The 144,179-nt window shown below is 42.3% G+C and overlaps 4 protein-coding genes across 6 annotated transcripts; 3 read left to right on the plus strand and 1 right to left on the minus strand.

Annotated features, from left to right (window-relative positions):
* The first annotated feature begins 3,303 nt into the window (after positions 1–3,303).
* Positions 3,304–54,185, plus strand: LOC133418785 (melanopsin-A-like). The gene is made up of 11 exons (XM_061707618.1): positions 3,304–3,535; positions 18,614–18,750; positions 18,853–18,986; positions 26,676–26,879; positions 34,869–35,040; positions 35,705–35,866; positions 40,160–40,267; positions 46,243–46,414; positions 46,517–46,708; positions 51,697–51,768; positions 52,709–54,185. Exons 1-11 carry the CDS (start codon positions 3,413–3,415, stop codon positions 52,907–52,909), a joined length of 1,677 nt encoding a protein of 558 aa, XP_061563602.1. The 5' UTR covers positions 3,304–3,412; the 3' UTR covers positions 52,910–54,185.
* A 16,128-nt stretch (positions 54,186–70,313) lies between these two features.
* On the plus strand, positions 70,314–85,488 carry ldb3b (LIM domain binding 3b). Of its 2 annotated transcripts, XM_061707788.1 has the most exons (10): positions 70,317–70,335; positions 70,468–70,805; positions 74,170–74,321; positions 74,554–74,629; positions 77,966–77,988; positions 79,927–80,124; positions 81,371–81,394; positions 82,285–82,454; positions 82,578–82,614; positions 84,824–85,488. In XM_061707788.1, exons 2-10 carry the CDS (start codon positions 70,710–70,712, stop codon positions 84,918–84,920), a joined length of 873 nt encoding a protein of 290 aa, XP_061563772.1. In that variant the 5' UTR covers positions 70,317–70,335; positions 70,468–70,709; the 3' UTR covers positions 84,921–85,488. The 2 variants fall into 2 exon arrangements, with proteins under 2 accessions (XP_061563773.1, XP_061563772.1); XM_061707789.1 differs by lacking the exon at positions 81,371–81,394 and having other exon boundaries at positions 70,314–70,335.
* A 6,750-nt stretch (positions 85,489–92,238) lies between these two features.
* Positions 92,239–102,947, plus strand: sncgb (synuclein, gamma b (breast cancer-specific protein 1)). 2 transcript variants are annotated; one of them, XM_061708334.1, is made up of 6 exons: positions 92,239–92,609; positions 95,608–95,649; positions 96,954–97,081; positions 98,126–98,143; positions 99,789–99,830; positions 101,055–102,947. In XM_061708334.1, the coding sequence occupies exons 1-6, from the start codon at positions 92,489–92,491 to the stop codon at positions 101,061–101,063; spliced, it is 360 nt and encodes a 119-aa protein (XP_061564318.1). In that variant the 5' UTR covers positions 92,239–92,488; the 3' UTR covers positions 101,064–102,947. The 2 variants fall into 2 exon arrangements, with proteins under 2 accessions (XP_061564318.1, XP_061564320.1); XM_061708336.1 differs by lacking the exon at positions 98,126–98,143 and having other exon boundaries at positions 92,243–92,609.
* An 18,256-nt stretch (positions 102,948–121,203) lies between these two features.
* On the minus strand, positions 121,204–137,421 carry glud1b (glutamate dehydrogenase 1b). Its single transcript, XM_061708983.1, has 13 exons — positions 136,888–137,421; positions 133,327–133,407; positions 133,045–133,100; positions 132,472–132,535; positions 131,456–131,550; positions 127,977–128,156; positions 126,241–126,378; positions 125,955–126,092; positions 125,749–125,829; positions 125,189–125,312; positions 123,486–123,577; positions 123,061–123,123; positions 121,204–122,097 (listed from the first exon to the last, which is right to left on the minus strand). Exons 1-13 carry the CDS (start codon positions 137,282–137,284, stop codon positions 121,978–121,980), a joined length of 1,629 nt encoding a protein of 542 aa, XP_061564967.1. The 5' UTR covers positions 137,285–137,421; the 3' UTR covers positions 121,204–121,977.
* Between the last annotated feature and the right edge of the window lie 6,758 nt (positions 137,422–144,179).

The raw sequence follows: 144,179 nt of genomic DNA on the forward strand, positions 1-144,179 counted from the left end.
ACTGAACATTAAGTTCAGATCCCGATCGACTCGGTCTGGGTAAAAAAACAATCTATGCAAACAGCGAAGAATGCATGTTATAATATAATTTTCTCTCAATCGATCTCCTTAAATCATCACTATCATTAACATTTCCTCTCTTAATATATCAATCATGAAAGATACACACTGTCTAATCATTGCAAAATGAATAGAATTACATCACACAAGATATCCCAGTGTCAATTAGCTGCAAATCATGCACACCAAATCACAACATTCACTTCAACATGTAAATGAAATATAATATATTTAAACTCACTATTTATATTAACACATTAAATCTATTTATGCTCTTTTAACAGCACTGTAATTGTAACACATTTTTAATTAAACATTGGCCCTTTAATATTCAGCCTTCTTTTAACTGTTAGGAGGGATCAAACAGCCCTTATGTATTCACTTGAGCATATTTAAACCATTAAATTACCTTAACAATACAGGTAATCAATCAATACTCCTTCAGTAACATAACTTTAACCTCAAACAATTAAATATAAGGCACCTTTAATGGTGTAAAACACTGTTACTGCTCTGCTACAGTATCACAGCTGCATAGTGTAAGTGAACCTTAGCATGACAGTGCACAATTAGCTCGCGGCTAGCGGGATTAGCTTGGTGCTAACGTAATTAGCGATCTTTTTACACTCATTTATCACCACTAAAATGATATGTATCCGTATCTGTGTAGTCTCTCGTACTCTTGGCGACAGTATCACAGCTCCAATTGGTTTTTATTCATGAATCAAGAGTAACACAGTCAAAGGGAGTCCTGATAGCCAAGATGGCGCATTAGCATTAGCATTTCTTACCGGAGCTAAGGCCTGCTAACAGAGGCTCTCCATTCCAGCTGAAACCTCACACAATGTAACACCCTGACAAACAAATAACTTGTTAACAGTGTGTACCAGGTGAATTATGGTGAATTTCTGGTGTGAGGAGTGTTTATTCGTTACCGGGAGTTCTCAGTTGGTAAGCTGTGCTCTTGGCCATGACTTCTGCCGAAAAGAGAGTGAACACACGTGGTTTACTCATAGCGGACGCGCCACCCTCTGGTCGGCCATGGAACTGCACCGTTCCACAACATGAAGTTCTGAAACCCAGGTGGGTTACACAATACATCCAGAAGATGGTCGCTAATGGTGAAATGTTAAGTGAACACCTCAGTAAGGAGGAAGAAAAGATGGTGGAAAAACCATCATGGAAAGAGAAACTAATACACGGCTATTAGAGCAAAGAGGTGGCTGACATTGAGGAGATCTACTAGCGGCTAGAAAAGGTTGGTCTGAAGGACAACTTTAAAATCTTGGGGCTGACTTTTAGAGCTCTGCATGGTCAGCCCCCCTCCTATATTAAGGACCTACTAAGCCTCTACACTCCATCTTGTCAGGCCGAGACTCAAAGCAGGACTCAGATGCAGAAATATTAGATAAAAGGCTTTTATTGAATTCGACCTCGGACCGAGTGACAAACAAATGAAACTAGACACTATACTCTGACTATAAAGAGGACAATAAACATTCCAAGAGGAGGGAAAAAATAATAAAAGAAACAAACACAAAAAGGAAAAACCTGCCTATATAAAATAATTTGGCTACAAAAAAAAAAAAATCACTCTTGAACAAGGAATAAACAAAGGGCTATGAATCTAAGCTAAGGGAAAAATGACAAACCAAAAATAAATAAATAAATCACTCATCACGAGGAACATACGGCGTACTATGGCTGTGGACGTGGACCAAGGCTCTGGTTCAGGACAAGGATGAAGACACTGGCACAAGACAAGGGGGACACAGACTATTTAAACACATGGAGGGAAATAGGGGACAGGTGGAAACACTTAGGGCAATCAGACTGAAACACATGAAGGGCAAGTGACCGTTGTTTTTATTGTATTTCTACTTTTATTGTAGTGTTTTATTCATGTTATTATTGATGTTTTATTTTTTGTGAAGCACCTTGTGCATGAGATGAAATGACAAAGTAAATTGGTTTTGTCGGTTTCTTTAGCATCTTTTCACTTTCTGTTTTCAGAGCTATCATTATTATTATTATCATCATTATTATTACTATTACTATTATTACAGTTATTTAAGCTATTATTATTATTATTATTATTATTATTATTATTATTATTATTATTATTATTATTATTATTATTATTATTATTATTATTATTATTATTATTTTGTGTAGCCTCCTGATACTTCATTTGTTCTTTTTGTATATTCTATTCTGTTAAAAGGTGGGCCAGATAAGCTTTATGCTTCAAGCCCAGACCTTTTCGGTCAAAATAATCACAATGTTGACCAGGGAAAAACCTGTGGATGTTTGTTATCTTGTTTGTTGATTTTTATGCTTGTGATTGACCGAAATAAATATGAACTAACTTGTGACATTCCGGTGTTCTGTGAAAGGTTACAACACTGAGGCACTCATCAAAGCAGCACATGAATGGGCCTTGGGCACAAGACCTATCTTCAGAAAGGACACAATCACAGGAAGGTGGGAAAATCTCTTTTAATACTCCATTCTAATCAATTTTTAACTTCCTCACTCCTTTTTTTTCTATCCTATTTTTGCTTTTAGGATTACTTTAGACGCATACACCTAATGCCGGACCAAAGCAACCCTGAAATCAAAACGTAATCCTTCCATTATCTATTATCTATTCCCTCTTTTGCGGTTGCAGCTGCCTGGTCTGCCATGACCTTTCCCCACAGATTCACCCTCAATCCACAATTTCCATCTATTGGAAGTGAGTCATGTGTGCAATGAAATAAATACAGATTGTATCTGTTAAGGTTGCTAATACAGACATGAGCATGACTTTTGCAGGTCATACACACGGTGAAATAATTTCCAAGTTAAGCCAAATGGTCTCATAGCATAGGACACAGATAACGTGATAAATAACTTTATCTTTTGCCGCATGAAACTGTGATTAATTTTTCCCTTTCCTCGTCTGGAAGCACAGAAGAAAGCATATTAAAATTAAGATAAAGGTATGGAGGTAAAGTGATGCAGAGGTGGCACAGGATACTATTCTAATGGCTTTTATCAAGCAAATAAACGGAATGAAAGTAATTTCTATCTTCAGTATGCTCACACTTGGAAACCTACTGACACAGTGTGAGGCTTCCCCGGACCAGGGATTGGACGAGAAAACACAGAGAGAGGGAAAGAGGCAGAGAGAGGGAGAGAGAGCAAGTCTTTCCCAGCTCCACAGCTGTTGTACTACAGTTGCTCTGTGGGGGATGTAGGAGCAGGGTGGCAATGATCACTGGCGCCATGGACTCTTAGACCACCTCATACACGCTCAAAACCTGTCCAAGTCAACTTCCACAGCTATCCTCACTTTAACCAGCGTGGAATGGACTCCCGGCTCCAGATTGGACCGGTGGTCCCGACACCGGACCCCACCGTCCGCGCACCCTGGAATATCAGCTCCATCAACCGGCACCGGCTCATGGAGCTGTCTCCGGCAGCCACAGCTGTAAGTGTCCGGCCGCTGCTGCTGCTGCTGCTGCTCCAGGTGTGTGTTTGGATGTTTGGATGTTTGGATGTGGATGCTGGAAGGACAGCTGTGGGCATGACTGGAGAGCCGTGCGCTCTGCAGCGATGCGCAGCAAACCTGATCCACAGCAGCCAGGCAGCTGACCACAGGTGAAAACAGAGAGAGAGAGGGAAAAAAAAGGCTTATTCTTCAAGCTGAAGTGCCATAAAATATAAGAATTGTCAGACGAGAGATTTGCGAATGAGCGAGGTTTTCTGCTCTGGGTGGATGAATGAATTCATGAATTCATGAATGACAGCGTCCTCCTCCTGCGCGTCTGCTCTCCGTTCATTCAGCAGCAGCGCTGAATAAAGGCAGGAGCGCAGCGCACATTCCTCGGTGGCTCCCTGCTTTATTCTGGTGGGATTTTAAAATCCCGCGGCCACAGTCAGAAGTAAGTGACTTCTGTGATGAAACAGATCATATTATTTTTTATGTGGTAAATTTTATTTCATTTTTATGATAGTATTTCTTTAACATGTCTCAGGACGAATAGACTTGTCTCCATCCTCATTGATATACCGTCGTTATATATATATATATATATATATATATATATATATATATATATATATATATATATATATATATATATATATATATATATATATATATATATGTATATATATATATAAATATATGTATATATATGTATATATACATATATATATATATATATATATATATATATGTATATATATATATACATTTTTATACACACATTTTTCCCACAGGTTTTGCATTGAAGAAAACACCATCATCTTGATATGATTTTATGAAGTCTTCATGAAATGTCTGACCTGTTATAGTCCAAATACCGCAGAGATAAAGAACAAAAGCCTCTTTTCCACATGTCTTTACTGCTCTGTTCATAGTCGCTGGTTTCAGCGGAGTCTGACACTTGAATCCACCTCCTCTGCAGGGTGTGCTTTTTTTTTTTTCGCTTCCTGCTACTCACTTTCAAGGAACAGTAAATGCTGCTTGCTGCTAAGCTGGGTGGGGTACTGTAGGTGGGGAGGCTGGCCGATTTTAGTCTGAGCTGGGTCAGTGATGCCACAGTATCTTGTAAATCTGAACTTCAAAGATTCAGCAAATCAAAACGAGGGAGCAGGGTTGTGTTTTTGACTTAGTGATTAATGCAGACCTAAATATACGCTCTCGACCAAAGAAAAGTATTTTTATTTCATTACATGGTCCCCTAACAAGCAAACACGCCAATTTGATTGATAAACTTAATTTATCAGTTCATATCAGATATTTTTATTGACCTTAATCAATCTGTACGTTCTTATAACATAAATGATCGATGACTTTGAATTGTTTCCTGTTTTAAAAACTTTTTTTAAACAAACCATGTGATCATGGCGGTTCCGTCGCTGATGTCGCCCTTCTACATTTTTTTTCTTTGTTTTAATTCTCACAAAAACTTTTTATGTTTACCAGTTTGATTACAAAGTCTCACGCAGGATCAGACCCCTGTCTCCCTCTGTCTGAGAGTGGGATTAGTTCAGCCACAGCCTTCAAGGAAATCCATCAGTCTTTTCACCCCTGAACTGAAGTCTATTAAGAATACATCACATGAATAGAGAACGGACCGCTTTGACCCGAAGGCACCCGCTAAAGCCTCAAGCCCTGAGACAGACATTTCTGATAGACACCTGTAAGATGCTACAACAGCTTCAGCTCAACAAGTGAGAGCGGTTCAGTGGAGGTTCCGACTCTGAGGCTCGGATCTGTAGGCTTCACTTACTCCACCTTTTCGACGTCTGGTGTTCATAACAGAAGTGCTGGGAAGCTTACAGTGAGAGAACCCTTGGGGGAGCTTTTGCTGAGACAGATGGGAACCGACACTCTGAAAAAAGTATGGCTTTCTGTGAAAAACTCTCAAGGGTTTTCACATTCCTATTCAGAGCTACTTTTCCTCTCACCACAGTTTGTTGCCTCTGCCTCTCTCAGTCTAATCCACTTTCTCTGCAGAGTAATAAATATGTGAGTTCAGCTTCTAAATGCTCATTTTTGTAGGTGTGTGTGTGTGTGCACTTTGGTGGGGTGTGTTGGTGTAACAGAAGTGATCTCTTCATTTTTGCCTTCAAAAGGACACATTGATGGATGTGAGGGTTGTCCTTTATTATCTGGTTCTGTGATTAATCTGGTGTTGATAAGACACTATTCATTTTTTTAACTAACTGTTTAACTGATGACACGGTGGGGAGATTCGGCTGATTCTGGCATCTTCATTTGTAAAGCTCCTGTAGTATGTAGGATCCTGAAGTATTATTAAACCTTTGAGTGAGGGGAAAAAATAACATCTGTAACCTTCCTCAATTTATCATTGCACTCCTGACTTTTAATAAAATATTCAATGGATACATCATATTACTTTCTTTTAAGTAGTTGTGCTAATTATAGGCAAAACAAAACAGTTTTTGAAGCTTAAAGATGCTCGTTAGCCCTGCCTCACACAGGCTTCCTGACGCCTCAAACACACATGTCAGCCCGACTGGAAAGGTGTCAAAATTGGCTGATGAACATTTATGCAGCACCAATATTTTTTTTCCCTTTCTCCAAGCTAAAATATATGTTTTGATTTAATTAGAAAGACTATTTGAAAGGGGGCACGGTGGTGCAGCGGCGCAACTGGTAGTGCAGCCATCTCGCAGCAAGAAGGTCCTGGGTTCAATTCCCACCGGGGACGCTGTGGGTGCTGAAGTGTGTGTTAGTTCCCCCATGACCTCAGCACCCACACCCTGGGTGGGGTTGGTGGAAGGGCCTTTCTGTGTGGAGTTTGCATGTTCTCCCCATGTTCCCTTGGGTAGCTAATGTGAGCTACCCTCACAAAAACATGCAGCAGTCCTGGGATATACATGCCCCTTCTGGCCAGCCGGGGCGCCACACGGGGTGGGGAGGATCTGGCCTGAATAACGTGATCCTTCTACGCGCTACGTCCAGCCAGAGAAACCTCACCCTGTCTGGTGAAAAGAAGCTGCTCACTCCTCAAGTAAGGAGGAGGCCTGAGCTCAGTGTAGGGCCTCCCGGTGTTGGTAGAGTTCAATTCAATTCAATTTTATTTATATAGCATCTAATACAACAAAAGTTGTCTCTAGACGCTTTACAGAGACCCAGAACATGACCCCCGAGCAATTATTACATAAACAATGGCAGGTAAAAACTCCCATAGTGGGAGAAAAACCTTAAGCCAAACAGCGGCAAGAAAAACTCCCCTCTAGGAGGGAAGAAACCTGGACCAGGACCAGGCTCGTAAGGGGGGACCCTCCTGCCGAGGGCCAGACTGGGGGTCGGGGACGTCAACAACACAGCAGGCAGGTGGAAGCAGCAACGGGATGACCGGGGGTGGGGACCGCAGGCAAGCACGCAGCTCCCGAAGCTCCGGCCCAATCAGCAAGTTCCAGGTTAGGTGCAGGGTCGGGGAAAGGTTGAGAAGGGGCAGGGCCAGGGAGAGGAGTCTTGACAGACAAATCTCTCCCCCGCCTGCTCTTTGCCACCGGCAGAGGATGCTGCACCATGTACAAAAGAGAAAAAAGAGAAGAAAAGGGGGGGCCAGCACAAGAAACTACAGGAGCAACTCTAACACACTAGAGTTTACACTACCTAGAGATTAGAGATTAGAGGGAGCAATGCACAGGACTGACTTAGGTAGGACCGTAGGAGCACTGGGGGATAAAAAGAAAATGGAAAAAATCTGGGATAAAAATGTATTAAAAAAAAGAAAGAATATTTGACAACTGAGAAGAAGAGGCGTGGTCTAGTTCTCATGGTTTCCCACTTATCTCTCGACAAATGACAAAGACCACCCAAAGTCCCAGTGGATTCCCTGTGGCTGGACCGAATGCTTTACAGCACGATCGCACAAATGAATAATGATTGGGCAGGCTCAAAGTCCACTGGGGCTGAGTGGACTTCAGGGGCGACTAAGAGGCTCAAGAAAAAAAGTAATGACGCACAAGAAAAAGGAAAAACGTAACAGAACGAGAGGAATCCTTGGACGTGCTTGTGGGGGAGATCTGAGATCAAAACAGCAAAAGGTCTTTCCCAATAAAAACAAAAATACAGTGTATAAAAAGATGTGGACAAGCTGTCTGTGACATTATTTTTATTAATTTTATTATTGTTATTATTATTTTAGGGACACCATCTTGACGGGAGCAGACTCCTCCCAACCTTTGGTTAATCCAAAAATAGACAAAAAGACAAAATGGTGGTCTCTTCGTACAAAGTCACCCATCAGTAAGAATTCAAACGAGCCAACAGATGTTGAGTATCGTTTGCACAGGAACTTGTGGCTTGTATGTTGTTGACAGAACGCGCGCTGGGGACCAGGGGCCTGTTTCACAAAGGAGGTTCAACAAACTCCGAGGCGAAAAATGAACTCGGATAAACCAACTCAGAAACTCTGAGTTTTCGGTTTCAGGGAAGGTGTTCAGGTTGGCTCGGTCAACTACGAGTACGTACACTCTGAGCAGCTATACAGAGCCACCATCAGTGGAGGTCAGATTCACCATGGCAACGCATAGTAGGCAGAAGTGATCTTCACTATTTCGATTCGCTGAAACTGAACAAATTAGGGCAATCATATAATGAACAACTGCCACAGCGAAGAAAAAAGAGCTGATTGAGGAAATAGCAGAGCGGGTGAACATGTAGACGAATTAAAATATTTAACAACTGTTTCATATGAATGATAAATGAATGTGATATACTGTTTTCAATATTCACTGTCATGTAGGCGCAATCCTGGTGGCCAAAAGAACATTTGAGATGGTTGAACATGAAGTAGGCTCACATATTTCAGACGGGCAGCTCAAACGTAGCAGGCGGTTGTATTCACATTAAACATTTTGTCTCAATGGGAAAAATCAAAGGATGAAATCATTCAAGCTGGGAAATAAGATGCATCCAGTCTCACTGATAGATGCCGAGGAGACGCTTCTTTACTCACACCAGTCTGAGCTCGAAACAAATTATTTGGAGAAATTAACGTTGTCAACTTTTAAATCACGTTAATTAGGCTACTTGATGACTTTGTAGCTACTGGAAAAAGAATAAAACTGGAACGTTTATATGTTTGAGTTGAAGGGATAAAAAGAAGCGGGGAGGCTTATGGGGGATTATGAGTGGGTCACTTTTCTCTCAGTTCTGCATCTTTCACTTTCTAATGTATAAAGTATTTGTGTCGTTATTAATAAAACTGACATTTGCAAGTGTATATCAGCTCAAATAATTAACAACCCAGGGTATTTTGTGTGAAGTATGAACATACGTTCGTGATACACGGAAGGACACGATCATATAGGCTGACTGTGACAAAATGCTCGGAGTTAGTTACTACGGTAACAGACTCCAAGTATGAGTTACCTTGGTTTCTGAGCCCTCTCGCTCGGGGTTAAGTAACCTCGCTTTGTGAAATGGACAGAGGTGGCAAATCCGGCTTCAGAAAGTAAAAGTCCTACCATGTATTTGTTCTGTCCATTCACTCAACCAGCTGATTCTAATCAGCACAGCTCTTCAGCCAGGTAGATGAGCTAATTAGTGAACTCACCTGGTTTTAGTGAATGGACAGAACAAATATATGGCAGGACTTTTACTTTCTGAAGCCGGATTTGCCACCTCTGGAAATGGAAAACTCAGAGTTCAGGTTCAACATTACCCACTTTGTGAAACGGACCCTAAGTGGCCATACAATGTCCGGGTTTTTGTCAGATCGTGAAGCGTTTGAACCTGCTGTTTCCACCGAGCTACGAGACAGCAAGTCATGGTTGTCTGAACGGCCCAGCAAGTGGAAAAGCTTGTTAGTGTTATGTGACGGATGCATGCAAGTGGCCGTCAACCTGTCGAAGAGTGCTCACTCAGGAACTGCCTTCACTCTTTGTACTTAGTTGGCACCAAATGAAGAAAAAACACGATCACAGATCTGACGGGTGTCAGTATGCTGACAGTTGAACAGGGAGCTGGTGTCACAGACATGTGGAGTGAGGACAAGGTTAAGTTAAAAGTGACTTTATACCTCCAACTCCACCCACCTCCACCTCCCAATAACTGACCGAACAAGTGATGTGTTGTCTTCATTAGCATTCAGCAGGTGCAGGACAGAAGATCCCCGAACTTAAATCAGCCGAGTTAAAAAAAAATCCAAGAACACAAGATTTAAATTGTGCAGAGAAATACTCCAACATTTATTAGAGAAGGAAAAGAGAGGGAGGTTTTGGGAATTCATGGGTCATTTTCTATCAAAAATCTGGCATTTTTTTGTTGGATTTGATATAAAGATTTTCAAAGGACTTTGTAAACCTGTCATCCTTTTGTGGGAGGTGACGTCTCGCCATACTTGATGTCCTTGGGCTAAAACAACTGTGACCTATCATTTGAAAGGAACAGATGAATATTTCGCTTAGAAAAATAAAACAGGATAATCACTGACGTATTAAAGTGATGGTCGAAGCTGACGCCGAGACCACACCCCGATAAGCTGAAAACCCCAGCACCATTCAGGTCTGTTTGTATTCTCCAAATTATTGGACACCTTCCAGTGAAACCGGGTCATGAATTTTTACTGCCTGAAGTACGTAACTGAATCTGGAGCCCTTTTATATGCGGGTGAAGCACCTCATTTTCCCGTTAATATACAAACACTGAGTCATGAACGGTCCATGGCGCACTGAGGCAAAAATATATATCGACAAATAATGACGGCCGCTCCACACAGGCAAGAATAATGTCACCGAAAGTGTATTTTTATTCCAGGGAAACCCCTCAGCCATGTTTATTAAACCAATCCAGGCTGCTACAGGGTCATATATGTTTCTGTTGTACAAAAAGTTTATATTATGTGCTGATCATGTGGTCACACCTGAATCACATGTTTTTTGTGTGTGAGTGTTAGGTGAAATGACCTCTGAGAAAGAACAACATATAGCGTTTTTTCATTGTGTCTTTACTTATTTGACAAAAATGAAGACAAAAAGACAAAGAAAAGAGGAATTTAAGAAGGTAAGTTAAAGGTCCTGCTAATAATCAGCCCTTGATGAACTGATCATCAGCAGATGTTGTTCTGGTTGTTAACTGACCTTGAGCATTCAGGGGGTCAGTTTATACAATGCCACGCAGGAAAGACATAAGCAATGGTGTTAGAGAAGCAGTTGTTTGTGCCCATCAGAAAGGAAAGGGTTTTAAAACCACTTCCAAACACTTGGACTTCAGTGACTGCATTTACATGCAGTCAAATAACCCTTTTAAAACCCGAATATTAGCAATAACCCGGTTTTGCACGGCCATGTAAACACCAATAACCCCTTTGAATAACCAGAATTTGCTCATATTCGGGTTTTTAAAAACCTGAATATGACCCCTGGGTTCCTCCTTTTAGAACCCGAATATTCGGTCATGTAAACGCCTAACGGGATATCCCCATCAAACTGAACATGAATTTGTTTTCTGCGCATGCTCTGTTCACAAGGAATCTTGGTCTTTTGAGTCCAGGACGTACTTCTAAACACGGAGAAACGCAAGACCACGCCACACTTTTGGAGTGAGGAGGAGACTAATCACTTCATAAATGTAATGAAGGATATGAACATTTTGGCATTTGTGGATGGTAGAAAGATAAGATAAGATAAGATAAGATAAGATAAGATAAGATAAGATAAGATAAGATAAGATATCCTTTATTTTCTCCCTCAGTGGGGACACTTATTTTTGTTGTCAGCAGTACACTTAGCACACACATGCAGGGGAGGTTGTAAAAAGACTGAAAAGTCAGAATAAAAAATATATAAAAATACAAAAATTACATATAAAATATGTATAATCACAGAATATGAACAGTATATACAGTTGGTTGAAAGAAGAAACGGTGCAGAAAAAGCAGGTGGAGTGTTGTGAGGTAGACTGGCAGATTGGCAGATATTGCACATCTTATATTATTGCACATATTATTGTCCACTGGCTACTGAGAGCAGGCCTGGTTATACATTTTGATGGCAGCGGGGAGGAGAAAAGTACCGGGATAGTGAGATTTACAAGAAGGTGAGCGAAAAGTTGCGCGAAGCAGCATTTGTTTTGAATTTGGATACAGGAAGAAGAAGCAGAAATGACGGTAATTGCGTCATGATGTTCTCCGTGCATCGCTGGTTTGATCTAGATATCCCGAATGATTAATTACCATGTAAACAGGGATAACCCTGTTTGCTCACGCATGTAAACGGAATATTCCGAATGTTTCAGTAACCGGAATATTAGCAATAACCCAAATTTTGACTGCATGTAAACGTAGTCAATGTTCTTCAGTGAGAAAGACTTTTGATTAGTGGAAAGAATTCAGGACAACTTCTAATTCTAATCATCCCTAGAGTGGAAATACCAGGTTGCGTCATACTCAGAGAAATTTAAATAATTATTTTTTTAAATGTAAGCACTTTATCTCAGATCCGGCAGGCCCCTTTGAGCAATTTGAATGTTAAAGTCCATGACAGCACATTTAGAGGGGGATTAAGCACGTAGATTTGTCCGGAGGGACTGGCGGCAGAAATCCTGTTCTGTCCATAAGCAACATGGAAGCACAACCGAGGGTCACAAGTCTGCATCTGAACAAATCATAACACTTCTGAAACAATGTCCTGTGGACAGGTGAGACCTAAGGGGAGTCGTTTTGCCTCAGTGGCATGTTTGGCAAAGACCAAGCAGTATTTCAGAAGCAACGCGTCATACTCTCAGTCCAGCACGGCAGTGGTGTGGTGAAGAATTGGGATTGCTGGAGGTCTTTACATCACCGAGTCCACCATGGACCACTCAAGAGTTTTCTTGAGGCCATTCGACTTCTAAAGCTAAAACAGCATGCAATAAAAAAAAATGATCTGAAGCACACCAGCAAATCTACTGGGAACAGCTGGGATGGCCTGCTAGAAGTGGATATTAAAAGTATTTCTTCGTGGGGGTCCCCAGTATTGGCCACATGATTTTAGCTTGTTTTCCTTTTTGTTTCCTAATGGCACAGTGAAAACGGTTGGATGGTGTTGTTTGTCTGAGGTTGTAATTACCTAAGGTCCCCTGTGATCAGATTATTTTTATCAGGTTTTTGCACCAGAAAAACAAACAAAAGGATCACAGGATTAAGAACTGCTTGGCTAATTTCCGTACATGACTATATTCTCTTCCCGTCCGTCCTTCCTCATCTGTCTCTCCAAACCGTTTTTATCCCATATCTTCATTGGAAGTCTCAGTGCACTTATTTATCTTTCCCTGTCTTATATCACCATGCATTAGGCAGCAACCAGACTATTTACATGTACAGTATATTACTGTATGTGCTGCCCTCTGATGGGAATAACAAAAATAACAAAAAAAACTCACAGAATGTAGGGCGATAAAACAGCCCAGCATTTTCTTTGAATCCTTCGAATCTCACACACACAAGTAGTTCATTGTGCGTTTTTCCTGCTCCTCGCCAAGTGATTGGCAAGAATCTGCTCCTGCGTTGTTCGGGCCCAAAGAGGCAACATGAGACAGAACCAGGAGGATGGGAAGGTGAGGTCACGAGAGCCTGGGGAATAGACAGAAGGAAGCTTTCACAATCAGCGGGTCACAAGGGAATGAATCAAGGACGGTGAGAAGCAGAGAAGTGAGAACCAGGATTTAGAAGAGATGGAGAAGCTCCCATAAAGACATCAGACTGGATCTACACTCCACACATTTAGTCTACAGATACCTACTGTACAACTTGTCCCCACTTTCAGTAATACCTTCACAACCTTTACCCTTTTCCTTGCGTAACAGTTTTCACAGTGCTATTAAAATGTCCTCCATCCAGCAGTGTTTTGCGGTTGTGACTCTGCAGAAAAGTAGGACTGTTGAAACAGATGTTAGGAAATGCACAGAGGTGCGTACACATGCACAGCTTTCAGAATTAACAAAATCAGATGTGTGTGTGTGTGTGTTTGTTTCTGAAGTCTGAGGAACATATAGCTCAGCGTAAGTACAGTAGTCTGGTGATGATGTGTGGGGGGATGAGTAGGAAAAATATAACTGAGAGTAAAAAAAGGAAAATGTTCTTGCAGGGAGAGTTTGAGTGTCTCTGGCGTGAATTCTGACGTGAAGCTTTCAGGTGAAACGGCTCACCAGAAAAAATGTGCTGCTTTCCATTGACAGAAAAACTGTTGGTTTCTAAATGATCTTCACTGTTTTATAACATAGCCTACAATTTTCTTAAAGAATATATTTCTGGAATATTTCACCTCACCCTACCCCCCCACCCCCACCTCCCTTGCAATAATCACTCACCATCAACACGACACACACACACACACACTCTCACGTATGTGCCTGCACAAAGGAAATTGACATCTTATCCTGTGTTTCATAAAACTGGGGCCAGTTTCACTGCTGGTTTGCATTCAGCTAACTCACCTATATTTTACAAACCTAAACTACACTGGTTCAAGTTTTAGCAAGAGACCTGAAGTTCGTAGAATGCACAACGCTAAGTCGGAAATTTATGGTCATATTCATTGCTCATTTGTTCCTATACGGGAATCTCTGACTTAGTTGTGAACTTCCATTCCCATTGTTTTAAGAGCATCATTTGCTTCACTTGTGTTGAAATCCACCCTAAGAGTCAGAAGTTGGGGGGTGGATCTTTTCTTCTGTGACTCCTCCAGTGCATTTAACACAATCCAGCCTCTGTCAGTTTGTGAGAAATTCTAAAAGACACAGGTGGATCCGTCCTCACTCACCTGGACCACTGACCACCTGACAAACAGACCACAGGTTGTGGGATTGAAGGGATGAGGCCATTTAAGATTCACATAACATTCCTCTTCACTCTGTACACCTCTGACTTCCAACTTGGAGTCCTGCCATCTGCAGAAATACTCAGATTACTCTGCAGTGGTGGGGTGTATCAGGTGGGGATACACCCCACCACTGCAGAGTGCGGAGTAAAAAACAAACCAGCTAGATTGTGCTGAGGAGATATTCACTGAATGTGACAAAAAGTGTTTTAGAAAGCGTGTAGAACACCTGAATGTGCCTTTAATGTGATGTGTGCTGCCAACAAGAAGCATTTAGGGGCATTGTCATGGGAGCAGTTGTGTATGATAATGTCACATAAGAAACCAGGCTAATTGCTATAAAGCACATCCACAAGATTCCCAACAGGCCCACTGGATCAGTGCCCTCCACTCCTAAGTCTACTGCATACCCTTCTTCTGTGCAGGATTTGGAGCTCAAGTAGTTGGTTTGGAAAAATAAAGACTTGGGACATAAGCATCCCAGGGTTTTTCCTCGTGGGCTCCAAAATCACAACTAGCTGTTATCTACACATTAGGAAATACAGAATCTGGAAGTGCAAATCATGGTTATCCATGATATGCCCTCGAAATGAAAATCAGTGGAACGACTTTGGTGACCATCTGAGACCTGAGTCCAGCTCAAACATGTTTTTCTCCAGAAGAATGCTAACTGAGTTGTACCAAAACCACTATTTTTGAGGCAAAGGAAAAGATCAAAGTTTTGCCTGGCGATACACCCTTTTTTGAAATTTTGCCACACGCTAGGGCAGTATTAATATTCGCCAGAGCGGCGACTCCAGCAGAGGCTCCACATTCACAAACGAAGAAAACAAAACAAAGAAAATACAGGCAGAAGGCAGGATCTCAGCATGTACCTACACTACTGGTGGTGAGTCCTACGTGATCGCTGAGCACACTCCTTTGTTCCAACGTCGGAGAAGAGACGCTTTCTTTGTTCATGCTATCCTTTTTGGTATTGACGGTTTGTTTTATTGCGTCAACACAAATATATTGTATCGTCTGCTAATAGCTGGTAGCTCTTGCAGTCGTATCTGTTGAACTGTGACTTCACAAGTGTCACGGTTTTGGGTTTTGCCCGGGTTTTTGAATATAATTTTTGTTTTATTTTGAAATCCCGTGTCCTTGTATATAAGTTTAGTTTTGACTTCCTTTTTTCAGATCTGCCCTGATCGTTTGCACTTGTGTCTCGTAAAGCACTTTGTGTATATCCTGTCTTGTCTCTCCCTTGCGCCCTGCCGATCTGTACTGTTATCTCCACCATTCGTTGTGTGGTGTTTTTTTTGGGGGGGGGGCGGGGTGAAGGTTAGACTCTTGTGTGTTCTGTTTTTCATTGCAACCCAAACCCTGAAACAAGACTTTTCTGTGACGCAACATTTAAGGTGATGCTGTAAATCAGAGGCCTCGTCGAGTTTCCCTGCTGACCTTCTGCACAGTAATAGTTGCTGAAGCATAACATATAAAAATGTTACGTCTCTGCTCTGGAAATAGGGCGAGGGGCTTCTTATTCAGTGCAGTACAAGACTTGAATAACCAAAGATGAGTTTTTATTATTTTAATATGTTCATGCTGAATCAGCATTCACACCTCCAGAATCTGTGTTTTTTTTCCTTTTACTTCCACACACTTTGTGCCGTTTTAATCATTAAAACCTAAGATGTTTAGCTTTTTCTGGATATTTATTGCATGATATTGTATTTCAAGTTTATACACTTTTTTTTTTTTTAATTAGAGCTTTATTTCAAACTTTTTTTTCCACCATATTCAATTGAATAGAGACATCTTCAAATCCCTGTGAAACCTTGTGCTCTTTGAGGGCAAACTAATTAAGCGCCCTTTAAGGAAGAGACACCATTACAAGTTAAAATAAGTCACAGGGGATTATGCTCTCACTGTGTGATTCAGCCTTTAAATATATTTCATCATGACTTGAATCCCACGAGCCTCAGAGTCAGACACGGTGCCTGACGCCGCGTATAGAGTTGAGTACAGAAAACACTGAGACTTATGGAGAGACATTAAAATGACCAGCTTTCCTTGATCGCTGCTGTGTACTTATCTTTGACATCTAAAAAAGGAAAGTGCTGCCTTCTTCTATTTCCTGTGGAAGTCACGGTGCCGAGAGACTCCTTGAGCACTAGAGTTTGAATTGATGCGAAACGGTAAACTCCACCAGAGACACGTCTTGATGTGTTAACTAACGTCTGAGGATCAAAGTGCTGATCAGGGACGCAAGCAAAGATTAACACTGAGACACACCATAAACATTGTATATCTAATCATGTACTGTACAAAGATTAACGGATGGAAATATTAATAGACGGATGGCTGATTGAAGGATGGATCTTTGAAAGCTATAATTTTAACTCACGTAGTTTCACAGTCTCCACTTAAGCTGTTGCATTTTATCGTGATCAGAACAATCATTTCAGAAGAGTTAAAGGAGAGGCAAATTAATTCACAATGTAAGTCCCTCCCTCATTGCGTGAAGGCCTAAAAGGAAAAGCTTTGCTGTAGTATTTTCAAAATGAAAGCCTCCTGAAACTCAAAAAAGATTTAAAATCATGTAAAAATGTTGAGTTATTAAAATAGCTTTTATATTAAGGCGAATGATACATGATACAAAAAAAATTGTTGCTGAGTGTTTTAAAGTCTTCAAATATTTAAAGACTTTTCAACAATTCCATGTTATTTAAACACTAAATTAAATTAATTTATTTTATTATTAAAGTTGAAACACACTTATAAGGTTAGACTTTCAAATTTGTAGTATGTCCAAAAAAAAAAAAAATCCAGGCTTTTCAAATTATGAAGACACATTAACATTATCACATTATTGAAGTCTTAAACATGTTGTCAAAGTCTGCTAATCTCTAATCTGATCTCCAACTTCCAGCACTCAGCAGTCACATCTTTACACAGAAACAGAATTGCAGTTTTCTAGTTTGACTCAAAATCCTTTTCAAATAATCAATAACCTCCTAAAACCTGGTGCAAGTATTTTTCGTGCAGCTGTCGGCCCCCGTTAAGAAATTAGATTAAAAAGTATGATATAGTCTATAGACAACAAAGCGTGTGATGTCCACATACAATATGTGTGTGCCAGGTCTGAGGAGGTTTAATTTGTTTTGATCATTTTCTTCAGTCTTACAGTGGATTTTCTCCCACACAGCGATTTCTTTTATAATCTTTTAAGTATAACATTTGAAGGTGTTGCCATCAAGGCCAAAATCAACAGTTTTGTTCTTTAAATGTCAGAGTTACCCAGTTTATCGAACCAGCTTTCGCAAGGCGATACATAACCAGACTCTTTGTTCCTGTACATGTGGGAACAAAATGTGCTGCTTTTTTTTTCTTCTGTCAAATAACAAAACCATCACATAATAACATAGTATTGTGTGGGGAGGGCATCAATCACACAGTAAGCCATATAGCCGTATAATATATTACGCCCACGCTTGCATGGGTTTTCTCCTGGTACTCACAGTCCAAAAACATGCACGCTAGGTTAATTGATGATTCTAAATTGCCCGTAGATGTGAGTGTTAGTGTGCATGGTTGTTTGTATGTATGTGGCCCTGCGATGGACTGGCGACCTGTCCAGGGTGTAACCCCTGCCTCTCGCCTGAAAATAGCTGGGATAGGCTCCAGCAGACCCCCGTGACCCTGCAAAGGGTAAAGCGGGTATAGATAATGGATGGATGGATATATTACGTGTTGCATGTTTGTTATTTTGCAGTTGTTATGCCTGAAGACTAAAGTTCAGATTTTAAAAAGGGAATTGTGTCAGTTAAGACACAAAATAAAATGTTCCTGTTTGCCAGCCGCGTATGTCTCCCACCGCCGAACCCAAACCAACTCAAAACGCAGGCTGTGTTTTGCCTTTCAAATGTGATGAGGTCTCATTTGTGATATTTATGCAGAAAGCTGTGAGACTGCGTTCACGTGCGCTGATGTTCATGTTAAATTCATGTCCCAGGGAATGCCTCAATGAATCAAACTGACAGTGTCGCAAAATTCACAAGCACATTTGTTCATTTTTTATTTGCTGACAGATTCTTGAAAGTAATTATCCTTGCGTTACTTTGAGTGCTAAAACAATGATTCACCAATGGTTTGATTAAATAGATTTTATTTTTTGCTCTGTTGCCCTTTCATGAGTTGACATCGTGATAAGTGCTTCTCTCACGTGCGTGTGCAGAGCTCCGTGGTCCTCGGCCATCCGTTTCCAACAGTAGACGTCCCTGATCACGCTCACTACACCATCGGCGTCATCATCCTTGCGGTCGGCATCACAGGCATGCTGGGAAACTTCCTGGTCATCTATGCATTCTGCAGGTATGTAGCATCAATGTTGGACATCAACACATGCGATAATACAGTAGGTGGTGGTTAACTTCTACGTTGTCAGTGTTTCAGCTTGTCTGTGTTTGTGTGAAGGAGCCGGAGCCTGCGGACACCGTCCAACATCTTCATCATTAATCTGGCCGTCACGGACTTCCTCATGTGTTTCACCCAGACGCCCATCTTCTTCATCACCAGCATGCACAAACACTGGATCTTCGGAAAGAAAGGTGAATCGACTATGTTCACGCTGCCAGCCCGAATCTGATTCTCAGCACCTCAGATCCACATGGTTGCTATGGTAACCCACGTGCTTACAACGAACAAACTAAGTTATAGGGTGGGGAGCTGGCTTTGCTTCTGTTGCAAATGGTTACACGATTCGTGAAGTGCAGGTTTTCTACGAATGAAATGTAGTTTTCATGGATGGAGGAAGCTTCTGTCTACAGTACTTTATTTTGGACGCCCGTCTCTGCTGGTGTGTCAGTGTAGTGGACAGAATAGTGGACCATTCTGGGCGGGCGAGGAAGAGGAATTCCCCGTCACTCCTAGACATTGTGTCACGCTGCAAATTATACAAAAGACCATTTAAAATCTTTTTGTGCAACAGGACTGGTCAGAATGAGGCACATCTGTGAAAATACGAGCGGAAACACATTTGGAGATCATTTCCACATGCGGTTTGAGTGCAATTGGAAAACAACAATATAAAAAAAAAAACCCATTTCATATGGTTTTTGTCAATTCGGACTGTCAAAAACTCTACTGAATGTAGGAACAATAAACCTTCTTACACTCGGTGTTTGAATATTTTACAGAGAGCTTATAACCTTGAAGGTGAACCACAGTTCAACTAAGATTCTGAATACAAACAGATGACTGTGCTACGGCGTAAAAGTGCAAATACTGTTAATCTTGTATTATATATATATATATATATATATATATATATATATATATATATATATATATATATATATATATATATATATATATATATATATATATATATATATATATATACATATATAATATTTGTTTGTTTGTTTGTCATTTTGTCCAAACTCTTGTGAAAAAGGAAAGTGCACACTCTTTTCATGCTATGGTTGGATGTTTATAAGCAGGACTGGAGGAAAAAGAAGTGAGCCTTGTCAGTTTTGGCCACGAGCAGCCCCCTGTCAGCTGCTGTTGAACACTGCTCACCACACCTCCTCTGCAGTCCTCCTAAATCAGCCTTCTGTGCAGCTGTGTCAAGGAAGAGTGTACCGATGCAAGTGTAGAAATATGCTCGCTCTTGACTGACTCCCAGCCGTGTGGCGGTGGAGTACACAATATCCATACTTTAACTGTACCAGGAACTGGCAATAAATAAAGATTAACTCTGCTGTTGGAGGTTACCTATATCTATGATTCAGTTAACATCTAATTTATATTGAGGATTATAAAAAGATAACTCAATCCCATTCCCATTCACGGGAAAGTGTGTCCAAAGTTAAACACCTTTAGGACTTTATTAGGCAGCGTTTAACACGCTGTTGAATGAGAAACATTTACCATCAACACCTTTTTGTTGTTGTCACTTTAATTTATCCCCCGGTTTTATCTTAAAAACTCTTTTAAAGCATTGTCATATTATAGACAAGTAGCCAGCAGTGGCATCGGAGCATCACAGAGAGCTGTAGTATCAGGATGTAAACATGTGTCGCTGTGAGAATAAATGCATTTTTACTACAAAACTGATGCCATTTTCTCCAACTGAAGTTGATTTGTTGCCCTCAGCGGACACTGACAGGAAGGTTGTTGTATATCATCAAAGCTGCTGTTGCGGAAATGTGCCGTTATCTCTTTTCTTGTAATGGTTTGTGAAATGTTGTGGCTTTGCAGCGTAGAATAACAAGTATAATGTCACATCTGAGCCGTTTCACAGCACAGAACGATCATTTCCATAACCCAGAACGCCCACGTGATATTCACAAGACACTGCTTTATGTTTTTTTTTTTTTTTTTTTTTTTTCCATGTCTTGGATGTTGGATATACTCTCAGTATCTCAACTTGACAATCTCTCGACCCTTGCTTGTAAAACAAAATGCCCGAGGACTAAATTATTCTCGAGAACATCCGCCGATCTTCTTGTCTGGACTTCATTAGCTTCAAACAATGGCTGTAAAACGAATGCAGACATGTGTTTGTTTTGGGTTTCTCCACAAGACCAACATGTTTTGAATGTTATCTGGTGCTTGGACGAGACGGCTGGAGGGCCGCGAGCACACAGCGAGGGTGACACGTCGCTAGTGATCACACTCTCGGAGCCTCGGAGATTGCCGGTGATAAAGTGATGACTGAGTGTTTATTTTGTCAGTGAGCTGCGTCTCTGAGTGTGAACAACTCTGACAAATGTGTGGATCCTATTACTTTATTTATGAATATGCTGCGTTAAAGGGAATGACTCGAGAACAGAGCTTCACATTATGAAGGCAGATCAACACTGCGACTTCTGTCCTCTCTGTAGTATGACTTTATTGCCTTATTTTTAAAGATATGCCTCTTATTCCACATTTCCATTATTCAAAGTCAATCCTTCAGCTTGAGGGTCTTGTTTTGTATTTTGCCTCAAATCGCTATAGTATTTAGGTTCTAGATCGACACGTCTGCAGAAATCTGTCAAGCTTTTGCTGAAAAATTGTTGGACCCAAAGCAATCATTGGAAAGCTTGTTGACTCTAAATGCCTGGCTCACTAAAACAGAGTCCTTTTCCTCCACATTAACTTCTCAGACCGTGTTTGGCGTCTGAAAGATCAGTGTGAAAATATTCACCTTTGGGGAACTGGTTAAGCATTCCCACTGTTTGACTGCAGTGCAGAAATGCCACTTTTCCGAATCACACATCAAAATTGCCAGATCCATAAAGACATAAAGAAACCAACTCCCATCAACAATCAACCCAGCAAGCTCATAAACCCATATTTTACTCACAATAGGGAACAGAATATTGGAAATATTGAAAGTGAGACATTTTACTTCTTAATTTTAGCAACAAGTCTGAAAAGTTGAGCTATAACCAAGAAAATGGAAACAATATATTATACCACACATTGAGGATTCACTTTCCAACTATTTGAATTAATTAGTAATGGTTTGGTGACATGATTGGGTATAAAAGTCTTTATTTAACCCAACTGGTGTTAAATTGCCTAATTTTAATCACAACAGTCAATTTCCCTTCAGGGAAAGTGGAATTTAATTTAATTTTCACTTCACAATACTTTATTAATCTCAAAAGGGAAATGAATTTCAAAAAGAGAATGTCAGAGAGAGTTTCTAAGCAAAGACAAGTAGCGATCCATCAATCTGTGAAAAACCATTGAAACAGATAGTGAAACTATTTCTGAGTCATTTTCGTCATCGTAAAATAGCAAAGACTGAATATCTCATCGTCTCCAGCAGTGTTCTTCAGCCCTGATAAACAGGACACACCGTCCTTCAGATGTTTCTCCGTCCAAACACATCTGAATCACATTAGCGGGCCAGACTTGTGTGGACCTCAGTTTAAACCTGGTGAAGGTGTTTGAGGAGGGATATATGCAGGACAGTGAGTCCTGAGTACCAGGGCTGAAGAACACTGATCTACAGTGAATGTATTAAATCATCGGGAGATTCGAAGAAGCAGGAAAAATCTCTACAAGCACATAATAAAGCTGGATGCCTGTGATCTTCAGCCATCAGGTAACACAAGATTAAATGCAGACATGATTCATGGAAATCACTACATGGACTCAGGAACACTTCTGGAAATCAGAGAGCACAGACAACCATACCATCCAAAGATGCAGGTTTAAGCCCTCTAGCATGGAAACAAGCAGCAAGTTAATGTGATTCACATACGCCAGCGTCTTCACTGCGCCACACCTCATTTACAATGGAGAGAGGGAAAGAAAACTGTCCTGTGGTCAGACGAATCAAAATTTTAGATACTGCGGTTTCTCCAAGGCACTAACTCTCAGTTTCTCAGAGAGCTTGTCTCTTTCTTAACGCCTTGCAACGGCTAAACACAATAGACGAGAGACCAGGTGGCTTGTCATCAGTCCTCACTTCACAAGCCTGCAGGTATGAGGGTGCATTACAGTCCATGGACTGAACCGCTCTGAAAGGAAAAGGCACTGAAAGGAAAAGGCACTGAAAGGTCCGTAAAGGTTTTAGAGCAACATATGAACCCGTCCAGATGCTTTTTCAGGGACTCACATTAAGACAATGCCAGTCTCCGTTCTGTACCGTCTACTATGGTCTAAAGGCCCTGACACACCAAGCCGATTTTCGGCCGTCGGGCCGTCGGTGCGCATCTGTCGGCATAGTTTCCCCGGTGTGTCCCGCACGTCGCCACAGGTCAGCCTCCCGTCGGGAGCTTTTCAGCCGATTCAACATGTTGAATCAGCGTCGGCCGTCGGTCAAACAGCTCACTCTGTGATTGGCTGTTCCCAGAATTTCCCATAATGCTTTTCGTCGTCATTTGCGGACCGAATAAAAAAAAAAAAACATGGCGGACATTTCTTATGAATAAAATCAATATTTTGAGTTAGTTTCTGCATAAAAATGCGTTTTGATTACATTTCTAGCGAGAAATATATATTTTATTTTCATAATATTCACTCAGTGAATGTATATAATCACTTGCTTGTCTTTTTCAAACCGCGCCAGAATAAAGGCTGATTTATGGTTCTGCGTTACACCAACGCAGAGCCTACAGCGTAGGTTATGCGGCGACGCGCGCCGTACGCCGTATCCTACGCCGTAGGCTCTGCGTCAATTTAACGCGGAACCATAAATCAGCTCCCGAGCCGGCAGGCAGAAATCCCGAAATTTTCTGAGCAAATTTCTTAACAGGCGCAGCTACAACTGTTAGATTTCATCTATTAAACCAACATTTATCTTCTTAAATGATTTATTTCAGCCGCTGCCTGCTGGTATGGAGGGGAATTACCTCTCACGCATGCGCAGAACGTATGTGCTAGTTCGCCGTCGGGTGTCGTATTTGCGGTGTGTCTAGTGAGTCCGACACAGCCCGACACAGGCGACGCGAGCCAACACAGCAGTCGGCAGAGGGCGGGCGACGTCGGGTTGGTGTGTCAGGGCCTTAAGTTCAAGTGCTGAACTGTTCTGCTTGCAGTCCAGACCGTTGATTGGCTGAAAACACGTGGCACACCATGAAGCTAAAAATACGATAAAGATGCCGCGTGACTGCAGGACAACTTGAATCCTTCGAAGTTCCTCTTTTAAAACTCCAACATCTGGTCTCCTCAGTTCTCAGATGAATAAGGTCTGTTGTTAAAACAAGAGGGGGTGTTATCCGTGCTCAACACCACCATGTCATGAATTTAACGAGACATGTCGCTGCCATGCTATTTGGTATTACCTTGTGTTTTTTTTTAAGATGCTACGTTTCCTCACTGGTTTTCTGTGAGTGACATTTGGGTTTATGAGATTTTCCAATCGCTGCATTCTGTTTTTATTTATATTGTCCAGTGTAACAACTCCCCTTGGACCTGGAGTCTGTTTGTTACTAAGTAAAGCTTTACTTGTCGTGACAGTTCTGGCTAATGGGCTCCAGGCATTGTAGATTTTATTTTGTGCATTCTGAGAAATCTTTTCCCCTCACCCACAGTAACAGCGAGAATGTGAATTTTAGGTTTAAGTAACCAAAATAATGTCCCACTGTGCACTACATGGTGTGGAGAATATCAGGGAGAGAGCAAGGCTGTGTTCATAACAAATTAGGGTATAATCCATGCCTGGTTTATGAAAAATGAAACACTGGTGTCTGTGTTAGAGTAATTTCACAACCCCATGTTTTCAAGGGAACTCGTGCCTTAATGAGAGGAGCCTAACTTTCTTTATTGTGCACTGCGGCATAGGGTGAAAGTTAGCTCTGCTCTACTTACTTTGTGAAATTGACACTTATTCAAGCGCACAAATCAACTTAAAACTGAATGTGTGTAAAAATGTACCCAAGTCCTATTAAGTGGGCATAGAAAATGAAAAAATGACTGAATGATTAAAAAAAAACAAAAAAAAACAACCTCTTGTATTCCTCACTCACCCATTCCTTTATGGACGGTTGCCTTTGTCAAGCTCCGGTCCTCTACCAGATGTTCGGGAGCTTGCGGGTTCTGGACTGTGTTCTTCTGGACTGAGATCTCTGGTGTTGTTCCGGGGATCTGCTGGAGTCACTCTCCCAGCTTGGAGGACAGTCGGTACCACTGCTGCCTTCACTTTCCACACCTTCTCCTTTCTCATGTTCCTTCTTGTTGATATTGCTGTCACTTGGGATCGCCACGCCAACCACCACGATGTCCGGTTGGTTAGCCGGACACCGGATTATCAGTCTGGATCTGGAATTCCAACAGGATCTTTGCTCCTTCATTCTCCACCATCCGTGCAGGTATCGCCCACCTTGACTTGGAGACTTCCAGACTTCTAACCCACACTTAGTGCAACAACTTGCATCCCACAATTATGTGCTGGACTGTCTCTGGGGGATCGTTGCACAGTCTGCAGTCTGTGCGGTCAGTTTCTTCAGCCAGTAGTTGTGGATCATGTCTGGGATGAGCTCATGGTGGTATGTTTTACCTCCCTCTCCCATATAACTCTGATTCTCAGTTTCCTACCCTCCCACTTCAGTGATTTCTTTTAGCTTCCACTTCTTTGTTTGGTAGTCCTTTCTTACCTCGTCTCAGTGATGGCTCTAGCTGATTGGTCTCCGTAATGGTGCCAGTGCGTATTGTTAGTAGTACTGCATTCGCTTCTACGTTCATTTTTCATCTTCAGAGGATGTTCTATCTCTTAGGCTTAGTAAAGAGTCTCGTTGGCTTAAACAACGTCGTCATTCCCACCTTCGGAGCATGGCTTCTAAGCTCCATTAATATGCCCAGATAACCTGAACACGAGAGCACACCATTGCCCCTTTTGCACTAGTACCACCTCGGCTCGGTTCTACCCGTTTTGCCCTTTTGCACTAGGGGCTGAGGCGGGCAGAGCCGCTCCAAGCCGATACTTTTTTCTGTAACCATTTCAGCGAGGTTCTGAGTGGGGCTGAGCAGGGACTATTTCTGACGTCACCACCCTCCGCGCCAGTGATTGGTCGGGGGCGGGGCCGTCAGACGTTTGAATCAGGAAGCGGGAGTCAGCGCGAGAGCGACCCGCGGCGATTTAATTATAAAGCGCAAAACGTCTGTTTGGTGATCCAACTCTGAGGTGCAGATGTTCATAAACCTGGTGGCTGACGAGAGAATTAAAAAAGGGATGTAGACGGGCTGTTTTACTCTCAGCCGCTCCCGGCTCCAGCTGATTTCTCATCAGCGCCGACATGAACAAAGCGGTTGCGCAATCGAGTACGTCACAGCAGCTTCACCCCAACCTGCCCACTTCTCACCTGGCTGTGGAAAAACACACGGGTAGAGACGGGTAAAGGCGTGACGAGCCGAGTCGGGCCGAGTAAGTCCTAGTGCATAAGTGCCACATGAAACCTGAGAAGCAAGATCATAACGAAGCTGGATGTCAGAAATACTGGTAGAGGACCCAAACTTGAAGAGGGAAATGCACACAGAGGAATGCAGTTTTCTTTCACTATATATATATACATATATATATATATATATATATATATATATATATATATATATATATATATATATATATATACTTAAACCAGGGAGAACTAATTCAGAAAAAAGCAGCACCGAAATCATCTGCATCCAAAACCATATTACTAGCTTCAAAACCGAGCACACTGCAGCATTTGTGCAGGGCCTGCAGGGTGTAGTGCCAGACAGCATGTTTATCCTGAAAGCTTGGGTCAGTAAAAACATGAGCTAACGATTTGCCCTTTCTCTTTGCTTCTTTCTGCTTTTCTCGCTTTCCTCCTCAGGATGTGAGTTGTATGCCTTCTGCGGAGCACTGTTTGGCATCTGCAGTATGATGACCCTGATGGTGATTGCGGTGGACCGATATGTGGTGATTACCAGGCCTCTGGCATCTCTCGGGGTGATGTCTCACAAGAAAGCCCTGAGCTTTGTGGCTGTAGCCTGGTTTTACTCCATGGGCTGGAGCCTGCCTCCCTTCTTTGGCTGGAGTAAGTTACACTGAAAGCTGAACGCTGGGTCTTCATCACTGTGAATATAAAAAAAATACTGTTTGCTTTTTTCTCTCAATGATTTTCTTGTGCGAGCATGTGAGAGTGCTGGTGAAAAGTGCTCTTCATTATTGCATAAATCATGTTTTTTTCCACCAGGGAAATACATTTAGTTTAAACTCAGCATTCAGAAGGCCTCTGACTTTATGCCCATCTGTGTGCCATTTCAACAACTCTTCAGTCTGGAGTCTCGTACTAGCTTTATATCTTCCCTAATGGGGACTCAATGATGTCACCATCTGCTAGGTTAGGTTTCATCTTCTTCTGTCATTACCACACACGTATTAAACTGAGAAATTAACTGTTTGAAGTGAGGTAGAACAACTATTCACTCCTAAAAAAAACCACTTTTGATACAGAGTTCTGTTCCCGACAACCACATCTAAAACACTATAAATGTAAATAAAATCTATATTATTATATTTAATGATTTATTTTTCTGTCATTTTTCCAATATAAACCAGGCAACTTGGAAAGGATGCCTTTAGAAATCTAAGAAGATAATGTGACCATCACATCCTCTTGTACTGTAGACTCATACTCAGAGGAAAGAGTCTTTACTGGACATTATTCACCTTTGTTGATTATTTGGTGCAGATGGTACAACAGACGATGCTGGTGGGTTTCTATTAGCAGGGGTGCGGGGTACCTTTATAGCGCCTCGACCACTGGTAGCTGTCTTCTTAAAGGTATTGTGACATCATTTTTAACATGCTTTTAACACTATTAAAAGTCTTGGCCAACATCCCTCAAATGTGTCTAAAAGAGTGTAACAAGAAAAACTTCACTCTAGTACTCTTTTCCTGGCTGTTTATTACAGTGTTTTTTTGCGCCGTGAAAAATGCTTCCTTTCCCCCCTTTCCTGTCAATCATTGCTCCGCTCCTCCTCCTCCTCCAAACCTCCTCCTCCTCCAGCCATACGCTCACAGCGGCGTCGGAGAGTTAAGCCGGGAGCGACAGGCGAAGCATGCACGGAAAAGCAGGAGGGCGAACCAGAGCAAACTTTAAAAATAAAGGCATGCAAGCAGCACTGTCCTAAGTGGACTATCTTAAGTCCAGTCAGTGGCCACGGGTCTTCTTAGCAGTTTTCCTCCGGTGATTAGAACAAAAGAGGCTCTAAACTGCTCCGTGTTAAGCCTCATTTATGGTTCCGCGTTAAATCGACGCAGAACTACGCCGTAGGGTTCAGCGTATGGTGCGCGTCGCCGCGTAACCCTACGCCGTAGGCTCTGCGTCGCTGTAACGCGGAACCATAAATCAGCCTTTATGGTGCGCTGGAGAAGAGAGGAGGCAGGGAGCTGGGTGGAGGGGGCGGTGATTTAGCGGATCGTTACGTAACGATCCGCCACCAAACCACATGCGCCGTTTTTGCATAGTTATGCGGAAAATCCCAGAAAGCACACAATACACTGAATGTTAAAAGTTCGTTGTTTTTTGGGTGTAATTGATGTCAAGACACCCAACAAAACACAAAAAATCAAGAAAAATTTGTTTTTCATGTCACAATCCCTGCTTGGTGAGGGGTGGTGTCGACCTGGGGACTGGGTCCACTGTAGGCAGGAGATGATGTTGTTCTTCATGTCCTTTTTCAGTACGGGTCGTCTCTTCTGGTTCTTTGTCACAATGGCTGGGCCATATGGCCTAAACATAAAGTCTTGGATGTTTTTTTTAATGTTTTTTTCAATTTAACACCAGATCCAACTTTTGACTTCAATTTAAATTGATCTACAAAGTAATGAAAAAAAAAACAGACAAGCAAAAACAAAAAACTTACTGAAGGCAGTTTGTTCTTTACCATAAAAATTATCAACTAGAGATACATTTAAATAATTAGATGGATAAAGTACAGTCCTAACTTTAAACCTTAATTCATTCTAAAATAAATAATGATACAGAAGCACTGTTGTATCTGGTGCCAGCAGTAATCAGCATATGAACCCGGCACATTAATGTGAAACACCACCGCTTTTGAAATAAATGTCTTTTTCTCTTCGTATACGAGATACTTCTCATAAATGATGCAGCCAATGTCACTTGCATCTTTTAAGGGTGTCAGCACCTTGTTGTTAGTGTGATGCACTTCTCCCACTTGCTTAAGATGTTGAAATAATTTAGCCATGCTGCTGCCTTTAGTTGCCATGGACTCAACTGCACGCCTCCATTTAAGATGCTGGGATAACTGAGCCATCTGCTACCATTATGACCCACAAACTGTAGACAGCCACAGACCAGCTATACAGTAGAACCAATTTCAGCCACTCGCAGAAATTGTCCCTGTTTGGAAACATTTATTGGTAAAACTATTTACTTTTAACAACACACATACAGTAGTTATGTTGGGAATTTGTATGTGTCTGAAGAAAACTGCCAGGGGGAGGCTTTATGAATTACAAAAGCTCTTGTAAGTGCAGGCAATGCCATGGCATAATTATGCAGATTAAAGTGAAAATTGATTTTCAGTGTTACACGTCGCCATAAGCTATAAATTTGAATTAATCAATAAAACTGATTTATAGCCCAGCCCTAATCACCACCTTTGCTATGCATCCAAACAGCTAACAGAAACCATCTCAGGTCCTTCACTGTTAATCTTATTCTGATTTCCTTCCTTCTTCCTCCTTATCTTATTTATTGGCAAACAAGAAAAGTGATGGACTACTGCCACCAAGTGGTTTGGAGTTGTGGTTGGCTCGGTCTGTGGATCCGACCAGGTCCATCATTGTAACCGAGTTGTAGCCCAACAGCTGAACGGCCCAAGTAAAGGAGGTGGGGCTGCAGGGTTATGTTGTGTTGTGTTGGAAGAAAAGCTTGGAAAAGAGAGGTTTCAGGCAGTTCAACATAACTCATAACTACCGTTATTGTAGACTAGAGGTTGCGTAGACCAGAGGTGGAAAAAGTACAAAAATATTGTACTTAAGTAAAAGTACAAATTTTCTGCTTGAAAATTACTTAAGTAAAAGTAAAAAGTACCTATTAAGAAAATTACTTAAGTAAAAGTAAAAAGTACCCATTAAGAAAATTACTTAAGTAAAAGTAAAAAGTACCCATTAAGAACATTACTTAAGTAAAAGTATAAAAGTACCTCAACTTAAATATAATAAAGTACCAAAAGTACATGGTGTAAAATGTACTTAAGTACAAAAGTAAAAAGTAAAAAGTACAACGTACAAAGTACAAAATTCAAAGTACAAAATTATTTTCAAAAGGATTGCAAAGAAATGAAGAATCCAAGAATTTGCTTACAACTCTAAATAATGGTGATATTATTCTGACCCCTTTAGCGTTTGTTTCCATTACTCCATTTTAATTTTGTCGGCTTGAGCGTCGGCTGCCGCTCAAGGCTGATTTATGGTTCCGCGTTACACCAACGCAGAGCCTACGGCGTAGGGTACGCGGCGACACGCACCGTACGGTGCGCTTCGCCGATTTTTTCCTTGAAAATGTAACGAAGTAAAAGTAAAAGTACAGAAAAATGAAAGTATCAATAAAAGTACAAATTCTCAAAAATCTTACTTAAGTACAATAACGAAGTACTTGTACTTCGTTACTTTACACCACTGGCGTAGACTAGTCAGTTTTACTGACTTCTTATGGTGTAAGCTGATCACGTGATTCTAACAACCAATATGAACGCTTTGGCAAACCCTGCTCACTACATCACTGATGCATGGAAGATCAAGACCTGGGCGCTTATCCATCAGTGGTGCCAGAGAGACATACTGCTCCCAACACTGTTGATCATCTAAGACAGCGTCTCCCAACCTGGGGTCCGGGCCCCCCCTGGGGGGGCGCCAGAGATCTCTGGGGGGGTGCGAAACTTTGTCTGCTTTGAAATTATGCAGTTGTAAAAATTATATTTGCAAATGAGTCATTCATAAGACATTGTTAGGAATAATTTATGAATGTCTTGAATATTTTTTGTGTTTTTTATACACTGGTGAAAAACACAGGAAATAATTTCATTCTTTATTATTATATCATTACTCAACATTTAATCTACTCCGACAGGTTGTTAAAGGAAAAATGTAAAAAAATGTTGGTCTCATATCAAAAGAGACATTTTTCAGAAATATTTTTATGTCCTTTTGTGCATATTTTATACATTGGTGACATTGGAGAAAAACAAAGTCATATGTATACAGAGTAAACCAAAGAGAAATGTATCAAAAAAACATAATTAATGTTCATTTTTCCAATTAAAGACTATTTTGGTGCTAGTACGTACGGGTCGGGGGGCCTGGCTGACCCACAAGTAGGGGGGGAAACAAGGATAAAAGGTTGGGAACCACTGATCTAAGACAATCAAGGGATAAGGAATAATGGTGTTCTGGACTGTCAGTGTTTCTGACATGATCTGGGCTACACACGACACACCTGGCAGGGTAGGCTTACCTGATGTAGAGGCCACTGAAGTAGCAGGGAAAGTTGTCAGACACTTTAAGCATTCAATAGTAGCGACATACACCCCGAAGAATCAACAAGAACAACTCAACATAAAAGTCCTATCAGTTTAATTTAAGCCTGCTTTGTTAAATTATAGCCTATGTGCAGCTTTAGCAGGCTTAAAGTGATCAACTTTTATGTGAGGTGAGGTTTTGTCAGGGTGAGAATGCAGCTGAGAACCAGTGAAAAGGCCAGACTGGAGAAAGATTTGGAGCAACCCTTTGGGCCACATTCCTGAAAGTGTGACAACAGTATCAATCTCCTCCACTGCAGTCTAGAGTGAATACTTCTGTGCTCTGCTGCCTTTTCCTACCACGGAGAGCCCGCCCCAGCGATGGGTCCACAACCAGGACAGAGTTCCCTGTCTGGCAAAGCTTTGCTAAATCTGTTGGGTTGTTCCAGCTGCCGGCACCCTCCGGCGGGAGGATTTTCTCTCACATGGCAGCGGGCGTCTCCTCATCCTGGCCACATTGATGCTCTTATTTTCATACACGCAAACCCAGATCCCAAATCAAAAACCGTGACTGAACAGTGAGAAAGCTCACAGGCAAAGGATTTAAGTGGGCAGCTTTTCAAGTTGATATTTCTAACTTTGGGGATTTAGCAGCGTTCCATATCTTGGGGCTCCTATCTGGGGCTGACTAGCAGCATTGTGGCAGAGGTCAGGCAGCCTCCATAATGTGGCTCTTTGTGCTACATTTTACTGTTCTGCACATAAGAGGTTGGACCTGTCTTTTGTAAGCTTTAAGTGAAGGTAGTGAAGCCAGTAATTGCTGTCACTGCTGAGGCACTTACTTCTGTGTTTTTCATGATGTTGTCAGCGGCTCGTCAAAGTTGACCAGGTTTGCATCACATGACGGCTGACTTTAGAAACACTTCATGATGCAACCACTCGTTGCTACTTTTGTACTCTTGGACTGCTGTAATGCAGAAGAACCTGGTATACACAGAAAAGATTTATAACACACTGAGAGCAGGGCAAAAAGGAAGCAAAACATGATCTCTTAAAAGACTCACGTAAGCCTGAGGTCCCGATCCCACTCCGCTGCTTCACGTGTTTGAGATGCAAAGAAGGTTTACATTAATGGATCATGAACATACTTGTACTGACCTTGAAGATAAGCTGATGAATCCCATGTGTGGTGCCAGGGAAACATCTAAAACGTGCAGGAGGGCCAGGACTGAGGAACACTGTAAGCTTGTCAATTGTGACAACATCGAGCTGATGTCCTTTTCTTTCCGTAGACTTGATATAAAGACAAAAGTAACACAATAAGTGAAGATAATGAGACAATATAACTATTCTATTCAAATCACATACGTTTTATGATTATCTGTGTCATTAACTGTAGGGAGGGCATCATTATTATGCTGCTGCATTAATTACAATATATTACAGACTTCCATTCGTACATCTTTTGCAACCTTATGACACCAGACTCTCTTCCACTTTTATGCTCCCTGAGGAGACAAAATGTATCACGAACAGATGTTTAAAGGATGCCCACATTGTTCCAGTTATTCACACAGAAATGTGTGTGTGAGTAGTGTCTGCTGCTGGTCATCCCTGTTGAATTCCTGTCAGTGTCTGGTTTGTTGTAACGTCTGTTTTCTACTTCTCTCTCAGACTTTCTAAAGCGCCTGCATTTTTGAAAGCCCCACCCTTTATGATATTTAGAGATCACTCCATCCATATGTGAGTTATCTTACTATGTTTTCTATCTGTAAGGATTTATACTGTACTTTAGTATAAAGTCCAGTAGTCAAACTACTTGTCCAACATTTTAGTTTCATTACAGAATACTGATGAAAGATTCTGCTCTGCATCGCTGAGCTGTACTTCAAATACTATTAACAGCTTAGCACATGCCCTCTGTGAAGGCTTTTCAGCGCTAAACCACAGCACCAATCAGTGTGAGTTTCATCAGGGTTTCCAAAGTTCAGTCAGCAGCTGGTAGGAGATTCTGAGAATGGAGGTCAGCAGGCCACATGCATAGACTCTTGTATAATACATTATATTGCTAATTTAAAATTTCAATACCAATCTAATCTAACAGCACTTCTGGAGAACCAACCCTTAAGAAGATATGCTTTGGTGCACTTTAATATAATAACTTTAATTTACCAAGAAAACCTTTGTATTCCTCAGCCAAAGGATAGTTTGGGGAAGCTCCAAACACACAATTGTCTGACCTCTCCAGGTCAACCCCAGCGGAGCGCTGCTTGTCCTCTAAAAGAACTCTGACAGCGGTCGTTGTGGATGTTGTTTCGATAGTGACACTTGAAATGATGACATTTGGACAGATTCAATAAGATTGACTGGCAAGTAATTTCAATTACCATCATAGGTTAGCATAAGCTAAGTTAGTCAAGCTAAAATGGTTAACCAGGAGGAGGAAAAACAGGCTTCAAACTTTTTCTATCCCAGATGGGGTTAGCCACACCTGAGACACGCTTCCGTTAAAACTGTGTCTGTCACTATGCCATGACGGAGGGTAAAGTGTCTGATGGGTGTAGGAAGGTAAGCAATAAAGATGGAGTGAGCAGGGAGGAGGGGGAAGGTAGAGGCCGAGCATGCTGCTCACCGCAGCACACAGAGAATGGAAAATGTAGGTGCATAAACTAATACATTTAGTCAGTTTTTTGAATCAAAATCCAAGTAACTCTCTCTATTGTGTGTTTGTATGAACAGAGATCAAAATTGCACAATATCGAACAACAAACGGCCCCCGAGGCCCAGCACAAGATTAGACGGGAATACAGGATGGATGGATGGATGGATGGATGGATGGATTGAACAACAAATGCATAAAAAAACAGCAAAAAATGTGTACAGTATACAGCAAAGGAGTTTCTCAATAAAACACAAAAAAAACCAGCATGTTCTTTCGTTCTTGGATCAGCGTCAGAGATGTAGCAAGAGGGTGGTGTTCAGATTTGGACCCGGGTCCAATGGAACCATGTTCAATAGATTTATTTTAAGCAAATCCGTTGCTTTGAGACTTCCTTTTATTTGGAATAAGATTAACTTGAGACGATGAGACAGAGACTATAATATTGGATCCAATAACATTTTCTTTTAACACTTACAGCCACATCAATGATTTTTTCATGTTAAAATATCACTTTTAATTTTAACTACAATAATCTTTGATTAGATTTAGGAAACGTTGTCTAACTTCCAGTCCGGTTGTCTCTCGCAACAACTGCGTATTGACTTACGGCACTATGTCAGGCATATTGATAAGGTTCTATCGATATCGTGCCACTTTCACTTTTAATTACCCTTTCAAGTCTTTATTGATTAGCTGTTACCTGGTTAGTTTGGGTTAAAAATAGTCCAAACAGGTTAGTTTTGCGCTGCTGAGTAGTATAAATAAATATATAATCACCACAACAAAGACGTGTTATTGGCTGGCACTCAGTGAAGTAGAAATTGTGTGACTTACTGAGGTGTTTTCTACAAAAGATGATGTTTTCCTGCAGGTGCCTATGTCCCAGAGGGTCTGATGACATCTTGTTCTTGGGACTACATGACGTTCACGCCTTCAGTCCGCTCCTACACCATGCTGCTCTTTACCTTTGTCTTCTTCATCCCTCTCTTCATCATCATCTTCTGCTATTGCCGCATCTTCAGAGCCATCCGACACACAACGCGGTTGGTACATGGTTATCCAATTTCTTACAAAATACCTTGCTGTTGTACACACTCTGACACACACACTGATGTACACCAGTATCACAGTTACAGTCATATGAAAAAAGAAAAAAGTGTCTGGTCTGGTTGCAAAACCTTGATAACTTAATGTCCGGTTGGATGACTTAGTTCAGCTAAACTTACGCAGATGGACTGATGGTTTCTCATCTGAATCTGGATGTTTATGGTATACGGAGGAATTAATGGCTCAATCATTGACTGCAAGTGCAAGGTGCCCAGGTCCTGTGGCATTAAAACAAGCTCAAACCACCTCTGAGGTTGTAGGTACATACATTTAAGATGTAGTGAGAACAAAATGATTATTATTATTTTTTTATAATGTCGTTAAAAATAAAACTTTCAACTTGAGACTAGGTATTATTTCTCTACTACTGATGCAGTCTTGTAGTTAACCGTGGATGTGGGGTTTCCTCTCTTAAACATGAACATGCAGGCCGTTCTGTGTACCATGATGATGAGGGAATTGTGTACAGACATATGTTTAAGTTAATTTAGCAGTAAAAATAGAGTAACACAAAAGCAATGGAAGTTTTCTTGTTTTTAATACCAAACCTCAAGTCAAATTACAAATTATGTTGTAAAGAAGGTGTCTTTTGCGTGTCAGGGCGATTGCAAAGATCAACTGTCAGGGGACCAGGGACTCTGCAAGGAGGTTCCATAAGATGAGGAGTGAATGGAAGATGGCCAAAATCGCACTCATCGTCATCCTGCTGTTCGTCATCTCCTGGGCCCCTTACTCCTGCGCAGCCCTCACTGCGTTTGCAGGGTAAGTGCATAAGTGCTCTGTCAACGATGGCTTAAAGATCATGTTTTACTGTCTTGCACAGCCTAAAACTCACCATGAGAGCTGAGATTCATCAAAGTACTATATTTTTGTGGGGTTTCATTCATAATAAAGCAGTCCTGAGATTGATTTAGAACGGAACAAGTCAGTAAAGCTGCTCAGACAGAGGTCAGCCATCTATCATTTTTATTTTATATTGGACGTTGCTTTGGAGTTTGAGCAAGTTTCTGGATAGTCCATTACGTCTAAACTCCTGTAATAGATTACACAGGAGTTTTGTTGTAGTATCAAGGCTCTGCCAGTTCATCTTAATACACACTTGGACATCTGGATGCAGTAAGAAATCAACCTTACACGCCAGGTTTTCCACAACGCATTGTTGGCAGGAAGTATGTGAAATAAATTTGCTCAGTTACAGAACTACCAAGAAAACACATTTTCTCCATTTGTGTCTAAATATGTAAATACACAGGTGGTTGAGAGGTTTGTGAACGTTAAAGGAATTGTTTGCATTTCTCCATATTTATACTTCATTGTTTCATTTGAGCTCCACATGAATCGTACAGGTAGTTAAAGAGGATGTGATTACACAAAAACAGAAAAAAATCAAGGCAATCAACAGTTTGCAAAACATTATAAAAAATTGTCTCTAAATCAATCTGTCATTAGATCATGTACAAATGGAGGAAATTCAAATCCATGAGGGGTCGGCCGGCAAAGAAGATAAAGGTGATGTTTTGAGAGACCACAAAGGGACCCGAGGTAAAGGATGGGGGAAAGGCGACTGAAGGACATTCTCACACTTGCATAGGATCCTGCATCTTCACGCAACAGTATGGCAGGGATGCAAAGATGGAACAAAATCCTTCAGTGCTAAAAAAATTGCAAAGTACAGTATAACAATAACAATATGTTTTCTGACTTAAATGAGAAGTGTTATGTTGGGAGAATGGAAAACAGGGCACTAACTCATAGGATGGTAGTATGGGTTGAGTGTATTTTGAGAATTACTCAAGAACTCCAACAGAAAACGTCATGACGCTTGTTGATGAGCTAAATCTAAAGAAAAAGTGGATTGAGATGGAGATATAAACATTCTGGCACTCACATTGTGCTACTAAAGTCAGCATCAGTCATCATCTGGAACATGTTTGATTTTGATTTAGTAAAAATTAGAAACGGATATCGATGTTTGTCGGTACTCTTATTGCTACTCGTCTCTATAATTAGTAATAAAATTAAAGGTATGACAGGAAAGACTGCTAACATTTGAAGAAAAGAATGCATTTTATTACTTTATGCTTATCAGAAGCAGACAGAATAGATTAAAGAAAACAAAAGAGAAACTTTTTCAGGTGGTGACCACGAATGAGCACATGTCAACTCCTGCATCGTTCTTTAGTTTTCTTTGACCCACCAAGAGTAACAATAGTTTTATTTAATAAAATCAACTCATTAACTATTCTTACTCTCATAACAGAGAGTCAATTTACTTGATTCACAAGTCTCACGGTCCTGTACACAGGAAGGGGAAAGCAACAGCCTCCCATGAGCCGATCTCTGATCCAGACTTTAGTACAACACGGAGGATAACAAGAGGAAACCATTTCTGGGTTTTGCTGCCGCAGCTAAACCAGCTAGATTCCAGCGTAGTTAAAGGCACTAAATCTTTCACCATGAATCTGGCGACAGCCCTGTGACGCACAGCCATTTTTGCCTTCATCATCACGCTCTTGGGTGTCCACTAGTCCAGCTGAGGCTGCAGATGCTTCCTGCCCTAGGCTTTCTGTCAACTTCTTGATCTTTTATTAAAGCGATGAAGACGTTGCTTTGCCACAGCTGGTATGTGCGTCGCTGTGTTTTATTTACAAGTGTTTTATGATGTATATTTGGCATTAAACACCATTCTTGTAACGTTTTTTCCATTTGAGGGCGGTGAAAATGAAGCAGCAGCTTCCAGTTAAAAACTGTAAAAACATTAGAAATACTTACACCTGGACAGCTTTTCCTGTAGCTCAACGATACTCCAGCAGGGTCTGATCTGAGAAGTTTGTGTGCTTCAACCTACCAACAGGCAGTCGTTTGATGACCGGAGACTCATTTGGTTATTTATTTGTCAGATCTTTGCAGTTTTATTTGTGGTTGTTAGGTCCAAATCAACATTACATAAATTCATAAGGAGAAAAGACACAGAGACTACCTTGGAATGGGTTTTTAGCGCACTCCTGCAGGAGGGGGAAGAGCAACAGGAGTGCAGGGCAACCTAGCCCTCATTGAGAACTCCTGAGCTTCCCCAAAGATCCTCCCTCTAGAAGATGCTTTTATTAAGAAACTTTGACAGGAATTGATCATATAAGGACAATGCATAGTAAACAGTAGACAGTAGACAATGGGTAGTGGACAATGGGTGGAAGTGATAACGTATGATTGAGTCCTGACATTACAGCGGTCACCTGTCACCAGGACAGTCCAAAACCTGAGTAGATCAGGAAGTGGCTGATGTGGCTTCTGTTGACCAAGCATGTGACAGTTTCTCAATGACAAAACAAGTTCAAAGGTTGATTAACCTCACAGTGGTTTACAGTCACACAACACTGTCATCAGTGAAAGAAAGAGTACATCACCAGGTCAGCACGCTCAAGATTGAACGTGTATTCTTGCCCCATTTATTTCAAAAGTTGACAGAATTTTCTGATATCTTACTGAAATCTCTGTGATGCGCTTTTGTTAAAAAAGAACAGGAATATGGTACAAAAGCTCCCCATGTAAATCAAATCTTTACAATTCTCTTCATAGCAGCTGGTTTGAAAGAATGGAGGAGTGTGCCTCTCTTGAAATCGGTGTTTGTGCTACTTATTTATGAGGTGTGAAAAATGCATTATGTGTGAAATTAGATGGATAAACTCTAAAGATTTTGGATAGTTTTACTCTCATCGGCAGGGCCGCCGCAAGGGGTGTGTGAACCGTGCGACCGCACGGGGCCTCGCGCCCCAAGGGGCCTCGCGCTATGGGCCGTTTTTTTTTTTTTTTTTTTTTTTCAATTTTTTTTTTTTTTTTTCGTTTTTGTTTTTCGTTTTTTCCCTTATAAATATCAACAGACACGTTCCATTACAGACCTAAATGTGTATTTAGAAAATTTCCATCAGGGGATGAAAAAAGAAAAAAACGAAAGAAAATGGAAGAGTTTACAGTAATGCCTCTCTGAAAGGCTTGTTTGATAAATTTGTTCCAAAAATCACCGATCCGACCGGGTCTCAAGCAGCCGTGGGGCCCCTCGTCAAGGCAAGAGATGATGACAAGGCAGGGGAAGGAATCCAGTATTTTGCTAATTGGAGAGTTAAAATTGCACATATATACACTCAATCCGACCCGAAAAACCCAAAAATTTCGCCATTTCGCACAGGGCCTCGCAAATCTCCCAGGCGGCTCTGCTCATCGGGTCTCTGATGTCACAGTACCCTGTAGATCTAAACAACTCACCGAATGGCATCTTAGGAGACTGAGATGCCCCCAAACAAAAATACAAAGTTGTGTTATTTTGGAGTTTCAGAGCTGGTAGTCGCTTCTAATATGAAAATATATCCTCTCATCAATGTTTTTGTTGTTGTTTTTCACAGTATATCCTCTGAAAATCTGTCTGAGCACTGAGGAGCCTTTAGTTACTTAAGACGAGGACATTTCTCACAGAAGAGACTGAAAATGAAATCACAGAGTAATAAATTATACTTTCGTTGAGTTATTGATGGAAGTATACATGGGTAAAAAGTATTCAGCAAGTCAGTGATAAAAAAAAAGCCTTTTTATTTTTTATATAGATGTGTTAATAATTGACGTCAACTTTAATGTGACATCAACAGAACTTTAACTCTCAATTCAGCCTCACGGCCCTGTTGTTGGATTGCTGTTATCACTGTAAATTGCTATCAATGCACTTTCATTTACAGCCGAATCTGTCTGTGTGATAGGACATCACCAGATTAACTAATGTGTGTCTTTTGTTCTCCAAAGTGTGGAAAGCATTTATTTTACTTGTCCATCATTCGGGTTGTGCTTTTATTAATGAACAGAATAGAAACTCCTTATTTTATGTGATCTTTAAATACGAACAAGTCCAACATTGAATGTGGACCATGCACTAATCCTTGAAGGTCCTGGAAGAACATACAACTAATTCATTTCCTTCTCTCATTTTTCTTCCCGGCCCCATCTGTCTCTCATCACCCCCCCCCCCCCCCCCCCCCTCTCTTGCTGTCAATCTCTCTCTCTGTCTCTCAGGTACGCTGACTTGCTGACTCCGTACATGAACTCTGTTCCCGCTGTGATAGCCAAAGCCTCTGCTATCCACAACCCCATCATTTACGCCATCACACATCCCAAGTACAGGTAGGACGTGTACTCCAGTGTACATGACCTAAATTATGAGCGAGAGTTGGAGTTGATCTTTTTCCATAATTTCAAATAAGACAGAGCTAAATATCTGCTTTGGATGAAGTGGCCAATTTAAAGTCCAGAAGAGCTACAATGATGTCCACATTTCTTCTGAGATAAATTAAAGCAACAATTCCTTTTAACTCTGCAAACGTAAACTGAAGTTATTAAATGGCAATCGCTGTGTGGTAACGCAGCCTTTTCCTCGGATAAGTTAGCGAGCCAGCACTAATAATATCTAACATTAATCACCACTAGTGTTGGATGGATCAGTGTTGCCAGATACTGAAAATCAAATGATGGTACAGAGAGCCCGAAACTATCATATTTAGCAGTCAATATTGTCCGCTACAACAACGGCGAATGAGAAACGAGTTTGCTGATGGCGGGGGGGGGTAAGAAGGCGTGTCTGAGTGAGAGAGAAAGTGAGGATCAAATAAATAAAATGTGACAAAACACATCAATTACAAACAAATGACTATGCTGAATTAAAAGTGTTAACCATTAGTCATAAAAAAATAGTTGCTTTTCGAGAGGGATTGTGAAATTATCGTACACTTCCGACTGTTAAATCGTACTTCATACAGAAGTTAAGATTATCATACGAATACGATAATTATCATCTGGAAACACTGCTCTGGATCCTGGATGTCGTCATCTGTAATCTTAAAGAGTCAAAGATGACATTTCTCTGGCTTTTGCTGTGATTTGCAAACCGTCGCCTCTAATTTAACTGTAATAACAACCGCATCTATGTCAAGATCTGTCACCATGGCATATTTAATTCTTATTTGAATGGTACTCAACAAAAAGTTGTCTTTTTGTGCCCAAAATGTGTCTAAAACAACTTTGGACAAGGTTTTCGGACTGGCAATGTGAAACTATAAACAATGCCAGGAGGGGGTGGGATGAAGAAACTGCACATGACAATAGAGTTGATATTAAAGAATGAATATTATATCAAAGTATAGATTTTCAACTTTAATATAAGATGCTTCACAATAATATGGCATTTACCATTGAGGAATTACAATGTGAAAAGAAGTTAACGGGTTAGGTGCGGTCAAATTTGTTACTTTGTTACTTCAAGCTAACAGGGCAGACGAACGGGGCAGAGTTAATATCAGGTCCTGAGTTGGTTTTTGGCAGCTGTTTGACAGCAGCTACTAATATGAGGTCCAAGGAGATCTGAAGGCAAGTGCCATAAAGGCTGGAAAAGCAACATGCATCTACGCTCTGGAGAGCAAAAACCTTAGGAAACAGAAACCATCACTTTGACAGAAGTTTATCTTTGTTTATCTGTGTGTGTGTGTTTTCCATGTTAGCAACAGTTACTAAGGGGTGGCACCATATCATAACTGTGCATTACCAGCATGTAGAACTGGAGCACCTAGGACTTCACACCATCAACCAACCATCCTCAGACTACTGACCTCCCAGACACACTTTCCACTCTCTTTCTGTCAATGACATCACAAAACTGAGACGTTTGCTGCATTAGTGTTTAGTAAACCTGTAGTTAGTTTTAGTAAACCTCTAGTTAGTGTTTAGTAAACCTCTAGTTAGTGTTTAGTAAACCTCTAGTTAGTGTTTAGTAAACCTCTAGTTAGTGTTTAGTAAACCTCTAGTTGGTGTTAGTAAACCTCTAGTTGGTGTTTAGTAGGGGTGTAACAATATATCGTGCCACGAAATTTTGTGATACAAAAACGCCACGAAACGTGTCGTGGAGGTGACAAAGTGTATCGCGATATTGGGTTATTAATATTAATCTATTGTGTTGACTAGAAACGCACAGTATATTGGTGCCGACCGCGCCTCGACCCGCGGACCAAAATCTTACTACGCTTAGAAGAAACTAGTCCCATTTTGTGGTCCCGATCACGGGACTCTAGCGGGGTTTTGAGCTCTGAACTTTTAAGTCTGGTGTAGAGTTAAGCCTTACCTTATTATATTAAGCCTTTTTCGGGTCGTGAGTAGGATAAACACGGGAAAACTTCTTCAGAGTTGGAGTGTACTTTAATGTCCGCTCAACAGTGTAGGATTTTAGAACATCAACACAGCACCTAGTGCTGTATCACTCCGCCCAATCTAAAACATATTAACAACTACAGATAAACTGACTAGTGTAATTATAGTCCCTGATTTACATCAGAATATACAGAATATATTTATAAAATAATGAACCCTGAATTACCAAAATAACCTTAACAAAAATAAATCTCCTCTTACACTTATAAGGTGAGTATGAATCAATCTTTTTTATGATGTAAAATTGTATGTAATTATTTACTTTTATTTATTTATTTAATTTTATTTGTTAAATTTCTGGAAAAGAAAAAAGTCAAATCATATATGAGAGAAACTATTCCGTTTGTGGCAAAATATTTTTATTGTAACTGAACTGTAACTGAAGATGCATAATGCAAACCTGACATTTACTTTTAGTTCAGTTTGTGGAAAATGGTTGGCCTGGCTTTCTCTTTAAAACTTAAACAGTTATAAAGCATTACAAACTGTAACAATAGGGAAAATGCACAGCATTGTTTTGTATTTTGTGTCTTTCAAATAAAATACAATTTTTTCCAGTCATATGTTCCTCATGCAAGGTTGTTAAAAAAATACTGCTATAATATCGTATCGTAGCGTTATCGTGACCTCAATATCGTGTATCGTACCGTATCGTGAGATTAGTGTATCCTTACACCCCTAGTGTTAGTAAACCTCTAGTTGGTGTAAACTCTAGTGTGTTAGAGTCAGTAGCCATAGCTGCAGTTATAGAACAAGACTATAATAGTTTCTCTCAAACATAGCTTCGTGGTAGATATGCTGCTATAGGCCTCTGCTGCAGGGGGGCACCAACATGATCCACTGGGCGGTGCCCCTCACCCTTCTTCTCTTCTCCTCTTCCATTTTTTATTTATTATACGTATCTCATAGCCATCATTTTTGTCCATCGTTCTTGTAGTTTGTTGCGCTGGTCTGCCCCCCCCCCCCCCCCCCTTTTTTTGTGCATGTTTGCAGGCTGCGTGCTGACCTGCAGTCCCCCCCTCTGATCATCCCACTGCTGCTTCCACCTGTCTGTGTGTATATTTGCTGTGTGCTTGCTGACACCCTGGTCCCCCCCAGCCACCCACCCGCCCCTCTGACCGCCTCAGTGTCTGCTGTCTACATCTGTTTATACAGTCATCCCTATAGTGCACCAGTTAGCCATTGTGTCAGTGTTTCTCCTCTCTCTGTTCTTCATTCTCTCTGTCTGTTTTCTCTTTTCCTGCTCTGCCCAGCTGGTCTGCAGCAGGAGGGTCCCCCCTTATGAGCCAGGTCCTCCTCAAGGTTTCTTCCCTCCTAAAGGGGAGTTTTTCTTGCCACTGTTTGGCTTAAGGTTTTTCTCCCTCTAAGGGAGTTTTTACCTGCCATTGTTTATGTTATGTTTATGGAAAAAACAAGAGAGGAGACCGCACACTTTTGCTCCCCAGTGCAGATTTATTTAGCACATCAAACGTGACGTTTCGAGCGCATTTTGCTCTTTTTCAGACTAACTTATGTTATGTTTATGTAATAATTGCTCGGGGTTTATGTTCTGGGTCTCTGGAAAGCGCCTAGAGACAACTTCTGTTGTAATAGATGCTATGTAAATAAAATTGAATTGAATTGAATTTTTAAACTAATTTAGTTCCAGGAAAAAAAGGTTCTGGGTGTGTTATCAGATACTTTGGTGGAATTGGATAAAATATTTGGCAAAATGCTGAAAATATATAAATACATTTACAGAAATGAAGAAATACTTGGAACTTTTGACTCAACTGTTGCAAAAATGGAAATTTGATTAGTGTATCCGTGGATGAAGTATCTCAAATGTTAAGGTGTCAGTAGTGATGTTTCGGATGATGTCACACTGAGCCTCCGAGTCCTTTTTGGTGGTCAAAATATTTTTTAAGAGGGAAAAGACAGATATATCTATATGTATGTATATATGTATATGTATGTATGTATGTATGTATGTATGTATGTATGTATGTATGTATGTATGTATGTATGTATGTATGTATGTATGTATGTATGTATGTATGTATGTATGTATGTATGTATGTATGTATGTATGTATGTATGTATGTATGTATGTATGTATGGATGGATGGATGGATGTATGTATGTATGTATGTATGTATGTATGTATGTATGTATGTATGTATGTATGTATGTATGTATGTATGTATGTATGTATGTATGTATGTATGTATGTATGTATGTATGTATGTATGTATGTATGTATGTATGTATGTATGTATGTATGTATGTATGTATGTATGTATGTATGTATGTATGTATGTATGTATGTATGTATGTATGTATGTATGTATATATATATATATATATATATATATATATATATATATATATATATATATATATATATACATATACATATACATATATACATATATATGTATGTATGTATGTATATATATGTATATATATGTCATGATGCACAAAGAGAGAAGCACATTAAGGGTGCTGGAGCAGTTTAAGCTTTGATATAGTGAAAATGCTATTCACATGCCTAAAATGACATGAGCTATGATCTATTTTCCCTTCTGGCAGAGAGTTATGGTCAATACTTTGTGACATGGGATGCATACAACATACCCATCCCAAACATCACCTATGACCTTCTTCTGGTGACACCAGATGAAGTTAACTCCAGAGCTGAGATGTCAGATTTAATGAGGTTCTGATCAATGGCACCTAATTTTGAATCCCTGAGTCTAATTTTATGGATATGAAGGTATGATAAATGAGTCTATGACATACATCGTTGGTTTTGAAGAAGATCTACTATTAAATGTCTTGAAAAGAAGTCAACAGTTGAAGTTCACAGCACTCTTTCATGACCGTAACTGTTTCTAAATAAGCACCTTTTAGAAACAAGCTGACAAATCAACTGTTTTCATCTTTCGGTGCAAATCAGCGAGTCTTGTTGAGGAAGAGCTTGTGGCGATGACATTATTCATGGAATGTGTAGGATTTGGTGATATCTACTGGTCAAGTTGCAGATTGCAGCCAACCAAAATTGGCTTCACCTCCAACCATGTTGCAGAAACTATGATAGTCATTGAAAATGCAAAAGATGCAGACGTCGATAACTAGAGTTGTCTGCACATTTGTTGAAACAAGGCAGCGAAGCATGTCAGACTGTGCAAAAGAGTCTGCACCATTGTTTGATATAAATGTCTCTGATCTATTATGTCAACAAGGCTCTCCACAAACACATCCATCCATCGTTATCAGAGACCTGTACAAATACGTCGAAGTGTTGTGGCTGTAGCTTAGCGACAGCTGAGCTCCTGAGATGCCATGCAGGCAATACTTCCGTTATATGTGTCGGTGGTCTCACGTTCTCTGTCACAATTCAGGAAAAAGATGGTTTTAATGTCTTCATCTGTGCTCTAAATTGGAGTCCCATATGCCTCCATAGGCAAACAACTGTACTGTTGTCATAGTTACTACTAAGAGATGTTGAAAAGTACCAGAATTACAAGACATCCTTTAAGCAGCACAGCATCCCCAAAGCAGTGGAAAATATGTTTTAATGGGGAAAAAAATAAAATTGATGAAATGCCATTCTACGGTCTTATATAGTGTGTTACTCGCAACAATATGGTGCTTCATATACAGTGAAAACGTGAGGGTTATTATTGCCGCCCTTTTTTAACCGTACTCCATAAATGCGACATGGGGACCTCTTGACCAGCCGGCCGCGGTGACGTTTCTCGATTTTCTCCTCCAGGTTAAACTGGCAGAGACGGGGTCATGACTTTAAAGTCTTTCCTGCATTGGCCTAATTCAGCGTGACATCCAGGGATCTTTGATAATTCCACGCGTCAGTGTCTTGACGTAAAACAGGCATTATTATCTGTTTCTTTCTCTCCCAGGTCAGCAATCAGCAGATACGTTCCCTACCTCGGCATGTTGCTCTGCGTCACTGGCAGAGACCGCTACAGCAGCAGCAGCATCCAGTCCACGCGTCGCTCAACCCTGACCAGCCAGTCAGAGTGCAAAGGCCCCAGCAGGCCCCAAAACTCCTCCCAGTCTGAGAGTGAATCAGTGAGTGCACTTCATATCTAATATGGTATGTCTCTGTCTCACACCTCCTTCCACAAGAGCTCCCAATTACGAGTTGCTGATTTCAGTCTGGCGTTGCCCCAGGGACACTTCTCAGACACTGAGGACGACTGCTCGTCCCGGACACCTGTCAGTCGCCACCTGTCCATCGATGTCAAACAGGTGCGCCGTGCCAGCCAGAGGTCAAAGGTGAGTGGTCGCAACACTGGAGAGTTTGAAAGAACGGCAGCCCACAGCCCCACTGACCCGGCCATATGTCACCTTTCACAGCTCACTGTGAGTACACATGCCACACTTGTGTCAGTAAACACTCCCACATGTTCACAGATATGTGCTAACACAATATTTTTGCAGTCTATAAGCCATACTTAATACCTGAAATCATTGTGAGACAGACTTGGTTTTGAACTTTCGTTTGTTACCTCCAAAGTTGAGGCCGAGCTGTTTTAGTACCGCTGCTGAAACCAGAGGAATTGATTGTTTTGCTCAGTATTTTGTAGCACCTAATTCTCAAGGGTTCCTGTGCGCTGCGTTACTTCTGACCATGTCAAACGAAAGATGGTCGTCGTGAAAGAATCGTGGACATATCCTGCAGTGCAGGTCCAAATAGGCTGTGTCACAATCGTACAGTTGCATGATGCCACCGTCACACTGAACATGCCTGAAATCCTACGACTCCGTCTACTGACAAGCCAGTTAACATGACGTATTAATGCGACCCAGTGAAATTCCTTCAACAACAACAAAAAATAGAAACTGAAAAGAAGCAAAGCTTTCTGAGAGTCTGGGACAGAATCAGATTTGATGGAGTTGTGGTAAAAGAGGTCAACACTATGAAGGCAATTAACGTTTGTATCTGCAGCCTGGGTCACACCTCAGAGCACCATGGCTCTATTTGCATAGCGGACATCCAAAGCTGCTCCTGAATCATGACACATTCTCCTTCCCCAGTTTTTTTTTTAAAGCACTTTGGTACAAATAAAAGTGACAACAGGGTGGTTCATTTTCTGTTTTTGTGTATTTACCACTCCACACGCTGACGCAACCTACATCCCACTGCACTGGGCTGTTGCGTACGACCCGAGGGGGCATCGTGGTACTGTCTGTGTACACCCTTCTGGATGTTTTGCCAAAGATTAAGCAGATCTAAGTGGTACAGTGTTTGATGTAAGGATCTTATAATCTTTTTTTTCTTTTTTTCAAAACAAAGTTCAAGAAATAGTTTGGGATAAATAACTTCATTTTTTGTAAGTGTAAGTGTGTTACTGTGTAAAGTTAAAATTTGTAGGCTAACCCTTATAATGCCACTAAGGGAAAATGTAAATATTCTCTGGTCCCATTTATTGACTTAAGTGCATTGGTTAAAATGGGAGACGTGGTGTAAGTGGTGATCAAGCTTTTACAATACATTGTCTTATTTTGAAATGAAGTTAAACGTTACAGACTGCACATAAACACAAGTACAAAGAGTCAAAAGTTCAGTCAGCTTGTTTTCTTCCGAGATATGAGTGATGTTTAATGGGCTGTGAGAGTCCCCCAGCTCACAGCATAGCTACAAGTGCTAAGTCAAAAGGAAACCGGACATTCGATCCAACAGCTTTCTTCTGCTTAACCTCCAAGGATTTTTTCACCCCCTGAATGCCTCAGTTCAAATATCGGTTAAACCACCAGGGCATCACGTGTGAGTTATTAGAGCTGCAGATCAGGTCAAGGTGTGAATGGATCTTAAATTAGGAAGGCCAGCTGATACAAAGCAATGCAGCGAAGAGTTCACAAAACAAACCTGCAGATCACAAGAGTTCCACCTCCGCAGGTCGAGGTTTTCTTAAGGTGGGGTTACCACCAAGATTCGAGAGCTAGGTACTGAGCAATGAACAACTTGTGACAATGCATTAGATAATAATACTCTGGTGTGTGTGTGGGGCTGAGGAGGGAGGAGCTAACTCTCCATGTTTTGTTGATGATTACTTTCAAATATCAACAGATGTGACATTATCCATAAATCCCTTACCCTACTTTTAGCCCTATCTCTGGAGGAGTTGACAGCAGAGGACGTGTCTAAAAGGAGGCAAAACAACCATGATGAACTGACTGATTTGTGACTTTAAGTGTCTCTCTGCTAGCTACAGCTTTAAAAAGACTCTCCCCAATCCTACCCGGGACAATAAGCAGCGGGATTGCAATGCTGACTTGTGCAAGGCTGGAAGTAACGACAGAGAAGGAGGTGATGAAAAGCTTGTGAATTGAAAAATGATGCAGTTAAAACGGAGGCAAACTGAAAAATGGAGAGTTAGTTTTCATAAGATAAAAACGCCCAACTTTTATCATTTCCCACTTTCTTACCATCAGTGAAAGCAGGTTGCATCAGCATGTCTTCTCTGGTGTGGCATCAGCTTTATTACATATCACACCAATAACTTTAGCTTAAAACTTCCTATCACCTATATCTATCCACATATGGCATGAACCGAATATATCTTTTTTTTTCTCGTCAGCTTCACCTCATTTGTTAATAATACATCTTTTTTCTTTTTTTTTGGGGACTTTCTTCAAGTAACATCCCTGAATGTGCTGTTACTGTTGATCACCAACGATATCAGCTGGAAAGTAACGAAGTAGAACATAAAGGGGACCTATTATGGCATATAATACCTATTTTAAACAGGCCTTGAATGTCTTAAAAACAAGCTTTTGATTGTTTTTTGCTAAATAAATTAGAAATTCAGCCTCTGAGCCATGTCTTTATCATCCCATTCTTTAACCTCATTATCTATGCGGGATTCTGAGTGGGCGGGGCTATGATAATGAGGCTCTGTGCTGATTGGCTGCCTGAATGACGCGATACGCCGCTACGGAAAAATTGGCGGAAGCTCCGGCCGGCGGAGTTAGTTGTGGGCGTGGTTTCACGCATCGCTCCTGTCGTTACGTAACGACTGGAGCAGAATCTGAACGGCTCGTAGATCCACATCACACTGGACCGCTCATCCGGGCGACTGTACAGACACTGCAGAATTTGGTTGCTTTCCTCCTTCTCTGAGTTGGCAGGCTGAGGGGAGACCACTTTATATATGTTAAAGCAAGAAAAAACGTGTTTTTCATAATAGGTCCCCTTTAAAGAGAAAAAAAGAAGAGGCTGAACATAACATGACCAAGATCTGCTGCAAACGTGTTTTTCCAAACTTAATTGATAAAGGCACATGATCAATAGGTTACAATTAGAGTTTATGCAATAAAAGTAAAGATCTGCCGGAAAAGTACGGTTTTGGTCTTGCTCATCAGATTTCACATCTATGACAAGTTTATGGGGGAAGAATGTTTCAACAGCACATTAGGTCATATTAAATAAGGACACAAATGTATGTATAAAAGGTCTTTTGATTGATGGCCAGCACAGCACAGCAAATGACTAGCAGTCATCACTTTTGCTACTTTTTTTTTTTGCTACACTGAGCTGTGAAAAGAGACAGAACATAATCATCTATATTTTGAAGTGAGGACACACCTTGGTTAAGCAGCGCACAGCTTTGGTTAACTGGATGTCAGCAAACTGTAGTGGTCTTTTCTGATGTCCCGACTGAAAGGACATCTGAAACCAGAGGTTCCGCAGTGAATGTTTACCGGCAGCTTTGCAGGTCTTCCAGCTTGACTTGGCTGATGGAGCCGGGGGGCCGCGGGGCCGCGGCGGATCCCGAAATGATCCGCCGCGGCTCATATTAAGCACTGTAGAAATAAGGAATATTCAAATCTCTTGCAATCTTTTTTTACCAAAAGAGATTTGTTATGAAGGAGATGATCTTCTGCTAATACTGTATGTTTTTCTCAAAGTCCTTTTATGGATATGGTTTTTGTACCTAATCGTGATTAAAATCAGCTTTTGGAATCACCTGAAATAACATAATTAATTTTATCTTTCACATCTTTTCCAACACTAAATTGCCTCTGAACCAGCTTTTCTCGGAATGTGTTGTGGGGTTGAGATGCAAAAATGGATGTATTAACATTAAATTAATCTGACTGGGAAAAAAATTTAAACCCTTTAAACCCAACTGTTTGCCACAAAAATAAGACCTCACATTAAAGGTTTTAGTTTTGTTTTGTGATTTTTCTGATTTGGAAGTGTATAAAAACGATAAACACATTTATGCGGTGTGATTTTACCACGTCCATGTGCTGAGGCAAGGTTCAAGTTTCCAGCTGTCAGGCCTGCTGCAGGTGTGAGGGCTTTCTATGTGGGACACCCAGTATATCCAGCATGTAATCATCTGAGTTTACAAGAAAAAAAAACAAAAACACAAGTAGGCTAACCCAAATATGCCCAAATCCAGACAGATCTGTGCCCTGCTATGCAGGTCAGAGTCACTGTGCGCTCCATGACACGCACTAATCCACTAATCTGGGACTTTCAGATTTAAACCACAGATTGCGTGGTGTGATCCCATGTCTCAGCATACTGTACTTGTTGATAGGTCCAGGCAGCTGATTCTTCAAGAGCTGCTCATCACAATCTGCCTCCATCACTGCACAGCCGAGTAAATTACACATTTCTGTTTCATGCAATTCAAAATTCAGTTTGTCAACATGACATTGCTGGTAATTAAATTTGCAGACTCTTGATGCAGTGTATCAAACGGTTTACATCCCTCAAGTGGATGCATAAATCATGGAGTCATTAAACTTAAACACTTTGGGGTCTGGTGGATGAGTTCAGTCGTTTTACAGGCTGAGAAAACAAAAATTACAACTAAACCAAACAACCAGTGTGTCAATACCCATGAACAGTTCCAGCTGAGGTGATAAATTAGATATCTTATGGTTTCTTTTTTTCAGACAAAGTTCAGACTTCTTACCTTCCGTCTGACAGTTTCGGCGGCTCTCCCGCCTTCCTCTATATTAGATAAGCCCATTTATTACTCATATGGACTTGTTGTGTAGCAAAGCCTGTTGTGAAGTGTGCACTATATGAGGATCATAAACTGAAAACAAACTCCTCAGGAACAACTGATCACTTAATCTGACTCTGACTTGAAAGGGAGGGTGACTCAGATGTGTGTTATGTGAATTCAGGAAAATGGTGCTCATTAAATTACTCAGAGATGCTGAGACTTTTATTGAAATATCCTGGGACTATTGGATGAAACCTTGATTTAGAGATGCTTATCTATTCAAAATGTTGATGTAGAAACAAATGATCTGTGTTTAGTAAGAGAGAAATGATATTTGAGTGTAAATGACACTAAAAGGTTGTTTATGTGCACACTGTTCAGACTCTGACAGAGCCTGAAGATATCTGCATGTCGGACATCAGTCTGCTGCCAGCCAGCCATCTGCCTGCTACTGTAAGGATTCACAGTTCGTCTGTCTATGAATGCACTAGATGTGGCTTTTTGTTTCTTTCTTTAATCATCACATCAAAAAAAAACCCGCCGCAGATTTCAAACAGTGATTTCTTATTGTATTTCATTCCACCTTTGTCTTTCTTGCTGTGAAAAGCACCTGTTCAGATCCACCCCTTGCTCGATTTTTAGACTGAAATCAAATATTTCAAAATAGAATATGCTAGATTTAACCTTAAAAGTTTTCCACCTGTCCTTTTGTGCATTTGTTTTCTCTCTTTTGTGTTTTACGGATGTTTAGTGGGACATGTCACCCATTATAAAACACGCTCACTTCTACATTTAAAACAGCTTACTGAAAAGAGTTTTGAATAGTTCAATCTTAAAGGTGAAGGTAAGCTCATGTTAAATGGTTGGCATATCGCTACAATTATTTATTTTTTCATTTTGCCTGTTCTGTTTGAAAGAATTCACCTTTCACCTCTTTCTTTCTGTTCAGCCCACTTTCTTTCCTTTTTTCTGCTGCTGACATTGGTCTTAAACAAAACACACAGAAAATACTTCTACATTCACACCCAGTGATTGTGTTAAATGTAATTTGCCATAAAAGCAAGATTTTCCTGAGTTTAAATTAACTTCTCATGGTAAGGAAAACAAAATCACAATAAAATGAGTGAAGATGTAAAGTGCAATACCTTTGCAATAAAAGTCAGTTATGTGGCTTATTGCAGAATACTTATAACATTTAATAATGTCTATTTTTATTTATGTTTTGTTCATACCTGATCAGATCTGAAATTTTTTAATACAATGTTTTATTAAATATGTTCATCTATAGCACTTTGCACAAGTTTTTTCATCTTAAGTCAAGTCATTGCCTTTTTCTTTCATGTAAATATGTACGTCACGGTGCCTAAACTCGTCTCTCTCTCTAACTTCACAGTTGGACAACGTGATGAGGGAGTCGGTGCCAAGGCCAGTATGCAAAAACACAACATCTGTCATCGTCACCTCTATATCCAGCCCATCTATACTGCATAGTCCCCCCGGTTTCCATGGAAACCTTAAAGCGGCCAAGACCAGCAGCCCCGTCAGTAAAGAGCTACTTGACATAGCCAGGCTGGAGACAACAGCGTTACCGTGAGCAGCTGGAGACGAGTCCATCGGTGTTTATGTGCGTATGTGTGTTTCAATATCCTCATGGTATTATTCTGAACCAGCATGCTGTTTAATGACTCAGAACCATTCTTTTTTTCTTGTTTTTTTTGTTTTTTTTTTGCATGCAGTGTAAGTGTATGTGAGTGTGAATGCCCAGTAAACTGAACTGTGGGTGTGTTTGCACATATGCTGTATGTGTTTTACCTTTTGTGACATATCAGAGTGACTGGAGATGGTTTACCTCAGAGCTGAAAGTGACAAATTAGCCTTAAAAATATTGTGTCAAAGGTTGTGTTTTAATTAGACTCGGTATTTAAGTGTTATTTCCTAATTGGCACTGCACTTTGATCAAATCTTTTTTGTCATTGTACATAAGCTGCCCTTAAAAGCTTGGCGCCCTTACACCCATTTTGGTCAATGCCATGAAAATTCATATAATGTGAAATTTTGTAAATGAAATAAGTATGATGTTTTAAAAAAAAATGTTGTTACTTTGAATAATTATCTCTGTCAGTCATATTTCAGTATTGTAGTTGATTATTTACAATTCTGTATTTTAAAGTTTTGATACAGAGCTTTAGAAACCAACTAAGTGTTACACTAAAGCAGCTGAAAATGAATCTAAAACTCGTACCACCGCTGCTTTATACTCTACAACAGGGCCTCACATATGCTAAATACTTCTGAGCACAGACACACACAGAGGAAGAGTGAGCATGAGCACACATATAATTAGATGGTAAGGAGTGTAAATCTTTGTCAGGGGCCAAAATGACATGAAGCAGTTTCGAGTAAAAACCATGGACTGTAAAAGAAGAACTGGACAACCCCCTTGACATCGCCCATAGGTTTTCTAAAGACTCGGCTTGAAGCCTGAAGTGATCTTCTGTGGAAGGGGGAGTCCCGGGGCAGTCACTAGCTCGACTGAGCTTAGGTTGCATATACATGCCGGAATTAGGACCACATTGTCTGGCAGTAACAGCTCGATCTCAAGAGCTTCAGTTCTGTTAGTTTACAGCCTGGCTAAGGTGTATAGATGGCTTTTAAAACTTCGATATTAGTCGGATTAAGGCAACAATTCCACTTTCTATTAGTGCAGGTAAACGTACTGAGTGTTAATACAAGAACTTGCAGAGCTCCAATTGAGCACCCAGAGGACCCTCAACGAGCCGACGCTCAGCTAATTTACTGGCCTTTGGATCTTATCGGCTTTGTCGGAGCTCGGTCCTGCAACGACAATCAGTTTGAAAGGCTTCAGGTGAACCTGGACCAGCACCCTAGGCAAGGAGCTACTAAGCTGGAGGCCATTCACAGGTTAGTCCAGGTAGTTTTTCAATAGACAGAGATGGCTAGCCCGCTGCTCAACTAAGCCTCCGTTGCTTGCAGCAGTCCTTACAATTAACAGCACGACAAAACATGTTAAAATTAAAAATAAGAATAACTTTGCTAATTGCTAGTTGCTAAATTGACTATAGCTAGGTTGATGAATGTAACAACTAGCTCTGAAGACCAACACCTTTTTGTGAATCTGGCTGTGAGTATGATTATAAAAGTGGGATATTTTAATATTTTAATATTATATATATATATAATATATAATTTTTTTGGAGGGGGGGGTTAAGCCAGTACCTAATGGTCAGTTAAGGATCTGCAGTTTCCTTCATATCCTGGTTTGTGACTATCAATCCTGATGTATCCCCTGAGTGAAAACAGAATACGTGTCTGTACAAATGAATGTACAAGTGAATGTCGCACAAACTACTGTCAGTTGACACAAAAGTAGCATTCATGGCCTCTGCTTCCACAGAACCGGATATTTATGTCAAAACAGGCAGCAGAGTCCATGAGTTTACCCAATTTTATGTCTTTTGACAGTAGATTCTGTGACATTCGGTAGTCAACATGTACAGACTTACAGTAGCCTACAAACAATCCTGTTTATAGACTTGCTGTACACTTACAAAGCTAAGATGTCTTTGTTTTGTCTGTCGGGTGTCTATCCACTATTCCAGACTGAGCAGAATGATACTTTTGAGTCCTGTCAGAAGCTGAATAAAGCAATTCATTTTGGTCTAGGTCTATTGCCCCCTGTGCTGACATTTTGCTTCAAACACACAATCTGTTCTCACTTAAAACTGCTTCAGTGTACATAATCTTGGTCCTTAGTGAAAAATTACACTCCTTTCCTCCTGATAGACAGTTGTTTTAACTGGGTTGTTTTGATGTTCTAAGCTCAAGGTTGTTTTAATGTTCCTCGACGGTTTAACAAAATCAGAGATGGATTAAGGATCATTTGTATATTATTTTATATGATTCCTGATTACCTAAGTACTTTAAGTTTAAATCGTACAGAGGATCAACACTTAACTCTGAAACGCCAATTACATTTATGGGCACTTTTAGATTTTGTTTTAGTTCTCAACTGAAACAAAACCATGCTGCTTAAACGTGTTCCTGTGTTACTGCTGCAATTTGTAGCACAAGCTAATTTTACCTTTGTGATACTTCGTTGGAGACAATTACTGTGTGAGCTCAATTATTTTAAATTCAAAACACATGTTTCAATAAGAAACAGAAGTTTGCTTCTCTTTCCTTCGTTCCAGTTGTGACCCACAAACACTTTATGCTGATTTAATGTGAGATATTCAGAACTGGGCAGTCAGGCTCACATACACGCACATGTGGCATGACAGAGGAGCGCTGTTGTCCCTCTGACTCTTTATCTTTAATGTTTCCACTCCTGATGACGTCAAATGCCAGGTCAGACTCATCGAGGTCCAGCAACACAGTATGAGTGTGCGTGTCTGCACTAAAGAACTGGACTCAGTGCAATATTTTCCATCCCTCTCGAGGCCATACTTTGTGTTATTATCTGAATATACTAGTGGCAGTTTGCTAAATGATGTGATTGTTTTTATAATCAGCTTAACATCACATTTCCAAAGCTCCTTTTCTCCACTTCTGGACACTGCAGTTCCCTTTCAGATTCCTACGATTGCTGCATCATTGACTATGATTGTAATGCAACTGTTTTCTAGGCACCTAAAAGGTTAAACCAGACACATTGTTATTTTTTTTGTGAAATTATAGATAAAATAAAGATTAAAAAATAAATTTAAAAAACCTTAGCAAGAACAAAAAAGTACATTCCCACTGGTACTCTTTAGGTTTTCATCAATGAATGTATAAAATTGCGTATATATTAAGAATATTATGGATAGAGTTTTGTCACAATGACAGATCAAATATGAATATTATAAATATATTAAATTCAATGCTTTATGGAAGTGATGGTTTAATGTTTATATTGATTTCTTCGTACAACATGTTTTGTGATGTTTTTATTTATTTTTCTAAATAAAAGTATGAATAAATCCTTCTGTGATGCAGGAGATTCTTCAGAAATGTCTTCATGGTTGTTTGTTTTTATTCCTTGAAGATTTTGGATCAAGCAGTAGATATATAATTCAGTTCTTTGTAAAGAATGCTGTCAACCAGTTTGTTTTCTGATCTTACAGTATTCTGCTCGTATTGTATTTTTAGCTACTGTGGATGTAGTTATTAGATCTATGAATAAATTCATCATGTTTCCGTATGACGGTGCGTTTAAAAGGTCTTGAGAACTTTGCAGGACATCCGCTTCCCGGAGCTGAAGCCACATAACAGGGCAGCAACACACGTGTAACAGTAATCCGTTACAGTACAGAAAAAAATATATATATTGTCCCGTTACTGGTATACTTGATAAAAAAAAGGGATTATTGAGTGGGATTACTTTTTAAAATCGAAAGCGATATACTATGAGGGGCGAAAAATGACAAATAATAAAAAAAAAAAAAAAAAAAAAATGAATAAACATATAAATGTAGAAATAAATGTAAAAATACATACATGTAGAAATCCACAAATACATGAATAAATACATAAATAAATAAATAGACAAAGACAAGTTAAAAATGTAATTAACCTTTTTCATGACAAAACATATTTATTCATTTATGCATTTATATGTGTGTTTATTTATTTATGCATTTACATATTTATACATGTATTTCTTTATTCATTCGTGTATTTATTTATTTTTATATTCATTTGTTGTTTTGTGATTTTTCGTCCCTAATAATATAACAATGAAGCTGTCCTATGCGCCATGCACACGCTTTGTGACACTTCACAGCACTTTATGCCACAACATCACAACAAACCAACACGTGAAAGGACCCCGTGTTGTCATGGATACCACCGGCGCTGCTCGTAGTTCTGACCGGTGGCGGGGAGAAGATTGCCTTCACTGGCTGGAAACTCCGGCACAATACAATGCAAACTATGCCTTCCAGCAGTATAAGTGCTGTCAGTATCCAGGGATTCAACGTCCAATTTAAAGAAGCGTCTGCTGGTACGAAGACACACCACTGACTTTTACTGAAGTACAGGTGAACCCAGTATGTTACAGTTTGGATAGTTTACTGACTCGAGAGTAAGCTGTCAACACTGCTACTTGTGCTGTACTGTTTTGTAACATTTTCTCCATCCATCCATTTTCCACCGCTTATCCGTTCCCGGGTCGCGGGGGCAGCAGCCTTAACAGAGATGCCCAGACTTCCCTCACCCTAGACTCTTCCTCCAGCTCTTCCGAGGGGAGTCCGAGACGTTCCCAGGCCAACCGAGAGACATAGTCTCTCCAGCGTGTCCTGGGTCTTCCCGGGGTCTCCTCCCGGTGGGACATGCCTGGAACACCTCCCTAGGGAGGCGTCCAGGAGGATCCGGTACAGATGCCCAAGCCACCTCAGCTGACTCCTCTCAATGTGAAGGAGCAGTGGCTCGACTCCGAGCTCCTCCCGGGTGACCGAACTCCTCACCCTATCTCTAAGGGAGCGTCCAGCCACCCTGCGGAGGAAACTCATCTCGGCCGCTTGTATCCACGATCTTATCCTTTCAGTCATTACCCAAAGTTCATGACCATAGGTGAGGGTGGGCGCGTAGATTGACCGGTAAATCGAGAGCTTCGCCTTTCGACTCAGCTCTTTCTTCACCACGACGGTCCAGTACACCGACCGCATAACTGCGGACGCTGCACCGATCCGTCTGTCAATCTCATGCTCCATCTTTCCCTCACTGGTGAAAAAGACCCCTAGATACTTGAACTCCTCCACCTGAGGCAGGACTTCTCCACCCACCCTGAGAAGGCACGCCACCCTTTCCCGGTGGAGAACCATGGCCTCGGTTTTGGAGGTGCTGATTCTCATCCCTGCCGCGCTGCACTCGGCTTCAAACCGGTCCCGGCCCGATGAAGCCAACAGGACAACATCATCCGCAAAAAGCAGAGATGAAATCCTGTGGTTCCCAAACTGGATGCCCTCCGGCCCCTGACTACGCCTAGAAATCCTGTCTATAAAAATTATGAACAGAACCGGTGACAAAGGGCAGCCCTGCCGAAGTCCAACATGCACTGGGAACAAGTCTGACCTACTGCCGGCAATGCGAACCAAACTCCTGCTCCGATCATATAGAGACCGGACAGCCCTTAACAGAAGGCCCCAGATCCACAGAATGGCACGAGGGACACGGTCAAATGCCCTCTCCAGATCCACAAAGCACATGTGGACTGGTTGGGCAAATTCCCATGAACCCTCAAGCACCCTGGGGAGGGTATAAAGCTGACCCGTGTTCCACGACCGGGACAAAAACCGCATTGTTTCTCCTGAATCCGAGGTTCGACTATCGGCCGTATTCTCCTCTCCAGTACCCTGGCATAGACTTTCCGGGGGAGGCTGAGAAGTGTGATCCCCCTGTAGTTGGAACACACTCTCCGGTCCCCCTTTTTAAAAAGAGGGACCACCACCCCGGTTTGCCACTCCAGCGGCACTGTCCCCTTCTTCCATGTAATGTCGCAGAGGCGTGTCAAGACAGCCCTAGGACATCCAGAGACTTGAGGTACTCAGGGCGAATCTCATCCACCCCCGGTGCCCTGCCACTGAGGAGCTTACGAACTACCTCAGTGACCTCGGCTTGGGTGTTGGATGAGCACATCCCTGAGTCCACACTCTCAGCTTCCTCAATGGAAGGCATGTCAGTTGGATTGAGGAAATCCTTGAAGTATTCCTTCCACCGTCTGACGGTATCCCCAGTCAAGGTCAACAGTTCCCCCCCTGCACCGTAAACAGTGCCGGCAGAGTACTGCTTCCCCTTTCTGAGGCGCTGAACGGTTCGCCAGAATTTCCTCGGGGCCGACCGAAAGTCTCCTTCCATGGCCTCCCGAACTCCTCCCAGATCCAAGTTTTTGCCTCCAGGACTGCCCTGCTTGCTTGGCCTGCCGGTACCTATCTACTGCGTCAGGAGTCCCACAGGCTAACATAGCGTAGGACTCCTTCAGTCTGACGGCATCCCTTACTTCTGGTGTCCACCACCGGGTTCTGGGATTGCCGCCACGACAGGCACCAGAGACATTGTGTCCACAACTTCGAGCTGCCGCGTCAACAATGGAGGCAGAGAACATGGTCCACTCGGACTCAATGTCCCCAGCCTCCCTCGGAATTTGTGAGAAGTTCTCTCGGAGAGGAGAGTTGAAGAGTTGAAGACATCCCTGCCCCCCTGCCCACCACCCTTCCTGCGGGTGGTGGGCCTACAGGAAGGCGGGCCCACCCGTCACCATTTCGGGCTGCGCCCAACCGGGTCCAATGAGCAAAGACCTGGCCACCAGGTGCTCGCCTTGGAGCCCCAACCCCAGGCCTGGCTCCAGGGAGGGGCCCCGGTGATGCCAATCCGGGTGACATAACGGTCCTTGATTTCTTCTTTTCCATGAGTAGGTTTTGAACCGCTCTTAGTCTGGCCCATCACCCAGGACCTGTTTGCCATGGGAGACCCTACCAGTGGCGTACTGCCCCGGACAATATGGCTCCTAGGATCATTCGGGGAAACACAAACCCCTCCACCACAATAAGGTGGTGGTTCAAGGAGCATTTTCTCAGTTATACTTGTTGGACCACCGTCATGTGATCCTGTGAACTCTGAACTCTTATGAATGTTTATGAACATTTGCAAATATGTGAAATTCGACTTTAAAGCTGGCTCAATCCTCAGTCTGAAATCAGCTTCGAATGCCCCCTAAAATGGCCGCTTTGTAAGGACTTCAAAGCCCAGCGTGCCTTGGAGGTGTGAACAAAAGGTGGTGCCTGAAGCGGCGCACGTCCAGAAAACTGCGATCTGCCGGCGGGCTTTGATGACGTCACCGGTCCCGGCGCTTAAAAGTGATGGGACCCCAAAAATCTCTCTCTTTCAGCTCTTCACCTCGCGCCTGGATCAGGATCCTACCTGGGGATCGTAAGGACCAGCTGCGGCCCCGGAGCGCTGCAGCTCTCCCGGCTCTCTCTCTCTCTCTCACTAACTTTTTCTCTGTTCTGAGTCCCTTTCACCAGGAGGACCTCATCCTCCGGCCAGCATGCCCATACCAGCCTGAGAAGCTAGATCCTCCTGCGTCCGTGAGCCCGTGCCTCGGTGATGAAACGGGAGCGGCACTTTATGATAGTGGACTGACCCGTGTGCCTGGACGCCGCATGAGAGGCTCCGTAGATCCGGAGAGATCGCCCCGGCTGTTGCACGCTGCAAAACTGTCTTCATATTTCAAAGTTAGAAGTAGAAGAGGGGCCGAGCGGCCGCTCGCTACCGGAGGATCCCGGCAGGAGCGATCAGCTGTGGGATCACCGCATGGTGGAGCCGAACCGAGCCGGGCTCTCCCAACAACTGGAAAAGCTTGCAGACCCGGAACCAAAGGAGGCGTGAGGCTGTATTGTTGGCCAATTAGTCAGTTTAATTTATAGCGGTTTAGAGCTACATTTGTGTTTAATGTTAAGTTACTGTATGCATATTACTGTGTAACGCCGGCAACTACCGGCATTACTGTTGTTTGTGTAATTTTGTGGCGCCGTTTCGCCAGTTATCCGTGGGTTTAAATAGTGTGTCCGCCATCCTGTCTTATTGCACGTGGTGTGACGGGGCGCAGCCATCTTTGTCGGCCACGTGCAGCCACGTTGTTTTGAGACACAGATGATCGGAAGATTTGCATCACATGTTTTATTGTTTTGATTTCTTTTCCTTTATGTAGTTAACGTTTTATTCTTGTTGTTTTTCTTTATAGTTAACGTTTTGTGTTTTTATTGTAGTGAGCCATCGGAATTTATCCAAGGTGTCGCTTTGGCTTGACATCTAGTGTAAATAAATTCTGGTTGATTTTAATGAGAGAAGTTGTTTGTGTTGTTTTGCACACGTTTTGTCACAATGGCTGATTTGCCAGAGCCAGTGCCGAACTTACAACTGCCTTCAATATTGTTCTGCAGAAATAATAGCCTTTACTATTATTCTGGTAGAATAATCCATATTTTGAGACTGATTCTGCTGTTAAAGTTATCATTTTCCTGGAAATCCAGGTGGTGCCCCGTCTTGATTAAGTCATTTTGATGATTCAATTTGATAAGTAATCTACTTTATTAATTATGAATAATTGTTGAAGGACAATTATTAATAACTCTTGATAACTGAAACAGCGCCACCTCTGTGGCACAACATACTAAAAGAGAATTTTGTGTATATTGTGTAAACGATTTGTAAATACACTGAGCAGATCACACATCTTGTAACTCCCTCCAAGCACGGCAAACACAAGTGGTTTCTTGAAAGGATTTAATGAAGGCAATCTTCATTACTCCTCCATTTCACCTCCACTACACCTCCATTACATCGTGAAACTAAAACAAAACATATAGCAAATATGTTAGATTACTTATCTTAACAGCATCATCAAATCAGAAATATGCTACGTAATGTCAGGTTACAGACCATGAGGTTAACAATACAATTACAGAGAACATGTTGTAATGTTTGCAAATGTAGACTAAATTTGTAGTAATATAAATTTATAACTGTTACAATGTAAACCTCACTTTAGTACGTTCATAAAATCGCCCTTTTACTTGGTTCACCAACTTGGTAAGTGTCCAAGCTCCTTATGGCTTCTTATGAGATGTAGCTCCTTTGCAATCTTCTTGCCTTTATTTGTGTGTTTGAAATGTGAAGTCAGCTTAGCTTTCACTTGTCACCGTAGTCCACGCACCGCCGCATAGCCATGAAGAGCGATCAAATGGACTCTGGCGCCACCTTCCTTTACACTTGCGTTGAAACAGTGTCGAGTTTCACTGCAAAAGGCTGGATTATGGTTCTGCGCTACACCAACGCAGAGCACACGCCGCTGCCGTGACGCCGTCATGAATCCTTCGGACTTCTCCGTCACTCCATTTCGCCGCGGTGCAATACCCCCCGCGACCGCTAGGGGGGTGCGATCTTTCCTGAATGGTTTATCCGACTTTTCCGGCCACAGTGAATCAAAGAGATAAGGATAACGATTGTGCAAAAAACCAAAACAAAATAAATCACACATACACGAAGAAAAGAGCACTGAAAGTTCGAGACTGCTTCACGAACCGGAACCCGGAAATGCGTTGCTACCAAGCGAACCAATCACAGCCCCCTCGGTCTGCGTCAGTCTGCGACCTCTCGACGCATAGTTACAATCTGTGGGAGGTGCGCGTCAGGCACGGCGTGGGGTGCGCGACGCGACGCAACCTGCGGCGTAGGCTCGCCGTCGATTTAACGCGGAACCATAATTCAGACTTAACTCCCTCCAAGCACAGCAAACACAAGTGGTTTCTTGAACTGATTTAATCAAGGCAATCTTCATTACTCCTCCATTTCACCTCCATTACACCTCCATTACACCGTGAAACTAAAACAAAACATATAGCAAATATGTTAGATTAGTTATCTTAACAGCATCATCAAATCAGAAATATGCAACGTAATGTCAGGTTACAGACCATGAGGTTAACAATACAATTACAGAGAAAAATAAAGACATGTAAAAATACCTTGTTGGCTGCATGCACAAGAGGGAATTAAGAGTCCTTTGAACGTGGTGAGGTTGTGGAGCTTATCCTTGGAACTTGGGTGATAAGCTAACTTTGTTATAACCAGTAATCAACTATCATGACCGCGAGGTAACATGACAGACCATCCATCATCCTTGTTGTTTGGAGAAGAAACAGGAAGTTAACAGCCAGAAGAGGTAAGTCCCAAACAACGCGAGACTTGAAACCACAGCACAATCACGAAAATAGTCCCAAATAAACGAAATACGTTTTCTTCAAATTACAAATGAAATGATAATGTTAATGAATTATATGCACCTTTACATGAATCTTATGAACGCATTTACACATCTTCTCTCTTGGCTTTATTTACCTGTTTGCACTTGAAATAATCCAAAAGCAACTAAAAGTAATCTGGTATATGACTTTTTTATTGTAGTACTTAGAGTAAGTTACTGATTACATTTTTAGTAGGTAACTTGTAATTGTACCAGGTTACATTTGTAAAGTACCCCTCCCGACCCCCTACCACAGCACTGTCAGGTGCCCCCCCCACTCCTCGCACAGCCATCCAGACAGGTCCAGCCGGAGTGGGTGCTGTTCACCACCCCTCTGCATCCACTGGCCCAGCAGCACTGAGTGATACTTGATAATATATCATTATAATTAATGTAATTATTTATTCAGTGGTGCTGCACATAAAGTCAGGATAGAAGAGGGTTGGCATAAAAATAATTGACGAAAGAAAATGTCATATTTCTACACATATTTTGGGTGTTTTTCAGTCCCCTTTCTTATCTCCCATTATTCTTTTCGTCCACAGGATCAAACTTATATATAAATGGAAAATCATGCAATGAAGCAATGATGTCACGGAGCAATGTAGAGGGTGTATCATTATAATTTTTTGGGAGTATTATAATAAAGATTACAAAACAATTTTGGAGGTGAACTGTGTTTCTAAATCATACACATTATTTAGTGTTTATGATGATCATTTTATTGATTTATCATCAAACGTAAGATGACCAAAAATCTGAAAAATGAATAATGTTATTCCTACAAGTTTAGGAAATTAGGTGCGTGCAGTAGATTGACCTACAATACATTGTGTAAAATAAGTAATTCCACTCTATCAAATGTATTTTGTTCATGAAGAGGGACAATATTTCGGAGGTCTTTGACTGGGATTTTACTAACTTGTGTTTACAATGTCAGCGTATGTTAGGTCAAAACGTTTTTTGAATGAAAAAAAATGAAAAGTTAAAAAAAATGTGAGAGAAACACAGAGCACCTGGCGAAAACTAACACAACACAGAGGGCACACTAAGCAGCAGTCACAAGCTTGTCCAAACATTTAACTGCTACTGTTTGTGAAAACTACACCACTGCGCTGCCCTTTGACCTGTTACAGTACGCCGTTTCTATTCCTGAGTTTGTATCTGTCGCTCAGATAACTGTGCGGTGAGCTCAGCCAACTTAAGATCAAGACTTCCTATCAGCTTGTTCTTTTCTCTTAGTTTGGAGGTCAGTTCACTCACACGATGCTTCTTTTCTTGTAATCCCCCTTGTCAAGTTTTTTTTATCTTATCCAAGTATGCAATGTACAGCTCTGCATATTTTAACGACTTTGCTTCCATCTTAATGAACTGTTGCAAATCTGCAGTCATGTCTTTATAGTCTCTGAGGTCCTGTTCACAGGTTTGTCTAAGTAGGATTTCTTCATTCAAAGTACCTTTGAACTTTTCAAGATCTTCCCTGACTGTTTGAGAGCATTTCTGTGCAGACACTTTCTCTTTTCTTTCCTTATGTAGAAGAAAGCTATACACCTGTAGCCTGTTTTTTTAATAATCTCCAACTCCTTTCTCAGGTTGGAAATCTCCCCATCAGTTTCTGGTCGGGGGAAGTTGTCCTGGGATTCCTGCTCATTTCCAAAACTGGGAGACGGAGCTTGTGTTACCTCATCACTGTCTTGTCTCAGGTGATTGATCTGTCCATTTTTTAAATTGTAATCTTCTAACTGAGCACTGAGCTCACCAACCTTAATATTAAGATTTTGTATCAACTCGTCCTTTTCTCTTGGATAATGGATGGATGGATAGATAATGGATGGATGGAGTGGCCCTGTGATGGACTGGTGACCTGTCCAGGGTGTAACCCCTGCCTCTCACCTGTAATGAGCTGGGATAGGCTCCAGCAGACCCCCGTGACCCTGCAAAGGATAAAGCGGGTATAGATAATGGATGGATGGATGGATCGTCCTTTTCTCTTAGTCCGGAGGTGAGTTCAAATGCACGTTTCTTCTCTTCTTGTAACCCCACTATCAAGTTTTCTATCTCACGGCGGGATGACATGCAGAGGTCTAGATATCTGGTCTTCTTCTCTATGTCTGTCCCGATGGTATGTTGCAAATTTGCAATCGTGTCTTGACGATGACTGAGCTCCTGTTGACAGGTTTGCCTCAAGGTGGTTTCTTCTTTCCAAGTATCTTTCAACTTTTCAAGATCTTTTGAGTATATTTCGCAGTTTCTCAGTGCTTCCAGTATCTCATTTCTTACCTTAACTAGAAGAAGATGCTTTTTTTGCAGCCTTTTCTTCATAGCATCTACGTTGTAGGTCAGGCACCAGACCTCCACAGAACTTGAGGATGGAGGTTTAAAAGGATTTCTCCTTTCTTCCTGCGTCTATCCTGCTTTTTTCCCTCAATGACCAGCTCAGAGGCCCAGTCTGGTTCTGAACTCTCTGTTTTTGCAACCTCTGGATCCTCGTGAATTGTGGTCAGCCTGAAATTCTCTGCCTCCAAACCTTCACTGAGGACATGTTGTTGGTGCTTTGAGGAGTCATTTGGTTTGGAGACCCTTTCAGTCTGAAAGGAGGGGTCAACATTTTACACCCCTCATCTTATGCTGTCATTACTGTAGGTCAGACGCCTTTAAAATTAATTCATCATACTTTTTCCATGTTTTCTTTGAATTTTGGAAGAAACCACTGGCCTCTTGGAGCTTTTCGGATATTAACACCATTGAAATTCACAATTTTCCCTCATCACAGCCAACCATAGGAAGTTTTTCTTCTCTTTCACATTCTTGTGAAGTGTCTCCCGACTAACTCGAGCAGAATGACCTGGTGGAAAAATTCACTATCTTTGGAACAGATCTTTTCCCAGAAGTCTTTATGTGGCATAATCTGCTCGTAATGAATTTTGCCATTTGTCCACAAAACAAAATCTGCATAACTGGCGTCACATACAAACAACCTGCACTTGATAATAGTAGTTGTGGTTGTGGTTGAGTTTGTATGTTGTGCCATTGTCCTCTGAAATCAGGCAGTTATGCTGGATTGGATCATCTGTACAGTATGGACATTTAATTTCTAGAACACCAGGCCGACAACATTTACACATAATAACAGCATCAGGTGTGGAACCAAATTCTGGATACCGTGGGTTGATGACCAAACCAGAGTTGCATACACACAGATCCTGATGAAAGTGTCCTGCATGGTCTTGATAGTGCTGGCGTGCAGCTGATTCTTGTGCACATCCCCATTCTGTAGCAGCAGATGTGAATTTTGTCTAATCAGGATAGCAGATCTTCTGGATCCGGCTGATAGATGGCCGGTGCAGAGATGTTTGGCAAGCTGTCTTCATAACCGATGCTGAGATGCAGCCAGCACGGGAAGTGTACCACAAGTTACACTTCAATGTTTTTTTTTGTGGTAGCTTCAACTGCTTGGGCCTCTTAACTCGCAATTTTTATGTCCAGGGTCTGGCAGCGGTCATGCAAAGCTGGTTTGTCCATGCTGCAGCACACTGCAGATCCGTGAGTGGCTTTAGAAACTGTGGGTTAGTGATTTGAGGTATGAACTGTGTTGAATGGTGCAGACACAGTGAGGATAGCTGGTTTCCTATGTTTGTTTTTTCAGGTGTTATCGAGGACTTTTGTAGACGTTAACGTCTCAGCACTGATCGTTCTCAGCTCGTGCTGCCGCGGAACCCTCCCTCATACCGCAGCACTCTCAGGTGGCCCGGTCCTCCCACAGCCGCTCACAGTTCCAGCCAGACTGCAAATGAATCGCTCATTCGCAAAGCCGCTGCTGGCTGATCCTGCACTGGCCCAGGGACTGATATTTGATAATATATCTTTATGATTAATGTGATTATTATCATAATTATTCAGTGGTGCTGCACATACAGTCAGGATTGAGGACGGTTGGAATTGTGGGATTAAACTAAATTAATATATATTGTAGTAGTGGAATAGAGGCACATTCTCCAAAGTAGGGCTGGGCGATATATCGAGATTTTAATATATATCGATATATTTTCAAACGTGATATGGTACGAGACAATATCGTTTATATCGATTTAAAAAAAAAAATGTTTTTTTTTTTTTTGCACAACTGTCAACCTCAGTGGAAAAGTCTGCCTGTTACTGTCTACATTGTATTAATTGCACAGTGTATTTTAATTTAATTGTTATGCAGGAAAGGGATATTTGTTTTATTTTATTCAAGAAGCATTTTTATTCTATATATGCAGGCAGTTTATTTTTGTTTCATTTGTTTTATACATTTTGATATTGTGCAGACCTCTGTTAATAAAGGAACCTGGTTGACATTTGGCACGAGGCTTTGTATTAAAACTGACTGTTTTTTTAAGGGTTTGCCTCAGAAAAAAATGAAGCTAACAGAGATGCTATGCTATAATGCTTTGGGGGAAACGCCAATTATGGCACAGAAAAAATATCGATATATATCGAGTATCGCCATTCAGCTAGAAAATATCGAGATATGACTTTTGGTCCATATCGCCCAGCCCTACTCCAAAGCCTATGCTAGTTCTTGCATCGTTATATTTGCAGTTATAAAACATTTCAAAATAAACAGTCTTTCAGATAAAAGGCTTTTTTGCCACTTATCTCTTTTAATTCTGAGGTTTTCCCCGAGGTAATGAAAAAATATTGTCTCGTTCTCTAGATCCTTTCAGAGGGAAAATCATCAGTCTGAACGGAGGAGTTGATTGTTGAAACAATCATCAGTTGTTGTGCTTTTTCTGTAGCAGAGAACTCCTGTACATTGTTTCCAGTCTCTGATTCCTTTCATCAACTAGAAGAAAACTATATTTTTGTAGCCTGTTTCTCATGATCTCCAGCTGATTTCTCAGGTAGTAAATCTCCTCATCAGCCTCTGATGGGGGAAAGTTGTTCTGTGTTTTCTCTCACATGGGCTGCTTGTGGTGGGAGACCCCCCTCCTCTTTCCTAGTGTCATCCCTTTCTTAAGGAAAGGGCTGCGCTGATCTTTTTGGCTGCGTCCTCAGGCACCTGTCTACCCAAGTCTTATGTACTTTGTTTTATTTGTTCTCTTGGACAGGCTGTACTGGAATTAATTGCTCTTCTAGGATAAATAAAGTTTATTGACTTGAATAGTTTAATAGCTTGTAGAGCCACCTTTAGTAGCAATAACTTCAGGTAGGCATTTCCTGTATAACATCATCGTCTCTTTCGCACAAACTAGTTGGCTAGGGTTCAGAAAAACATGCTGAGAGTGGTCTCTGAAGAGTCGTCCACGTGTTAAGAATGCAGTTTTTTTGCATAAAGAGTCAACGAAAGCTGCAAGTGTGGCACAGCTAAATTAAAATATAAACTTAAAAAATGACACCAACAAAAAAAAAACCCCGACATCATAACTCACAACATAAATCACAAGTCGGGGAGAATCCTGCAGCAGCTATCAGATTACTGCTGCTTTACTGCTTATGCTGACTGTGCTGCTAAGATTATCTCCTCACATCTAGGACTATTTGATTTTCGAAACTCCTGTGAGCTTTTAAGCCTAATGTCCGACAATAGTCAAGGAAGGTAACGATGGTAACGTCTATATTCCTTAAAATCCCTGTAACTTTTTACAAGGAAACAGGAGCTATTTCCTATTTTAGTCGTGCAACACATGAAAAACATCATAAAGTGTGGAGTCCAAACGGTTCACGCCAGGGAATGTTTTGGGGACACCTGCTTGGGAGCTTGTCCATGCCGCTATCGGGTCAAACGTTGGCTAGGATGCACGCAGACGCAGGCAAAGAACGTCAGTCAATGTTCAGATCAAACATCAGGATGAGGAAAACGTATGAACTCAGTAACTTTGACCAACTCGTAGGATGGCCGGGTCACAATTTAGCCTCCGCAGCACGAACCCATGGAGCTGAATCTGCAGCTGACAGATGTGCAGAAGTTATATAATATAATATTATGCAACCACTCAGACATGGGGCAGAACTTGAAAGGAGTGCGTCTTGAAAGTGAAGAAGGAGGAGGAGGACGTATAACTGATGTATTACTCTTAGTTAAAGGAGCTTGAGGCTCCTTTTAAGAAATGAGACTCTCTAGCACCACCCTTCACCACGATGGCCGTCGGGGGTACTGCAGCCAACAGTGAAGCCGGCACGGGAGAACGGGGAGAACGTGCATGCAGCGTCATGTGACGTCACATCCACAGGACAGCGCGGGAAATTCGGGACCGAATTGCAGCACATTTTGCAGCACACAGCCTGTTCAAGGCAAAGGAGAGATACACTAGAGGGCTAATTCTTTTGGGTTTGGAACGCTTCATCTGACATTATTACTAGAAAACTTAAAATGTATACAGATTTTTTTCATAAATCTTGCCACAATCCGGCCTCAAGCTCCTTTAAGTGTTAGCTTCGTAAAGTACCGCAACAAAAGTACCTGGACGTTCTGCGTGACCACAGTTTGACATTAAGAAATAATATCATTCACTTCTTGTTGAGAGTTAGATGGAAAAAGTGATGATGCTTTCAGAAAATTGAAAAATCCTTTTTTACCGTTACATTTCCTCACATCTTTTCAGTTTTGACGCGTTTGTAACAAATTTCGATATAAAGATTTGATATTAAAAAATATTAATCAGCATCTGCTGTATGTGTTCATTTAACTTTAACAGCTGTGCTGGCTGCTAATTAAAATGCTCCACATGACACTCACACACACACACACACACACACACACACACACACACACTCACACAGTCTAATCAGGTTGCAGGGTGTTTCCAGTGAATGGACTCAGGCTAATTTGTTATTTCCTTTCTGAAGCAGAAGAAAACACGGCACGATAGAAAAGTGAATGTCATCAGCACACCACGACTGATAACAGATAGCAGCCTGCTGGCAGCATAAAGCGATAATGCTAAGAGGAGGAGATAGAGAGAGAAAGAATGTGTTGCAGTAAGAGGGGTCTATATTAGCGATGTGAATCGGCAGTGAAGCATTCTGGGGCTTCGTGTTACAGGCCATATACGGGGCCCGGGCCCCTGTGTCTCTGCCAGTCTCAGCTATTCTTAGTCTGTCTGTCCCTCAACCTCGGCAACCCTACAGGCAAGAAAAACCTCTTTCCACTTTCATGTGACGTTTAATGTTGACTTTTAAGACTTTGCGACCTCGTAACCTTGATGTTTTCCTGATAGTGTTTGAATTCGAAGGTAAGCTTTGCTCTGCACTCTCCTCTGTGTGTGTGTGTGTGTGTGCGCGCGTGTGCGTGCGTGCGTGTGCGTGTGTGTGTGTGTATCTGCATACTTGCGTGTGCCTCTGGTGTCCATTTGTGTGTCTCATAGGTTCCACAGCACCTGACCCACCCACTCAGCAGCACCAACACCGCCCCAGGGTGTTTGTCCCGAGAGCTGGGAGCAGAGCAGGAGACACGCTCGTGAAGCCGGGGGCTGACTGTGGACGAGCGACCAGAAAAGGCACCGACCGGGACAAAAGGATAGCAGCGGGAGGGCACGGCAAACCGGAGGTAGAGAGCGCACGGACACGAGGAGTTTGCAGCAGGAGGAGTGCTGACATTTAACAGAAGATGAGTACATACCAAGTGACTCTGAATGGCCCCGCTCCGTGGGGCTTCAGACTACAGGGAGGAAAGGACTTCAATATGCCGCTCACCATCTCCAGGGTAAGGATATATTTGATTTGATGAAGCAAATGATAAATAAAGAGAGAGCAGGAGGCCGTGTGGTTTTGTTCAGTCGTTAACAACCAAAACTGAAACTGATCATTTCTGATCATTTCTGATACTTCCAAACTAATCAGACACAGATCTATAATCGTTTCCCTTCTAAACAAATAATTCTGATGATAACGCCATAAAGTAAGTAAATAAATAAAAATAAGATCCGGAAATCCAACCACTACGATAGTTCATCTATTAAAGCACCTCTGGCAGTGACCTTTGACCGATGCGCCCTAACCTGGTTTCACAAACCAAAATGTGCCCAGATTTGACCCTTTACCCGTAACGATGCATGGGCAGACTTTAAATGTGCACCAGCGTGCGTGCGCGCAGGTGCGATTAGTGCGCGTGTGATGTCGCTGTTATGTAACGTGGCCTCTATGAGATGATGACGGAGCGGCAGCGATGTGTTCTCCACAGAGATGTCCAGAATAGCCCTGCGGTGGAGGGACAGGGATCAACTCACCGGGGGAACAGCTAACTGTTACTGATATTGGTGCTCTTTCACATCGCTGATGAAAGAAAAACAGGCTTAAATAAACACTTTGAATTCATTTCATTGATCAGTTGTGATTGCATTTTAATGAAGTCAAATGGAAATCTAGTTTAGTTGGTAATAATTGATCAAATTGATACTAATTAAACTGTTGAATCTACTAAAAAAAAAAAAAACTTCTTGCAGCAAAGATTTATTAGCTTAAAAGTTACTTTGTAGTTTTGATTTATTTATTTATTTTAATTGTCTATCATGAGTTTAGATTACATAAATATTTCAGTGTACAGATCAGCTGAGCATAGATTGGGTCCGTCTCTGCCAGGACCGCTGGTATATTCTCAGCCTTCGCTTTAAATAGCGTCAGAGAGATGTATGGATGGATGTATGGATGCATGGATGGATGGATGGAGAGATGGATGGAGGGATGGATGGAGGGATGGATGGGAAGGAATGGAACAGCGGTGAGGTGAGGAGGCTGATGGGAGCTTGTGTTACCTTTAGTAAGCTTAATTCCTGGCTGCTAGTTAGTGTCATGTTCAGCCTGGAGGGGCAGGAGGCGGGAGGGCTCGGGGGGGCCGAGGGGTGGAAGGTGGGGCGCTCACCTGTGGAGTGGAAACCAGCGCTAACATCTCCACCTCCCCACTCTGCCGTGCTGCCTGAAGCTCAGCTGGATGCGTTTTATTGACATGTGTTGCTTTATTGTCCTCTGATCCCGGTCTGAGTCATCCAGGGCAAAGGGAGGGGGGGGGGGGGGGGGTCTCTCTCTGATCTGTGCCCCATTTGTGTTCATGCCCTGGCCGGGGTGGACCCTGGCTGGTTAACATAAAACACTGCAGCTCCACTTGACGGGCTCGGGGTGACATTACAGTTTGACGTAACGCCGACTCGGTTTGGATTTCCTGCCGACTTTTGCCAAGAACTAAGAAAAGAAAAAGAAATGAAGACAGTGGATTCCTCACATGCTGCTGGGGGAGGAACACGACGTTTAACGGGTGACACCGTACACTGATTTCAGGTTATTATTAATGAGATTGTGTGTTTAAAAAAGCCAGTGCTTCCCCCCAGGGAGGTCCATGAAGCTATTTACGAGCTATCAGGAGGCCAGATATTTATACATGAATGAAAACAGCTCTCTGCCCTCTGATTGGCTAGTGACTCAAGATACATACCCATGAAAAATACTGAAAATACATCATTTGTATGTATTTAATGCTCAAACATTTGTAACTTTTAAACAACCATGTTATTAAAAGAAAACATGAATCTTTTAACATATATTTATGCAGCTTTCAAACGATCATCCTTCATTCTCATCTCCGGTGCGTCAGCCGACACATCTGAAACGTATATAATCATTCATGAAAACATCAGGCACGCCGTGTCGTGTTTGTTACACCACAGCAGTTCGGAGAGATTGTTTCTTTCCCCCCTGATTGTTTTTCCTGCAGCTCCTAGGCTTGAATGTAAAAACCCAAAGGTAGACAGGTTCAGAAAAGCAGACGAAAGGGAGGAGGAGGAGGAGGAGGGGGAGAACAGGTTGTCTGACATTGTTATGTTCAAGGTCAGCTGTAAAAACTTAAATGAATTCATTCTCTTTTAATACAAATCAAGCAGGGAAGCCTTGAATGTCAGTGTGAATGTCAGCAGCAGGTGTGTGTGTGTGTGAGAGAGAGAGAGAGAGTGTGGGGCGAGGGAGGGGGACTTAGTGAAGTCAGTCACAGTGAAGCATCAAAAGCATCGCTTATTTTTAACTCTTTAACGAGCTGACTGTAAGTCTAGACTCGACACTGTAAGTCGGTGAGCTCACTTCAACTTGTTTTACATAGTTTAGCAACTGAAGTGTGGATTTTGCCGCTCCTGCAGGTATTATAGAGACGGAGGGTCGATCTAGGAAGGGTTAATACTGATATCAGGTATCAGGGAGTTGCCTCCCGGTCCTGCCTCGGCCTCTGACGTTGCTCCGCTGCTGCTGGAGCGTCTCCCGGCTGGACGGGTCTCCGGCACCAGCTCGGGGCCACACACAGGCAAACAAGACATGCTCGCTGTCACCATGAATTACATTACAGAGCCAAGAGTGATCTGGACTGTGGGAGAAGATATGGAGTGCACATAGAAAAGCCACGCGTGCATGTGAGACTCCAGTCGGGATTCAGATCCACAACCTCCCCGCTGTGAGCCAACAATGCTGACCCAAGAAAGAAATGCAAAAACCACTTTGGGGCCGCTCGGTGGCGCAGTGGGTTAAGCGGCGGCTCATATACTGAGGCTACAGTCCTCCTCCTGCAGCAGTCGCGGGTTCGAATCCAGCCCGCGCACCTTTGCTGCATGTCTTCCCCATTCTCTCTCTCTACCCCTTTCCAGTCTGCATCTCAATAAAGGGCCACTAGAGCCCAAAATAAAATCTTTAAAAAAAAAAAAACACTCTGATCACAGATCCTTGAGCGTTGCTTCTTATCTCATCAAAAGACTCACTGGAAACATAAAGTGTAAACACTTTTAATGATTAGCCCTTTTTGCCTCATCAGCGTTTGTCTAACGCTGATAAATAAGACTGAGGTGCTTCGCCTCACGTCATCTGAAGCTTGACACGCTTCTGGATAGAGACACGATTAAGAAAAGAATTTTAATCTTAATTTACATTTCAAGTTTTTTTTCTTAGCATGCATCAAAGATCCCATTTTCAATTCCACACCCGCCCCTGCAAGTTCATGTCGGATGCATATGAATCACGTCAATTTTAATGTCTAAGTGGATGTGTGTGTTTTTCCACTGCTCCCAGTGTAATATGCTCCATTAACTCCCCTCCCACAGATAACTCAGGGCAGCAAGGCGGCGGGTGGCACCCTGATCACGGGTGACATCATCTCTGCCATCGACGGGGTCAGCACCGAGGGGATGACGCACCTGGAGGCTCAGAACAAGATCAAGTCTGCCGTCCACAAACTTGCGCTCTCAATGATGAAGTAAGCACCCAACACCCCAACCACCCACTGCAGCAAACTCATGTAGACGGAGCTCGAGTCGGGCAGAATCCCCTTCACATAAGTTTCAGTCTCGCTCAGATTGGTTCATAAAACCATCCTCAATGTCCTCAGATCCCGTTGAATCCAGAAAAGATTCTCTGCCTCCAAACAATTGTCTTTTAAGCATCCAAAGGTCAAAAAAAGGAAAACACATCTACCGTTTACTTTATAGATCAAGACGCCCGACGCTACTTCACACACCAAGCTCAAGAATGGACTCTCCCATGCCCGTCATCCCACACCAAAAGGTACAGCAGCACCTTTATAAACCTACACTGAAGTCTTTGTATGTGTCAGATGTCACTTCTGTTCTTGTCCTGTACTTGATTCTATAAATATCAGCGCAACTGTTGTGTGCTGCCCCCTAGTGTGAAATATTCACATCTCAGCTCCAGGCAGGACGGCTGCAGGGCAGCAAAGGTTAACCAGGAGAGAGGAAGATACTAAAGCAGCAGGTTCAAAACATTTGATTCTGACTACATGTCGGTTTCGTGTTGACATTTCCACGTATTTTTAAAGAGACACAATGAGAGATATTTTCCAGGGGGTATTTAAAGGGGGGGGCCAAGATCCTGCTAAACAAATGTTTTCCCTCCAGGAAAAGCTCATCCAGGGCCAAAGAGTACAATACCCCAGTGAGCCTTTACTCACCTGTATCTCCCCTGATAAATGATGCGGTTTAGGCCAGGGATTATCGCATCACCTGCTGGAGGGATCTCTTCGCTTGAGCACGTTTTAACTGCCAGATATAAAACACTTCCTATAACCTCACAAGAGGACTGATGTCATTTTAAGACCGTCCACACCAGGGGTCGGCAACCCGCGGCTCTAGAGCCGCATGCAGCTCTTTAGCGCCGCCCTAGTGGCTCCTGAAGCTTTTTCAAAAATGTTTGACCTTTTTTTTCTTCTTTTTCCCTTTTTCTTTTTTTTCCTTTTTTTCTCTTTCTTCCTTTTTCTTTTCCTTTTTAATCTCGACATTTCGACTTTTTTCTTGAAATTTTGACTTTTTTTCAACATTTTGACTTTTTTCTCGAAGTGCATAATAAAAAAAAAAATCTTCCCCCAGTTATTACTAATATAGAAACATTCAGCATGTGTTGCCTTCATTCTAAGGCTTATACAAGACTTAATGTTTTGCGGCTCCAGACATATTTGTTTTTTGTGTTTTTGATCCAATATGGCTCTTTCAACATTTCGGGTTGCCGACCCCTGGTCTACACTGACGCGTCTGGCCTGCATCAACGATAACAGGATAGCGGCAGTTCAATTTTTTATTTGTGGATTTTTTTTGCCGGTAGATTTGAGACTCAAGTGTCTCATTGCTTCGTTTGAATTCTTTTAAAAAAAAATTTTTTATCCCAGATTGTTTTTCCCATTTCATCACCGAGTGCTCCTACCTTCTGTAAGTCAGTCCCAGGCATTAGTCTCCCTCTACCAACCCCGGGAGGCCCTACACTGAGCTCAAGTCTCCTCCTTACTGGAGGAGTGAGCAGCTTCTTTTCACCAGACAGGTGGGGCTTCTCTGGCCGGACGTAGCGCGTGGAAGATCCCCCCCACCCCATCTGGCTCCCCGGCCGGCCAGTGGGGGCATGTGTAGCCCAGGACTGTTGCATGTTTTTGTGAGGATAGATCACAGCACATTATAACACGGGGAGAACATGTAAACTCCACACAAAAACCTTGTTTGAATTCTAAATACCGTATTTTCTGGACTATAAGCCGCACCTGTATATAAGCCGCACCCACTCTATTTGTAAAAAAACAATAAAAAAAAGATATACAAGCCGCACCTGCATATAAGCCGCATCCGCTCTATTTAAAAAAAAAGATATGCAAGCCGCACCTGCATATAAGCCGCATCCACTCTATTTGTAAAAAAACAATTAAAAAAAAGATATGCAAGCCGCACCTGCATATAAGCCGCATCCACTCTATTTAAAAAAAAAGATATGCAAGCCGCAAATATTTATGTTGTTAGATTAGACATTTACTACATGTACAGAACTATTTTGAACTGTAAATGATGTACATGTTTGTACCTAAATAGATCCTTTCCTAACAGTGTCTTTTAACACGGCAGCAACTTTGCTGATTAAAACGGGACAGAACCAAGATAAAATAACCAGTATTTATTTATCTATTTATCTGTTTGAAATCTGCTTCTACCTACTTCTATCTGCTAAAGAAGAAGTAGCATATTCTTCTTTGCATTTATTTTGTCTTAGTTTTTATTCTAATTCCGGTTAGAGTGCCCCGAGCGGTGGAAGAAAAATCCACAGAATAGCCGCACCTTTGTATAAGCCGCACGGTTCAAAACCTATGAAAAAAGTAGCGGCTTATAGTCCAGAAAATACGGTATTTATCTTTGTGCTGTTACGGTTGAGAAAATGCCTTGGCATTTGGCACGCAGCAGTATTGCATCTCGGTTTCAGACAGAGGCTTCGGCCTCTCGTATGTTCCTGGGCGTCTGGCACATCCTCCCCGGTGTCGGTCTCTGCTGATGCGTTTCCCCTCTGGAGCCCGGCTAATTCAGCCAAACGCACGTAAGTCAGGGATCAGGAAACGCGTTCTGGGCTCAGCGAGGAACATTGGCGGCGGCCTGATCCAAGTGGCTCCGGCTCGCCGAGAACACGGGCACCCGGACGGGAACGGAGCAGCTGTTTCCAGCAGTCATGGAACGTTCCGCTCCGGTTTCACATCCACGTCCCCTGAATGACATACCTGAGATAGGTCACCCACCCCCACCCCCACCCGCAGCCCCACACCGGGAATGCCTGACTTTACCTACTGTACCAGAGCACATCCGTCACTTTCACTCAACACGGTTAAAATAAGAAAAAGTGCTATTAAAGAATAACTTTTTTTTTTTACTGAGACTGACAGAACTTGGTTACCTAACGACTGAATTTGCCATTTAATGCTAGACACGGTAACTTTAAGTCATTAAATTTTACATGAATATTTATCTGGCACTTCATTCATCTATTGGTAAAAGACTCACAGACAAACTTACAGCCCATAAAGCCATGATCTGAGATATATCATTTAAATAAAGTTGCATGAATTAAAGGAGCAACGTGAAATTAAATTAAATATTATGATTGTATAATGTACTTGATATGTATTAGAAACTTTACAGTTCTACTTCGGATGAGTGTAGGAGTTTTATAATTATAATAATGATTATTTTGAGGTGAACTCCCTCACACCGTTACAGTCCTGTGTGAGTGACAGGTACTGTCCAGTAACGGGGTGCATGTTCTGGCTCTGACGTGACTGGATCTGGTGGTTCGTGCTCTGTTTGTGTATATTTCTGTCTGTTCTGGGCTAAAAGCGTCCCTGCAACCCCTCCTGGTCTGCGTCAGGTGACCGACAGACTCCTGCTCTTGTCAGTCACTCCTGGGGATGAAAGGGGAACCAATAAATGACAGCTATCCCGACCTGTACACGGGATTACAGAGGAGCCGGGCTTGGATAGTTTCCGAGTACAAACGCAGGTCTATTGTTGTCCCACAACAACGCGGTGATTCATGTCCTTCTCTTCCTCTTTGTCTCTCCCTCTCCACTTCTCTGGTGTGTTTCAGGTTATCGCAAACACAGCTGCAAAGTCAGTACTATCATATTTCTCAGCATGTCGCGTGCATGAAGTACACTTCATTAAAGATAGACGTTTATTTTTAAGACTTGTGTTAATCTTGGTGTGAAGTGAAGGTTGTGTGTGATTTGAACTAAACATTTATGCTTCTTCAAAACCTCCAAACGGTGAATAAAACACAACAATGACTCACAAGCTGAACATTTATAATGTGCCATTAACAGCATCTGGCCCCAGAAGAGCAACGTAAGATGATAAACTCGGCTTGAGTACTTTTGGTGTGATGTTTTTATTTCTCCAATTCAGTGCAAGTTATTGAACAAAGTTTCTGCTTTTTAATTCATAAAGTTAACTGAAAAGAGTCAAAATACTTGGAAACAGCGCCGTAAATAATGTAGTGTACTTTTATTCACAAAATAGTTATTACACATGAGCTCATCGAAATAAATACACCAAAAATGAGTGCTTCAGGTAATAGCTGATACTTTTAAACTTAATCTAAAGTATTCATTTAAAAGCGGAACTGTTTTCCTCCTCTGATGGAGCTGTTTTCATGGTATTAATGCACAGTGGCAGTGAAATGTCTGCTTCTTACCTCTGTGTTTGTATGGAGTATTATCTGGGTGGTGTGCACTGCAGCTTGTTTTAATATTAGCATGTTTTTTCTGGATTCATGTTAGCTTTAAATGGTGTTCTTCAAGTTTCAGAGTAAAAGCCTCTTTTTTTCTGTGCTGTGGCTATTTCCACATGAAATACCAGATGTGTCAAATATTAAAAGTGTATGCCACACATCGTATGAGCTTAGAAAAAAAGCCAAATATTACACTATTTCGGACTTGATGGCCCTTTATGACCATGCGTTTCCTGATACAACCGCTAGAGGGTGCACATGCTTAACATACAATATTCAGAATAATATACAGAACGCCCAAAAGTCTCAATAAAACACCAGTTTTACAAAACGCAGGGTGTTGCAATAGATCTGCATTTTCTCTATGGAGGGAAAATGAGGGGGAAAAAAAATCACAACATTGCCTGATATCATATCACTTTGTCTGCTTCATAGCAGGGACTTGATATGATGACACATGGTTTGATGAGATACAAAACACAAGCATGAATTATGACAGAAACTACCTGCACTCTCAATGAGATCACGATTCCATCACTTTATATTCACAAATCAAACAAATGTTTGCCGCTGTATGAAGTAATATGCACTGAACCTTTAAAGCAGTAGAAGGCTGGTATCTTACCGTTGGTCACCCTCAGAATTGCATTTTCTCAGTTTTCCTCATGTCTAAAGTAGTGTAACAATGTTGGCATGTATTTTCTGACATTTAATTACTAAGATGTACGTGACAAAATACTGAAATATTACTGAAATACTAAAACATCATCACTTTTAGACACCAGAAAAGGAAAAAAGTCTGCCTACTTTGGAATGCTCTATTCATACGTACAACTTCATGATGATGTATTTCAAAATAAATCTTATCTGTGAGGGAGTAAACATTTATAGAAAATTTGAATAAAACTAGAAATTTACAATGCTGTTGAAAACAGTAGCAAGTTCCTTATCTTAGCTGTTATGTCAGTCAGAAATATAAGATAAAAAATTGTAAAAAAAATGACTCAGTTTCCTCAACAAAAGCAAATTCTCTTTGAATAATTCTTTTAAATGTATTCCCTATTTTTTTGTGTGTGTACATGGACATTTAAGATGGAACTATGAGCAGCACAGCGCCCCCTGTATGCTCGTTGCATGATGACACAATGTTGTGGTTTCCCTCGTTAACGTTGGTTCTTTTTCTGTTGTTTCCTCCTCTCCTATCCCTCTCTCTTATCCCCATCTGCAAACATCTCATGTTTCAACTATTCACCACGGCATTTCAAACCTTCCTCCCTGACCCGCTGACCTCTGACCCCTCCCCAAACGGGCTCTGACAGCGTGGAATACACTCCCAGCTTCAACCCCATAGCTCTGAAAGACTCAGCCCTGTCCACCCACAAGCCCATTGAGGTGCGGGGTCCGGGGGGAAAGGCCACCATCGTTCACGCCCAGTACAACACACCCATCAGCATGTACTCACAGGACGCTATCATGGATGCCATAGCGGGACAGTCACAGGGCAAGGGACACGAGAGGTATGATCACAGAGCCAGACTAATCCCCTGTCCAGCCTTTTATGTCATCTCTTCATTCATGCACTCGATATCACGACACATTAGGTCAGTTCAACCAGACTGCAAAAAAGTTTTTACTTCCTGTTTGTGTAACCACATTTGGAGATCACAGCCTGGAAGATTTATTCTTTCAGAGGTGGATTTTAAACATCTACCGAGGAGCTGAAGTCCAGATATTATAATTTGTACTAATCCGATTATACAGACTTCAAATCCATTCAGTATCGACTTAGGCTAAAGAAGTGATTAGCGGTCTACTTTCTCACAGTTCCTATTACACAGTAGTTTTTGTGAGAACCCATTTAAATGTTGTTAAAGGACTTATTTGCTCACTCTCCAACACACCATATGAGCGTTTTAAAGACGCGTATTTTACCTCAAAGCATCATCTTCAATTGACCCTAACCACAGTTTTGGTTCCATAATATGTAGGTTTGCTGAATATAAAAATATCTTTAAAAAAAATAAAGATTAAGTTAAACTGAAACCTAAATAAGCAAAATTGATCCTATAAATCACCTTTTATATGTTTTGTTTTTTTTCCTGTCATTTGGTTGAACTGGCCCTTTAAGGTTCCAAACCCAAACAAAGTAGAGCTTTAGAGCATATATCTAAGAGCCCATATTATGCTTCAGCACATGGGGGTCTATTAGAAATTATTTTTCACGTTTTAATGTCTAAATAAGCATTACTTTTGTTTTTACACATTGCTGGGGCATTTTTTGTCCCTTTTGTCTGAACTGCTCCATTTCAGTTACAATCTATTTAAGCCCCGCCTCCAACTGGCCCAGTCGGCTCTGATTGGTCAGCTGATTGGTCACAATGGTGAAGGGGGAAGCATCTCCTCAGTCTCTGTCTGGAAAATTATTACAATGTGTCGTAAAAAAGTTGAGGAAAATACTAAAATATGGCACTTTTATGGAGGTGTCAAGCTTTGTTAAAGAACAGGAGATATTTTTCAATGATTTAAAAAAAAAACATAAATAGGAAGTACCCCCCTGATGTATAATATGGCCTCTTAAAGCCCACGCTGCTACAAATAGGGTGTCTACAGACGTGTTTGTCCGGGCTCTTCTTTGCTGCCTGTGTCTGTGCCATGTGCCTTTCACCCACTTTCCTCTGCTCATTCCATTCAACCAACCAACCAACCACACCCGCGCCTTCCTCCATCCACCTCCCCATCCTCCCCTCCTGACCGTGGCCTCAGTGAAGAAGCAGGCACTCCTAAGGCGTGAGTACAGCTATGTTGCTTTTCTATCCCGCCCCGCCCCCCGAACACATGGCACCTTGCGTGCCCCGACCCCGATAACAGCTTGTGCCTAGTTTCACACGTCTTACTGACTAATCTCCCGTCGAAAATGTCTGAAAATCCCATTGCATCCTCTGTACACTTCATGCTTTCATGTGTTTCTAATGTGTCATGTACAGTCTCACAGTGTTGGGTGGACAAACTCGCTAACCACTCTGTCCCGGACTCGGTTTCATGTGTGCACATGTATAACAGGTACTTCGGCTGAAGAGTGAAAAATGCAAATCCTGTTCAGGGTTTTTAGCATCAGCATCGGCTGAATGGGATTTGATGGCATGGAAATATAACCACTTTCCACTCACAGGTTTTCAAGCAAACTTCTGAACTTTCTTATGCTCATTAAAGACTACTGGAGAACACTTTCCACCTCCGTGGCTTGAACTCACTCCAGTATTTTTTGTACTGTATTGCACTTTATTTATTGCATTTTAGGGACTATCTGCAACTTAACTAACTTGATGTAACAAATGCCTTTAAGTAACGTTGACACAGAGGGACACAGAGTTGTGTATCTTAATTTCTTCTGATATTAACCTTTTGTGAGCTGGTATACACCAGTATGCCTCTGCACACACTGTCTAATGGGATCTAAAGGTCTTTGCAAATGCAAAAATGTCCCATTACTGTCCTCTAGTGGTGTCACCAAAGGAGTTGATAAGAAATGCACTTCTAAATAAAACTAATTTTACAGTTCAGCACCCTTTTGATCCCTAGTGCATCATGGATATTTGTCGTTCATGGAGGACTCGCTGTCATATGTTAAGCTTTTATAGGAATTAGACAGAGGTGTAAGAGTTGTCTCTGCTCTGCAGCGGCGTCCTGCCCGTCAAGGAGCCGGTGGTAGACGTTGCTTCTCCGGTGTACCAAGCAGTGATCAGACCAGGAGAGGCAAACCAGGACATGTCTGAGTGGGCTCGCCGTGCTGCCAACCTGCAGTCTAAAAGCTTCAGGATGCTGGCCCACATCACTGGCACTGAATACCGTCAGTACCCTGATTGCTCCTTTCATTTTTCCTTCTTCACACCCTTATTTGCTTATTAAGTTAAGTTATTATCTTGCTAACAACTCACTTTTGAATCCCATGTATGTATTTCTATCCATGCAGTGCAAGATCCAGATGAGGAAGCGCTGCAGAGGTCGAGGTAAGTCTGGGCTTAAAGAAAGAAGGAAGAGCTGCTGCCCCCCCCCTCTCTCTCTCTCCATTTTTCAAAGAGCATTTGATACAATCAGAAACAATCACACACAGCTGCAAGCAGTTTAGTAGAGGTAATCTGTGTTGCAGCAGATCTGATGAAGCCTCTGACTGAAGAAGCTGCTCAGCTCATGCTCAAGCGGCCACTAGTTCTCTGTACCCAGTCTCTGATCCACCCAACAGCTGCAGGGTATTTCTGCAGATGACAGGACTCCGACTGGTACTAGAAGTCTGAGGTGTACAGAGTAGGGAGGCATGCTAATAGTACAGTCCCCTGTGGTGCTCCTGTGTCTTCTGGGTTTCTTACATGGTAAAACTAAGACTGATTTGCATCAAATGCGCCGGAGAAATCAAAGAACGTGATCCTCACAGCACTGCCTGCTTTGTCCGGGTGACGGTGGGTTTGTTGAAGCAGGTTTATGATGCCGTGTTCAGCTTCAGCCCCATGAAGAGAAGTAACCTGCAATTGAAAGGTGCTTGTTTACTTACTCAGGTGGGCCAGGAAAGTCTCTTCAGGACTTTCATGATGTGTGGTGTTAGCGCAACAGGTCTACAGTCATTAACAGAGGAGGAATGAATGAATGAATGAATGAATGAATGAATGAATGAATGAATGAATGAATGAATGAATGAATGAATGAATGAATGAAGGCAGGATGTCTTCCAGATCACCCATGGACCCTTCTCCGGGCTCCGGCTCAGGTTGAACAGGTGCTGCAGATTCTCACAAAGCTGGTCCACACAGGCCTCCAGGGCCACCTGGACCTGCAGCCTTGCTCCAATTAAAGGGGACCTATTATGAAAAACGCATTTTTTCTTGCTTTAACATATATAAAGTGGTCTCCCCTCAGCCTGCCAACTCAGAGAAGGAGGAAAGCAACCAAATTCTGCAGTGTCTGTACAGCCGCCCGGATTAGCCATCCAGTCTGATGAGGCTTCTACGGGCCGTTCAGATTCTGCGCATTTTCGTTACGTAACCAAAATGCAAACCACGCCCACAACTATAACACCGTGTAACTGCATGTGAGCGTCCGACTATCGCATCGCACTACGTGACATCGGACGCTGTCCATCTCCCTCCAGCCAGCTGCCACTTTATTGAGGTTTTTGTAGTGAAATGAGGAGGAATCATAGAGATAACTTCTCATTTCAACTAACTGGATCAGCCGTTCCTCATCCGTGACGGTTTCCTACAGCGCTTTCAACCGGCTTTCAACGCGAGCGACAGGAAGAAGCAGGGTGTCAGACAAATGTTCAGTTCAAAACAGCACGCCGTGTCACGCCGCGTCGTGCTGCATCGCTGCGGCCAGTTAGGACATTCCAATAGAAAATAAAGCAATGGAATTGATTTTGTCGCTGACGCTCGCTCGCATTGCATGCAGTTATGACACGGTAACTCCGCCGGCCGGAGCTTCCGCCATTTTTTCGTAGCGGTGTATCGCGTCATTCAGGCAGCCAATCAGCACAGTGACTCATTATCATAGCCCCGCCCACTCAGAATCCCGCATAGATATTGAGGTTAGAGAATGAGAAGATAAAGACATGGCTCAGAGGCTGAATTTCTAATTTATTTAGCAAAAACAATCAAAAGCTTGTTTTTGAGACATTCAAGGCCTGTTTAAAATAGGTATTAGATGCCATAATAGGTCCCCTTTAAGTTCCTACAAATGCATCTTCACCCATCTGCTAGAGACAGTCAGACAGGCAGGAGGAGGAGGAGGGGGCACTGGCTACATGTCCTGATGTGGCTGGAGACGACGATGGAGCACCAAGATTCATGACTGAGGTGGAAGATGAGGCAGTTGAGATGCGACAGGGTCTATCCTAGCAAGACTTTCACGGTCACCATGACATGAAGCTAACACATTTAGCTGCTGTTATATGTCTGAATCAATAAATGTAAAGAGTCAAACAGACAAATACTGCACTGTTTAGTGATTCAAACACGTGTTTCACACTGGACGAGTTGGACACGTGAGACTCGTGGTGTTCATGAGCTTTAGAGGCACTTAGAGCCAGTGTGTGGGCGGAGTCAGGCCAGCCGTTTCTAAGATAAGCAGCCACCGGACGAGTGTCAGAGTGGTACCAGTTTGTACATTTCTGTTCACTGTATGTGCATAGTGTGAAAGTTTTGTGCACTCTTCCTTCCTCATCGTCAGAGAGAAGTTTGAGTCGGAAGTGAAAGGGCCCCGCTTCGCCAAGCTGAAGAACTGGCACCAGGGACTGTCTTCACAAATCCTCAACATCCAGGAGTGAAGAGAAGGAGGGACTATAAAGAGAAGGAAGGTGACGGAGGGGAGGAGGACATGTAAACATGGGAAGAAGCATAAGCGTTAACAGGAAGAGGGGGTAAATTATGGAGGTAAAAATGAGCAGGAGGAGGACAGACCTCCTCAAGAATGTGAGATAGCGTTGTAGCCTAGATCATTAGAATGTGAGATATTAAATGTTAGCGTGAGAATGCTACGTGTTTATAAGCTCTTGTCAAATATATTTGTCTGCTGCTAAGACCTGATCTCACATTGGGGTTCTTTTTCTTTTTTTTTTCCTGTTTATTGGAGTTTTCTGTCTCATAAATGAAGAGGAGGTTGTACAAACAAATAAGTGCAGAAAATATGTTTCTTTCATGCCCCAGAACATAACTGCATAAACAAATGTATGAGTTTTAACACTACGAGCATGTTTGTCAGTTTCGTCAGGCGCAGGAGTACACTTGAAGAGATTTATCGACTTCCACGAATGCAGTCTGTAAAAAAAGAAAAACAATGCACTCAAAAAATGTACTGATATCAATGTGAATAAATGTTTTCTTTAATCTAAACAATGTGTTGGAGGAGTGTTGTTACAATGTAATGTAATTGTCAGACATATCGGTTCATAATCAGGGGCTCGAACTGCCAGAACCAGGCTCATCAAGTCCAACAGCAAATAACATCACGACCAGCATATTCCTCTTGATTTATACTGTCGTGTTTGTGGTCGTGCTGGAAGCCAAGAATCGTGAGCTGCTGAGTCACAAACTGTTCAGCCATGATTCTGTTCAGGCAGTCGGAGCACCGACGACTGGGCGAGGGGAAGAATCTTGCAAAAAAATCTTATTAATGAACAGATTTTAGTGGTTCACAGTGGGAAGACCTGCCCTTCCCAAAACTAGTCTGCTACCTCTCTGGTGGTGTAACTACTGCAGGGGGGGCTTTATCCAGTCATCGCATACATCAGATAGTGCCTTTGATGTATATATTAATGGACAATATACATTTTTGACATATTAATATTTTTAAGGCCTTTTATTAGGAATTCTAAGGCCTTTTAGGACTAATGATTTGTGGCCACCGGACTGAAGTTGAAGGAAGGATTGAGATCCTGCAACGGCCCGATCAGAGTCCGGTCAGAGTCCAGCCACAGTCTAGTCAGAGTCCCGTCAGAGTCTAAACATTTTAAATCCACTAGAGAGTCTTTTTCTTTTCCTTCTTTTTCACTTCATTGTTGAGACTACAGATGCCAGTGCTGTGGTTCGGTCCCAAACCGGTCTGGGCCAGAGGAAAAACCTCTGGTTTTGGTCACGGCAACCAATCAGTCAGTGACCAGGAGGCCAACTCAGAGCGGGTCGCAGTACTCTGTTGACAGCACAACCGGGGCGGGAGGGAGTCCAGAGGGGGGGTTTCAGGTTCATCCCTGGAAATGTTTTTCAAATGTCCTCAATATTTTTTTTGTAGCTTTCAAAAATGTCATTTCTAATCATGTTTTTCACATCGGCTCCTTTCATGAGAACGTCATAGAAATGCATTACTACACAAAATATAGTAACCATACACTTTCAAATGCTTCTGTAAGAATGTATTTCTTCTGTTTATCATTCTTCCATGACTGAAAAAAAGAAGTTACCGTATTTTCGCGACCATTCGGCGCACCGTGTGGAAAGGCGCACCCTCATTTTTGTGTGTCATTTTTAGATTTAAAACATACATATGGCGCACCGACCCAAAAGGCGCAGTCTACAGAGCAGAGCTGCACACACGCGTGCCGCAAAACACGCCGGCCGGAAAATACACACACCCGCTGCAGAACGCACACACATGCAGAACGCACACACAAGCACACAAGCGCTTATTTAAAAAATAGAGCGGGAGCAAAACCTCTCTTTCTGCATTAAAGAGCTCCGCTAATTCAGCTGCGCCAGTCCGAATTTCCTCGGTGTCAGTCACTTTCTGCACAACAGTAAATAAACTTTTCATACCCCGTTGTGCGGATCCTCCACCGCGCAGAGCCCGTCTCTCCCCAGCGGGGTGGAGCAGCGCGCGTCACAGCGGCTTTAACCGGGAATGTGACCTGTTCGGACCGGCTGGGACCGAAGCCACCCACCTGTATGGGAGCAGTGGCTCCCGGGGAAAGATCAGCGGCATTTCGGCCGGATCTGCCCCGGGGATGGTGCGCCCTGGCCCGGCAAACCCGCGGCGGGAGCCTGGCGGCTCCTGAGCGCATCCTCTGCATCTTGGTTACCGGAGATCAAACCGACAGATTTGCCTGAAAATCTCGCAGGGTGAAGTTGATCCGACCTGGGACAGACCCCTGAAATCTCTGCTCGCAAAGCGGCCGGGAACCAGGTCATCGGACCCCGCTTGGGGAACCAGGAAGTCTGCTGCAGCAGCGCCCATCACCGCGCTGCTCCAGCCGCTGCTTTAACCGGGGAACGTGGACGGTTCCGACCAGCCGGGACCGGAGGAGCCCGCCTGCACTGTTGTAGGGGCTCCCGGGGAAAGAGCACCGGAATTTCAGCCGGATCTGCCCCGGGGAACCGGCGATCGGACCCGCAAACCCACGGCAGGTGCTTCCTCGGTTCCCGACATGCAAAACACACGCGCGCTGCAGAACAAGTGTGCTTATTTAAATAGAGCGGAAGCAAAACTTAGTTTGATTGTATTTTATTTCACTTTACACATCAAGCAAATCCTTAAACGTTTTCATCATCTGTTTCGCATTAATCAGCTCAGTGGAGTCTCATTCACGTCGCAACTCACGGGGGCTTCACCCGCCCCCTTTTCTTTTTACCATTCACATGGTGGCCGGCCTTACATTACCGTAATTCAGGTAATAGACACGGCGCACCGTTTCTTAAGGCGCCCGGCACATTTGAAAAAAAAATAAAAAGTTGCGCCTAATGGTCGCGAAAATACGGTATGTCTATGACGTTCTGTGAAATGTGTAAGTATGCCAGAGGGAGTGCTGTGTCTCCTTTAAAGTGGCACAAAAAACCTGTGCTGTCTTGAGCCCAGAGTCCTTTTACTGAACATTGTCCGAGGTATGTTCATGTTCAATCTCTTCATACATGAGTCAAGTTTATTTGTATAGTGCATTTCTAATCAAAGTGCTTTACATGAATACTTTTTTTTAAATGCATAAAAAAGTAAGAGTTTAAAAGCAGAATTAAAGACAGACAGGCATAGGTTAAAAAGAATAAAACAAATGAGATATAAGAAATAAAAGTGCATTGTGGGAGATTACTGAAATGCAGCAGTAAATAAAAAAGTTGTCAACTTTGGCTGAAAGCAACTGAGAGTTTCAGCAGCCCCGATGCATTCTGGGAGTTTGTTCCACAGGTGAGGAGTGTTACAGGCCTCAAGACGAGGTGCATGTTAGCAGAAGATCAGGGGCCTCATTTATAAAAGAGTGTGTAGGATTCATACTAAAAGTGCACGTAAACTCAAAAGCCGAAAATGGTGGGCGCAAAAAAAAATCTGGATTTATAAAACTGTGTGCACGCACACTTGCAGGCAATGTTCTCTTTATAAATCACAGTCCAGCTGGAAGGTTGCGCAGGTGAATTCGCCTCATACCCCGCCCTCTACATGCCCATTTTCTACCATAAATGGGCAATGCAAAGTAGTTCATGACTGTATTTGCATATGAATGAGCCTGCTGAGCATGCGCAGCGGCTTCCTGCAGTCTGTTTCTGCTGTGCGTCAGGATGAATGACGTGTCGAGCCAGGCAACCGTGCCACTAAATTTCACGGAGACTGAGATAGAGATGTTGTGGATGAGGTGGAGGCCAGGAAAACCACATTATTTGGTGGTCACAGTAAAAGTAGAAACACGGACAGATGGTGCAGAAAAAAAAAAGAAGTTGTGTGATTTGAAGGTTGAGGCCAAGAGGTACGGAGCCCCTAAAGGGACACAGATTTTTTTTTTATATATATAATGAGTTTTACGTGCGCGCGTGAAACCGTTAAGGCTGATTTATGGTTCCGCGTTACACCAACGCAGAGCCTACGCAGAGGATCCTCTTGGTGACTAAACCAGCTGATGGTCCAGTCTTAGTCCTGGACCAGCAGGTCAGTGTGATCTGATGCATCAGCAGGTTCCTCTAACGGAGCCAAAGCTGCCATTGGGATTTGCGGGTCCCATCGTTGAGCTCCTGCCTTTAGTTGTATGTTCAGATCATGTGGTTGATTGTGAGATTGTTGCAGCTCCACTCTTGTGTAACTTATCTGGTGATGGGGGGACTGTCGTGTCCTTCATGTTGCCGTGAACCTATTGCTGCAAGTTTCCTCATATTCTGCACTTCACTGCATCACCAGTGAGTGTCGCCAACGGACAAAACCTCAGAAAAGTGCATACATCAGCCTTAGTGTGTGAGTGAAAGACCGCAACTTTCTACGTTCAAGTCATTCTTTGTACATCCAACCGTGAGCGTAGAAAGTGGCGTACGCACGTTTTTTGTGCGCCGCACTCTTAGTACATGAGGCCCCTGGTCTCAGTGAGGACTCGGGTCTCCTGGTCTCAGTGAGGACTCGGCAGCAGGTTCTGGACTAACTGCAGTTGGTTGATGGAGGTTCTAGGGAGACCCGTGAGAACAGTGTTACACTGGTCCAGTCTGCTGAAGGTAAAAGCATGGACAAGTTTTTCCTGCTGAGACATCAGTCCTTTAATCTTTCATATGTTCTTTAAGTGATAATAAGCTGACCTCACTACCATTTTAATGTGGCTGTTAAAGTCCAGAACCAGTCCCAGATTTCTGGTTTGGGTCTTGGTTTTTAGCTTTACTGCTTGAAGATGAGTCCTGACTTTTAATCTTTCTTCCTTGGCTCCAAACACTATTATTTCTGTTTTGTCTTCAATTAACTGAAAACATTCTGGCACATCCACCTTTTAATTTGATCAATGCATTTGATCAATGTTTGAATTGGATTATAGTCTCCTGGTGAGATGGCTTATAGAGATTTGTGTGTCATCTACGTAGTTATGGTTACACATATTGTTGTTTTTTTTTCATGATTTTAGCAAGTAAGAACATATAGATGTTAAAGGCCCCACAATTGAACCTAAAGACACAAAATAGTCCCTGTCTTTCAGGTAGGACTCCAACCAGGCAAGTGCTGCACCAGAAAGTCCCACCCAGTTCTTCAACCAGTCAATGTAGACGGTCGACCGTGTTGAATGCAGCACTGAGATCCAGTCAGACCAACACTGAAATGTTGCCATATGCGTATCGGAGTGCATATCATTAAGGACCTCTACTGGGGCTGTCTCGGTGCTGTGATGTGTTCGGACACCTGACTGGAACACATCAAAACAGTCATTTAGTGCCAGGAGGTTGTACAGCTATTGTAAAACAGCTTTTTTCTACGATTTTAATAAGAAAGGGGAGGTTTGATACGGGCCTATAACTCTATCATCCTCTCATCTGTCATTATTTTTATAAGCATCTTACAGGTCATTTCCAGTAGTACCTATTCGGCTCGGCTTGACTCTGCTCTAAGGGCTTTCGACGAGGTGATAGTACTGGTCAGTACCTCTGCCAGGCCGCAGGCCACTGATTGGCCAGAGAGTAACGTCCCTGATGAGTCTTGAGAACAACGCCCTCACAACCGCCATATTTAAAACAGCGACCACGATATTTACTTTTCAACTAAACTTTGGTACAGCGAAAACTGGCGAGCCAACCTTCTGTGGTGCAACGTTGAGGTCGACACGTTTCTGTGCCTCGTGTCCGACGACAGCATCCAGAAGGATCCTGATGAGGCAACGCAGAACGAGGCCCCACCCACCTTGAGGTGGTACCGAGCTGTAAAGGAAAACGACTGAGACCGAGTCGAGGCGAGAACTGTATGATAGAAAAGGGGCATTAGATTCCTGCAGTATCTGTGTGCAAGTGCCTTTATTAGTCATGTGTGACGTAGTAATAGAGGCATAAATGCTCGTTCGAAGACATGACTGGATAGGAGTCCGGAGATACTCCCGGTGGTTTTTGTCAACATTAGGTACAGTAGATCTCAAGAGCTGGACGATGCTCCCTGAAAATGATCTATTATGCCTTCTATAGAAATTAAAACAGATATTTTGAAATAAAAAAAAGGGAAACAAAACAACTTTGTAAAGTCCAGATGAAGCTACTTCCCACAGGATTGTACTTCAGCATGCAACTGTTGAAAATAACACATTATCTCTCATTTCTTTGTCTTTTTTCTTTCCTAAATGGCATGCACTGCTAACCCTGTGTTCTCCCCTCCAGCACATTTGGCCAAAGTGCTGACACTGTGATAAGAGGAAAGAAAATGTCATAGGAACACATGAGCCATCAATATACACAGGAGGTGCTGGTACTTGACATCTACTCAGAAAGAAACTACATAAACAATGTAACTGGTTATTTTACACCCTATAATCTGTTCAGAATAAAGCCTTTACAGTTTTAAGAAACGCCCATCGTTTCTGACACATTGCTGCATCAGGACGTTGTACTTTCAGACAGCGGCCACCAGGGGGCGCTGCATTCATCTATGATAATCGAATATACATAGTGGGTGCAGAAAGCACCATGAATCAGCAGAAAATTTTGGCCCTCAGCTTTTTTTTCTTTTTTATTCGACAAAATATGAGAGGAAACGTGAATTACAAGGAGACACAATCTGGGCTGCTGTCACACCAGTGTCACTGCAGAGCCGCTGAATCAGCGCGACAAGGAATACATGGATAGAAGAGGAAGAGGAAGAGGAGGAGGGGTGGTGTGACTCATTCAGGTGGCGATGACAAAGCAACTTGTCTCCTCTCATAAATTAATTTTGTTTTTGAAAGTTTTTTACTGATGTAACTCAGTGCAGCAAGGTTTTACTCCCAACATCTTGGTAAAGATACATGAGGTTAGAGCTTTAAGCATCGATATGTCACATATACAGAATGCATTATGTTATATTACCAGTATGTTACAAAAGTGAATGGGTATTTGCCGAGAACAGTAAAGCAAGCAAGCTGAGGGATGCATTGCGGATGAACTGACTGGATTTCACCAGTCGTATGGAGAAAAAATGAAATCCTCTTTGCCTCCAGCCGTGAAGCTCTGCTGATTATGTAACAGAGCTCACAAGCTCAGCATCCAGACAGGTGCACTCAGAGCAACATGCCCGTCAAAATATGCATAGAGAAACCAGAGGCTGAGTTAAGCATGCGTGACGAATGATGGATGAGAGTGGAGAGATGTTTGAGGGGCGGAGTTGCTGCATGGCTTGAAAATGCTGCAACATCCGGCAATCTCTCCTCCTCCTCTTCCTCTTCCACCTCCTCCTCTCTCCATCTCATAGATACCGACTGTTTCCTCCCCCCCTCTTCCCTCAGTCTCCGTGCTGTAGTCCTTGCTGTGTGTTTCTCTCAGCTCTCTGTTGTAGCACCGAAGGGAGGAGCCAAGCGCCAAAGCACTTGCTCGGACACACACGCAGACACACACACACACTCTCTGATATCGCACAGCATCTCTCCTGCACACTCACTCCCAGCAGCAGCCAGCCAGGCCCGTTTTGGAGCAGGGGAGCCCGCTTGTCCTGTCGCCCGCAATGGATGTACTGATGAAGGGGTTCTCTATGGCCAAGGAGGGGGTGGTGGCCGCAGCAGAGAAGACCAAAGCAGGCATGGAGGAGGCAGCAGCCAAGACCAAGGAAGGGGTGATGTATGTAGGTACGTAAAGACAATCTGTGTGTGACACTGCAGACGAAAAGAAACACCAACGTTTGCGGTAGATGCATTCGGTTTTTGGTGCAACTGCGTCACACATTCTTGCCTTTTTTTTTTTTCTTTTTTTTTGACATGGGATTCCTTGAGCATCCATTTTCAGGATCCATGAGAAGTCTGAGGAGACAGACAGAGGAGGGTGAAGCAGATGAAGGGGAAGGAGTGAGTGCTGGCGGCACACTGCTGCAGGACTAGTGCAGGGTACAGGATGTGCGATGGATAGAGTGGAAGGTAGACGGGAAAAAAATGAAAAAGGAGAGAAGGAAAGAGGGGCACTGCAGTCTTCTGTCAGCGCTGTCATAGGCGTTTATCAGATCTCCAGTATCACTTCCAATCAATAGTTTGTGAAGAAGATTGCAGCGATCAACTCTGCTGCAAAATCCCCAGAGTGCCAGCTATCTGCCTGATTATATCCGAGTGTGTGTGTGTTTGTGTGTGTGTGTGTGTGTGTGTGTGTGTGTGTGTGTGTGTGTGTGTGTGTGTGTGTGTGTGTGTACACATACACATATGTACAGACTACATATAATGTATAATAAATAGGGTGTCTGTCTAAAAATAAAATGAATAATTTCACAAGATAAAAATGCCTCTGTGATCTGGATATAAATTTAACATCTACTGATGGTTGTTAAAGAGGATTCAAGTGCTGCTCTGTGCCCTTGCCGCTGCTTCCTGCTTTCATTTTCACAGAGGCTGCGTCACATCTCAAGGTTACCTCCAGTACGAGGCTTTTAGGCCACATGACGAGGGGTGGGAGGTAGAAGGATGCTCGAGGTGTGGACGTCTTGCTCGTCGTCTGCAGTCTGTCTCTGACGTCATGCCGCAGCTTCGACACCTTAATCAAAATGACGGGCGAAGGAAAAGAAGTTTGTGCAGGACCGAGTGCTGAAGGAATGATCATGGAGGATGGGGGTGGGGTGTGGTGGGGGTGTTGAGGTAATCACGACAAGGATCACTTGAGCAATGCAGCATCTTGCTCTCCCACCCTGCCCATCCTAGTGTTGCTGCGAGAACATGTGTATATGTGTGAGTTTGTGGTGTTGCAGCAGCTGGATTTGTCTGCGAGCGAGTGCTGTTCGACGACAATTCCCCATCCTCCGCCCACAGCCCTTAAACAAACCCCCACCCCAGGGAAAAGATAGAGGGATCCAGGGAAATGGACAGAACAGAGAGAGGGGAGGGGGTGTTATGTCACATAAAAAAGGCTTTGCGCCTCTAGTCCCGTGGCATCGCGAACACATGAGGGGACAGGAAGTAGAAGACAGGTGATGTGACAGGATGGGTGGGGATGGGGGGTGGATGGCGATGGAAACGGCTCCTGGATGCTCCAGAGAGAGGAGATTATTCACAGGTTCGGAGGTAAAAGTGACATGAGAGAAAAGCAGCAGGAAGGCGAGAAGGGAAGGAGGTGTGATCGCTGAACTGGAGAGGGTCGATGGCGGTGATTAAGCCACTGTATCTGGCTGCAGCCCAGTGCACCCACCAACATGCGAATACACAGTAGCAAGGTCAGGACACCAGCCTTCACACACAGGCCGGACCTGGACAGACATCAGGATGTGCTCGGGATTAAATAAATAATCCCTGCATTCATACGACCACAAAACGGCTCCAAACCATACTGCCATCAAGGTTTTTTTTCTATTCTATGTTCAACGGAAAAGGCAGTCAAGACTCTTGATTTGGAAGATCATTCATCATCAGGATCATTTCAGCGACTGTGTTTTTTCTTCTGACATTTGCACAATTGCACCGTTTTTCCTGCAATTCCTGTCGTTAATTTACTCCATAAAACCGGTCTCAAAGTACCCCCTAAGGTCAAACGCTCATTCTGAAATGTTATTCGTTCTTTTATGGAGGAGACAGATCACCACCGCGAGCAGTGAGACTCATGGGACTCCCCCGGTTGGCTTAGAGAAGCTGTGTCATAGCAGCGTGAGTGTCTGCGTTGTGTCCTGCAGTGCTGCTCCAGACTCAGGCACGTGGCTCATATACCACAGAGAGCGTGCACAGAGACTGGAGGGAGCAGGAGGCAGCGAGGACGGGTGGATGCAGGAAACTGTAAATGTCAGGATTTGCATCTGTGCAACAGTTCAACGAGAGCACGCTCAGATTGCTCCAAAGGATGCTCTTCTGCCCATATATTCTCCCTTCCTCATCTTTCTATCCGTCACCCTGGCAGTTTATATAATCCGCTCGGGATCATGCCGTCATGAACGCAGGGCTGGGTGCTGGCATTTTCCAGCCTATCAACTCAACAGAGCTTTTTACAGCTCTTTAGAAGATGCTCAGCCAGTATTTATAACTGGGAAGAAAAAGTGGACTGAAAAAGGGGTCCTATACCTGTGTTTGCCCATATGGACTCTGAACGGGATCTAACTGGTTCTTTGGCGGGGTCCAAATGGGGCATATGTTACTAAAACCATACGTGACCCACACAGCTTGCCCCTTTAGCTCCTCCCAATTGAATCCACTTGTATCTCTCCGCAGGCTCCTATATTTGCCTCGTATACGTTTCCCATTTGGAATAAATAGGAATCCCCTGCCACCTGCCCTCTTCAAGTCCAATATCTGAGCATAATTTCATTTTTTTAACTTTTATTTTAGAAAAGGTGATTGGTACTCCTCCAATGTTATATCAGCAGGTAAGGGAGGTCTGTGACTTGTTAATGGCTGCACAAAATTGCAGAAAAAACATCCCTTATTTTTTACCATTATGATAGTTCTCTGATGCAAAACTACCAAAGTCACATAATTGAATTAAATAGTTGGGAATTTTTTTAAGCTTTAGTACTAGCTCTATGATTAAAACATCATCATAGATGTGTAAAGGTCATGATCTATTTGTATTCAAGCATAAAAAGCATAGAAAATATGACTCTAAGTGCATTCTCTCTAAGTCCACAAGTAATTTATGGATGTGTTATTTTTCTTTGGTCTGCAGGCAGTAAGACGAAGGAGGGAGTAGTGTCATCAGTAAACACAGGTAAGAGAAGCTCCCAGGTTAAGCCCCGCCAGCGACACCACTGCCACATTCACATAAACACCAGAGCACAAACCCGACAGCATCATCCTCAGCTGATTTGCAGCTCAAAGTGATAAATGTCAAACTCCTCACCTCAATTCAGAGTTTTTACAAACTGTATCTGGATATTTAAACATCTGTAAGTGCAACGTTCTGCTACCAACCAGGTGGAGCAAAATATTGCAGTTCATCCATTGACCACTGGGGGGCTGCCTCAGTCAGTTTAGTCACTCTCCATTTTAAAAACGTCCAACTTTGCTGCAGAAATGATTTGAACAAATTTGTTAAAAATAGAAAAAGCAATACATTTAGGTATGACTAGGGCTTTTGATTGGCGGCTAGTACAGCCAATGGCTAACTGTCATCACTTTCCCTAAGAAGCCCTTAGTACTTAATTGTCTTCTGAGCTGGGGCTCGTGTACCATACCTGTCATGTTTTGGATTTAAAAAATACGGGAAGTTTTCCCGCCGCTGTCCCACCAGCCCAACCGTGGTCCAGTATCTTACGTTTTAAGACAGATTTACAACAAATCCAAAATAACTACCTGTCAACCACTTACAAACTACAATTATGTGCTCAGAATCTGACAGGCCGACCTTTGACACTGAAATGCTGTGGACATTCCTATGTATGTAATTCCTATAATAGAGCCTAAATGAAAACACAAAGGGGAATTAAAGCAGACTAATTTGTCTTAAATATTTTCAGTTTATATAGACATTGATTTTCTTCAAGTGAAACATTTACATAATTTTTTTATTTGTCATTTTACCTCATGTGGCTCTCTGGTGCTGCTGACGGACATCGGTCCTTCGCCATTGAGAGACACTAAAAACACAGTTACAAATCTTTCAGAACGGTTAACTGAACCCCATCCTGCTCCTCTTTAGGAAAGTAAATTCGGTTTCCCATTTTTAGAGATATTTACACGTTGGCAGAAATGTCTTCTCTCTGGTTACATCCATCCATCTCTGATTTGTTGTTCCGAGTTTGCTCGCCACTAACCTCGCGAGAACTGCCACCCAGGGTACAGCAGGTGGCAGTTCTCGCGAGGCTAGTGACAATTCAGTTTGCAGTTTAAAAATGATTTTATTATAAAATACAATTATAAAAATACTAACATGGGAGGACGGTGGGAAAGAGGGGTAAAATACGGTGGTTTCCCGGCCAAAACGGGAGACTTGACAGGTATGTCGTGTACGTTTCCGTGTGAACGTGCGTCGGGTTAACAGCTCACCTCTTTTCCTGCTCTCTGCGGTTCCAGTGGCCAACAGGACCGGGGATCAGGGCAACATCGTCGGAGACACAGCGGTTGCTGGCGCCAACGAGGTGTCACAGTCGGGTGTGGAGGGAGTCGAGAACGTCGCCGCGTCAACCGGGCTGATCAACCAGGTCGGTTACCATGGCAACGTTGGGCGGCGCCTGTCGCAGCGCAACCGCTTCCACAGTTTTCAGTAACCAGTATCGTAGCACGTAGCACTAACTAACTCAGGACTGAAAATTATTTTAAATATGACAAATATTTGTAAGTGCCAGTTTGTAGTTAGCCCACTAGATGGAGTCATTTTCCTTCATAAAAAACACGTCTTGAGCATGCAGTGATTGTTAAATCAGTTCATAGCACCTTTATAAAGGTAGATAGAGTGATATTTTCATATTTGCTTGTTAAAATCAACTTCACTAGGGATGAAACTAATAATTTTCATCTGCTAATGATGTTCACTCTGATTCCTTGTTGAATAGGGCTCAAAGTAAAATGTTATATATTTTATATATACATGTATAGGAATTTTACTTAACAACAATATTAGTATATATGTATATTCATTCATTCATTCATTCATTCATTCATTCATTCATTCATTCATTCATTCATTCGGTCATTCATTCAGTCATTCAGTCATTTATTCATATTTAACGTTTTTGAAGATTTTATCACCAAAATTCATTTTTTTATTTTACACCCATGGATTGTCTGAACTATAACACTTTTTGCATTTTTAACATGAAAATGATATCCATCTTACAATCATTAAAGTTATTTTTTATTTAACAATTTTTTTGCACCTTAAAGTAGTAAACTTAAAGGGCCCTCGGGGAGGCTGTCCTCACTTATTCACAGTTGTAAAAAAAGAAGTGATTCAGATTGAGATCTCTATCCAATTGATTTTTCATCTGTCCATGCTCCACTTTTACAACGTGTTTACTGAGTTTTAGCTTCGCAGCTTCGGTGACAAGTTGTTATTTTCTTATCTGTTCATTTCCCTGCCAGATGTTAAATGTTCTCACATTTATCATTTGCGATTTGGTGCATGCCCATCTAAAAGTTATACCGTGTTGTCACTGTAGCTTCTGTCTTGTGTACTGTTTCTGTGTTGTGCCGCTGTTTTCATCTTTTGTTCTGTATGTTTGTGTCTCATTTTGTTTCCCTGATAGGAGGAGCCTGTATACGAGGTGCTTATCGTGCAGAGCAATATGGGGGTTTTAGATCATCTTCAAGTGGGCTAGAAAGAAAAAAGAGAGAAAAAAGGGGAAACCGCATGCTAGTAAATAGTTTGTTAGGTTCACCTGAGCAATCTAATGCAGTAATAACATGTAAACACATCTGTCCGGGCATCAGGTTCAAGGGACACGCCAACATTTGGAGAAGTCGCTTATTTGCCATTAACGCCAGAACTTAATGAGGCGAGATATGCAGTTTTTTTCTTCTCCGTACATCCATTAACCCAGTCCGATAAAGCCCCTTCCTCTTATAGCTATAACTATGTAAAAAAGACACGGCAATCTTCCAAACTGGGACATAAGTCAATGCTGCTGTTGCCTGGCAACGTGCGATCAGAGACTTTGAGAAGTCAGTCAGGTCTATCAACGTAGCGCACAGTTTACAATTAGCTTCCAAAACATGTAGTTCTTCCTTTGCTCAGTCAAGCTCGCAAAAGGTGTGATTCTGCATCTTTTAGCCAAGGTGATGATTATCAACTGATGACAAAGCCGATTAGACTGTAGTTAGATATCATTTCTCACACAGGAGAGGTAACAATCCACCTCTAGTGACTGCGCCAAGCGAGGACTGTGAGGCGCATTGTCGGACTGGGTTATTGGATGTTCAGAGAAGAGAGCAGTATTTAGATCTACCCTCTTTTAAAACTCTGGGGTTGATGGTGATGAAGATATATCCCAAAACGTTGGCGTATCCTTTAACGGGTCTGTTGCAGGGCAGTTGTATTGGATTGCATTGATAATATCTACTGTAGCACTACCCCAGAAGTGAGAATCAGGAGGGAGAACGAGAAACACAAGCTGCTGATCAGCCCATCTGAAAACTGGGGCCCTGTAAGGAATTTACAGCCGGTTCCACATTAACAAATACGAACTGCCCACTCGGGTTCACTTATGTCCATTAGACCCAATAAGACCCCCATGTTGGGCCCATTCCTCACCTGAACATAATCACTGTGACCGGTTCACACTGGGCCAACAAGGAAGGCATGGACAATCCCATGCAGGGCCCCATTTAATCTCAAATGAGCCCCACATAAACATATTGGCTGGGCCATATGGAAATTATGACTTTTTGCTCAGATCAAATAACTGCACCAGAAAGGAACGGCATACTTATAATAAAAACACCCTTTTCTCTGGTAATGTCTTGCACTTGCTGCTGTCAGTAGTTTCCTCTCTGATTCTCACTGACTCTTGCGTTTTTTTAGGCAACACTGATGCTTAAATTCTCATTTCTTACCTCGCTGCTTGTCTGTGGAGATACAGATCATTAATCATTATTAAGTATCATCATTAATACTAGTAGAAAGTTTAAATTTCATGAGCTGGAAAATTTTAACCAACTAACTAAGTGCTTATGAAACCATGTGCATGTTAAAAAAGAGTTGGTTCAACCCTAACTGCTTTTTCTTCTTTTTTTTTATGAAATGTTTTTGTTTAATTATGTTTGTTTAATTATATATGAAAAATAAAACCTAGACAATTATTGGTGCATGAGCCCCTCCCTCCTGTCATCAGCTCTTGCTTTCGTTTTCGCTTAACCCCCCTCTCTGTTTGCTGGGTTGTTTATTCACATTCCTCTCTTCTCCGACCACAGGGAGAGTACGGAGGGATGGAGCAGGGCGGGGAAGGAGGACAGGTGAGGAAACAAGTTGGAGGAGTTCATTTAAAAGCAGTGACACAGGTTCAACAAATACCTGGATGACACTTCTGGCAAAGTGCCATTTATACTAGAGGAGGAAATGAAACACTGATACTTTTACTTAAATGCTGTAGTTTATATTTCTTGCACTTTTGCAACATAAAAGGTCCAGTCAGCGGGATGTAGTGACATCTAGAGGCAAAACTACAAATTGCATCTAGCTGTGTACTCTCACTCCTGTGCCCTCTCTTATTGAAAGACTTATACATCTGCTTTAGGTATAACTACCTTTTTCATAATGAAAGCATGTCAGATGTTACTTTTATGGGGTTATACTCTCATGAAAACATAACCACTGATGCTGCTTTTTCTACAAAAGCACCCCCCCCCCCCCAAACATTAAACTCCAAAACTTTAAATCTAATGTTTTTGTTTAAGCCTTTCTCATGAAGTTATAAGGGAAATGCAGTACATCATTGACCACATTTCCTTCACGTCACAACTAGGCCTGTGTTGAAAGAAAATCGATTTTCTGATTATAAATTGATTCTCATATGAATTCCTAAAAATCGATTTGTGTGTCTAAAGATCTTTTTGATTGTTTTTTAATTATTACATTTTCGCCTGGTGAACTTGCGTCATTTAATTCACGCATGCACGTGGTGTGAAACAATCAAACAATACAATTTTATACTAGTATTAAAATGTTGCAAAACTACAGTCATGTCATTCAGGTTTTTTAAATAACATTAACCCAAATCAATATCGGATTGAATTGAATTGTGATCATCGATTCTGAATCTTAAGAATCGGAATCAAATCAATTCTTGACATTTGAATTGATCCCCAGCCCTCGTCATGACTACATTTCAGAGATAAAAACTGCCTTAAAAGGTGTTTCATAAACACACTAGAATGAATGCTGAGGAGGTCTGTTAGCTTAACCAGCCACAATTCAAACCAAATATTGATAAGAATATTGATGTTGGTTTTTCTGCCAAAACTCAATGAATTGAGGTGTTTTTAGCGATTCTGCAGCCACCTTGGTCGTCTCGTTGTCACATAAAGCCCACTCCTGGTTCGGTAGACTCCGTCCCAGCAGAAACAGAAGAGGAAGGGAACCGGACCCGTTTCAGCAGACAGAGTTTTCACAAAGTGCCCTGCTAGACTGATATTTTACATGTTGATGTGTGCTTCTGTGTTTCTCCTCCTATCTTCCAGGGGTATTAGTGATCTTCAGGACCCTCCAGCAGCCCCTCCGCCTCCTCACCCCCCCGTACCAGACTCCGGTTGTCCAGCATATTTTTTTGTGACTTTATGGAACCAAAATCAACTTCTACAGACTCTTCTGGATGCTGCACCTCAGCCCCCGTCCCTGATGCCTTCTCCTGTTAACTCCCCCTCACTGCCTGTCCTCACCCTCTCTCCTCCCTGCTCCAGTTTTCTGTAGCTTTCCTTCCACCCCCCCCCTCCCCCCCTTGTACCCCCACCCTGCCTCACCTCCGTGTTAGTGTCGTGCTGATGCAAACCCCAGTGTTGCCGCCACCCTTCGCCTGCCAACTCATAGAGAAATCTCCAACCAGTGTACAGTACAACCACTCACACCTTAATTAGGCGCAGGAAGGAGACACCCACCTACAGTACATACAGTAAATGCCAGCAGACACCACAGAACGGGCAACTGAGAAGCTTCTCTATGTGAAGCCAGGAAGTCGTTGTGTGACCGAGGCACGAGAGGGTGCCTGAGCCGCAGTCAGTGTGCTTCTGTTTTCATTGTTAACTTGTGTGCATGTGCAGCCGCTGGTGTACGAAACAAAAATCAGCAGGGAATGGTGCATTGGTGACAGATATCTCTGCTACATGTGCAGTAGTTAGTGACAGTACTGCATGAGCAGATGTGAACCGTAGAGTAGCAGCTGTTGTGTGTAGCTTTGTATGGCTTAGTGTGTGTTTCGCCTCAGCATTTAGAAACAGTGGAAGAGATTCAGTGTTTAACTCGGCTGTTAGTGGCGATGTGATGTAATGTGATGCATGAGAGTCCAAGAGCATTTTCAAATCTGTTTTTTTTTTTTCAATTATGTTTTACATTTGTGGATGGAAAATCTACCTTAAAGTGGAAAAAAAATATATATCATAAGCGTTTAACAATCAGTTGCTGAATTTCCCTGATGACACCCAAATTCTCATCAATAAACTACAATTAGATGAACTGAGAAGTGCTACATCGGACTTTTCCAGCGTGAATCGAACTTGCATCCAGAGAAAATGGGAAGAACTTTTATGATTTTATGTGTTCACAGTGAAGCCAGCCTATCAGATAGTTTATCAAATTAAAATGAGAGGGAAGTCGTCACTTTTATTATGTTGTTATTGAAAAGTCGCAGTAGTTGAGTTTAACCTTGAATCCGAGTGATCTTTCAGGTCAAACAACCTAAAGATCATTTGGCAGCTTCAGTTCGTTCTTGTGTTTCCATCTTTGTGAAACTGGTTTATGTCACAGAGAGAAACAAGCAGCTTGTTTGTCTGCTTTTTCTGTGATTAAAAAAAAATAAAAGTAGACGTTCATGGATGGGGTAAATCTGCTAATGGAGGTCAGAGAAAGCTTGGGTGTCATCACAGCTCATGTGTGTGTACAGCTGTGTGTTGCTTGACCTCTGGGACATGTAGCTGTTTTTAATAAAGGTTTTAGTCCGACTCTTGTTGTTTTGAAGCTCCCGCCTCAGCTATCTTAGCCAGTCAGACGTCACCTTTAACTGTTGATGTGCCCAGCGCCACCCCCGCCCCCCGATATGTGTTGTATGTGTGCGCGTACATGTGTGTGTTGTCACAGAAAAGGTTCAGCCAGCAAAGTGTGCGTGTGTGTTTTTACTTTGAGGCCAATGGAAACTGATGGCTGCATGTTGCCTTACGAAGCAATCTCACAGACACCCAGACACGCACACGGACATCATGTTACACCGACACCAACGCAGAGCTCAGTCCAAACATGCACAACTCAGACTCCACCACAAACGCACACACGCAAATCACACACTGTTTAAGTTGGCATCGAATCAGACTCGCTGATTTTATAAACTGTACCAGTGAAAATAAACCAGTTTTTGTTGAAATCAAGCTGCAGTGTTAAGAATTTGTTTTAGGAGGTGGAAACTGTGGGGAAACTTCACCCATGAAAACAGATGTTTGTCCAGAACTGTGCTCCCCGTCTCTGATATTCATCTTTGCTAAAACTATGTTCACTGATTGTTCACAAGTCCCGTCTAGAAAGCTCTCATATGTGAAGGCCGAGAGTTAAAACCCGTGAAGGTGCTTTTTTAACTATAAATAAACTATATAAATGAATAAATAAACTAGGGTTTCACAAATAATATAAAATTCCTTATCATTAAATCTTGAATGCCACACCTCAGGTTTCCCGGCAGGACTTTAGTCAAGGCTTCATCCCACACAGGTTTTACTCGTCCCGCTGGTCTTCCTTCAACCTTCTGACTGTCACTCACAAACAAGAAAGTATAAATAATCCTCCTTTACAGGACGCTCTAATCTATATCTGGTATAAATAAAAGTCCATATTACACGAATCTACTTACTGTACGACGGCTACAAAGTGATTTTTAGTCAAGATACTTCTGTGAAACATCTGATTGTTGCCTGGCAACCTCAAACATGCATATTTTCATTTTCAGATTTGATGGTGCAGAAAATAAACTTGACTACAAAGGAATTAGCAAGCATTAGTTAGCTCGTCTAGCTGCACAAAACCTGTTTAATTCTACTCATTTTTTTAAATGTACCATATCTTTAGTGTATGTGTGATTGAAGTTCACTCTTCCAGGGAAAGCTGCAGAGAAAACCCCTCATGAAATGTTCAGGATCATTGGTGAAAGGACTCAGGGTCTTTTTTTTTCTTAAACATTTTATTGGTTTCCAAAAAAAATAAATAAATAAATAAAAATAGACAGCAATTTCCTCCAAAATAATGTCGATGCTGCAGAACAGGACAGTTAAAACAGGAGCATCCCAGCAGGGAGGAGTCAGAGCGACGCCTCACCCTTCTCTGCTCCCCTTTCACGGCCAGCAGAAGAGTTGGGGAGAAGCTGCGTTGAAGATAAAGCGGCAGATAGAGGAGAATAGGAGGCGAGGGGACACTTGCTGTGAAAGAAACAAGTCCTGAAACTTGGAAACTCCACTGCCATCTTTTATACTCTAAGGGCCTGATTTACTAAGATCCGAAATAAAGTACTAAATTGCGTGTGCACTGAAAAAGTTTGCACGTGCTGTTGTTTTTTGTTTTGCGGGTGATCAACTAAGATTGCATGCGCAATTGATAACAGGTGCAAACCGCAGTATTTAAATGAGGTGTTGCGTGTCTTACGGTTTGCGAGCGCAAAATGAAATTTGACGAGTTGGAGTTAGAGATATTAGTGGAAGAGGCAAATTGTTGTGCCGTATTCAGCACCCCTGCCGTGAAAAGCACCCCCTCGTATATTCAATGATAAGTAGACCAAGAAAAAAACAACACACTGACACTTCAATATATTTATATATACACACTCACACAAACACATACTTAGGAGTTTATATTATATATATTTACAAATATTATGGAAGACAACACAGTAAGCAGGCTATTAATTAATGACATCAATAACCATTTACCCGATTTTTGTTATCAGTGACTGTGATTGTGGGAAAGTATGACTATTGTGGAATCCATGAGCGCATTTAAACATGAATCATTAACACAAAACTGGACGCTAAACAGAACGTGACACGGAATGAGAATATAATTTTTGTCAGACGAGGGGGGCTTTTCACGGCAGGGGTGCTGAATACGGCACAACACCGGGGTATGACAACTGCAGAACAAGTATAGGCGCACAATAAGAAACACTTTTTTCTCCATGAAAACACGTGATTTATTTATTATCACAAATGAAAAAATGAATGTGCCTCCTGTGGCAACCTTTTGCTGAATAATAGCCTACTCGATTTAACATTCAAATAAAATATTTCTCCTTTTGCATGTGGAGAATCCCCACCCCAGTCCTCAAATCAGCCCTTAACTCATTCAACAGCTCCAAGATGGAATCGGTAGATAGTCGATATGTTTCAACTATCTGGTTTTCATTCATTCCAAACAAATTTACACGAGTCCGAAAGACTCTCTCTCTGCTATTCTTTGATTTTGGCGATGTCGCCTCCTTGCCACAATAACAGCAGCCATCGGTGCGTAATGCTGGGCAGATTAGCACCTTCCTTTCGAACGTATTAAATACAGACGCAATCACAATCCCCGCAATTACTTTCTGGCTTGGTAAATCTCATTGCGTGTGGTAAATTAACTTATTTGCATTTTCCCCTCCCAGTATTTAGCGATTTCTGGTGGGTACGCCCCATATTGATTATTCATCAGGGCAAAAGTACTAAATGAACAGCGTGTGCTATTTTGCGCATTTGAGAGGCGCAGTCCTCTTTGCACGCTGTTAGTAGATCAGCTTGCACATTGGTTTGCGGGTGATGTCAAGTTTGCACACGTTTTTACGCACGCAAACCTTTAGTGAATCAGGCCCTAACTTAACTTATTTGCATTTTCCCCTCCCAGTATTTAGCGCTTTCTGGCGGGTACGCCCCATATTGTTTATTCATCAGGGCAAAAGTACTAAATGAATAGCGTGTGCTATTTTGCGCATTTGAGAGGCGCAGTCCTCTTTGCACGCTGTTAGTAGATCAGCTTGCACATTGGTTTGCGGGTGATGTCAAGTTTGCACACGTTTTTACGCATGCAAACCTTTAGTAAATCAGGCCCTAAGAGAGAAGACGAACTAAAACTGCAATTCTTTTTTATTCACATAGCGGTACGTCTAAGTCCCTTTGAATTAACTTTAAACTGAAGTGGCCGTCTGCTCTCTGGAGCAAACCTCTTCCTGGAATAAGGCATCTGCAGTGGTGTCAACAGAAACTACTGCAACAGGCGGGTCACACGAGCATCCAACGATCACAGTGAGAGCCGTGAACGTGGCAGCTCAATGTAAGTTGAGGCAGAAACAAGAACAGGGCTGCGTTTTCAGAGTCACAGAAGTATAAGGGCGGCACAAAGATCACAGGATGGATGCCAGGCTAGTCGATGTGTCGCTGCATGTGTGTGGGAGAGTCAATGAGCAGCAGTAAACGGTTATGGGACGGCTGTTTTAGGAGGTTGGAGGGACGCGAGAGAGGGAGACGAAGAGCAGGAGGGTGGAGGAAGGGGGAGCAGTGCGGGTCGCGACGAGTCATTTATGTGAAGTAGTCGGGGGCCCCGGGGCAAAATAAGGACCGTTTGGTTCAGATTCTCGCAAATTCGCCAAATTTGGCACAGATGTTGTCCATACTGTTGTGCAACTCAGGTAGCTTGGCTGATCAGTTATCGAAGGCTTATTAATAATTTTATTCAAGAATTATTAATAATTAATAAAGTGGACTATTTATCAAATTGAATTATCAAAATGATAATAATTCTCGTCGGGGCACCACCCCAGGGCCTTACTCCGGGGAAATGATAACTTTTACAGCAGAAAATCAGTCTCAGAAATTAAGGTTTATGCCTAATACAGTAATTGAAGGGTGAGATCCGAACACTAGGCTCTTTCAAACAAATCAATTGTGACCAAAATCTGCATGAAATAACGACAACCACTCATTAAAAATCAATCAGAATTTATTTACATATAGGTGTCAAAAGATGGTAAACGGAACACCCCAAATAAGTCTGATGGCACACTACTTATTATAAAACAATTGATTAACTAGAAAAACAACAATCAATAAAAATGAAATGAAAGTTAAATGCATGGAATGAAAAAGAGAAATCAAAGCGGTAATAAAATGATACAGAACCTCTACAGTTCAAACATGGCTGCAGTGTTTAAAGGAGCCGGGCTCCTGTGGTATTTTAAAGATGGCGGAACCAGTCACGTGCAAATGTAGACCGGGTGTTACTCCCGGTGTTTTAAACCGTGATCAACTGGCGAAACGGCGCCACCAAATGAACAAATAACCGTAATATGCACAGTAATTTCATTAAACATAAATTCAGGTCTACACCAGTGACTGATCGCCCAGACCGCAGCTCACGCGTCCTCGGGAGTCCGGACCTGAGGCTGCAGGCTCCGTCGCCTGCGGCTCGGTCCTGCAAGGGTTTCCTGACGGGGATCCTCAGTTTCTGCGGCCGCTCGGTCTCTCTCCTCTCCTAACTCCACAGAAAAAGTGAACAGTGGCTGTAGAAACCTCACACCGGCTCTCTGGTCCTGACCGCGTCCTCAGCACACCGCCTCGCTGCGCACGGGGGGCCGGTTCCTCCCTTCAGAACGTCGGCTCGTCCCGTGTTGTCTCGCCGGGCTGCGCGAGGGCCTCGCGGTCCAAAGGCTGGAGCTCTGGGCGGGTTTTGGCTCCCGGAGCGGTCGTCCTGAATGGAAGACAGGGCTCGGAGAAAAAGAAAGGAGTTAAGGCAGGGAGTCCAGAGCGCAGCGCTCTGGGATCGGACCTTGCGCCCGGTCATTGCGGGCCTCGACGGCTCCTTGAAACCCCTCCCCCCACAGCTCTTAAAAGCTGCTGGACAGCAACGCGCGTCCAGGATTGTTGGCTGAAGAGAAGAGAAAAGTCTCGGTGCAGCACGGAGTTTTGTATTTCCGCGCGCTGCGATGACGTCATCAGTGCCTAGCTCGGGATTGGGTGCGCGTCGCTCTCAGGCGCCGCCCCATCCCGCAAGGCATGCTGGGATTGTAGTTCATGGCACGGCGGCCATTTTATGAGGCACATTAAAGTGCGTTTCAGGCTGGGGGGGGTTGACCAGGGTTTCAAAGTTTGAATATACATTCACAAAATGTTCATAAACATTTATAAGTTCAGAGTTCACATGGGCATATGGGCGACGCCCTACAATACCATACTTAATCATTTTAAGATGGGTGCCAAGATTGGCGCCCCATGGTGCTGCCATATTTCGCAATCCAATATGGCTGCCACCCCCAAAAAACTGAAAGGCCTAGAATCATAAATTATACCACTTTTCTATGGGTTTTCTGGATCGTAGAATCTGATTCTGGTGTTATTTCAATGATTGGAGGTCAAGATTACCCCTCAAGGTCAAGGTTACTCATCAAAGTTAGTATATAAAGGTAATATCGGGGTAAAATCCAGTATTTTTGGGTCGCCATGCCAGCTTCTACCCCCAAAAGTTGTTTTTTTTTCTTCTCATTATAAGCTATACTCAAAAGTCAAAACAATCAGATTATGTCATCTCAATGATATTAGGTCAAGTTTACCCCTCAAGTTTACCCAAGTTAACATAAAGGTCATTTTGGGGTCATTAAAAAAATCTTATCATTATTTAAATAATATTTGCCATTTAACCTATTTTCAAACTTGTCAGAGACAAGTCAGGAGTCAAACAGTAACAACAAACACATCTGATGTGTTTGCTGAATCAGCCTGCCAGTTAACCAAGATGAAGGTACCCTAATGAGGCTATACAGGTGCACATACATGGTGCATGATTCATGGTGCACATACAAAAGACAGGTAAGTTGTAATATTATAGCAAAGTGCATGCATTTTTCTGATAGACAACATAATGACATTTGTGTATTGTTATAGTTCCATGGTGTGAATACTGTCAAAGAACATTTAGTCGATGTGTTGATTGTTTACAAGCTAGCTAAGCTAACATTAGCTATATTAGGTCAGACTGCAATTAGCTAACAATTGCTCAGAGATTACAAGATAGCTAGCTCAGTGATTGTTGGTGTATGGTATCTTGCTGAGTTAAGGTTAATCTGCTTGCACACTTGCCAGCTAATAAGCTAACTAATGTAATTCTAAAGTTCCAATGTGTGATTTTATTTTCCACAGATCAATAGAATGACATGTGTGGAAAGCTCCTTCTGACTACCCGCTTTGAGACTGTGCTCTCCAACATGCCTTGTGATGTCACAAAACTTCAGAAGTGCAACCATTCTGAGGCAGACACCAGGATCCTCCTGCATCTGGCACATGCAGCAGAGCAGGGTCATACAACAGCCTATGTTCGCACAGTAGACAGCGATGTTGTCATTTTGGCAATCCGGTTTTTCGAGACCCTTGGCCTAACAGAGCTCTGCGTGGGTTTTGGTACTGGTCGAAAATATCGTGACATATCAGTCCATACCATCTACTCTGATCTCGGTCCATCAAAGTCCTTGGCACTACCCCTCTTCCACAGCTTAACAGGATGTGACACAACTTCCCAGTTTCTTGGATGTGGCAAGAAGACACCTTGGGCAGCCTGGAGAAGCATACCAGACCTCACCAACACACTAGTTGCTCTCACACACACCCCTGACCTCTTCAGTCTTGAGTCTGTGCATATGCAGAACATTGAGCGTTTCGTCATCCTCATGTACAGCAAGGGGTGTGGTGCAGCTGGTGTCAATGAGGCCAGACATCGCCTCTTCACCACTGGAAGTAGATCACTGGAAAACCTCCCACCTACCCAAGCTGCATTGTTCCAGCATGTCAAGCGAGCGCTACTGCAAGCAAGTTTCTACTGGAATCAGGCAACCTTGGTCCAGCAGGAAATTCCTGACTTCAGTGAGTGAGGCTGGCACAAAGATGGCACTGGCACATGGCAACCACTGTGGACCACTCTTAATGATGCATCAGCAGCATGTGACCTTCTTGTACGCTGTGGCTGCCTCAAGGGATGCATGGGAAGGTGCAAATGCAATCGTATCGGTGTCCGATGCACAATCCTCTGCAAATGCGAAGGTGGGTGCCTTAATAACGAAGATGACAGCCATTAACTCCCCGCTTTGCAAGGAATGGAGACACAATAAAGAATGTGAATGACATTTTGAAGTTTTACGGAATAACTATTTTGATTACATTGTCCCCTACTGTCAGTTGTTTAGTTAAAGTTGAAGTTGTACTTGTGGACTTGTGGAAAAAAAGAAAAAAAAAAAGGCTGTGTCCCTAAACACATTTTGTTTGTCTTTTTCTGTTGGCACATATACATTTTAATTGAAAATTGTTTGTTATTCGTTTATTGTTTATAATAAACAATCTACTGTTTTGAGTTGTGAAACATTGATACATACATACAAGTATAGCTTATAATGAAAAAAAAAAAAAAAAAAAAAAAAAAACAGAAAATGTTTTGGGCGTAGCATCTAGCATGGCACACCAGAAATACTGGATTTTACCCCTATATTGCCTTTATATACCAACTTTGATGTGTAAAATTGACCTTGAGCGGTAATCTTGACCTCAAATCATTGAAATAACACCAGAATCAGATTCTACGATCCAGAAAACACATAAAAAGTGGTATCATTTATGATTCTAGGCCTTTCCGTTTTTTGGGGGGTGGCAGCCATATTGGATTGCGCAATATGGCAGCACCATGGGGCGCCAATCTTGGCACCCATCTTAAAATGATTAAGTATGGTATGGACAACATCTGTGCCAAATTTGGCAAATTTGCGAGAATCTGAACCAAAATATCCCCGGGGCCCCAGACTAAAGGTGAGTCCCGCTTCATTGTAGACCTTGAAGACCTTCTCGATGGCGTTGACGTAGGCAGCCGTTCGCAGGTCCAGACCAAGGTTGTATTTGCTTGCTGTGCGCATGATTTGCTGTGATGGAAGAAGATGAACGTCGTTAGATAAAGCACGCTGAACCCCATTTTTTCAAGAGTAACTTCTTAGTTCAGATGATAATTTTTCCCTATTTGGCACATCAATTATTCTCATCAAAGCCACTCAAAGTAAAATCAGGCCCCATGCCCATCCGGGGCAGCACATCACAAGACCGTTCACACGTCAGCTGCTGGTGTGAAACACAAAGTGCACCTCTGATGGGCCAAACTGGTATTACGATGTGCCCCCATGTGGTCAAACGTGGTATTACTACAGTGTGGCTTTAAAGATCCTCTTTGAGCCTCTTTCCTCCTGCAGCCAACAGTGATGGAAGAGTTTGCTGCTGGATGAAACTGATCTAAGAGCAGATATAAAAGCTTGCTGCAGCACAATCCAGTCACAGCGCTCACATCTGTAGCGTTAAGATGTAAAATGTCCCAAAAACAAAGCTCTCTAAATGCTGATGCTAACAGCAGGAGAGAAAAGCTATTAAAGATGTTTGACTTGTTGATATTTAAAATCTCTTTTTTCTTTGGAGTCAGAGCCTTTCAAAAACCCCTAACATTTGTAGCAGTATAACCAGTTTTATGTGGCTTTCATTGAAAATTGTGAGACACGTGTCCAAAAAGGGCCAGGGGCCAGGACTCCAACCAGGACTGGGTGTACGAGGACCGGAGCCTCTGTATTTGGGTTCCCTGCTGGACCGAATGAGCTGAGTGGAACCTCGGAGGTCTGATTTTGACAGCTGCAGTATTTAAGTATTTAATCTAGTTCCTGTTCAACGTAACACACTGGCTGAGCTCATGCATCACTTACCCGCGCAGACCTCTCCATCGTGTAGGCCAGTCCAGAGTGAACGATGTCCTTCTCAGAAGTACCCTACAAGGGACGGACAGAGATTTAGAGACACACTAAAATCACACCTTCCTAAAACCAGAGAATTAAACTTCTCATCTATTCATAAGGCACATTTAGAAGAATTTAGAGATGCAGCATGTATCAATTGAGAATAACTGATATTTTGGATTTGCTGAACATTTGCTGAAGACCTTCAACAGCAACTTTACCAGATGAAGCTGGTCAGATGGAAGTGGAAAACGGCTTTACTCAGTCTAATTATTACTTCTCAACTCTCCGATATCTCAAGGAGGCAGTGCTCACAACCAACAAACAGCAGGTGGAGCATTTCTGACGTGTATCTGATGGCAGATTTAACTCACAGCAACTCTGGCCTGGAAGTCAGCGGTAGGTACGATGGGGATGGGTCCTCCCTGCTTTCCAAACTTCCTCTCCAAGCTCTCCTGCACAGACACTGGCAACAAAAAGAGTGGAAAAAGGAAAGGACAAGTTAGGACAATTATAAAAATGATTGGGTATTTAATAGTGGCATCACAGGAGTTGTGAGTTTTTTCTCCTCACATAGCCAAAAGAAAGTAAAAAACAAAGCAGATCAAAAAACTAATGCAGTTCTGTAAAGACACAATGCTTGTTGACACCACCAAATATTCAATTTTGTAACTCTTTTTTTCAAACACGAAAGAAGTGTGGGGTAACAGACATGCCTGAACATACTGAAACAAGGAATGCAAGAGGCACACTTTTGGTTTTCTTTTTGGAGAAGCAGCAGGCTTGACTCATTTGAAAGGAAGTGACTCATGACTAAACATCTTTACCATTGTGTGACTGACTGCATGTGAACAAAAGAGAGAATATAAAAGGAAATGGACAGACTGTCAGGAGACGTTTTTTCCTGTACACAACTTGCAGCAGCATTAGCAGCAGCAGCAGCATCTCTCCCCGAACCACCGGACTGGGTAAGATCTAACATTTTGTTGACTGAACTTGGTACAAAACCAAGATGATCCTCCTGTATTACAAGTTTTACAAGTATTACAGTATATTCAAAGTTTAAACTGAACGTGATCTTGTGCTATTAGGAAACGTTTGTGGTACTGTCAGTGAACACGGCTTCACGCTGATATAACAGGACAAGAACATCAGTGATACGCAATACAACCACAGGAAGGGTGAGTAGCCGTAACGTTGCTGTTATGATGAATGCAGAAACTCCTGATGAACTAAGGAAGCTGCATCTCAAGGAGTCAGCTCCTGGTCTGACAAGTCAAGATGAGTTCAGAGGTAGTTCAGTAAATGAAATGAGGTATATGGACTCTTCAGTGCTGGTACTGACCACAGCTACGTCAGGGTTAGAGTTCCTTAAGGGTTGCATCACCTCACTGTAGTATGTCTGTTCATGATACGTTTGTTTTGTTTCCCTCTAGATGCCTAAAAAATTTTACTACGGCAATGCTACAACAGCTTGGGAAAAGAAGAAAAAAAGAGAGGAGACACTGAAAAACTACCCAGAGACGCTCTATGTAACTGAGAGGGATGAAAAAGATGACAAATACATGTTTGGCACAGCAGACACCGACAACTGGATGAATATGATAGAGAGAAATTTTGGGGGCCAAAGAGAACAAGTAATTTCTTATAAATTGGCCACAAAGGAAGCAGGCACTATTATGGTGTATCCTACCACTGGAACAATTGTGGTACATGGCACCCCGGAGGAGAAGGAGAAATTTGAAAGAAAATTCAACGGTATGGTGCTATATCTATTATTTCGGGCGGCAGTAGCTCAGGTGCGGGTCGTCCAATAATCGGAAGGTTGGCGGTTCGAATCCCGCTCCGTCCCAGTTGCTGTCGTAGTGTCCTTGGGCAAGACACCTCACCCCGTGTGAATGTGTATGAATGTGTATGAATGTTGGTGGTGGTCGGAGGGGGCCGTTTGGTGCGATATGGCAGCCACCCTTCCGTCAGTCTGCAGGGCAGCTGTGGCTACAAACGTAGCTACCACCACTGGTGAGAATGTGTATGAATGAATAATGATCTAAGTGTAGCACTTTGAGATTCATTGAATGTAAAGTGCATTACAAGTTAAATTCATCATCTATTTTCAAAAGCAATATCTCCCAGCTAACAAAAAGAAGAGACTCCCAGTCCTCCAAACTAAAGGGGCAGCTGTATAACTCCTCACCTCCACTTCTGTCAGTCTTTATCTTTAAAGATTAAAATGAAATTTAAGTAAATAAATGAATGATAAAAAACAAAAACTTGTAATTAGGGCCCGAGCACTTACAGTGCTAAGGCCCTATTGTATCTGTAGGAATTTTTATTCTTTCTTTATCCTTCTGACAAAATTAATCGATTTGAATTAATCGTGTAATTTTGGCGCAATTTATGGCATTCCTTTGGCAGTTAATACGGGCCGAACCGTAACGTGCACCCAGGTGTGTTATACATCAAAATGTTTCCATCCTGCGACGATGCACATTTTCTCAGTCAAAAGCGTTACCGGGGCGACGATAGACGCCAAAAAGCGCACCCCCCCTTCATCTGATTGGTCCATATGTGATAGTTGCTACTTTCTGCCATAACTTTTGAATGGTTTGACATAGAGTCATGGGTGGTGTCATCTGACTCGGTTTTGAGTCCTTGGACATAATTGGTGCAAATTAGCCCCGCCCCTTCATCTGATTGGTCGATATCTGATAATTCCTACTTTCTGCCATAACTTTTGAACAGGTTGTGATAAAGACATGTGGGTGGTGTCATCGGACTCGGTATTGAGTACTTGACCTGAATTAGGCCCGCTCCTTCTTCTGATTGGTCAATATTTGATAGTCCCTATTCTCTATAACTTTTGAATGGTTTGACATAGAGAGTCGTGGGTGGTGTTATCAGACTCGGTTTTGAGTCCTTGAACATAATTGGTGCAAATTAGCCCCGCCCCTACGATCAAGCCCCAAGAAAAACTCTTGGAATAAACAGCGACCACATTTCGCTACTGAATTCTTGAATCGGGCTGATTTTTTTTTTTTTTTGCTAAACTGGTTTATAACTTTCTGATCAATATTTGGTTTCAGTTGTGGCTGGTTAAGTTAACAAACCTTCACAGCATTCATTCTAATGTGTTTATGAAAAATCTATTAAGGCAGTTTTCATCTCTGAAATGTAGTCGTGACGAGGGCCGGGGATCGATTCAAATGTCAAGAATCGATTCAATTCCGATTCATAAGATTCAGAATCGATGATCATGATTCAATTCAATAAGATCCAATATTGACGCGCTGCGTGAATTAAATGACGTGACTACTGGGAATAAAGTTCACAAGGCTAAAATGTAGTAAACAAAAAGATGTTTAGACATACGAATGGATTTTTAGGAATTAATACGAGAATCGATTTAATCAATCCATTTTTTCGACACAGGCCTATTTGTGACGTGATGGAAATGTGGTAAATGATATACTGCATTTTACTTAAAAAGTCATGAGAAAGGCTTAAACAAAAACACATCAGATTTAATGTTTGGGAGTTTAATGTTTGGGAGGGCCTTTTGTAGCAAAAGCAGCATCAGTGGTTATGTTTTCATGGGCGTATTACCCCCATAAAAGTGACCTCTGACATGCTTTTATGATGAAAAAGGTAGTTATACCCAGTTATACTGTCCTACAGAATTCCAGCAGATCCAGGCTTCCCCCGGGTTTCCAGGCCCCCAGCAGATCCAGGCTTCCCCCGGGTTTCCAGGCCCCCAGCAGATCCAGGCTTCCCCCGGGTTTCCAGGCCCCCAGCAGAGCCAGGGTTTCAACGGGTTTCTAGGCAACCAGTATATCCAGGGTTTCTACTGGTTTCCAAACTCCCAGCATATCCAGGGTTTCTACTGGTTTCTAGGCTCCCAGCAGGCCCAGGCTTTCCTCTGGTTTCTAGGCTACCAGCATATCCAGGGTTTCAACGGGTGTCTAGGCAACCAGTATATCCAGGGTTTCTACTGGTTTCCAGACTCCCAGCATATCCAGGGTTTCTACCGGTTTCTAGGCTCCCAGCAGGCCCAGGCTTTCCTCTGGTTTCTAGGCTACCAGCATATCCAGGCTTCCCCCTGGCGTCCAGGATACCAACAGGCCTAGGCTACCTCCAGGCTACCAGCTAACCCAGAATCCTTCCAGTCCAACAGGCTACCATCAAGTTGTTTTTCTTATTTATTCTTAATCTATTAAAATACCACCTAAGAAAAGTGAAGAGGACCTAATTTCTCTCTCAGTTGTTCGTGAGCTATTGGACCAGCAAAAGTCCTATTACAAGGACCTTATCACACAACAAAAGAACAGTTCCAAGGGTTTCGTGCAAATGATTAATGACTCAAGCAATAAACGTTATGATGATTTGTCTAGAGAAATGCAGGAGGTCAAAAGGAGCCTTGAATACTCTCAAAGGGAAGTGGATGAGTTGAAGGCCTTTCTTAAATGTGTGTCTACTGGTGTTATTAAACTTCTTCAATCCAACATTGAGGCTCTGCAAGCTGACAACAATCACTGGTTGGTCAAAGTGGAGTATCTGGATAATCAGTCTAGAAGAAACAATATTGTCATTAACGGTATTCCAGAATCACCTGAAGAAAGTTGGGCTGACTCTCAAAATAAATTTAGAGATATCTTAAGTGAAAAAATGAAAATTGACCAAAAACATATTGAAATAGAAAGAGCACACCGTATTGGAAGACCATTGAATGATGGCGAGGGCAAAAGGCCAAGATCTATGATAGTGAAGTTATGCAGGTACAAAGATAAACAAGCAATTCTTTCAAAAGCAAACTATTTAAAAGGTACTAACACTTATGTGAATAACGACTTCATGGATGCTGAAGAACTGCTACCTGAGATGAGAGCTGCAAGAGCAAGGGGAGAATGGGCCTATCTGAAATATGATAAACTCATTGTGCAACCCAGGAGAGAAAAACAAAAATGATTATAGCAAGTAGGAAAATGTCACCTAAGTTTTTGTAAACCATGTAACCATTTGATCTAGATAGTTTGTCTAATCAAGCCCAGTGTTTACACAATGAAAGGGGAATTATTTAGTATCATTCCCCAGCTAATGTAGTAACTAATAATGATCTTCATTCACTGCAGCTTCAAAATGATGATAAGGTGTATAATAATGTATTTAATCCTGATTTAGTTTTGCCTTTAAATAATCTAACCATAAATGCTGATTCTCAGGGTACTACTCATTGTCCATCTTCATGTGATTATTTCTCTGAAGATCATTTTAATTCTTGTATTGCAACATTCAAAGAGTCCAACATCTTTCTACTCTACATCTGAATATAAGAAATTCTCTCTAAAAATTATGACAAATGTTATTAACCGAAACATGGCTTACAGAGGATGTTAACTCCTTATTTGAAATCGCTGACTATACAGCCACACACAGGTGTAGAGGAAGTAGAGGGGGTGGAGTTTCTCTCTATGTTCAAAAGGGTCTTGATTTTAAGCAAAGAATTGACCTTGAAGTGAAATTACAAGACTGCAACAGTGAGGCTGTTTTCCAAGAGGTTCAAATTGCTGTTCTGAATGAGAGGAAAAGCGTGATCGTAGGTTGTATATATCGTCCGCCTAATACCAACATCAACGAGTTCAAAGAAGGTTTACGGTATTAGATGTGTTGGAACATGTTGATATGGAGAGTAAACCTTGTTATTTACTAGGAGATTTTAATATCAACCTTCTAAATGAGGAAATTGATGACTTTACAAATATACTGTCCTCAAACTACTTCAATCCATTAATCAACAAGCCCACAAGAATAACCAGTAAATCCTCTACACTGATAGATAATATTTTTACTAATGCATTTTTTAATGTTGAATCTGGTATTCTCTATACAGATATCTCAGATCATATGCCTATTTTTCAGTTTTCTGTTTTTGCAAGGTAAATCAAGTATGACCAAACCAAAGACGACGTTATTTCGAAGGTTTAATTAAGAGAATATCAACAACTTCAAGAAATGTTGGCAAAATTGGGAACTGGGAAGCCGTATATGAAACGTTAAATGTAAATTCAGCCTATGATTATTTCTGTAGTTCTATTCTGTTTTTGACCGTTGCTTTCCTCTCACAAATAACAGCAACAAAAACATTGCAAGCTTGATCAAACCATGGTTTATTACTGAACTTAGGAAATCTACTCTGAAGAGAAACAAATTATACAAAAAATACATTCTATGTCCTACTCCTCTTAACTATGCTACATATAAATCATTTAGGAATAAATACAATCATCTTCTTAGAAATGCTAAACGGGAGTATTTTAGTGACCAATTTAAAAGCTCTTCAAACAACATTAGATCTACATGGAACAACCTGAAAGAATTGCTCAATATGAAACATGTTTCGGCTCCATTCCCAGCAGAGTTTCAGGATGGTGAAGTAAAGATAACAGAGCCATCCCAAATTGCAAACAGATTGAATTACTTTTTTGTGAATGTGGGACCATGTCTTTCAAAAGATATTGGCGTCACTTTGGGTTCTCCCACTGATTTTATAAGTAAAGAGTATGTTTCCCTAAATGTTTTGAGCCTGTAAAGACCTCTGAAGTACTTGATATTATTCTGAGTTTCAAAAACTCTTCCCCAGGTCATGATGAAATTCCAGCCTCCTTGATCAAAAATGTAACTTCTGTAATCATTGATCCTTTAACATTCATTTTTTCAAAGTCTCTTGAATCAGGTACTATCCCTCAAGCTTTTAAAATTGCTAAGGCTATTCCTCTTTTTAATTCTGATGATCAATCTGTTTTCTCAAACTATCGTCCTATATCAATTTTGTCTTGTTTTTCTAAAATCCTTGAAAAGCTGGTATACAGCAGAATCTTGAAACATCTAGATACTAATAATATTTTGTTCGAACATCAGTATGGGTTTAGGAATAAATACTCTACTTATATGGCTCTGTTACATCTCAGAGAAAAAAATACTGCTGTACTAGATAATAATGAATATGCTTTAGGTATTTTCTTGAATTTATCAAAGGCCTTTGATATGGTGAATCATGAAATTTTGTTATCAAAATTATGTTATGGTCTTCGAAAACAGGTTTTACAATGGGTTTCCAATTACTTAAACAGCAGAGAGCAATTTGTTGTTTTTGATGGTATAAAATTACAGCGGGCTGTACTAGAATGTTCTAACCTTGTACTATAGTTTAATATATCCTCAAATATCTTACTGTAATATAATTTGTCTAATCTACAGAGCCATTATTTAAATTTAATTGCAACTTCTCACAATTTATGAGGTCAACAAGTATCAAATAGGAGTTCTTATGTATAAAGTAATTCGCCTTACTGCATCTTTACCCATTTTTTTTCAAAGTTACTTTGAGTTTAATTTTCATTACCATGCACATTTTACAAGAGGGAAGAATGACTTGCACATTCCTTTGGACCTCTGTTGCAAAATTTTCATTTGTCTACCAAGGTGTAGTGCTGTGGAACGATATAAAAAATATAATAGAATCATGTCTCTCTTTAAATACATTTAAGATTAAATTTAAAAAATCCTTACAGATGTTCTTATCACTTTTGTATGGGTATTGTATATGTATCTCTATTTTTTATTATTATTATTTTTATATATATTTCTCTTTTCTTTCAAAATTTTATGTAACTATTGTTCTCTGCTGTATAATATACTTCTTTGTATATGATAGAAAAATGCACATGCGTGTATGTGGAATTGTGGGTATTGGGTGGGGAGGGGGGGTGTAAAGTGTTAATGGGTCGCTTATAAGCCCGTCAGGCTTCATGATCTTTCCTGCACATTTTAACTTTGTTTTACTACTGCTTTTTTTCGATGCTTGTATGTTTGCAAGTGCAAACAAATAAAATAAAATAAAAAATAAATAAATAAAAAAATACCCAAAGAAGATGTATAAGTCTTTCAATAAGAGGGGACACAGGAGTGGGAAAACACAGCTAGATGCAATTTGTAGTTTTGCCTCTAGATGTCACTACATCCCACTGGCTGGACCTTTATGTTGCAAAAGTGCAAGAAATATAAACTACAGCATTTAAGTAAAAGTATCAGTGTTTCATTTCCTCCTCTAGTATAAATGGCGCTTTGCTTTGTCATCCAGGTATTTGTTGAACCTGCGTCACTGCCTTTAAATGAACTCCTCCAACTTGTTTCCTCACCTGTCCTCCTTCCCCGCCCTGCTCCATCCCTCCGTACTCTCCCTGTGGTCGGAGAAGAGAGGAATGTGAATAAACAACCCAGCAAACAGAGAGGGGTGGATGCCATGAAACATTTTAATACTGGAATTAAATTGTATTGTTTCAAACCACATGCATGTAGGAATTAAATGACCTGACTACTAACCTTGAATCTGAGTGATCTTTCAGGTCAAACAACCTAAAGATCATTTGGCAGCTTCAGTTCGTTCTTGTGTTTCCATCTTTTTTAAACTGGTTTTAAGTCACAGAGAGAAACAAGCAGCTTGTTTGTCTGCTTTTTCTGTGATTTAAAAAAACAAAAGTAGACGTTCATCGATGGGGAAAATCTGCTAATGGAGGTCAGAGAAAGCTTGGGTGTCATCACAGCTCATGTGTGTGTACAGCTGTGTGTTGCTTGACCTCTGGGACATGTAGCTGTTTTTAATAAAGGTTTTAGTCCGACTCTTGTTTTGAAGCTCCCGCCTCAGCTATCTTAGCCAGTCAGACGTCACCTTTAACTGTTGATGTGCCCAGCGCCACCCCCGCCCCCCGATATGTGTTGTATGTGTGCGCGTACATGTGTGTGTTGTCACAGAAAAGGTTCAGCCAGCAAAGTGTGCGTGTGTGTTTTTACTTTGAGGCCAATGGAAACTGATGGCTGCATGTTGCCTTACGAAGCAATCTCACAGACACCCAGACACGCACACGGACATCATGTTACACCGACACCAACGCAGAGCTCAGTCCAAACATGCACAACTCAGACTCCACCACAAACGCACACACGCAAATCACACACTGTTTAAGTTGGCATCGAATCAGACTCGCTGATTTTATAAACTGTACCAGTGAAAATAAACCAGTTTTTGTTGAAATCAAGCTGCAGTGTTCAGAATTTGTTTGAGGGAGTGGAAGCTGTGGGGAAACTTCACCCATGAAAACAGATGTTTGTCCAGAACTGTGTTCACCATCTCTGATATTCATCTTTGCTACAACTATGTTCACTGATTGTTCACAAGTCCCGTCTAGAAAGCTCTCATGTGTGAAGGCCGAGAGTTAAAACCTGTGAAGGTGCTTTAAGTAGAACAATAAACTAGATAAATAAACTGGGGTTTCACAAATAAAATAAAATTCATTATTATTTAATCTTGAATGCCACACCTCAGGTTTCCCGGCAGGACTTTAGTCAAGGCTTCACCCCACATGGGTTTTACTCGTCCTGCTGGTCTTCATTCAACCTTCTGTCACTCACAAACATGAAAGTATAAATAATTCTCCTTTACAGGACCCTCTTATCTGGCATAAATTAAAGTCCATGTTACATGAACCTAAATACGACGGCTACAAAGTGATTTTTAGGCGAGATATTTCTGTGAAACATCTGACAGTTGCCTGTCAACCTCAAACATGAGGTCTCTTAATTTTCACATTTGATTGGGCAGAAATTAAACTCAAGTACAAAGGAATCAGCATTTAACTTGAATGCTTTAATTAGTTAGCTCGACTAGTTGCACAAATCCTATTTAATTCTCTTCATCAAGCTCATTTTTAAAAATGCACCATTACTTTAGTGTATGTCTGATTGAAGTTCTCTCTTCCAGGGAAAGCTGCAGAGAAAACCTCTCATGAAATGTTCAGGATCATTAGTGACAAGACTCAGGGTTTTTTTTTTTCTTAAACATTTTATTGGTTTCCAAAAAAAACAACAAAATAAAAATAGACAGCAATTTCCTCCAAAATAATTTCGATGCTGCAGAACAGGACAGTTAAAACAGGAGCATCCCAGCAGGGAGGAGTCAGAGCGACGCCTCACCCTTCTCTGCTCCCCTTTCACGGCCAGCAGAAGAGTTGGGGAGAAGCTGCGTTGAAGATAAAGCGGCAGATAGAGGAGAATAGGAGGCGAGGGGACACTTGCTGTGAAAGAAACAAGTCCTGAAACTTGGAAACTCCACTGCCATCTTTTATACTCTAAGAGAGAAGACGAACTAAAACTGCAATTCTCTTTTATTCACATAGCGGTACGTCTAAGTCCCTTTGAATTAACTTTAAACTGAAGTGGCCGTCTGCTCTCTGGAGCAGACCTCTTCCTGGAATAAGGCATCTGCAGTGGTGTCAACAGAAACCACTGCAACAGGCGGGTCACACGAGCATTCAACGATCACAGTGAGAGCCGTGAACGTGGCAGCTCAATGTAAGTTGAGGCAGAAACAAGAACAGGGCTGCGTTTTCAGAGTCACAGAAGTATAAGGGCGGCACAAAGATCACAGGATGGATGCCAGGCTAGTCGATGTGTCGCTGCATGTGTGTGGGAGAGTCAATGAGCAGCAGTAAACGGTGATGGGACGGCTGTTTTAGGAGGTTGGAGGGACGCGAGAGAGGGAGACGAAGAGCAGGAGGGTGGAGGAAGGGGGAGCAGTGCGGGTCGCCACGAGTCATTTATGTGAAGGTGAGTCCCGCCTCATTGTAGACCTTGAAGACCTTCTCGATGGCGTTGACATAGGCAGCCGTTCGCAGGTCCAGACCAAGGTTGTATTTGCTTGCTGTGCGCATGATTTGCTGCGATGGAAGAAGATGAACGTTGTTAGATAAAGCACGCTGAACACCGACAAACACCCCATTTATTCAAGAGTATCTTCTTAGCTCAGATGATCATTTTATCATCAATTATTCTCATCAAAGCCACTCAAAGTAAAATCAGGACTCATGACCATCCGGGGCAGCACATCACAAGACAGTTCACACATCAGCTGCTGGTGTGAAACACAAAGTGCACCTCTAGTGCCCCCATGTGGTCAAACGTGGTATTACTACATAGTGTGGCTTAAAAGAAATGACACTCTGAACACCAACAAACACCCCATTTATCCAAGAGTATCTTCTTAGCTCAGATGATCATTTTATCATCAATCATTCTCAAAGCAAAACTTATGCCCACAAACTGGTGTTACAATCTATGTGCCCCCATGTGGTCAAACGTGGTATTACTACATAGTGTGGCTTTAAAGAAAATGATCCTCTTTCCTCCTGCAGCCAACAATGATGGAAGAGTTTGCTGCTGGATGAAACTGATTAAAGAGCAAATTTTAAAGCTTGCTGCAGCACAATCCAGTCACAGCGCTCACATCTGTAGCGTTAAGATGTAAAATGTCCCAAAAACAAAGCTCTCTAAATGCTGATGCTAACAGCAGGAGAGAAAAGCTAATAAAGATGTTTGACTTGCCGATATTTAAAATCTTTTTTCTTTGGAGTCAGAGCCTTTCAAAAACCCCTTACATTTGTAGCAGTATAACCAGTTTGATGTGGCTTTCATTGAAAATTGTGAGACACATGTCCAAAAAGGGCCACGGGCCAGGACTCCAAGCAGGACTGGGTGTACAAGGACCGAGGTCTCTGTATTTGGGTTTCCTGCTGGACCGAATGAGCTGAGTGGAACCTCGGAGGTCTGGTTCTGACAGCTGCAGTATTTAATCTAGTTCCTGTTCAACGTAACACACTGGCTGAGCTCATGCAGTCACTTACCCGCGCAGACCTCTCCATCGTGTAGGCCAGCCCAGAGTGAACGATGTCTTTCTCAGAAGCACCCTACAAGGGACGGACAGAGACTTAGAGACACACTAAAAATCATGTTTCTAAAACCAGAGAATTAAACTTCTGATCTATTGATAAGGCAAATTTAGAATTATTTATAGATGCAGTATTTATCAATTGAGAATAACTGATATTTTGGATTTGCTGAACATTTGCTGAAGACCTTCAACAGCAACTTTACCAGATGAAGCTGGTCAGATGGAAGTGGAAAACGGCTTTACTCAGTCTAATTATTACTTCTCAACTCTCCGATATCTCAAGGAGGCAGTGCTCACAACCAACAAACAGCAGGTGGAGCGTTCCTGACGGGTTTCTGACGTGTATCTGATGTGTATCTGATGGCAGATTTTACTCACAGCAACTCTGGCCTGGAAGTCAGCGGTAGGTACGATGGGGATGGGTCCTCCCTGCTTTCCAAACTTCCTCTCCAAGCTCTCCTGCACAGACACTGGCAACAAAAAGAGTGGAAAAAGGAAAGGACAAGTTAGGACAATTATAAAAATGATTGGGTATTTAATAGTGGCATCACAGGAGTTGTGAGTTTTTTCTCCTCACGTAGCCAAAAGAGAGAGAGAAAAAAAAAAAAGCAAAACAAAAAACTAATGCAGTTCTGTAAAGACACATTGCTTGTTGATTCCACCAAATATTCAATTTTGTAACTCTTTTTTTCAAACACGATAGAAGTATATGGTAACAGACACGCCTTAACATACTGAAACAAGGAATGCAAGAGTCACCCTTTTAGTTTTCTTTTTGGAGAAGCAGCAGGTTTGAAAATAAGTAATAAAAAAAAACAGACTCATGACTAAACATGAGTCTGTGTGATTGGCTGCATGTGAACAAAAGAGATAATAGAAAAGGAAATGGACAGACTGTGAGGAGACGTTTCCTGTACACAACTTGCACAGCAACAGCAGCAGCATCTCTCCCTGAACCACCGGACTGGGTAAGATCTAACATTTTGTTGACTGAACTTGGTACAAAACCAAGATGATCCTCCAGAGCAGATCTCCAAAGTATTACAAGTAAATTCAAAGTTTAAACTGAACGTGATCTTATGCTTTCAGGAAACATTTGTGGTACTGTGAGTGAACACGGCTTCACGCTGAGATAACAGGACAAGAACATCAGTGATACGCAATACAACTACAGGAAGGGTGAGTAGCCGTAACGTTGCTGTTATGATGAATGCAGAAACTCCTGATGAACTAAGGAAGCTGAATCTCAAGGAGTCAGCTCCTGGTCTGACAAGTGAAGATGAGTTGAGAGGTAGTTCAGTAAATTAAATGAGGTATATGGACTCTTCAGTGCTGGTACTGACCACAGCTACGTCAGGGTTAGAGTTCCTTAAGGGTTGCATCACCTCACTGTAGTATGTCTGTTCATGATACGTTTGTTTTGTTTCCCTCTAGATGCCTAGAAGATTTTACTACGGCAATGCTACAACAGCTTGGGACAAGAAGAGAATCAGAGAGGAGAGACTGATAAACTACCCAGAGACGCTCTATGAAACTGAGAGGGATGGAAGAGATGACAAATACATGTTTGGTACAAAACACTACGCCAATTGGATGGCAAAAATAAAAAAGGATTTGAACGCCGATAAAACGGTAATACCTTCTTATAAATTGACCACTAAGACAAAAGGCACTATTATGGTGTATCCTCATACTGAAACAGAAGGTAAAACTACCACTGCATTCTTTGTGGTAAATGGCTCACCGGAGGAGAGGAAAAGATTTGAAGATTGGTTCATGACTGTGGACATTAAAAAAGAAACCACTGTATAACTCCTCACCTGCACTTCTGTCAGTCTTTATCTTGAAATAGTAATATGAAATTGAAGTAAATAAATGAAGGATAAAACACAAAAACTTGTAATTGTGTTTGGGATCTCAACTGTCATATCAGTATTTTACTATGTCAATAATCTGCTTCTAATGTTTTTGGTGTTTGTTGTGAGATTATAATAAACTAATGGTGGAGTTTCTTCAGATTGTGCCTCATGACTCTTATTCTTGGTAGAAGGAGGAAGAACTACGGATAGGTTTGTACTCACTGAGAAGGTGGTAGTTTGAGTCCCTCTCATATTTGAAGGTCAGTCTTCCGTAGCTGACGTGGTTGAGATTCTTCAGCCACTCAAAGTAAGACACAGTCACACCACCAGCATTCAGGTACATGTCCTGCAGGAAACACACGTGGTGAGATGGATGCGTGCAGGAAGCAGCCTTCACTCCCACATACAAGGTTTCTGTTTTATCAGAATCAGAAAAAGCTTTATTGCCAGGTCAGACATAAATCAGACGAGAGAACTTGACTCCCGTTTACACCGATGGCACCATTAATACGGACGCCATATTGTGTAAAATCACTATGTTTGACTGGTAATACTGGAAGCACAAAATAATCACATCCCGGGAAAATCTTATGTTCAGGTGTTAACTTCACCCAGAAGCACTCAGCGTTACATTTTATTAAAACTGTTCATTCAGCTTCAGATAAAGAGAAATTTGATTCCAATTCAATTTAATATCCGGATGATGAGCTAAATCTGTTTCCATCCAGATACTGGAAGACTTCTATTACTTCAGCTTTCTCTGTGTGCATGTGTGGACTTACAGGAATGACCATGACGTTGTTCTCCAAGAAGACCTTGTCAGCATCTGGGGTGGTGGGACCATTAGCACCCTCAGCAATGATCTAACAAGACAGATGAAGAAAAACTCTTGGAATAAACAGCGACCACATTTCTTAACTGCGAGGATGAGAAAAGGGAAAACAAACAAATACAGAAACCTGCTAAGGAATATGGTGCCTGTTTCTACCTTGGCCTTGATCCTCGGTGCGTTGTGGCGTGTGAGCTGCTTCTCTCCAGCAGCTGGAATCAGGATGTGGCACTCGGCCTCCAAGATGTTCCCTTCGTAGGGTTTGGCTCCGGGGAAGCCCACGATGGTGCCGTGTTGCTGCAGACATTACAAAGATGAACAAATATTTGCATGTTTTCAAGCAAAAAAGTAGAAGATTTGAGCAAAATCACAGCAACATTTGGAAGGGGACAGAGAGAAAGAAGAGAGAACAACTCTGAAGTAAAACAATCAGCTGTTCTGGTACCAGCTTGTAGTCCTCCAGCTGTTTGGGGTCCATGCCGTCTGGGTTGTAGATGGCTCCATCAATCTCAGCGATGCCCACACACTTGGCACCAAACCTGTGCAGGTACCTCATGGAGTGGAGACCCACATTACCAAAGCCCTGCCAAGAGTCACAGCAAAGGAATTATCACTATTGTCAAAGGAATTATGAGCCCTACTAACTTTTAAACAGCATTCTCAAGTTGCTCTACCTCCCTTTCCTCAAACATGTATTTGGTGCCACCTTGTGGACAGACTAAGTTATAACTTCATCATGAAGTCAAATGAAAGTAAACCAGATGGTGATCAGTCACAACATGAAGTGATCAACATTGATCGGCTTATTGCAATTCAGCGTTCTTCTAAGAAACAGGAAACAGTCTGATCATTTATTCTTTTAGGTGAACTAACCAGTCCCAACTCACACATAGGATCTGTTGCACGTCCCCCACACACTACCTGCTCCAACTGGTCAGAGGTGTTGTTGGGAAGCAGGAGAACCATTGTTATAACTAAATACTGTTAAGTAATGTCAATGTTGCGGCTCACTGGTAAGTGCCAGGTGATGTGGCAAATAAGGTAAAAAGGCAGATGAAAGGGATACCCTCTCCTAAAAATCATGCTGTTGCTGAAAACACGTTATCACCCAAGTATATCACTATGGAGCCTCTACGTAAATCTCTAAGGAAACTTAATCTCAGCACAAATTAATCCTCAAACACACACACACAGATTAGGTTTTTGAAAACCCGTGTCGTCATTCAGCTGCTGTCACCACCTCTTCACCTTCTCAGTGGGGTCCTAAACCCATCTCCCCCTCGTTCCAACCTCCCTCAGAACAAAATAGATTGTGTTCAAAACCGGCTTATGCAATGTAGTACCGCGTACTGCTCCGGTGGTCGTGTCTTTAGTATGCACCGTGCCACCATGTGATGGCATAAGGTGGTCACATGATTATCTGTAGTGGCTCACTGGATTAACGTATGCAACATTTTGACAGATTCAGTATGTACTAGCGGTGTAGTATGCAGCGATAGTTTACTTTCCAAATGCAAGCTGCAGCTTCCTGGACAGACAATTTACAGAATATCAAATTGCACTGTTGTCATAAGAAGAAGCGGTAATTATCGAAAGTATTCTGAGAAAACAGCCACTGCTGAGGATTTTCCTGTCTGCATGTTCAAGTATGCATGCGCGTGCACGACTATGATACACAAGTTCATCTTGTGACAAAGGGAAGTGAAACTCAGAGAATGCAACTCGATGACTTTTTGTGTCCACAAAAGCACTTCTGCTTTCACATAGCCAGTGTGTTTTCAAATAGAGGCCTTCATTTTTTTGTCGCGGAGTCAAGTTTCAAACACATAATTCAGGGATCAGATTTAGAGTTCATGACTAATCTAACAAAAATGATAATGTTACTCTGAAATTCTGCCCCACAAAAGCAGAGTGAGTCACTTTCTCTGTCTACTGGTCCCTCCCTTACTGAATCACCATTTTCCATCAACAATGAAAGGAAAGACCACGAAGGAGGTCGGAGCTGGGATAAAAACAGATGGCGGGCTCTTAAAGAGGCACGGCTCTAAAATCCCTCATCAAGACTTTAAATGAGAGTTTAAACCCTGCCTGCGTCAGTGGGAAAACAAAAGTTAATTCAGTGTGTCCTACAGTAAATGTTTTCTACTTGGAGAATAGTTTTAAGACAGTAGTTTTGTGTACCTGCAAGATGAAGGTCTTGTCCTGGAAGCCGGGTGTCAGACCCAGCATACTCATGTAGGATGCCTCGTTAATGAAGTTCTCAATCCCGTGGAAAACTCCACGACCAGTGGCGGAGATACGTCCGTGGATTCCTCCCTGGCTGATGGGCTTTCCTGTCACACACGCGTGGGCATTGATGTCCTGGGAAGACATACAAGGCAAGGCAAGTTTATTTATATAGCACAATTCAAAACAAGGTAATTCAAAGTGCTTTACATCAACATTAAAAGCGGCAAGACACAATTGAACAGTAAATAACAAATAGAATGAAATAAAATAAGAAAAGAGGTGAAATAATAAAAAAAAAAATAAGGGCAGTAGAGTACAGCAGGTAAGTATTTAATTTAAGAGTACGCTTCAGTAAACAGTAATGTTTTTAGGCCTGATTTAAAGGAGCTGACAGTTGGAGCAGACCTCAGGTCTACAGGAAGTTTGTTCCACCGGTGAGGAGCAGAATAACTGAACTGCCTCACCTTGCTTGGTTCTGGTTCTGGAACCACAACAAACCAGATCCAGATGAACCTCAGGGGTCTGGGAGCTTCATAGGAACTAACAGATCAACCATGTATTTTGGTCCAAGACCATTCAGGTCTTTGTAGACCAGCAGTAAGATTTTAAACTCTATCCTTTGACTCACTGGAAGCCAGTGTAGTGATTTAATGACCGGTGTAATGTGGTCTAGTTTCCTGGTGTTTGTAAGGACTCTGGCGGCAGCGTTCTGGATCAGCTGCAGCTGCCTGATTGATTTCTGGTTAAGGCCTGTAAAGATGCCATTGCAATAATCCAACCTACTGAAAATGAATGCAAGAATACGTTTTTCCATGTCTTGTTTAGACAGAAACCCCTTAATTCTAGCAAGGTTTTTCAGGTGGTAATAGGTAGATTTAGTGATAAACTTTAGATGGCTGTTGAAGTTCAGGTCAAAGAGGATCAGATCACAATCATGAACACATCCTACTTTACAAATATCATTCAAGCTTTAAGTAAAGCTCAAATACCCCTCTCAAATCCTCAGTGACCAGTTTTAAAAGCACAAACAAAATGTTTAATTTGAGGATACTAAAAAGTCCAGCCCCCAGTGGCCACCACTGGTACTGCATGTCCCCTCTGCACCAGTTTGATCTTCCAGCCAGGGCTGTTGACTGCTTGACATACTACACATACAGCAGGTTATTATGAACACCACCTGACCAGAACGTGTCACAGCCGACTGAACGTCAGTCCAAACCATCCACAGCCCTCCGTCTTCAGATACCCAGCACAGGAATTTGCCCGATAAAACCTGCGTCAGGAGTATCTGGACAAGAGGGCGCATAGCTGTCTGAGGTGAAGGAGGACAAGGAAGGGGAGCAGAATATCAAACTAATAGCATTACACTTAACACCTTTCTAAATCAAGATTAATTGGTGTGTTAATACTGTGTGTATCACAATATCTTAAAAAGGAGAGATACTCTTACAGTGGCGCTAGCAGCTGCTTTCAAGGTTGTTGGGATGGTTGACATACCCAGTTTAAGACCAAAGACTAACATTAAACAGAGCTTAAAGAGCGCAGTCAGCCCTTTCTCTTCTTGTTCCTGTCAAACCTGCCTTTTCTAAACATTTGAAAAAAAAGTGCAAAGGGTTGCATAAAACACACATCCTGTAGGAGATTAATGATGGCAAGCATAGTCTCCCTTTCCTTTGCAATATAACTTAGTAAGGCCCGGTCAAGGAAAGCTGCAGCAAACTCTGCACCAAGACGATAAAAGCTGATAAAATACATAACAATGGGTTTGAAAATAAAGTGGATTAGACACGAGCGGCACCAACTGTTTTAAATACCAAGTCATGCTGCAGTCTCAATTATAATTCAACTAATAAGCCAATGAATCAATCTGGAAAAAGCTTCAGAATAGTGAATTTATATAATTCATCATTAAGCTGAGAAGAATAGTGAAAAAAAAACGATCTAATGTTCTATCATCTTTGAACATTTATTTTTCTTTTTTGCATTTTATGGATTCAAGAGATTTCTATGATAATTAAAATAGTAACTGGATAATAAAATATTTTCTGTAAAAAGATCAGTTGAACCTTTTTTCCCCTCATCTGCTGGTTTTTTAGTTTTAACTCAGTGATGTATCCAGATTACTGTTTTGCTGGATTAATAAACATGGAAGATGTCCTTATGTTATGTATAAATTGTATAATGTATAAAAAGTGTTACAGTACAACTACATCGTATTAATGAGGCCAAAAACTGCTGAAAACTAGATTTTGATGACTTCAGATTCATCACATCCTGCGCTTCCAGAAACGTGGAAATGTGACCCCTTTCCATGACACTATTGTGATAAAGTGGATAATTGAATTGCCTGAAAAACCTCCTGGAAGCGTAAAAAGGTTTTGGCAATGTTTTTTTTTTTTTTTTTTTTAAATTAGAGCCTTTCCCCGTACAGATTTTCTTTTTCAGTATTTGAGTTCTGAGCAAATCTCAGGATAATGGGGACATGTCCCTCCACTTGTTGAGCGGGCGGCATTTACAGAGGCTATCGCCCTCGTTGCAGGCAGCGCAGGTTTGAGTCCCACCTGTCGCTGTTTGCTCCGTGTCTTCCCCAGTCTCTCCCTGTTTCCTGTCCACCTACTGTCCAAATAAACGCCACCAGTGCCAAAAATGTCCCTCCACTTACGTGATGAGGCTCCGAGAGAAAAACCGAAGTCATTTTGTCTTTGTATGTGTATAAAAAGCGTATGAAGAGGACTGTTTGTACTGTTCTCCACGTTGGCGCTGCAGTCTTATTTGTTTGACTACTGACGTCACCGAAACCACTGTCAGCAGACGCAAGCTTCCTTACAGCTGGATCCGACCTTAGATATTTACAAACAATGAGCTCTCTTCCTTAGCGTCTATATCGACAGACTTGTGAGCGAGTGGCAGCAGCCGGACAGATTCTTGTACAACACAACAGTTTCTGAACACTTTTACAAAGTTAAGATTGTTCCTCTAACCCCATCTACACCATCGCTCACGTTGTTTTGGTCCCAAAGAAACATTTATGCTCCATCCAATCTAATAACAAACCTGGGTTTAATTCAACTCTGGAATGTTCCTTTAAAACAGACGAGCAAAATACAGTCAAGCAAGAGTTTCCTAAAGATTTGTGACTAGCATGTGCGTAGTTTATATTTTCCTACTTTAGCCGAATAAGTCTTGTTTGGCACTTTTTGCTCAGGCATAACATAAAACTTCTGTTTGAAAGAGAGGAGGAATGTTTCCATGGTTGGTGGGAAGGGAGAGGCAGGAAACCACTGCTCATAGCTCACATGTGACTCACTCCCCGTTCTTTTTATTTTTTCTCCACTCCCCGTTCTTAATTCGGCCGATTTAAAAAAGAAAAGAAAATGTGTGCCAATAGCCCGGCCAGGCAGGGGGAGCAGTAATGCATGTCAGAAACTCACAGTGTGTGCAATGGTGTTGGCATATGTGTCGGCGATCCAGGACATTTCCCTCTCTCCGGTGCTCATGTCTGGTGCAGGGACGTCGATGCCAGGCCCTGGTGAACAAAGGAGGGGGCAGTGGAGGAGAGGGGGTAGTGGGAATGTTTTGGTAAACTGTGGTAGCCATTATGCAGGAAGGCTCAAAGTGCATACTTCAAAAACAAGATCACTAAGAGAGTGAGTACAGTATCAGAATCTTGACTGGATGCCCTAAAAGTATGAATAACAGCGTTTTGTTGGAGATGCAGAACGCTGAACGGCAGGGTGAAACGTGAGAAGCAGCCTCGGCGTCCTTGTGTCACATGTATAGGTGCCCTCAAGACCCTTGATCTAAAAACAGAAGCAGGCATGCAGAGACGCCAGTGACAAAGATGGAGGGAGGCCCTTGTATACTTCAGACTGTGCAGTTAAAGCTCAAATGACTCAATGACTGCAGAGTAGTGGCAAAGAAACTTCATCTGTGTTTGACCTGAACACATAAATATTTACATACATTCAGGTAAGGGTGAGTATGGGGGCTGCTGACCTTCTGATCCAGTGAACAGTACATGTTCATGATGCCCAGCCAACATAAAACCCACCATTACAATACATGTAACCCCCCTATCTAATAATATGTAGGCTATTTAGGTTGTTTTTTTATATATTTAAAAAAAGAGTTGTTTAACTCAAATGAAATGAAGTTACTGGTTTTTACCACACATGCATGTCTGTGTATCATCCCGTGTTTAAATGTAAATACACTTTAATTAGATGCCTCATCAGTCGATGCAGGCAGACTGAAGCTCCCCCTCCCTGAGTAAACAGAGCTGGATGACGGGAAACGTTCACTCCTCTCAATGGAAATGTGAAACTTTGACCATTACAGATATTTGTACTCCGTCTTTTGAGTAAAAATGACTGCTCCTTTTATCATAAAAACAACATTGGAGGTTATCAGTTTAAACGGCTGTTCTGGCAGTCATTCAGAAACTTACCAATGAAGCCTTTCTTGGCCAGCTCGATAGTGAATCTCCTGGTAATCTTCTCCAGCTCGTTGTCCTGCAACAGACTACGTTTTAGGAGAAACTCCTTGACAAGACATTTGCACATTCTACACCATACCAAACAGTGTACACTCCTACAAAAACCCTATCAGATAACAAAAAAGGTGCATCTTTAGCCAAGTCTGAGCTTTGAAGCAGCCGATTTCAGCAGATCCACAAGACGGCTAGAGATTACAGTCTGTGAGGCCATAAAAGACAAAGAAAAAAAAACAAAAACACAGAAACACGCTATTCAAGTCTAATTGTTGTTGAACACTGCTTTCGTCTCAGTAAACAAATACTAAACCAGATGTCTTGCTTTTTACATTCTGGTGAGAGTGAGTCATCATTCTGTTTGTTTTGATTTGATTAAAAAACCAAAAAAAAAAAAAAAAAAGGAAAACTGAAGGCTGGCTCCAGCCTTATGAATGTGTAGAGAACCTCCTCTCCTCGAAGTAGTGTGTGTGTGTGTGTGTGTGTGTGTGTGTAAGAGAAAGGGAGGAGGATTGGCACTGGAAAGCTTACAGAGTAATTCCTGGGGTTGATCTTAACTCCAGCTTTGGCTCCTCCAAATGGCACATCTGGAAGAGCATAATACAGCTTAAAACCATAGAAACATGTACGCACTCGGCACATCCACAGTCATGTTTCTTACACTGTAATCAGGGAGAAATCAAGTAGAATAAGAGCTGCTTAAGCACTGTCGTGATCAAAGGCCTATCATTTTGGTCAAATAATCAAACAGCGATTATATGGATGTGGAGATGAGCAGGAGGTTTCATGGAAGGTTAGGCCTTAAATACTTACCGACAACAGCACACTTGTAGGTCATCAGGGAGGCCAAAGCCTTCACCTCATCCACAGACACATCTGTGCTGTAACGGATACCTGCGGGAACACAGATACGAGGGAATTTACACACCACAGCCACCTCAAAAAAGGCAAATTGGATGACAGCTAAATGTGACAAGCTCTAGACTGATTTTTATTGGCTACAAACAGAAAATTGTGTTTTTATCAGCTAGTTTGAGTTCAAATCCTCCTGCAGGCCAATACCGTTCAGGTTCTCATATGGGGAAAACCTTATCTTGTTCTGAACCTACTGTAACTCCACATACATGCACAGGGACAACAGGAAATGAAAAACTGTTTACATGAGAGATATGATAACTGACATCTCACATTGTGCTCTAAGGACTACTCCACGACACATGGGCCTGTCAGAAATCTCCAACTGTATCTGGAGTTTCATTTAGAAGGCAATCGATGGGTGGAGATTGAGTGAACCAATCCCAGTCCTCCCTTCTGACGCAGGCCGTCGACCCGCTGTCAAGCCTTCCCGTTGTCTGCTGTTTACTACAGCAGCCTCGGCAACATGTGCGTCCTTATACGAGATCATAAAACCAGGCTGCACGTGTCAGAGTACCCCATCGCAGCGGCTGCCTGAGTGGGACTGAACAGCAACGCCAAAAATAGCACATCCAGAGTTAGATTACACCAAGAAACACAAGGACAGGCGGTACAAAGAGGAGACTACGAGTTGCTTTACGGGGAGAAAAGAGTTGCATGTCCATTCATGTGTTTGACAAAGAAAAAACTGGGAAGGCCCCTATAAAAGCGCAGCACTATGGTAGCATCTTTACTATATGATGGCATCATTTTTCATCCACTTAGCTCCTAATAGCATTACTGCAGTCAGGCCTTGTCAGGCATGTCTACGGTTACCACAAAACTGACTCATGTGCAATGAAAGGATCAAACATCCCTAAACAAACCTCCATCTATCTGAGTGCTGCTGAGCCTTTTCTTCTGTCTGTCATTACCATTTATCTCAAGGTCAGCTGAGTTTTTTCAGGCCAACAGAGGGACTAGTTGGAACTCACTGATCAAATAAAAAGGAAAGGGGGGAAAAAAAGAAAGGAAAAAAAAGAAAAATCCAAACATCCTTATCCACCCACCCAGCCAGCATCCCCACGGCAACAAGAACCAAACAGATCTGTAAATGCATTCCTCTGAAATGGAGGACAAACTTGTGGGAAGTTATACTGTAGCTCAGGGTTCTTCATTGTTTCATTTCTACGATCAGAACTGAACACTCAACATAATGAAGCCATTTACGCCTCACAGTCGAATGTAAAACACACTTTTTGGGTGTTTGTTTAAATAACTGAGCTAGGCGTATATTCATTCAACTGTGGATTCCTGTGGGATTTTTTTTATCTGCAGTTTATAAGCCTTTCAAAAATGTGATTCTTTAGTAATGTCCACAATTACCAACAGTATTACCAGGTAGTAGCATTTTCCCCCTTTAGGAGGTGCATAAATATATCAAAGTTTTAAAAACTGACTCATAACAAGAGGTGGTAAAGTTTCTCAAACAACAAGACACTGGATGTATCCATTAAAGCTCATTGATGTCACATAGAAAGATGAAGAGCTCTCCTCTCCAAAAGTAATAGTCCATAAATCCTTTTGAAACTGAGTTTGAAGTTTAAAAGTTGGCCAGGAGACATTTCAGTTAAATACTTGCACACTACAACATGCAAATTCAAATATTAGTTTTCCTATTTTTTCTATTTGCCCGTACTTCTGCACAGTAGAGAATATCCCTCACGTGTGCAGTTTTGGTGCGTCACCCTCAGTTCACGTGTGGCAACAGTGACAGCGATACTGAGATTTTCATAGATAATATAAATGAATAAGTGGCTCTCTGGAGGAGAGTTAACAACTCCAGTGAGGAGCAGTTTTGTCCAGTTTTGACAGTTGTCAGTCTCTATTGGTCTGAAGAGCAGGGGGTGGTGGGGTTGAGCACGTACACGTGCATGCAAGTACAAAAGCAGCCTTTGCACTTTGTAGTTTGCTCAACATAGACAAGGGTCTGCACACTATCAATGATTAAACCAATTGAAAGATAACAGCTCGTAATCCTAATCCCCATTATCCAGAGAGATGAAATACATGATCCACTGAAGTTAATAACTGTGCAGCCAGAATTAGTAAACTACATCTAGCTATATCTAAGACCTGATATGTCTCCCAAGTTACTTGTAGGATCAGTCTAGTGGGTGATCTGGTGTAATGATTACTACCAGTCTTCTTATTCTGTAAATATATTATAGTTAATTTGGCAAATATTTGTGAACCAGACATCAACTCTTACAGCTATTTGTTTGACCTTCCATTGCAAACATGAACAGTTTGCAGTGGATATGAATCTGAACTAGTGAGTTACCTTTAGATTATGTGACATGTGCAACACCTGAGACTTCAAGACTGACAGTCAAAAGTACAAAAAAATGAATAACACTATAATTTAGTATACTGAACCGATGCAGCAGGAGAGTTTACATCAGTCCACTGTCCTTTCCACACCACTGAACCGTGCCCCTGGACTGGCCACCTACTCAGAAACCATGCCTCTTCCTGCTGAAAATGACTCCTATAGCCCCCTTCCCCACCTGTCACACGCTGACAAGTAGAGGCATTAATAAACACATCCACCCACCTTCCTCCCCCCAACTTTCATGCCATTTGTCTTCCTTTACATCACATTACTCTTTCCACAACGTACCCAGCATGCACTATAGATTTAGCCCATGATACTTTGCTTTGAACTTTAAACTAATTAGTAACTAAACTGGGCATATTTGCCCTGCTCTTGACACTACTTGTACGTGCGGGTGTGCACGACTTTCTGCATTAGGCAGTACTGTACACGAGGAATAAACTCTCCATGATGATCCATGCGATATGACACCTGGTGCCTTCACTTCCACCCCCTACCCTCGGAAATCACACACCTGACAACTTCTAGCTCTAATCAGTGTCTGCTATACGTTTTGACAAGGGGAAAAACTGCTACAATGCATTCAATTTTCAGTCAAAACTAATCACTGGACTGTGCTGAGCTGCATTTGTACAACAATAACGTTAAAAAGAAAAAAGGAAATCAGTGTTAGCGTCTCTGTAAACGCAGATGTGACTCTGAAGGCTTATTTATGGTTCCGCGTTACACCAACGCAGAGCCTACGGCGTAGGGTACGCGGCAACGCGCAACGTACGATGCGCATTGCCGCGTAGGCTACGCCGTACTCTACGGCGTAGGCTCTGCGTCGATTTACCGCGGAACCATAAATCAGGCATGAAGCACTTGGTTGACAGCTAAACGACAGCTACAGGGGAGCAGGAAGGTCACTGTAAACTGTAATGTACAAGCAGCAAACAGGGGTTAATTGGCCACTAAAAGCTGAATAATATCCCGTAGGGGACAGTTTTGTAGGTGAGAGTAAATTGAGAAGCTCGGAAATCCGACCGTGGTTGACGGGTGACGTCACCGCTGCATGGCTGCCGGACCGGCTCGGCTCTTACCGCCTTTGCACGGGGTCCTGTGCTGGCTGTGCTGGGCCCGGTAGCCCTCCACCACCTCCCACTCCCCGTTGTCCCTCTTGATGGGGAAGGAGACGCTGAGGACGTGGTTGCAGGGCTTGATGATGCGCAGGATGCCGCGCACCCGGTGCCGCTTCTGCTCGGGGGTCTCCCGGGTCCGCAGGTCCTCCACCAGCTTGTCCTCCACGATGGTGGCGCCGCGGTCGAAGAAGCCCTCGACCATCTTGAAAAAGTTGGGGTCGTCGGGCTTTTCCGCCGCGTCGGCGTAGCGGCGGACCCGCATCATGGAGGAGGACGCCGGCAGCGCGGACTCGGCGCAGCCCGAGGCCAGGGCGGCCCCGGCGGACCGGCTCAGCAGCTCTCCGAAGCACCGGTACATGTCTGGGGACGACTGGTGCTGGAAACTACGGAGAAACGGGAGTGGAAACTAGAGAGGCGGCGGGGGGGAGTCTAGAAGCGGAGACAGGCGGGTCCTCACTGCGTCCCGTCCTCGGAGAGAGTGGGAAGTGCTGCTGCTCCGGCCGCTTTAAGAGGCGGCGCCGCCAGGCGCGCCCCCGCGCCCAGAGCGCGCTCACGATCCTGCAGAAAAGGAAAGTGTAGCGATTTAACATTTATCCTGGAGGGTGTAATCAGACCCGGATTAACTCAGTGTGGTGCCCCAGTGGGTGACCACACTTGAAGTGCCCCCCTCCTCCCACATTTTACGATAAAAAAAATAAAAATTGAAATTTACTGTGGTTATAAAGACCATAGTCCAGGGGTGCAGATCCGATGTCAGGATTGGGGGGGACACCAACTAGGGTTGCCACCCGTCCCGTAAAATACAGAATTGTCCTTTATTTGAGAAAAAAATGTTGCGTCCCGTATTGAACTAATACGGGACGCGATTTGTCCCGTATTTTCATTAATTTTTACACCATATTCTAGTTGAATTATTGAAATAAATTAACTTTTACACCATATTCTAGTTGAATTATTGAAATAAATTAACTTTTACACCATATTCTAGTTGAATTATTGAAATAAATTAACTTTTACACCATATTCTAGTTGAATTATTGAAATAAATTAACTTTTACACCATATTCTAGTTGAATTATTGAAATAAATTAACTTTTACACCATATTCTTCACCTGTATATTCTACATCTGGGCTGATGTGGACATACGTAGCATAGGAGGTTATTTCAGTTGCTAGTATGGTTGGCTGTCTCTACAGTCATGCAAGTTCAATGTTATTAAAGCACTTACACTTTAAATCAAAGCATTTTGTTTTTCATATAAAATAAACACATTTTTATTCAGTTTAGAAGTTTTAGGGCTTTTTTTTTTGCTCCTGCGCTGCTGAAATCAGGGCGTCCCTTATTTCTATTTCTGAAAGGTGGCAACCCTAACACCAACGTGATTTTAATTTTACATTTTTTGCCAATATGCAACTCATACCATGCCATAAATTGGTCCATTGATCCACCAATTGATTATTGAAAAGGCTTCGTTGAAAACAGACGCATACAACCGAGAGGAAGCAGGAAAACAGCGGAGAAGTGAGCCACATGTTGGCTACGGGCAGGTACGAATGTAAACAGAACGTTGACAAAAAGTCATTGTCGAGCCCGTCAAAAATTAAAAAAAGATTAATTCAGACAAAAAAAAAAAATGTATGGAGTAGCAATACTTTCATTCTGTACACCTCAAAACGCACCGTGGATGTATTATTTTTTTAGAAATATATTTTTAATAAATATTCTACATATTCAACCTTTTAAGTCTGAAAATACATTTGTTCAATTTTGAATAATTTAGGGTATTTTTATTGGGGGGGACAACTCATGTTTTTCAGAAATTGGGGGGGACATGTCCCCCCCGTCCCCCCTGGGATCTGCACCCATGCCATAGTCAAACGCCGTACTACACTGATGCTCCAATCAGAATGCAACTCACATGCCAATGTAACACCACATGTTAACTATCATCATTTCCATCATATATGGCCTGTCTGAGGACTACATGCAAAACTATTACAGCATATGAATAAACAATCAAACAGGCCTACTGAATGCACACTTACTCAAACACAATTCTTTTTATTATTATTATTATTATTATTATTATTATTATTATTATTATTATTATTATTATTATTATTATTATGGTTAGCACGTTGGCTTATGGTTAGCACTGTTGCCTCACAGCAAGAAGGTTCCTGGTTCGACTCCCAGGCCCGGCAGGGGTCTTTCTGTGTGGAGTTTGCATGTTCTCCCCGTGCTTGCGTGGGTTCCCTCCGGGTGCTCCGGCTTCCTCCCACAGTCCGAAAACATGCGTAGTAGGTTAATTGATGATTCTAAATTGCCCGCAGGTGTGAGTGTGAGTGTGTCTGGTTGTGTATACTGTATGTGGCCCTGCGATGGACTGGTAACCTGTCCAGGGTGTAACCCCTGCCTCTCACCTGAAAAGTAGCTGTGATAGGCTCCAACAGACCCCCGTGACCCTGCAAAGGATAAAGTATAGAAAATGGGTATAGAAGGGTATAGAAAATGGATGGATGGATGGATGGATGGATGGATGGATGGATGGATGGATGGATGGATGGATGGATGGATGGATGGATGGATGGATGGATGGATGGATGGATGGATGGATGGATGGATGGATGGATGGATGGATGGATGGATGGATGGATGGATGGATGGATGGATGGATGGAATTATCATTTATTAGTATGTATTAAAGGAGACACTTTATTAAAAAAATTGACAGAAAGAGGTACTTATTCATTTTTTGTGTCATACTATGGTCTGAATACTACCAATAAACTACTACTACTACTACTACTACTACTACTACTACTAATAATAATAATAATAATAATAATAATAATAATAATAATAATAATAATAATGATGATAATGATAATAATAATAATTCTGCTATGATATGGTTCTGGTTCAGATTCATAAATGGCATACTTTTAAGTACCACAAAGGGATTTTTTTTCATAATATGTTCCATTAATGTAAATTTTCAAGATTTTAATGCTCACGCTTTCTAACATTTACTTTTCTGAACAGCGTGCGTTAACCCTTGAGTTCAAAAAGAGCATCAATTTGCTTTTATGCTGAGAGATAAACTAGTTCACTCAAATTGAGTCCCACTCATGTTTAAATACTAAATATGAAACTAAAACACAGATAAAGCCAAGCTTAGCATAAAGATGTCAAACATAGAGACACAAAAGGCAAATTAATAAATTTACTAACGCTTTGAACTTCAGCACATATTTTCCTTTTGACAATCATTGGCCAAACAGAGCCAGCTTTCAAGTTTAGGAATCTCTCAGAAGACACAAAGAGACACAAATTTAATACTCTGGTCAAAAGTCCACCCAGGGATGCTGCAAAGGCCCATTAGGCACCCAGCAGTCATTAACCTCCCTCGTGGGCAGTAATAATTAATGAAGAATATACAAGGTTGCTAGTGGTAGTATGGAAACTAAACATCTGTACAAAACCTTCACTTTCCTACATTTATATTTTACTAGTTTTAATGTTTTAGGAGTAGGTTATGCGTCTCACTAAAATCCAATGCATCAGAATGATTATTTTGACCGTGTAAGACCTGGCAGGCACACGTTTTGTTGTCTATATCATAATATCTCATTCAAAGCAACAAGAACAAAATTTGCACCAGGTTTTAGGAGGATAGAGAAAGCTCCTGGGACCTCACTGATGACTTGTGAAGTTGTGTTTATTACACATTGTTGTCTATTAAATAAATCATCAGCCTAAAATATAGTCTAATGTCTAAGATATAGCATAGACTGTTTTTTCATGTCCTGAAATACAGCACGATCCAGTCGAACATTTCCAACACATCAATTTCTATATCAACTTGAAACTGAGCAAACATTCAGAAGGAAGGAAGGAAGAAAAGAAGGAGGGAAAAGTAGGGCTGTAGTTCAAAGCTTCAACAAAACATATTTTTTTGTATCCTTGTAGTCATTCTTTATTTTATTGAGGTTTTATCACTGTTTTCCTGAGGTTTTGGCATAAAACATACTTGGTTAGAGTTAGTAACACTGTCCTAGTTAGGCAGAGGCACTGATGCTGCATGGTTAGGTTGAGGAGTTAACTGTCTACTTAGGGTTATGACAGGACTGTGGGATTAAACACATTATTTCACAATTATTGCTCACGATGCAGATGATGTGGGAAGGAGGTTGTTGGCCAAGATCTCGCGATACATGGCCCCATCCATCCTCCCCTCAATACGGTGCAGTCGTCCTGTCCCCTTTGCAGAAAAGCATCCCCAAAGAATGATGTTTCCACCTCCATGCTTCACGTTTGGGATGGTGTTCTTGGGGTTGTACTCATCCTTCTTCTTCCTCCAAACACGGCGAATGGAGTTTAGACTAAAAAGCTCTATTTTAGTCTCATCAGACCACATGACCTTCTCCCATTCCTCCTCTGGATCATCCAGATGGTCATTGGCAAACTTCAGACGGGCCTTGACATGCACTGGCTTGAGCAGGGGGACCTTGCGTGCGCTGCAGAATTTTAATCCATGACGGCGTAGTGTGTTACTAATGGTTTTCTTTTAGACTGTGGTCCCAGCTCTCTTCACGTCATTGACCAGGTCCTGCCGTGTAGTTCTGGGCTGATCCCTCGGCTTCCTCATGATCATTGATGCCCCACGAGGTGAGATTTTGCATGGAGCCCCAGACCGAGGGAGATTGACCGTCATCTTGAACTTCTTCCATTTTCTAATAATTGCGCCAACAGTCTTAGAGGTGCTGATTCTCATCCCAGCTGCTTCACACTCGGCTGCAAACCGCCCCAGTGCATGCTGAAGGTCCTGGCTCGAGGGAGCCAACAAGACCACATCATCTGCAAAAAGCAGAGATGAAATCAAGTGGCTCCCGAACCGTACCCCCTCCGGCACTTGGCTGCGCCTAGAAATTCTGTCCATAAAAATAATGAACAGAACCGGTGACAAAGGGCAGCCCTGCCGGAGTCCAACACGCACCGGGAACAGGTCTGACTTACTGCCGGCAATGCGAACCAAGCTCCTGCTCCGGTCATACAGGGACCGTACAGCCCTCAGCAGAGGGCCTCCGACCCCATACTCTCGGAGCACCCCCCACAGGATGCCACGTGGGACACGGTCGAAAGCCTTCTCCAAGTCCACAAAACACATGTAGACTGGTTGGGCAAACTCCCATGCGCCCTCGAGCACCCTGCGGAGGGTGTAGAGCTGGTCCAGCGTTCCACGGCCAGGGCGAAAACCGCATTGTTCCTCTTGAATCCGAGGTTCGACTATCGGCCGAATTCTCCTCTCCAGCACCCTGGAATAGACTTTCCCCGGGAGGCTGAGGAGTGTGATTCCCCGGTAGTTGGAACACACCCTCCGGTCCCCCTTTTTGAAGAGAGGGACCACCACCCCGGTCTGCCAGTCCAGAGGCACTGTCCCCGAATGCCACGCGATGCTGCAGAGGCGTGTCAGCCACGACAGCCCCGCAACATCCAGAGACTTGAAGTACTCAGGGCGGATCTCATCCACCCCCGGTGCCTTGCCACTGAGGAGCTTCCGAACTACCTCAGTGACTTCAGCTTTGGTGATGAATGAATCAACCTCTGAATCCTCAGCCTCTGCTTCCTCGACGGAAGGCGTGTCAGTGGGATTGAGGAGATCCTCGAAGTATTCCTTCCACCGCCCGACGATGTCCCCAGTCGAGGTCAACAGCTCCCCTCCTCCACTGTAAACAGTGTTGGCGGAGCACTGCTTCCCCCTCCTGAGGCGCCGGATGGTTTGCCAGAATTTCCTCGAGGCTGACCGGTAGTCCTCCTCCATGGCCTCCCCGAACTTTTCCCAGACCCGAGTTTTTGCTTCCGTGACCGCCCGGGCTGCAGTCCGCTTGGCCTGCCGGTACCCGTCAGCTGCCTCGGGAGTCCACCGAGCTAGCCAGGCTCGGTAGGACTCCTTCTTCAGCTTGACGGCATCCCTTGAGGCCGTGAGGCCATGGTTCTCGACCGGAAAAAGGTGGCTTGCACCCTCCAGGTCGGGGGAGAGTTCCTGCCTCAGGTGGAGGAGTTTAAGTATCTTGGGGTCTTGTTCACGAGTGAGGGGAGAACGGAGCGCGAGATCGACAGGCGGATCGGTGCGGTGGCCGCAGTAATGCGGTCATTGTATCGGTCCGTTGTGGTGAAGAAGGAGCTGAGCCGAAAGGCAAAGCTCTCGGTTTACCGGTCGATCTACGTTCCCACCCTCACCTATGGTCATGAACTCTGGGTCATGACCGAAAGAACGGGATCCCGGATACAAGCGGCCGAAATGAGTTTCCTCCGCAGGGTGGCGGGGCGCTCCCTTAGAGATAGGGTGAGGAGCTCTGTCACCCGGGAGGAGCTCGGAGTAGAGCCGCTGCTCCTCCACATCGAGAGGAGCCAGCTGAGGTGGCTCGGGCACCTGTATAGGATGCCCCCTGGACGCCTCCCTCGTGAGGTGTTCCGGGCATGTCCCACCGGGAGGAGGCCCCGAGGAAGACCCAGGGCACGCTGGAGTGACTACGTCACTCGGCTGGCCTGGGAACGCCTTGGAGTCCCCCCGGAAGAGCTGGAGGAAGTGTCCGGGGAGAGGGAAGTCTGGGGATCCCTGCTCCGACTGCTGCCCCCGCGACCCGGACTCGGATAATGCGGTGGACAATGGATGGATGGATGGATGCGCCAACAGTTGTTGCCTTCTCACCAAGCTGCTTGCCTATTGTCCTGTAGCCCATCCCAGCCTTGTGCAGGTCTACAATTTGATCCCTGATGTCCTTACACAGCTCTCTGGTCTTGGCCATTGTGGAGAGGTTGGAGTTTGTTTGATTGAGTATGTGGACAGGTGTCTTTTATACAGGTAACGAGTTCAAACAGGTGCAGTTAATACAGGTAATGAGTGGAGAACAGGAGGGCTTCTTAAAGAAGAACTAACAGGTCTGTGAGAGCCGGAAGTCTTACTGGTTGACAGGTGATCAAATACTTATGTCATGCAATAAAATGCAAATGAATTACTTAAAAATCATACAATGTGATTTTCTGGATTTTTTTTTAGATTCCATCACTCACAGTTGAAGAGTACCTATGATAAAAATTACAGACTTCTACATGCTTTGCAAGTGGGAAAACCTGCAAAAGCGGCAGTGTATCAAATACTTGTTCTCCCCACTGTATAGGTGTTTGTCAAAGAGGATTATTTTAGGACCTTTACAGTTGAAGTGTCAATCATCCGGCAACAAGAGG

This window comes from Cololabis saira, chromosome 19 (assembly GCF_033807715.1).
Source record: "Cololabis saira isolate AMF1-May2022 chromosome 19, fColSai1.1, whole genome shotgun sequence".
Taxonomy (NCBI): Eukaryota; Metazoa; Chordata; class Actinopteri; order Beloniformes; family Belonidae; genus Cololabis; species Cololabis saira.

Excerpts from the sequence above, each read along its gene's own strand:
- LOC133418785 (XM_061707618.1), top strand. The coding sequence starts at position 3,413 with ATGGACTCCCGGCTCCAGATTGGACCGGTGGTCCCGACACCGGACCCC. Across the intron at positions 35,041-35,704 it reads GCCATCCGACACACAACGCG|GGCGATTGCAAAGATCAACT; the intron begins GTTGGTACATGG and ends TTTGCGTGTCAG. Across the intron at positions 46,709-51,696 it reads GTCACCTTTCACAGCTCACT|ACTCTGACAGAGCCTGAAGA; the intron begins GTGAGTACACAT and ends CACACTGTTCAG.
- ldb3b (XM_061707788.1), top strand. The coding sequence starts at position 70,710 with ATGAGTACATACCAAGTGACTCTGAATGGCCCCGCTCCGTGGGGCTTC. Across the intron at positions 70,806-74,169 it reads TGCCGCTCACCATCTCCAGG|ATAACTCAGGGCAGCAAGGC; the intron begins GTAAGGATATAT and ends CCCCTCCCACAG. Across the intron at positions 77,989-79,926 it reads ATCGCAAACACAGCTGCAAA|CGTGGAATACACTCCCAGCT; the intron begins GTCAGTACTATC and ends GGGCTCTGACAG.
- sncgb (XM_061708334.1), top strand. The coding sequence starts at position 92,489 with ATGGATGTACTGATGAAGGGGTTCTCTATGGCCAAGGAGGGGGTGGTG. Across the intron at positions 92,610-95,607 it reads GGAAGGGGTGATGTATGTAG|GCAGTAAGACGAAGGAGGGA; the intron begins GTACGTAAAGAC and ends TTTGGTCTGCAG. Across the intron at positions 95,650-96,953 it reads AGTGTCATCAGTAAACACAG|TGGCCAACAGGACCGGGGAT; the intron begins GTAAGAGAAGCT and ends CTGCGGTTCCAG.
- glud1b (XM_061708983.1), bottom strand. The coding sequence starts at position 137,284 with ATGTACCGGTGCTTCGGAGAGCTGCTGAGCCGGTCCGCCGGGGCCGCC. Across the intron at positions 128,157-131,455 it reads CCAACACCATTGCACACACT|GACATCAATGCCCACGCGTG; the intron begins GTGAGTTTCTGA and ends ATGTCTTCCCAG. Across the intron at positions 122,098-123,060 it reads CGATGGAGAGGTCTGCGCGG|CAAATCATGCGCACAGCAAG; the intron begins GTAAGTGACTGC and ends CTTCCATCGCAG.